This window comes from Sciurus vulgaris (assembly GCF_902686455.1).
Source record: "Sciurus vulgaris genome assembly, chromosome: 12".
NCBI lineage: Eukaryota > Metazoa > Chordata > Mammalia > Rodentia > Sciuridae > Sciurus > Sciurus vulgaris.
In genome coordinates, this window is record NC_136473.1 from 112,740,316 (window position 1) to 112,862,211 (window position 121,896).

General features: G+C 54.6%; 1 protein-coding gene across 1 annotated transcript; it reads right to left on the reverse strand.

Moving 5' to 3' along the window:
- Nucleotides 1-65,099: 65,099 nt before the first annotated feature.
- Nucleotides 65,100-121,060, reverse strand: UCK2 (uridine-cytidine kinase 2). The gene is made up of 7 exons (XM_079107952.1): nt 120,815-121,060; nt 79,282-79,441; nt 78,731-78,827; nt 74,362-74,504; nt 69,838-69,935; nt 67,920-67,968; nt 65,100-65,970 (listed from the first exon to the last, which is right to left on the reverse strand). The coding sequence occupies exons 1-7, from the start codon at nt 120,911-120,913 to the stop codon at nt 65,831-65,833; spliced, it is 786 nt and encodes a 261-aa protein (XP_078964078.1). The 5' UTR covers nt 120,914-121,060; the 3' UTR covers nt 65,100-65,830.
- Between the last annotated feature and the right edge of the window lie 836 nt (nt 121,061-121,896).

The following is a 121,896-nucleotide window of genomic DNA, read 5'->3' on the forward strand; positions in this document are numbered from 1 at the left end:
TTGCTGTGGAGACTTGGGAGGACACACCCTCGGTAACCAGCTCCGACCAGTCAGGATGGGACTCCCAGCAGGTTCTGTGTACCACCTCAAACGTGGGTGACCCTGGGGAAGCAGGGTCAGCCTGCCTGACGGAACCTCGGCACCTCACAGCAGTCTGTGCACCCCAGAATCATGTGGTGCTGTTCCCCAATCAGAGAGGTGAGAGGAGCCCTGTGTCTCCACCTGAGGGCTGCAGGCACTGCGAGGAGGCAGCAGCCTGCCTTTGCTCTCACGGTGATTAACGGTGGGTGTTGCCCCAGATGCTGCTTTTGTTTTGAGCTGATAAACTCCCATGAGGTTGATCAACACATCGGGGATTTCCACTCTTATCAATGATTTAGACACTAGCTAATCGCGGATGAAAGAATTGGATCCACAGAAGACCGCTTGTCCAGGTATTCGCACGGAAGCAGACACTCTAATCCCAGAAACGACAGCTCATTTCTCTCCCCGTCTGAGCAGGCTGCTCACCTGGGAGGAGCAGAGAGCAGCCCAGATTGAAAGGCCAGGCTGCCAGGTGTACTTAACTTCAGGAGAAGAGAAAGTTTAAGTCTGAATTTCCTTAGATTACACAATCCTAGGGAAAACATGAGGACAGCCACGTGCATCCAGCTGAACCTGCTGGCTGTCCTACCACTGTGTCCCGAGTTCCCAGGATACAGGGGAGAAAGCACAGGCTAGAAGTTCCCCAGGTTCATAGGACTCCACCACCTTCCCTCAGTGTGACCCTGGGAAGGTTTCTTGGCCTCTCTGAACTTCATTTCCTTATGTGTAAGATTGCTGCAGGAAATGAAACAGGGCTCAGTGAACGTGAGTTCTACCTTTGACTACGGCTCTGCACTGAAGCCACGCCGGGGAGAGACTGCATGTGAGGACCCTCTGCCCTGAGGAGGGGCACCGGCCGCCCCAGGCAGACACACATGCTTCCTCACACTCTCCCCCCTCTTGTCCTCTTCCCCCCCTTGCCTCCCCCTTCCCTGCCAAGTCAGACGCCGGGAATAAGAAGGACAGGTAAAGCAGACCGAGTACAGGGTCAAGGTGGTGAAAGGGGAGGGAGCCGCGCGCGGTTGGGCACCCTGTGATCCCAGCAGCTCAGGAGGCTGAGGCAGGAAGATCGCGAGTTCAAAGCCAGTCTCAGCAATGGCGAGGCACTAAGCAACTCAGCCAGACCCTGTCTCTACGTAAAATACAAAACAGGGCTGGGGTGTGGCTCGGTGGTTAGTGCCCCTGAGTTCAGTCCCTATACCCCCCCCCAGAAAGGGGAGGAGGGCAAGGAGGGCTGGGCCAGGATCAGTGGCAAAGCAGTGTCCAGCACGCACAGGGCCCTGGGTTCATCCCCAGCTCCCCAGAAAGGGGTGGGGTGGGACACAGAGGACATGCATCCTGCATGTGTGCCTGTTGCTTTGCTCTGCATCCCCGCCTACCCCAGGGTCCTGTCAATGCCCGCCATCCCGGGCACCCTAGGGAAGTGCCCACCCTCCAGCCCAGACGCCCCTGCTCTGGGCTCCAGAGCTACGGACCCCGCATCAGTCGGCGTCTCCACCTCTGCGTCCTGAGCCCGGGCTCAGCTTCTGAATGGAGTGCAGGCTCGCCGGCCCTCCCCGCCTTCAGTGTCCTTAGCCCCAGGTGGCCCACTGCTGTGGTGGCCCCTGTCCACCCAAGTGCCAACCAGAAGCCTCCCTGCACTCCCCTCCCTCCACTGCCCCTACCACCATGCCCCCTCCCGGCCACCTGCTCACCCCAGCCTGGTGGACCCATTCTGCAAATGTCACTCTGCCCTCTAGCTCCTTGTCCTTGTGATCTGTACTCCAAGGAACTCCACCCGCTTGGCCTTCCGAGTCATTACTGTGGATGTCAATAAAATCGCCCGTCTTGATTCTAAGCTGAAGATCACGGCCTCCGCTGTCTGCAGGCTCCCGGAGGCTTCTCCTTCCTACAGGGCAGAGCCCCTCTCCTCCAGCAAGGCGGCTCCTGCTGGGTTCCTGCGCCGCTCGAGGGTGAGAGCGCTGGGCGCACCAGACGTTGTTTCGTCAGCTCTGCCTCTGCTCTGACTTGGGGCCCAGCTACCAAGAGTGGGGTGACCCCCGGACACTGGAAAGCAGCCTCTGCCCGGGGGCCCCCCAGGCGGGCGCGTGGACCCTGAGGGAACCTCCGAGGAGACCTGCTGGCCGCTCCTCAGCACAGGGCCCAGCGCAGGGTGGGAACCGGGTCCTCGCCAGTTCTCAGCAGGCGTCCTCAGGAGCCCTGACCTTGTCTGAAGGCCATCCCACTGTAGAAACCACCGTGTGCAGAGTCCCTTCCTGGGAGGAGCAGCAGAGGCCCCTGGACTCCACGAGCGGCTGGGTGTCCGGCCAGCGCGCTCCTGGCCCGCACACGGCTCCTCATCTGAGGGAACAGGCTGCCCTGGCTGCCCTGAAGCCTCTCCGGGTGTCCCTGTGCTGAGAAGTAGTGCGGAACCAAGCTGCCCTACTAAGGGGCACGATTCGAGGGAAGCTAGAAACGGAGAACGCGGCTGCAGCTCGTCACCGACGGCTCATTCCCACCACGAGTGCCTCCTCGGGACGGAGGCTTCAGGACCCCAGCCAGCCGCCACTTAGGTGCACTTGACGGCCCGGAAGGAAGGGGAGAGCAGAACAGGAGGGTTAGGATCTGCGGCTACGGAAGACTCGAATTCATTCCAGGCTGGCGGATTCGGAAGGGCCTGAGGATGAGGGGCCGCGTTTCCTACGGCACGAGAGGGAAAGGTCACCAGGATGCCCAGAGAGGGACCCAGAGTCGCGTGGCGCCCGCGTTGGAACCGTGCCCTGGGTCCTCGGACAGCGGGTCTTCCGCGGCCTTGTTCTGGGCTGCCTCCCTTTCCGTTATCTCTCCCCTTAAGAGAACACCTCGCAGCTGAGGCGGAGGAATGAGCCGGCCATTCCCATCCCTGCCCCCGCACCAAGCCTGCCTGGGGTGGTACCTCTCTCCACCTCCTCTAAGCTCAGACCCACCGATCCTAAGACATCCTGGCCTCGTGATGCTGAGACTCACCTCCACCTCTGCGGGTCGCAGCCCGGGAGCCTCGTTCTCCTCCCCTGCAACAGAGGGCGTGCGCAGCGCTTGGCGAGGTCCAGGCAGACCCAGCACCGCCTGGCCAGCTCCCCGCAGGTTCTTGCTTGCACAGCTGCACAGGACGACAGAAAGCGGGAGCGAAAGAGCAAGACTTCCTGGGGTGTGGAAAACAGACACCAGGGCAAGACCAGACCCCGAAGGGGCTGCGGGGAGCGCTAGTCTAGGAGTTAAGGCAGCACTCGGGGGGGAGCTAGTCAGTCTGTGCTAACCAAGCTGTGGGTCATCCCTGGAGTCTGCACGTCATTCTCTCCTGCTGGTCACAAAGGGGTGGGTTGAGGTCTGGGACGCATGGGTGCGAGGCCTGGGCTGCAGCGGGGTGTGGAGCAGGCACCTGCATGGGCCTCGGACAGGCCGCTCCTGTGCCACGGGTCCCGGCCACGGGCCCGGCTCCCCACCCTCAGGCCTGTGCCTGCCTGGCAGGCTCCCCGTGCTCCTGGTGGACCAGCTCTCTGCCCGCGCTCCTGCCTGGCCAGGCTGCCACTCAGGTGTCCACCACCGCTTCTCAGGAGGGATTAGTGGGCTGGCTGTGTGGCCCTGCCGCTGGGAGCCACATCAAAACAGAGAGAAGAATTGTTCCCAGTTTACATGTGACATATCGATGATAAGACGTGCTTGAATTTCAGAGATGATACATGGATCCTAAAAGGGTTCATCTTGAAACCCCTGAAGTACAACCTCTGCACATGACTGGCTGGGTGTCTGGCCTGTGACCACTCTGACAGAAACCAGCCCTCTGCCAGGGAATTCTCCGGATACTCAGGAGGAGCAGGTACTTGCCCCCGAGGACTGGGCCGATGATCATGGAGATGGTAACCTGAGGTTCGGGTTGTCCTGGAGGGACCTGGGTGAGTTCTGTATACACGACACATAAAGGAGTTTTGGAAAGGACAGCATTGCTTGATTTCTATTCACGAGGAACTAACTTGGTTCTGACACCTATTTCCCAATTGTGGCTCAGAGCCCATCTGTGGCTCTGAAGCTCCCTCCAGAGTTCCTGAGAACACTAAGCATCCCAGAGCACAAGTGATATTCTGCATGGGACAGACTTCAGCCCACCTGCCCCAGAGGCCTCCCCGCCCATCACCGGAGGGAGCAACGCCCTGTGCCAAGGGTCCTCACTCCCCAGTGACATGTGGCTCATGTCCTCTTCACGGAAGGACTGGTGCCCACATCAGGTTATGACACAAATCCCCAGAGAGGAGGGGTCCGGCCCACAGTGAGGCCAGGATGCTCCCTGGGAAAGGCCAGCAGGATCCGAGGCCCACGGTGGGCAGATGGGGTGCGTCGTGGCCTGGAGGAGTGCCCCATAACCTCCGGCCACCTCCGGCTCTCCCATCAGCAAGTGGGCTGCTTCCTAACCACAGGGCTCCTTCCCTGGCACTTCCTTCCTCACACGCGCCTCACACGGTCCCCAAAAGTCCCCATGTCGTGCCCAGGCACACACATGGCAAGGCTTTTCCTATGTGACACGTGGAGACACTGGCAATGAGTCACAGATTTAGCTTTGTAAAACAAAGATCGATCGATCCATCGATCCTCAATTTGACACAGTCACCTCTGCCATAAGTGGGCCAGCTTTCTCAATAGCCACTGAAGGCTGGCCTGCTCCAGATTGCACGTGTTACTCACTCAGCCAACGTGTCTCCTTAACGGGCAGCTAGCAGCATTAAAACACGGCGCCTATCAGCAGGGGTGCACCCCATCAGATTCTTGCCCCCAGTAGCAAAGCCAAGTGCTCCCGTGATTCCAGGCCAGCAGCGGCAGAGCTGGCCACGTTTCCTGATCGAGCCGCCCATGTGTTCCCGGGACTATGCTTCCTGTGGTGCTCATCACCACCCTTCCTCCCATCGACCATGGCGACAGGCATCTGCCCTGAGCCCAGGCTGCACACCGGCAGGAGATGCAGCAGGATGCAGCCACAGGCTCTGGAATCTCCTTTTAAACCTACGTCTCCTAGGCTGGGGTGTGGGCTACTGACCTTCTGGCGTGAGGCCCCACTGACCACACAGAGAAGTAAGTGGGCTGGGCAACACTGCACCGCACCCGGGGCCCAGCCGGGGTGCCCGCAACCCGCCCTCCTGTTCTGTTCCACAGTATCCAAGTCTCCAGAGAGAGCAGGGACTGTGCTATCCAGCTCTCAGCTCCAGTGCCAGGAGCAGGGAACACCAGCTCCTCTCCAGGCCCAGGAATCACTGAGCGAATGAATCTCTCTATATCAGTGGTAATTTAATTGCATTTTAAACACATTTCAAATAAAATAATTATAATACAAATTATTATGGATATGACTGTCATTTGGCAAAAGATAAATGAAATATATTACACAGTACACTCGTTCACACTTATTCAGTCAGCAGATGTACACCGAGCCCCTACTGAGTGCTCAGAGCTGTTTAGGTGCTGCAGAAAAGGCTGCTGTCCTAACAGGAGGACAGGCAGGGAAGACATGCAAGGAACAAGCAGGCCAAGGTCAAGACAATCCCAGAAGCCGCATCAGCAGGAAGTGCCTGTTCCTCAGGGCGACTCCCAGGGTGATGTTTGATCTGGGACTGGAATCCAAACCGGAGCTGGGCCCCTGGCATTCTGCAGTCAGGGTCCCCAGCAGAGGCTTAAGTGCCGAGGGCTTGGACAGGAGCCAGGTGGCAAGCCCAGGACTCAGACACAGAGGCCATATCCAGGGAGGAGAGAAGGTACAGACAGGCCAGAGTCCACACCATGCCAAGCTGCCTCAGGGAACAGGGACGTTAGCGTGAGTGGGCAGGGTGAAGATGATAAGCAGAGGAGACATGATCCACTTTACATTTTTAGAATTTAAGTCTGGCTCATGTGCAGAGCAAGATTTGTAGAGGGACAAGAGGCTGTTTCAGCAACAGACACCAAGCCTGAGACAAGGGTTCGAGTGCAGCCGTGTTTAGGCCATGTAGGGAGGAGCAGCCCAGGCCCCACTTAATCCTGCAGAGACTTGGCCGCAGTCCACGCACCCCTGGGGCGAGGCCCGCCTCACAGTCCAGGGAGCTGGAGTCCACGGGCACCAACGGGCTCATGTCAGAGAGTGGGCACTGATCCCCAGCACTCAGCCTGCAGCAGGCGGGCAGAGCAGCCTCTCAGGACGAGAGGAGAGTGGACCCTTGGAGACGGGCACTGAGACACAAGTACACGCAGGAAATGGGCAGGAAGGCCTGAGGGGCAAGAGAGGGCACCAGGGTCACCTCCCACAGCAGGTCAGCTCCAGCGACAGCTTGAAACAGGGGCAGTGTGGAGTGGGTCAGGAATGGATGGGCTTGGGTGGGGCTGGCGAGCCTGCTGGCAGAGCAGTGGGAGGAGAGGGCCAAGGCCATCCTGGATGGGGGCTGGAGCTACAGGCCTGGAGCTACGGGGCCGGGGACAGTAGGGTCATTCCATGAAATGGACAAGGTGGAGGAGGATTTGCTTTGTGGACAAGGACTTCAGAAAAATCTTTGAGACATCTGTTACACCTCCAAGTGGAACCCGACAAGGAAGTGACTAGATTCAGATGAACCCATGGAAGTCCAGGTCAAACACTGAGAGAGCGTAGTGGTCAGCGGCCCGGGATTATGGCTGTAGTTATCGCTACTCTATTACCCCACCCTGGCATCTCTAAGAGGGCACACTCACGGTTCTTTAGCACAATAGAATGAAATCTTAACAGAGAGAATTAAAAAGTTGGGCTCGTAGAAAATGACCCTGTTCTCAACCTCTAACCACTTGGAACAGACGGGTCCTTCTACTTTCTAAGCTGTTTTCCTTCAAGACGGCACCTGAATCAGCGGTTCTGCCACCTTAAATTGTCTGCCGACCAGCGGTGAGTTGGAGCAGGCCAACAGCAGACGCGGCTCCACACTCACTGGGTTGTGGGCTCAGCTACGTCCCACACACTTTCTTATTTAGGCTTCCAGACACCCCACAAGGACAGCAGTGCAGATCTTAACTGTTGTGCTTTCAGAGCCCAGGAAACAGCTCAGACAGGCCAGGAGGCCCATCGCTCCCTCACACAGCAAAGGAGGGGAGGCCAGCAAGCCAGGCCCCGCCAGGTGCACGCTCAGTCACAAAGGCCGGCCTTGGGCTCAGCTGAGAGCTGACCTTGCAGGGACTGGGGCCACGCTCTTCAGTCATCTTCAGAGACAGCACCCAGAAGAAACCGGGCCAGAGCCGCCAGGTGAGCGTCCCAGGCCGTCCAAAGGGCAGCTCCACCACGTGGACCGCCCTGCACAGTGGAAGCTAACAAGACGGTCACTCGCGTCTCCTCTGCATTCCCCAGACCTCCGGACCCTAGTAAGCTGATGTATGAGAGCCACGTTCACCTCCCAGAATGAGCTCTGAGGGGTTGGAGACTCGGTGTGCAGCTAGGTGGGCCAGACGCCCTGTGGCCTCCTCCCTCTGGGTCACCTGGGACCCCTGGAATGTTCTGCCTGCTCTCTTAGCACACAGCCCCCGGAACACAGGATGTCCCCAGGGCTCTCTTTCCTAAGCGTCCACCGCAGGCCTTTGCCAAGCAGACGAGAAATGATCGTGTGTCCACAGTGGATCCCAGGGTCAGCTGAGCAGCAGCTCAGGACACAAAGCGAACTACATTTTGTGGGGCCAGTGTAGAATAAAGTGTCGGGTCCATATTGAGAAATCAGGGAGGGGTGCCAAGGACGTAGCAGAAGAGAAGGCGTTTTCTTTAAAAAGGCTGTGCTACTCAGAAAGCATTATAGGCTGCTGGTGGCTACATGACGCACCTACACTGTGAGCTCGGATCTAGTCGGGTAGCTGGGTCTCCCCCTCCTCGTCCACCCATCCTGCTTGGGGCTCCGAGCTCCTCTTGTGTTATTCATGAGACACAGTTACCGGGACTAGCCACTGTGGAGTGCTGCAGAACACAGGCCTGGCATCCCTGCCCCGTGCTCTCGTTCTGAACATCCAGCCGCCTCCTCTTCCTTCCCTCCACCCCGCAAGCCCCTGGGAATCGCTATTCTATATCCAGATCCAGCGTGTGCCCGTGAGAACACAGCAGGGCTTGTCCTTCTGTGTCTGACATCTCTCTAGCATTTGTCCGCAGCACCCTCTAATTTTCTGCAAATGATAGAATATCATTCTTTATGGCTGGATAATATTCCACTGTGCATACATACCATTTTCTTGGCCCATTCTTTCCTTGGCAGGCGTCTGGGTTAATTCCTATCTTGACTATTGTGAATTGTGCAGCAATAAATGTGGGCATGTGGATAGCTCTTTGATTCATTTGTTTCCTTTGAAACGAATATACCCCAAAGTGAGACTGCTGGATCATACGGTAGGTCTGTGTTTAGTTTTTTGAGGAACCTTCATGCCGTTCTCCACTGTGCCTGCACTAATTCACATTCCCGCCAACAGGGCACGAGTGTCCTCCTTTCTCTGCCTCCGCGCCAGCGATCAGTGGTATCTCTCCGGCTTTGATTTGCACTTCCCCAGTGGCTAATGAGGTTGAGCATTTTTTTATGAATTGGAGCAACCTTTTTTCTGTTGATGTGATTGCAGGCAACACTTCCCTCTCACAAATGCAAGATCACTAAGAATCGTTGGTAATTTTTAATTTTGAAAGATTCTTCTGCTGATGCAACTGTTACCAAAACTGCTAAGAGCATTTCATAGGTTGTGACAACATTGGGATAAATTTCTGATAACTTTTTCCAAATAGAGATTTGAGTACATCTAGAGCTGAGGGTTCTTGCAAAATGATTTTTTCTAAAAATATTTCACTCTCCGTACCATTCAGTTTGTGTAAGCTTGGGTTTGATCTAAAATGCAAATTCTTACAGTGGTATCTTAATGCTTCCTCTGAACCTCGCTGTGACCCGTGGAGGACGGGCAAGAACCCTGAAGTGGCATCGTGACTGGACCATCCTTCAGGACTGGCGTCTGCAGGCATCACATGGCTGTCCTAAGTGAAAAGGAGAAGCTACTGCTGGACTCTCCCCTTCTCGACTAGCCAGTTACCCGAGCGCCCCGTGGGAGGCTCTCCACTGCATGGGAAGCTCTTCGGGCGGGTTTCTGTTTCCAGGCCTGTGGAATCCACGCTGCGTTCAGACCCGGCAGCTCTCTCTGGGCTTCGCCATGCGTCCACTTAGATTCGTCGTACTCTGCTGGCAAAGCCTGCTCTCTGTCACCCACAGCTCCTGCCTGGGCCACCGTGGAGAGACTGTGGGATGACGGGCAGACCCTGCACTGTCCCTTGGAGCTCCCCTCTCCCCACAGCCACGCTGCTGCAGCTGCCCCTGGTGCTCTTGCTGCCACCAGCAGGAGCATCATGGGCCTAGGATGTGGCCGGCCCAACCACACTGCACCCACACACGCCAGCCACGCGTGGGCGGCCAGGCCTCTGGCTCAGCACACTGCTGCCCGCTGCCCGCTGTGACGAGGGCCTGGCCTACCTTGCCCAGGTGCCTCTGGGTATCGGTCCCTGCTGACACACACACCCTCGGTACCTCAGGCATTCGTACAAAGCACAAGTTCAAACATAAAATCGTCAAAAATGCCAAGGCAGTGCCAGCAGATGCTCCTGCCCCTGGTGCCCTCTCCGTCTGAGGAGGGTCCTGTGCCACACAGCCAGTCTGCCCGAGAGGCTGTTCTCTGTTTGTCCAGATCTGACCTCGTCCTTCAGCACACATCCTGCAGACTGGCACACCACGTGGGCCTGCCTGACGGCTGGTGGCACAGGCGTGGTAGGGCCGCGGGCGAGTCCTCCATGCCTGTGCCAAAGCCAGGCTCTGCCCTGCTGTCTTCCTCTGACCTGCAGCTCACCCCCCCACCCTCAGTCCTTCCTGACTCCTCTCCCCGACGGGCCCACCTGACCCAAGACCGCCTCTATGGCCGCTGCCAACCTGGCGTGGCTGTCCTCACACAGCAGGTTTGGAACCACAGTGGTGACAGGAATTCCCCGTGAGTGGGGACAGCACAGGCCGCTGTGGCCAAGGCGCCTCTGCAGAGTGGACCTGGCCGCTATCCCCAGAGGACGTTCGTGAGGACGCGGAGGCAGGCGTCCGCCCAGCCCGTTCCTGCCCTGCTCTTGATGCTCCACTCTCCTGAAATGTTGAATTCCAACAAGGAGAGCTGTCTTCCCTCTCCTCCAGAGACAGCCCTCGGAACGTGCCACTCCCTTCCTACCAGCTCGCCATGCACAGTGCTGGCCCCTTTATCGAAGCCACCCACTCTTCACGACGTCCTGCGGACCATTGACCCCCTCCCTGGAGCAGAGGCAGGGCACTCAGAAAGCCTGGCTCCAGTGACTGAGGGGGCCGGACGGGCTCTGAGCCCACGGGAGTGGTACCTGAGGAGGGTCTGGCCACAGCCAACGTGAGAGGCTGGACCAAGGCACCACAACCCACAGGACCAGCCCAGAAGACAGCAATATCCAACCACGAGGAGAGTGGCCAGGGGACTCTCCACCCAAAACCCCTGGAATAGGATGGAAGGACGTCCACACCACTGAGGGGTTCCCTACGCTGGAGGCTCAGGGCTGGATTCATATGGTAGCCACGTCTGCTGCTGTGGGCAGCTGGCCGCAGGGAAGGAAGGCAGGGGTGGGCATCCACCTGACAGGCCTTCATCACCGGCTACCACCAGGAAGATTTCCTGGGTCACGCAGGGTCACGCAGCAGAGGCTGGATCCCAGCTTGCACCTGGCTGCAGGCTCCCCCCGTGGCCAGGTGTGGCTCTCCAGCATGGGCCAGTTTGCCCATGTGTTCCCATCGGATGAAATACCGGGAACACTCTCCTCTCCTGGCTGTGCACAGTGCTCCGTTCAACCTGCCTCAGATGTCCCTTCCTCCTGCCGTGCTCGCCGGCCTGCTCCTGTTTCCAGTCATCCTGCGAGACTGAGAACGCAGAGGAGAGGCCTGCCCTCTGCCGCCTGCCCACATCCCTGCCCCAAGCGCTGGGCCAGTCTTCAATTCTTTTTCAGCCTCTTGTCTCAAAACACCTTTGGGACAAGCCTCTTTGTTTTGGCCTTTTTTCTTTTTCCTCACCATTTTTGTAAGCTGTGACTCCTCCTGGCTGACCACTCTGACACCATCTTGTCCATCTGGTTATGTGGCCCTCAGAGCCGGTCGAGGCCCCTGCAGCTGGTCACGTGGCCCCACCCCCTCCTCATCCACTCTGGTTCCTGGGTAAAGCCGCCTGGCCAGTGAGCAATTCTGCTGACCACATTCTCCCACCGCCTCAGCATTTTCACTTGAGGCCAGGCTGCTAAGGGAACAGGCAGTGTCCTGTGTCCACGTGAATGACCCTGGCAGTGGCCCCTTCCCTTTCCAAGACATCAGCACCCTCATCTGGGACAGGACAACCACCCCGCCCACGTCTCATCATGACCATTGAACCAGGAGAGCTCAACAGAAGTCCATGCAGAGACTCCCAGGAGGCCGTCCATCCTTCCTGTCATCTGCCCAGAGGCGGCTCCTCCGCCCTGTGTCACCCTCTGGGTGGGCTCTAAGCCACACTACCCTGACACACCCACACAGCCAGAACCCCGGACAGATCTGGGAAGCAGGCCTGCTCTGTTCTCCCCACAGTGGGAAGAGGGAGAAAGTTGAATCCGGGCTGCCCCAGGGCGTGGGCTTTTCCGGAGAGTTGAGGCCTAGTGTCAGTAGCTTCTGCAGGAAGCCCCAGCGACTCCCCTCACAACAATGAGAACAGGCCTCCCGTCCTTCACACACCCTCTCCCAAGAGGAGCGCTTGGAGTTTCCGCCAATGTGGTTGTGATATCGGGTTGGGCTCCCGGGCACACGTGGTCCCTGCTGAGATGCGGAGGGACACGCGGCCTCTCAACCGTCAGGGAGACTTGCTGCAGGCCCATGTCTCCGTCCTGTCTTAACTTTGCCTGTTCAAGGGTGAGCATGTGTAGGCTGGAAGCTCATCCTGCCTGACCGGGAACACTCCTGGGGAGCAGGTCAGTCCTGACCCAGCAGTGGCTGTTGGCCTCAGGAGGGGCAGATCCTGGGCTCTCCTGTGCCACCTGAGCTGAGCTGGCCTCCTTGGGGCCTGGCAGGCAGGGAGAGCGCTCTGGCGTCTCTTCCTCTTCTTTCAAGGACAACAGTTGATTCGGACTGAGACCCATATTTAGGACTCCCTCCACGTTCCTCACCTCCCCACAGGTCCTATCAACAGGCAGTCACACCGGGGCTTCAACACGAACTCTGAGGGAGCCCGCTTCAGAATCTTGAGTCACCCCTCAAGATTCACGTCCTTTCTGCATATGCAGTGCTTCAATTCCAAAACAAGGGTCCCAAAAAACAACGAGTTCCAGCATTGATTCTAAACTTTAGAGTCTCATTTAAAGTTCACCTAAATCAAGTATGGGTGAGAGTCAGGTGGGAGTCCAGCTGAGAACCTGTAAAACCCAGACAGGGCACGTGCTTCCAAAGTACAGTGGCAGGTCAGGCACAGGACAGGCCTCCCCACTGTACAGGAGCAGCGAATGTGGAAGGGCGACAGGTCCCACCCAAGCTCGAAGTCCTGCAGGACAAATCCCATCGATCTTAAAGTTTGAGGAGAACCCTCTGTGGCCAGATGCCCGCCCATGCTTCAGAACCAGCGGGGCAGTAGTGCCCTCCGCAGCCCCAGGCAGTGGCCCCACCATGTGGCTCTGCTGGGCAGTCCTGGCCCAAGCCCTGGATGGCCTCAGCAACCCTACTCCTGGTACCCAAGTCTGTTCGTCTGCTTGGGGTCACATAATGAGGTACCACGGTCGGGGGCTTCAACAATAGAAATTCACTTTCTCATGATTCTGGAGGCTAGAGGTCCACCACCGAGGTCTGGCTGGCCTCACCCCCGAATGTACGCCCTGTAAGAACCCAGAAAGACAAGTGCAAAGCCTCTCCTGTGAGCAGGGACCGAGCTCCAGGGTCTTCGGCATCCGGGTGGGGCATGAGACTGGCTAACGGATGGTTGCTGGGAGTCAGCAAGCCTTGCGGTCAGGTCCCGTTGTCCTTCCTACCTGAGAGGACCCGCGTGCCTCACGCAAACCTATACCGCAGGCATAGCCACCTCTACTGCCCGACTCGCTGTGAGGATGCAATGAGCGCGTAGGACCCACACCTGGAGTGTGCATGTGGGCTCTCATGCTCAGCGACTGCCAGCTCCTGTCACTCCTCACAGCCTGGGCTCTGAACTCAGCACGTTTCCTGCCTCGGGTGCGCGGCTGCACCTCCAGTCCCAGAGGCCAGCCAGGAGAGTGTGGCACACGTTCCACCAACCACACAACACCAGTGAGACCCGGGCAGCCGAGCGGGAGGGCGGTGAGGAGGAGGAAAGAAGCGCTCACTGGTCCCCGGGACCTCTTGGACACGGAGAAAATCCCAGCGCTCCTCCTCTCGTGCCTCTGAGAGCAGCCTGGTTCAGAAACCTGAGTAGCAAGGGCTGGGGGCATGACTCAGGGACAGAGCACTTGCCTAGCATGAGGCCCTGGGTCCAGTCCCCAGCACCACAAGAAACAAAGGGGCAGGGAGGGGAAGGAAAGAGAGAAAGGAAAAGAAAGGAATGGACTGACAGAATAGTGCTCAAAGACAGACTGTGGCTCAAGTCAGACAAGGGACTTATCTTGGCACGTTCCAGTCTTTTCCATTGCTGGAGGCCTTGGGGTCTCAAATGGACCAGAATGTCCCCAGCACAAGGCCACTACATATGACCTGGGTCACAGAAGGCCCCCTGAGTTCCCAGGATTGGGAGGAAACCCAGAGAACCCAATGATGATTCTCTGCCCAGAAGAAGCCACATAAGGGGCCTGTATTTTATTACTTCTTCCAATTTATGAGACAAATATCGGCCTTAAAACCAGGGAGTGAGGAATGACTCCACAGAGAGATGAGCTGTGACTCCAGTGGCCAAGCCGTGCTGATTTGTGCTGTGAGTAAGGAGCTGATTTGCCCCAGAGAACGTGCTGGAAATGCCCAGATCAGTCTGGGTTTCTCCTCCTGTCCTGGAGTTTAAGTCCCTGCTCCCAAGTCCTAGTCACGTCAGCTAACATCTGCTTTTCACTAAAGCGTAGCCTGGTCCTGGGAGCCCTTTCCTGCGTTATTTGGCACATGAAGTCAAGGAAGGGCCATGACACCCTCCATTCACCCAGCCCCTTCCTTGAACACAGGATACCTGCTGCGTTCATCGACAATCTGCCATGTCCCAGGCACAGTTCTGAGTAATTCACAGGCATTATAATTAGTTTTCATAACAACCCTAGTAGAGAAGTATTATTAATAACTACATTTGTCGGATGGGGAAACTGAGGCACAGGACGCCAAGTAACTTGGCCAAGGTCATAGAGGTAAACCGATCCATCATCCAGAAAGCTACTGCCTGTCCAGGAGGAGCATGAAGTCGGCCCCGACTCCACAGAGACCATCGGGCCTGGGCTTTCCGGGCTGCTTCGGCACCACACTGTCCATGACAGAACACGTTTCTCTGCTCTGCTGGGGCTGTGGCTCCCACGAGGACAGCTGAGGAAGCTCTATGTGGCCTTCATCTTTGTGACCCCCAAACCGAGCACATGGAGTTCAGGAAATTGTCACCATGCAAAACAATTGATGTTGAAATTAAATTAGAAAGCAGGATTTGGTAGTAAACTGCTTGGATTCAGTGAACTATTTGAGTCAAGGATCCGAACCTTATGATGAAAGAGTGGATGTCTGATTTTTTTCCTGTGTTTTTATTGGAGCATTATACTTCTATATGATGGTGGGATTCCTTGGTACATATTTGTCCATGCACAAGATACAACAGCATAATTTGGCCAGCATTCTTCCCCAGTATGTCCCCTGTCCCTCTTCCCCCCTCCCGTCCCTTTCCTCCAGTCTACTGACATCCCTTGGATTTCACAGACCCCTCCCCCACCTTTCTTTTCCTCTTTTCTCTCTAGCTTCCATATAAGAGAAAACATATGACCCCTGACCTTCTGGGTTTGGCTTATTTCTCTTAACATAATGTTCTCAATTTCCATCCATTTTCCTGCAGATGACATTTCATTCTTTTTTACGACTGAATAAAACTTCATTTTGTACATATACCACATTTTCTTTATCCATCCATCCATCCATTGTGATGTCTAATTTTTGTGCTGCAGATTTTCCAAAACTAAAATAGGATCCCGAGTCCTATCAACTTCTCAGAATTGTCTCTCCCTGGCCTCCCTCCCCAGCTCTTGGCTGAACAGTTGCTACGGCCCCTTCCTGTGACCTGGCCTCTCGTCTTACCCATTCCAGTTTACCCTCCTCAGCCTGACTGGCAGGATCTACCTAAGGAGATGAGGCCATTTCCTACGACCTTTCCAACATCCACACCCAGTCTGCTTCCACATGACATGAACGTGGCCATCCTGCTCTTGGGGCCAGGGGGTAACCCCATTCAGTTGGAGATGTGCATTTTTAAATATGTAAATGGTATTGTGTTTCAACATCAGAATGCGTGGTGGGAGGTAGATGCTGAAATCATCTTGCCCAAAGCAGAGAAATCTTAAGCTCATTGGTTTTTCCTTGCTGACCAAGTTCTATTTGGCTGGGAGCAAACAAATCAATCGCATCATTTTCCACGTAATCAGCCTTGAAGTTGCTGGCGTCGGCATTCTCTCTGCCGAGCAAGCACAAGCCAGGCCCGCCACACCCCTCCCTAGTCAGTAGCAGGTGGCTCTCCTCCACGGTTAACTCGGAGTCCTGCAGCTACGTCCCCTGGGCTTCCGCAGCCCCTGGTTTACAGTTAGTCTCCAAGTGCCTCTGGTCCACCTCCTGGAGCAGGCATCTGCCCTCACTGGGCTCCGAGTTCTGAAAAGACAGTTTTCAGGCCTCATCTGTTCCCGGGGCCTGGCACTGAGCTGGTGCCCAGTTAGTCTTCCCTCAGTGATGTCACACCACGGAGAGAAGGCCATAAAAGCCATGCGTCAGACTTGTCCTGTCTCAGTAACTGGCCAGAGGTCCTGCTGGCCAGAAGCACAGGAACCCCATCCACCTCTCCCCCTCAGGTACGTCTGCAAAATTCTCTGTGTACACAGCTGCCAGGAGCCAAAGCCAGTCCCTGGCCTGTGACTGATGTCCCCCCCAGCCCACCGATCAACTCAGCGGATTGCCAAGAGAAGTGACCACCAGCCTCTGGTCTCAAAGGCGCTCAGGGAGAGGACAGTGATGACGGCATGGCCGAGAACGGGAGTGCTCTCTCTGTGGGTCAGCGGCTGCGTTGTGTTAGTCAGTTTTTCATCACTGTGACCAAAGCACCCAACAAGGACAACTTAGAAGAGGAAAAGTTCATTTTGAGTTAGTTTCAGAAACTCATCCATGGTTGGCCAACTCCATTGCTCTGGGCCAGAGGCGAGGCAGAAGGTCGTGGTCCGTTGCCCTGGAAGGTGTGGCAGAGGAAAGCAGCTCTACTCCTGGGACCAGGAAGCCATCGAGGTCAGCGGCAGCCCTGCCCCTCCTCTAGCCACACCCACCTGCCTAGAGTGTCCACCGCCTCCATTCAAGCCAGGGTGGACTGGCTAGGTGACAGCTCTCACAGTCCAGTGGCTCGACCTCTGACCTTCAGACATCCATGCATAGCACAGGAGCTTTGGGGGACACCTCCCTCCAAGCCATGGCCGTGGTCTTTGGAAGGCCCTCAGCAGGATGCAACCCGCAGCCTCCTTGCCCTAGTTTACTCTGGGTCCTGGTTGTCCACCATGGCCCCAGCTGTGCTCCCAGCCTCAGGACAGCCCTCCGTGCGCGTAGGACCGCTCCCTCCCCTGTGAAGGACAGCCCTCGAGGGTGCTCCGTATTCTCCCCTGCACCATCGTGCCTCTCAACAAGCAAACGCCCTGCAGCGTCTCCCACGTTATAGGAAAGAAGCCTCCCCAGTTCCATCTCCGTCCAGTGCCTTTTTCCAAAGACAAAATTTTGGAAAGTGATCTGTACTCACGTCTCTAACCCCTCCCGCCCGTTCCTTTGGAACCCATTCCAATTGGACCAATATGCCCAACATTCTACCAAAATCGTGCTAGTCAAAGTCACAGTGACCTCCGTGTTGTTAAAACCAACGTCACTCCCCAACCCAACCCATGCACAGCATTTGGTACAGCTGAGTCCTCTCCTTCTTCCCTTTGCTCTTGGGCCACCCTTCTCTGGGTTCCTCCGTCCCCACCAGTCACCCTGAGTCTCACTTGTGGGCTCCTCCTCATCGCCCTGTCTGTGCCGGCCGCACAGGCCCAGGGATCCATGCTCGGGCCTCTTTCCTTATCTGCATATTCCCAAGGATCTCCATGTGCCCCAGGGTTTCAATACACAGCGTGTTGATGACCCCCTCACATCACCTCCCTTTCTCCCATCCTCCCTGAAGCCTCGGACTCACCTAGAGTTACCACCATGATCCTTGGGTAACCACTAGCGATCGGCTGAGCCAACAGGGCCACGCAGGACCTGTTTCCTTTGATAAATGACAGCAGCTGCCACTGAGAATGTAGGGCAAATGAAGGTGAGCCCCGCTCCCTGAAATCACTGTGGGCAGCGTCCACCATGGCTGGGCTGGTCACTGGGTCATCAGGGTACCACGCAGGATGTGCCTGTTTAACTTATTAGTAACGCCGTGCATAGGACAGTGCCCAGTTCACAGTCCACACTCAGTGGAACTTGCACTGGGTAGGAGGGATGCTTTGGTGACTCATTCTCTACAGCCAGACCTCTACACTGAGGTCTCCAGACCCCAGCGCCTAGTCACAAAATGGATTCTGGCAAAAAGGCCCTGGACCAATTCAGCCCTCTCCCTGCCTCAACCCACAGGAGGCCAAATAAAATAGAACTGAGAAGAACATTTACACACATAGCCAAGCTGGAAAGAGAGAAGCTCCCAATGCTCAAAACAAAGAGGAAATTCAGAAGCCAGGCTTGGCGGTGCAAGCCCTGTATCCCAGCAACTTGGGAGGCAGCAGCAGGAGGCAGCTCAGCAACTTGGAGAGACCCTTCTCAAAGCAAAAAAAGAAATAGGGCTGGGGATGTGACTCAGGGGTTAAACACCTCTGGGTTCAGTACCTGGTACAGAAAAACCTCCAATGTGCCAAGCAGTCAAGCCAGAAGCAAACCAGAAGCAAGCACAACCTTGACGAGAGCCAGAAGGCCAGGCAGCTGAGCTGGCGGGAAGAGGAGGCGTGTGCCTGGACAGGGGGCGAGGGCCGCACAGGAGCTTTCTTTGGGTTTGAAGACACGGGAGTGCTCAGGTATCATATGGGAAAACCCCACCAGGAGAGCAGGGTCGACCGTGTGGAAACAGGCCATCTGAGGAGGAAGAGGATGAGATCCAGAGGGAACGGGAAGGTGGGCTTTAATGGAAGGAGGAATGCGTCCCCTGTTGTCAGCTGGGGATGGCAGGGGGTGGTTTAGGTTTTCAGATTCGGTGGCAGGGAAACACATGCTCATGTCTGACAGCTTTGACTTTCTCCACGTAGCCTGAGGTATGAGGGTCACCCGGTGCGAAGAGCTTTGGCAAAGGGGAAAGGCAGGACAGGTCCCCCGCTCCTCCACGCCCCAGTGCCCCTGCTTCCTTGTTTCCTTCACCAAGCACATTGTTGCTTTTCCATGTATTATCTGCCACTGAATGGTGAGCCCACGGGAGCTCCCTGTGAGCCCCAGGACCCTGTGATGTGCTGGCCCAGAGCACCTCCAACAGGGACCAGCTGAGACTGTGCTCAGCAATGGCCAGAGAACCCCAGAACTCCTGGTGTAGGTCCCTCTCAGACCAGGAACCTGCCCCAGCCACTCCACTGGGGCTTCCAGGACACAGTCCAGCAAGGCCAACTGCCCAGCACTAGCTCAGCCCCTCCTGCAACCCAACTTGGCCCTGAGCCACCCTCGGCCTCTGCTCCCACTGACCAGCATCCCAAAGTGGCGGATCTTAAGGAAAATCCTCAGAACCTCTGATATTACCAAAAAATGCTTTTCACTTTCTCTTAGGAAGAAGACAGAATTAAAGAGAGTCATAACAGTCTATTGTCCAGTATGCCAGCACCAGGTGGCCCTGTCCTCAAAGAGAAAGTTCTAGAAAAGAAGAAATGTATCCATGACCAAATCTCTTCTGAGCGTCCTCGTTTAGAACCAGTTGTCTTGGTCTTTGTGCCTCTACCAACATCCCAAATGAGGTGTCACTTGACACCACAGCAGGCCCAAAACTGCCCCAGGGATGGCAAGCGGCTGCACACCACCCCCCTCCCCAGGCCACGGGGATCACACAGCCGAGCAGTGTGATCTGCCTACGGACCCAGACTGTCCAAGCACTTGAGGAGCACACCGGAGCAGGAGCCGGAAGAAGGGCATCCAAGCTCTGGTCGCAGCTCAGTGCCAGCTTGGGTGGGAGACGGGGAGCCTCCTCGCAGCCTCTGGGCTCCCTGAAGCTTTGGTCTCGCTGCACTGGAAATGAGCAAGATGTGGCACTGGAAAGGATTCACCCTTATTATTATTTTTTTTGGTTTTTAATTTTTTATTTTTACAGACTGCATTTTGATTCATAGTACACAAATGGGGTACGACTTTTCCTTTCTCTGGTGGTGCACGATGTAGTCACACCATCCGTGTGAGCATACGTGTACATAGGGTGATGCTGTCTGTCTTCAGCTCACCATCTTTCATACCCCCTTATCTTTGACAGGTTCTAGAATAGTAGTACACAGAACACAAATGTGTTACCAGGCTGTCCAGCCCCGTCCAGGTTAGGAGCAAGCCGTGGCTAGAGGCTCGAGAACAGGTCACCTCCCACTGGGAATCAGAGAACCAGCACTCATTCACGGGGCTGCAAAGGACTTGTCTCTAGTGCCATGATGGCTCCCTCAGCTCAGCTCCCTGCAGCATCCACTCCACACGCCCCACTGGAATCCACCTGCCCTTCAAATCCCACTCCTGTTACCTCTGGGTGTTCACTGTAGAACCAGGATGGCACTGCACCTCGTATGCATTAGCTAACTTAGATTTCTTAGCAACAACTGCTCGAAGCAGGTGTGATTTCAATCTTCACTCTACAGACTCTACAGGGAAACTGAACCATTAGCCTCATTTGCACTTTTAACCAATAAACTACAGAGGCTTCTGCATACAATCACACACACCCCATACATATATGTGTGCATGCATACGCATATATAAACATGTATAATTTTTTTGAGACAGAGTCTCGCTGTGTTGTCCAAGCTGGTCTCAAACTCCTGAACTCAAGTGATCCTCCAACCTCAGCTCCCAGGCAGTGGGACTAGAGGGGCATGTACCACATGCTCTGAAGTAGATCTTCAGTAGGTCATTATGGGCTCTATTGATACCTTCCAAACAGATTTGCAGACTACTGACCCCAAAACTTGAGAGCTCACCTAGTCCAAATGCCAAAGAAGAGATATGAGGCCACTTGCCTGAGACTACGCTGCTGGAAAGAAGCAGAGGGGAGTCTGGGGCAGAAGCCCTCACCCTGGCCTGTGCTTCCACCCCCTGTGCCCCCACCTGGCACCCTGCCCTTCATCCTGCTCCATGCAGGGGCAGGGTTGACCTCAGCCTCCCTGTGCTGGAGACATGGCTGAGCTGCCCACCACCCCTGCACTGAGCTAGACCCTCTTCCCTGCCCTCTCCCCCTTCGTCCACTCCTCCCTTGGCTGGGACTCTGACTCTGGACTGCACTGGCCAGTCCCCATCCAAGCCAAAGCTACTCTGTGGCCATGTGGGACTATTCAAACGCTGTTCAGGCTCCAAGAAGCAGACCGTAGCCGGGAGTGGCAGACAGCCCAAGCCAGACTCTGCCCTGGAGAGGGGCTTTACGCCCTGCGTCCATCTGGCCTGCGTGGCAACTCTGCCTGCCCCGAGGAATGGAGGACGCAGCTACCTGCACTCCTGGGGGCCCTTGCCAGAGTCGCCCCACCGTCTTTCTAACAGAAGCCACCAGACTCAGGCTGGAAAAAAGTCAGATTTCCTGACGCCTCAACCGGACCACAGCAGCCCCCAGAGGCTTCACGTGACGGGGGAGCCGAGCACAGGCCCCTTAGGGAGGAGTGTGTCGAGAGCTGCAAAAAGTACTCTTCTGCCCGGGAAATAAGCGTTTTGCTTTATTTCTAATCATTAGTGTGAGCACCAGATGACAAAACACTCCCAATAAAAAAGCCCCAACGACTCCGAGCGTCTTTCTTTCCGAAGTTAATGGGGACAAATCCAATAATAGACTTCCCCAGGCTCCACTCTACCCTTCAAAACCTAAGTGTACTTGTCTACCTAGCGAACCCTGCTTCAGCACTCAGTATGTGGCCCCCGGAGGAAGGGAGATGATGAGGCCTGTTCTCTGGAATGTGCACCTACAGTCCCACCCCTGGCTGTGGTGGGCAGTGCCTGCATCCAGGAGACCAAAGCAGCAGCCCGTTCACTCTGGCAGAAGCCGTCAGCATCCGGAGCAGGTGCCAGGAAGCCAGGGGTCATGTGCTGCCCGTGTAATTGCTGAGAGCACAGCCTTGCCCCGTGCATGGTCAGGCTTCCTCACCAGCCTCCAGAGTCTCCTCTTTCCCGGCACAAGGTGGGACTCTGTCCCTCCCTGCCCCACAACATAAGACTAAATTGACCAGCACAGTGAGTGCAAGTGACAAGCACTGAGCTACACACTTCCATGACCCCTCCCTCCGACCACACGGAACTCTGCCAGCCTAAGCCCAGAGTGAAGAGGATGGACAGAGGGACTGTAGGCTCTGGACGCTAGACCTGGTCCTGCAGCGCAGCCAAAGTCCTTAGGCTGGCACCGGCCACCTCCCAGAACCAGAGCTCCCACTCTTGTAGCTCTTCTTGCATGATACTTGCCTAAGTCCCTGCGGACTGTTTCCCATGTTCCAGCCACATCGCAGCATCTGACGAGCGGGCTTCTGAGCTGGGCCTCCCAGAAGGCCCTCCTCCAGCCACCCTGCCACCTTACAGATCCAGCTTGTGATCCTCCTCCAGGACACCTTCCTGGAGATGGTGATGTGAGTTAGAAGTGGATTCTGTTGCTATCATGGGTGCTCCTCTTGGAGAATGTTCTAGAATATCTGGTCATTGATTTGCCTGTCCCCAGCAGCCTGAGGACTCCTTTGGGATCCACACTCCATGCTTACCTTCCATATGCAATCCAGGAAGATCCTTTGCCCAGGCTGGGATACAGCTTAAAGCACTTGCATGAGTCACTTTGTCCTGCTTCCCCAGAGCAGATGTGAGGCGAGCTCTCCCACCTTAGCAGCCGAGCCCTGCTGAATCAACCTTCCAGCTTGTACCTTGAACTTCTATTTCTGGAACACTTTCTTAACCCTCTTCATTTTCTTCTCACCCACATCCTCAACACCAGTTGTTGGCTTTCTTTCAGAGGCCATTTTTCACTGAGAACTGAGCTAGGAGTGCGCCATGAGTCACAACCTCTGAGGGGCTGAAGGGCAGGCACGGAAGAGTCAGAGCTCCTCCCAGCCCAGGAGCCGGCTCGCAGGGCAGGACACACATTCTGCCACCACGGCTCTGCAGACTGCTGCGTCTGTGGACCTCTAGCTTGCTTGATGAATACTATAATTCCCACAGGGCAGGGGTCCCGTGAGGACCGGAGCCCAAGCCAAGCCCATACAACAAGTACTCGATAATGGTCAGCCATTGCTGTTACTATATGACCCCCGGGTGGGCCACACACGTACACACTGTGCCCTAACATGGTGCTTTGGTCAGCTTGTTCACCTCTGTGACCAAAGGACCTGACGAGAACAATCTCAGAGGGAGAAAAGCCTACCTGGGCTCACAGTTTCAGAGATCTCAGTCTATAAATGGCCAACTTCATGGCTTTCAGGTGAGGCAGAGCATCATGGCGGAAGGACGTGGAGGAAGAAGGAAGCTCAGAACGTGGCACCCAGGAAGCAGAGAGAGCTCCACTCATCAGGAACAAAATATAAACCCCAAAGACACCCCCAGTGACCCACTTCCTCCAGCTACACCCCACCTGCTACAGTCACCACCCCATGAATCCACTGATCAGGTCACAACTCTCATATTCATAGGTGAATCAGTTCACCTACAAGCACTCTTGCATTGTCTCACATGTGTGCCTTTGGGGGACACTTCACATCTAAACCATGACATAGCAACCGAGGGGAGACCCGAGGGATGGCCAGCAAAGCTTCTCCCTTCTCACCACACCCCTCTGTTCTGGCTCACACCATCTCCCCCAAATTCCTGCGCAGGGGCCATTCCAACACCAGCAATTGTATTGCTGCGGAAGAGGGCCAGAGAGGGGATGGTCCGAGGTTCAGGGGTGCAGCTGGGTTAGAGCAACTCCTCAGGCTCTGTGCCAACGAGGTGGTCAGCATTTGACGTACGTCTTAGAATAGGCAGCAGAGAGCGGTTTGAATGTTCACCACACAAAGAAACGATAGACGTCTGAGGCAACGGATAAATCGATTGCCCTCAGCAGATCATTGCCCTAGGTGAAGATATAAAGATATGAGAGAGAGATCACACCACATCCACAAATATGCGCAATTATCATGTGTCAATTAAAAATAAGACGTTTAAAAATAATTCCACCTTTTATGTTTGAAATGCTATTCTGTTTCAGAAAGGCCCCTAGGAAGAGGAGACTAAGGCTCTGTGATGACCTGAGACCCCACCTCCTGACACCTCACAGAGGTGCCACGTCCAGGACCCACCCAGGGCCAGGGCAGAGGGGCAGAGACGCTGTGCTGCGGTCCAGAGACCTCAGGAGAGACCCAAAACTCTGGCAAGAGAGCCGTGGGCCTCCAGAAAGGAGGGGCCTTGGGAGTTGTCGGTGGCCTCCTCACTCCAGGGACACTGAGGCCAGAGGTAGGAAGCAGGAACCTGGCTCCACTCCCAGACTCCCGGCTCTCCTTCTCACTCCCTCTTCACCGAGTCCTGGGTCAGGGGTTGCTGGGGCCCTGAGCCCACTCTGCTGCGCCCCCCAGCACCACCCTGCCCTCCACCCTTCCCCTATTCAGCAGAAAATCCTAGCTTTTTTCTTAAGTGTGGGATGGGAGGAAGAATAAAAGGGGCCTCCTGCGCATACGAAGCCTGGCAGGGCCCTGGAAACACCAGCTGCGATTTGGGCTGTTAGTGGGGATTCTAGAAACGGCTGCGAACAGCAGCAACGGAAGCCTTGCCTGGGCCCACATCTGTCTGGGCTCGGTGGGGAAGGAGGCCGCAGAGCAGATGGCAGCTCTCTCCCTGCTGGTGACTTCGCTCGGGTGATTACGCCTGATGAGGAGCTAGGGAGGCCCCCTTGCCGAGGATGATTATCCAGGATAAATAAACGGAGCCCGCCTGGAGATCTGGGAGAAGAAGGAGGCGCCTACCCAGGACCTGCACTTCACAAATCTTTTTTTGGACAGTTCTTCCTATGAGTCTCTGAGGCGGAGGTTTATTAGTTTCTTTTTTCACATAAAAAAAGCCTAAAGTTAAAAAAAAAAATATGTGAAAGCAACACACCCAACATCACATGGCAGTCAGCAGCCGCTTCCGGTTTCGAGTCAGGAGCCCCTGGCTTTTCTGGGGTGCCACACGCACACCCAGACATCACCAGTGATGATGAAATGGCCCTGAGCGACCAGAGACAGATAAGACACCTCTGTCACCAGGCTCAGCGCCCAGGAAACGCGAGGCCTGGATGGGGGCCGCGCCCCAGGAGGCTCCTGTGTGCAGGCGGTAGTCCAGGAGCTGCTGACTGTTGCCACCGCTTCCTTCCTCTGTCCCCAGGAACTAAGGACCACGGAGAGGTGCTAGGATGTTTCTGAGAGAAAAGAAGAAAGACATAATAAACACAGGAACAGAAGAGGAGAAGAGAGAGGGGAGTATCTACAGCAGCCTGTGGCAACTGTTTCCCATCTGCGGTCAACCAACACGGGTAGAGAGCAGGGGGACCGCATCTGTGCAAAAGGTACACACTTTTAAGGGAAAAAGTCATTATTCCTGAAACTGCACAGTCTGACAATGGCCGACACGGCATGTACATTGCATTTGGCACCAAAATTCACCAAGAGGTGGTTTAAAGAGTACAGGAGGACATGCAAAGGCCACAGGCAAACTCTTGGCCATCCTGCACAGAAGACAGGCATCCTTGAATTTCGCCATTCATAGAAGACCCTGGAAACAGTCCCCTGTGATACCAAGCAATGAGAACCTACCTGTGAGAACAGGAATCTCCAACTAAGCTGAGCCACACCATCCGGAGCTTGTCAGGGCCGCTCGGGTCCAGGAAGGTCAGCTCCCGAGGACCAGGCTCCCTTCCGTGGCTCCAAGACATCTCTGGGGGATAAGAGATTGTTTACGTCAGACAGCTTCCTCCCTGCTTGACAGCAGGCCCTGTGACTGACGCACGCCTTCCCACCCTGCTCGGAACACTGACGGGCCTCCCATTCCTACCACCTCTGCCCTGAAGAGCAAGACCAGACCTCAGGCTAAGAGGAGGAGAGTGACCCACTCTCCTGGCAACTCCCAGAAGGGTCTGCAGAGGCCAGGTGGCTGCCTCCACCAAAGGACAGAGGCTCCCTGCCCAGAGAAGGCCCCACTCCACTGAGGGTCCCGGGCCACGTGAGCGAACCCAGGCACAGGAAAGGGTGATTTAGGGGAAACTGCAGGAGCCAAACAAGAAAAGGCCCAGGCTGTGAAGGCCAAGCTGGCTTCTGAGCACTCCCACCAAGCGGCGGCAGTGCCAGGAGCAGAGTGTTCTAGAGCCCACACCCTCAAGGGCCCACCTTGCAGGGGGACACAGGTGGCTTCAGAGACTGGGAACCAGGAGAGCGCAGGGCACCGTGATGAAGGCACGGAGAGCCTCATCTCTCAGGGAAGCGGCAGCGGAATCGGGTCATGAATGAGGAGGAAGAGGCCCCAGGAAAGGCCTGGGGGAATATCGTCCCATGGCACAGCAAGGCTCACTGTCCACACCAACACCACCGCCCAGGAGGCCGCGGGGAGGACCGCCAGCAGGAGTCAGACGGCACAGGCCCTGGGGAGGCAAGGCGCAAGCTCCATGTCCTCCCCGTCGGCGGTGAGTCACCGCAGAGGGTGAAGCAGGCGGTGACGCGGCCTGATTTGTGTTCTAGAAAGAACGTTCTTGCTGCTGTGGAGCTTAGATTGAAAAAGTGGAGCTGGGAAGACACATTGAACGATCACGAACGGGATTGGTCCATTCAGACACTCACCAGCGTGACGTTCATCCCACCAACAGAGAGCCAGCGGAGGCTAAGGACCTGGGCTGGGTCCTATCACACCTTGGAGGTGACAGCGCGATCCTCTCGATGGGGCACTGGGTGTTAAGTAGCATCCGGATGCCTTCCCAGACCCAGCAGCCTCAGCGTGAGAACGAACGAGCTGTTCCCGGCTGACAGACCGTATTCCTGACGACATCATTTTCGGCTGCCAAGTCAGGAGGCCTAAGACAAGGACGCCTGTCATTTCCATTACGGTTTATTCCTCTGCTCATAAAATTCTAGACGATCTGATAAGACAGGAAACATAAATAAGAAGCATCGGCTTGAAGAGAATTGTCACTACGGGTCCAGTCGGGTTGGTTTCCTTCCTGGAACTTAACCCTTGCTGTGGGCCTACTGTGTGCCAGGCACAGCCTCTACCCCACCTCCCCAAATCTCACACCATGTGAGGGGCACCTTTCTTCTTGTCTGATAGAGGCAGGAGCTTTCCTAGCCATGAACAGGGAAGCCAAGGTACGCATGAATTTGTGATCACAAAGCCCATGTTCTTGCCCCAGGTTGGGGAAGCCAGAGGCCACCAGCACGTCCTCCCTGTGTGTCCCAGAGCTGCGGACCTCAGCCACCCCCGGGATCAGGGCGGGCCTGGAGCTCCACAGCCTCTCAGAAGCCTCGGGCATGGCCGGATATGAATATGAATACGTATATGAATATCCCAGGGGAGTTCACCTTGACGCATCTCCATAAGCCCCAATTTTAAAGACCTGTAAATGACTGGACAGAAATCTAGCAGAGGAGGGGAAGGAGAGCAGGAGGTGGGAGGAAGGCAGGGAAAGAGGAAGCACCAGGGACCAAGTAGAAGGAACTAAATTCCCCGCAAGTACGATAGAGTCAAAGTGCACCCAACATGGTGCGTGACTATCCGGCACCAATAGAAACACTGTTAAACAGAGTCTTGGGCCCCTGGGCCACCCTCTGAAAAGAGGCCCTGGCGCCTCTGCTCAGTAGTTCTGCATTTCAGCTGAGTCTGATTTAAATTTCCAAATAAGAAACATTTCATTCAGTGGAATCTACAATGTTATTTTAGGTGTGGGAGGGCAGGTCCCCCCAGCTTCTCTCACCTCCTCCAGCCTCTGCCACGCAGCCTGCCCCCTGTGCTAGAATGCTGGGGTCTTGGCCCCACCTGGAAGCGTGCCAAGCCTGCCTGGCGGTCACTTGCTGCTGCTCAGTGAGGCAGGCCTGCCTGGGCTGGTCTCTGGACTCTGACAGAGGCTCACCTGTGCTCAGGATGCGGAGAGACGCCCTGGAACATGAAGTCGTGCCACTGGAAGCACCAAGCTGCAGCATCAGAACAGACTGCCTCCTTCTGTCTCAAATGAGACCCTTGGTCCAAGGAATGGAGGCCCCTTGCCTCGAGACACAGTGGCTGATGTCTCTACATTTCCTCCTTACCCTCGAAGAAGCAGCGTCACGAACAACAGGCAGCTCGCAAGCTGCCTCATGTCTGCTGAATCCGAGGTTGGCAAGCCCAGACTGGCCTCTGCTGGCTGCCAGTCACACTGAGGCCTCTCACCTGCCTTCCGATGCTTTGTTCCTCCCGCCCTGAGCAACAGCATCCCCACCTGCAGGCAGACTCTGCAGCCAGGCCTTCTCACATCTCTGCCTCTGCACACATAGGCGTGAAGCTCCTCACAGGAGGAAGGAGGGGAGGGCGTGCGAGGAGGAGGGCAGGAGCACCTGAGGACCAGCAGGTGCCCACCACAGGCGCCCCCAGGTCTGCAGGGCAGGAGCTGCGGCATGTGGCACCCGCTCTGAGCCACGTGCCCCAGGCACCGGGGAAGTGGCCCCGAGCGTCCTGCCCTGCAGCAGGGAAACAGGCTCCCCTGGTTCTCCACTCCACTCCAGCCACGCGGCCGCACGGCCGGGCACTGGGGAATGTGGCACGTGTCGTCCTGAAACCTGAGGAAGTCTGCCCTCAAGGCCTCCAGTGTCGGAACATGGCCTGCCACATGGAAGGAGGGCAGCCGCGCTAGGGACAGCTGTGCCCTCCGCCCAGCACCCTGTACAGCGCCCGTCAGCCCCAGCTCATCCCACTCAGAGATGCCCAACACCACGCAGCCTGCCTGTCTGGATGTCAGTCACGTCAACAGTGAGGTCAGACTCTGAAGATGAAGCTGGGCCTCTGCAGGGCACCGGGCTCTGTAGACGTGAAGTCAGACTCTGAAGATGAACCTGGGCCTCTGCAGGGCACCCGGCTCTGTAGACATGAGGTCAGACTCTGAAGATGAACCTGGGCCTCTGCAGGGCGCCGGGCTCTGTAGACATGGCTTCCGTGCCCCCTGGCTGCCCAGTTCATCATTATGACAAGATGTTTATCAGGAGCAGAGCAGTAAGCAGCGAGTGAACATCTGAAAACAGGGCTATGAAATCCTGTGAATCACAACTCCGCAGCAGCCACCAGACTGGGATGGCCCGCCCCTCCTGGCCCTGGGACTCGGCCATCTATCCACACCGGAGTTACTTGCCTTGCTAGAGGCTGGGGGGCTTTTTCCTGTGGGGGACTCACTCTGTCCCCTGCCACTTCATTAGCAGAGTGCCTACTCTGTGCCAGCTGTCACACTCAGCGCTGGGGGCTCACAAGGCCCGGCCCTCCAGGACCTCACAGCCTCAAGGAAGAGGCAGTGCTGGCCCTACCTGTGCTCTGAGGAGCCCAGTCCCACCTGCTGACTGTCCCTTCCACACTTGTGCCCCCTGAGCTGCCCGGACCCTGGGCCAAGCTTGGCCAGGTTTCTTGTCGGATTACTCATGCTGCCGCGTGTTCCTGGAAGCTGCAGAGGAGGCTGGTCATGCTGCTGCATGTTCCTGGAGGCCGCAGAGGAGGCTGGCCATGCTTGAGGTGCTGGAGGCCGCAGAGGAGGCTGGCCATGCTCGAGGCGCCGCTTCCCCGCAAGGCTGCACCATAGCTGCTTCACGTGACCAGCCTCGGGCCAGCTGCAGCCACCTCTGGGCTCCCATGCCGCAAGACCCAGGGTGGCACTGCTTGCCAAGCCTCCCACCTCCCATACTGCAGGACCCCTGCAGCCCCACCTCCATGCCCAGTGCATACTGGGTGCCCTGCGAGGCTTCTGCTGCCGGCTGGCAGGGCAGCTCCTCCTTCCACCTGCAATGCAGCATCGGCTTCCCTGAGCAGCCCAAAGAGGCTGGGTAACAACCTAGAGCTCAAAGAAGCTGAGCCCCGGGGGCTTGAATTCTGACTGGTCAGCAGGAAGACAGGAAGGGGAACATGGATCCATTGTCTCCCTTCCTCTGCCCCAACTCACGGTTACCAACAGCGTTCCTGTAAAACCTCTCCGAGGCCTCCGTGAAACAGGAGGGCAGCAACTATGCCCTTTGGTTATATCAGCACCACAGCATGGAAACTCGTCCCTGTTGCTTGCTGTCCTGGGTTCCTGCCCGGGCCCCTTCTTGCTTCCCTGGGATGGCACCTTGCACTCCCATAGACTAAGAGCCCCCAGGTTTTGCCCCAGGGCCTCCAAGCCAGTTCCTTGCTAAGGGAGAAGAGGGAGCCGGAAGGAACTTCCCCACAGTAGCCGCAGTGGAAGGGGCGCTCCACCTCCTGTGTCTAGCACCACGTTACCTCCGTCTCCACCAGGGCAGCTGGCGTGGGCCAGTTCTGGGCCTTCATCTCCAGCCCTGCAGAATCCAGATGCAGGACAGAGCCTGGGGGGCGGGGGGCGGACTCTGGTTTCCTCCTCCCCAACCCCAGTGTCTCCAGTCTTCCCCATCTTGTCCTCAGGACCAGCCACACGTGAAGATGCCGTATTGTGTTGGCTAAGCACACTTCAATCCTGAGGGCTGTGCACGGCTCAGCACGGTTCAGCTCTGCAGCTGCTTTAGCTTGGTTATAATCAGTGTGAAGGTCACTTACTCCCACGTCCCAGAGTCTTCGCCAGACCCTGGTTGAACAGGCACCAGAGGACCAGAATTGCCGCCTCCTGAATCCTTCCAGAAACTTTTCAAGCAGCCACATACACTGCTCAGCAGCTGCCACATACACTGCTCAGACAGCTGCTCAGTCCCTGCTGGCCAGGAAGTAGGGGTGGGCACCAAGGGAGAAACCCTAAAGCAGGCCCCACATGCCTACAGTGGCCGCCAAGCCCAGCCCATTATGAGTTCGTCAAAGGTGTCAATCCGCCAGTCACGGTGCTCGTCACTACTCATTACTACTCACTACTCCTGCACCATCTCTGAGATGAGCTTTTGGGGTGCACCTCATTTCCAAACCATAGGCATCGTTCCCAAACTGCTGATTTTGCCCCTGGGGGACATACGGCCATGTCTGGTGACATTCTGGTTGTCTTCCTGTTGAGAGGTGGCACCTGTCAGCAGAGGCTGGGACGCTGCCGAACACCCTGCAGTGCCGGGACTGCCCAGGGCTCGACCACACCAAGGCGGAGCAGCCTGGACAGATCGGTCACCTGCAGGACTTACAGCTCTGATTGCAGGGCCCGCCAGCTTCTGGCTCGGCAGCTCTGGGGTGGGGCCTGGGCCCTGCATTAAGAAAAGTCCCCAGGTGGTGCTGGCGTTGCTGGTCCAGGACACGCTGGCCAGTGAGGAAGATCCGTGCGGCTGCACCCCCTGCTGCTTGCACAGCCCACGCAGAGGCCTGGCTCCTCATCCTGACACCCTGCTCGCCAGATGTGGACGCCAAGGTAGGCACTGGCACGTCGCCGGGCCGTGCCCCTTTAGACTAGAGACAGGGCAGAACTAAGGCAGAGGGGGAACAACGCCAGCTTGAAGCTCTCGCCCCGTGTGGCTGGCCTCAGGGTTAGATGGATCTACCTTTAAAGGAACAGTCCTCCTGGGGACAGAGGTGTTGGGAGCACCGCCCCCGTTCCTGCCCCCCAGCCTTTCTCTCCACCAGTGACTCATGGTGCGTCAGAACTGGGCACAGGGATGGACTCACAGGCAAAGAAGAACAGCTGTCTGGGACAACCTTGGTGGGACAACCCTCCTCTCTCCTCCCTGGAAAGGCACCGATGCCCCCGGTTGGGATGAGCCGGGGGTGCACCTGCTCCATGTGACCCTCGGAACCTTGGTTTATGACCTTCGGAGGAGACAAGGACTCAGGCACGAAAGGGATTCACACTCTGGATCCCTACTGCACGCCAGCACCCCAGTCAGGGCCAGGGCGCGTCAGGGAACTGGCAGACTCAAACCCCCGCCGCCCACTTCCAGTGGACCCTCGACATCTTTTACTGAGCTCACCCAGGGATGATTCATGGGGCGCCTCTCCTGAGAGATCCGCCAGCCCCAGCCCCGATCCACTGTGGGAAGACGGCAGCAGGCCAGGCAGCTGAGCAAGCGGGCCCAGGGGGTTCTCCTCCAGGAGGAAGTATTTTTAGCTCAGCATGGTACAGGGCCGCAGCTCCCGAGCTTTAAATATTAAGAGTTTCACTATGACTATTTCATTACCCCAAGTGGTACATAGCAGGGGACCAAGTGACTCCATGTGACCAAGGTGACAGACCAGGCTGGCTGGAGTGAGAAGCCCCGTCCTGTGGGAGGGAGTGGGGGGCTGGTGGGCTCGGGACCAGCAGCTCATGCAGGGCAGAAGAGAGGTGCAGGCCCCTTCCATGCTGGGCTGCTGAGAGACTGGCTCTGATCTGACTGCAGCTCCTGTCTAACTAAGGGCCACAGGCTGTCCCAGGGCGGGGGCCGTGGGTCCGACGGGCCACTGTCACCTCTCCCTGAATCATCAGTTAGCAAACACCTTGACACTTCTACCCTACGCCCTCTGGAGACTGTTTTCAGCCCCGAGAGAAAGCGGGCATGGAAACGGGCAGCACTGTGAAGAGACTCGTGGGGTGCGAGGTGGGAGGAGGGGAGCCCCTTGCTCCGAGGGCCCCCAGGCCAGGACAGCGCTGAGAGGAAGGTACCACTGAGGCAGCTGCGTACCTGCGGCATCTGTGCGTAGTCTCCGGAGCCTTCCCTAGAGTCACAGGGCGGCGAGACCCAGCTGGATCCTCTGGTTCTAGACGCACAGGCCCCGCCACCTCTCAGGAGAGAACAATGGCGTCATCTTATGGCCGTCACACAAGAAGCCAGCCTTTTACTCCCACCCAGACTGGCCTCCCAGCAGACATAGGCTGGGAGCCTGGAGGGCCCGGCTTCACGGGCCCTGTGCCAACCTGCCCCCAAAGCCCGAGTCTATGGGGTGCAGCTGAAGGAACTGGAAAAGAGGTCCAGCAGCCAGGCCGGCCCACCCCAAGATCAGGACGGGAACAGCGGGTGTCCCTGAAGGAACCACAGTCCTGGTCCAGATCAGAGTTCTACCTGAGTGCTCAGATAACCAGCCCACTCCAGCCTGGGACAGTCGGTTGGGGTCCTCCTCCCTGAGCCTGCTGGGGATGGCACCAGGGCAGCCGAGCTGGCCACTGAGGGCACTGCCTAACCTCGGGCCTCCTGGGCCCCTGACTGCTGGGACCCTTTGACATTGCTCTGTGTTTGTGGGAGAAGCCGGTCTCTTCTCAGACCCAGAAAAGCCCTGTTCCCAGCCCAGCTGCCCCATGTGGCCACTTCCTTCTCTCCTATCACAGTGGGAAGGCTGGCTATGCCAGGCCACGGCAGCTCAGACCCTGGGGCTCCCGATCAGCTCAGGCTCCAGCCAACTGGACTCTTCAGCTCTGGCCCAGTCTACACTCCCCAGTCTGGCGGGCCTCCCACTCTCTGCTGTCCCCCACGCAGCACCACCTGGCACCTCTCAAACCTGCCTTGGGTCTCTGCACCTTGGACCACTGAGCCACCCTGCACTGACGCTGCTCCCCGCCAGGGGGTCATGTCACACCCAAACTCGCCTGGTGGGATGCAAGGCTCAGGTGGGGCTCAGCTCCCCTTGTCAGTCTGCGGCTCACTCAGTTACTCACCTGAGACATAGGGAGGGAACGAACAGCAGCCTCCCCAATAGAGCTGCGAGACAAGGCGATGATGTATTTAGGGGCCCAAGGAACGCAGCTTCTGCTTCCTGAGCACAGAACTATTGAGAAAAGAGGCAAAAATAAACCTCATGGTTTTTCGGAAGCAGTTTCATCTGCAGAGCTGAATGAAGCGCACAGATCAGACCTGCAGCCGAGGGCTTCCCTGCATGTCCCGCCTGGTGCAGACAGGGTGCCATTCTTGCCTCAGGGTGTGCACAAGGCCTGTTACTGGAGAGGGACCAAGGCCTGCGAGACAAAGCAACCCACCTAAGTCACACAACTTGCAGGCTGCAAAGCAGGGACCGAACCTGGCCACCTGGCTCCAAGGCCAGCCTCACCCCATCTGCCTGGGGAGCCATTATCCTACTAGCAGGCACATGCCTTTGCTGAAGGGGGTCAGGAACGGGACAGCCTGCCCCAGTCAGGGACGGTGCCTGCACGCTTCAAGGGGACTTGGCCCCAGTGTCCCGCTGCATGCCTCTTCTGTGCCACAAACGCTTACTGCACATCTCCAAGTGTGCACATCTTCTAGATTCCAGAGCAGGAAGCACAAAGCACCGCCCACAAACGCCTCCTAAGTGGAGACAGCAGAGCGAGAGGCACGGGCTCACTCAGACGGAGACCAGCTCAGTGAAAGGGTTAGGGACAGAGAGAGGGCTAGGAGGCTCCAGTGTCACACCCGGTAGAGACCAAAACCAAGTGAGGAATGTGTGTAGGGCAGAGGGAAGAGCCGTTCAGAGCTCCCAGGAGGGAGCCATGAGTGACCTGGCAGTAGCACGCAGGACCAAGGGACGTGGCCGCAAATGACAGGGGAGCGAGCCGGCCGGGGACACAGGCGCTTGCTGGTCTAGGAAGACTGCATGCTTTGTTCCTCAGTGTCAGGAGTCAGAGGGTCCCGAGGGTCCCCAGGGAGGGAGGAGTGGAGTTCACCAGGTGGCATGGGGCAAGGGGGGAAGGTGCACGGACCAGACGTCACCTTCCTACGTTCACACGTGAACACATGATCAGTGAAACTCCACATCAGGTCAGTTTCAGGTGACCTCAGAAGGGGAAGTCACACTCCATATGTGCACGCTGCTGTCAGGTGCGCTAAAAAGAACAAATAAGAACATTTCAAAACAATCAAACCAAAAAAAAAGAGCCAGTGAGGCTGTTACGGGAAACAGGCTGGAAGGGGTAGGAAAGCAAGCAGGGACCTGGCCCATGGGGGACAGTGGCCCTCTGAAGATCTGGCAAGCCACAGGGATGCGGGGACGCGGAGACACGGTGGGACTGGAATCCACTGTGGAGGAAGCAGGGCGCGCCTCCCAGAGTGGAACAGGGAGACCAAGTACGTGGCAGGCGGGTGAACCCGGTGCTGAGCCCGCGGGAAGCAGCTAGAGCCGGCCAGGGCCTGCATGGGATCCCGGAGCAGCCCCCAGCCAAGGCCCTGCCCTGCACCAGCCAGTGCCGCTCACCCTCTCCCTTCAAGAGGGCAGGCCAGACGCGCCACCTGACACCCCCTTTCCAAGTGAAATTTCCCAGCAGCAGGACACTGCGTGTTGTCTCAGAGCAAGATGGTGGAGGAAAGGGGCTGCAAACCCCTCCGCTCAGGAGACACACCGTGCCACCCACAGAAGCCCACCATGCTCATTCCCACGAGGTTCTGAGCACGGCTTGCCAGGCGCTTGCCGGGCACCAAGGTGCGCCTTACAGGGTGCGCAGCCCACAGCCTGGTGGCGGGGAGAGGGACAGACTGAGGGGCTAGTGGGTCATTCACCAGAGCTGCAGGGACACTGGAGAGAAGGATGAACAGGACTTGAGGGCAACGGGTGGGGCAGCCAAGGAGGAGGGAGCACAGTGGTCTGGGGCCTGAGCAGCAGGGGCCATGGCAGGAACCAGGGCCCTGGTCGGGCAGGGTGCCCAAGGAAACTGCCACTGCTTCCAGGAGGCCGAGGTTCGGAGATGAAGCTGGGCTTTTCAGAAGCAGCGTCTTTGTTGAGCGTGTCAGGAAGAGCCAGAGACCCAAGTGCAGAGTGGACATGGAACTGCAGAGAATACCCAGCAGCACACCCCGCCCAGCCGGGACGGTCTCACCCCAGTCCCCAGAGGGAAGCAGGACCCTGACCTGCAGCCCACATGGCAGTTTGAGAAGCGAGATTCGCACCCAGTGCTGTGGGAGCTGAGAGGCCAGGATTCAGGGCCCGTGCTGGGTGGCGGACATGCCCAGTCAGCACAGCGGGTCTGCAATGGTTGCCAAGGGCTACCAGGGGGCTCCCACCGCGTCCCTCTCAGCTGTCCTCCTTGCAGTTCCCTTACTAGCTGGGCAGCAGGTGGGAGCTGAGGAGAGCCCCTCTGGGGCAGGCGTGGGAGCCCTGCAGCAGGCGACGAGTCCTCCTGTGCTCGAGGTGGACACACAGTGGACCAGGCCAGTGGCCTCTAGACCCCACCTCTAGGGAAGCATGATCCAATGACAGGGTATCTTTTCAGAAGGAGTGAGGGATACCGTGGAGGATCCTGGAGTCCACCTGACCACATTCGAGAGTCTCAATTTGTGAAACGCGAAGAAAGCCCTGTAGTCACTGCCTGATAAAAACAGTCCCACGTGCCAGCTGGACAGCAAGGCTTGCCACACCCCGCCCCCTCGGCCTCTGTCCTGGCACCAAAACAAACCCAAGCAGCCCTTCACGGAGGTGACCACTGGTTCCTCAAAGGCCCAGTGACGAAGGGCCCACCACGGCTGCTCTCTTCACAGCGGCCTCGGCCCGTCCAAACCCTCAGGCCCAGGCCCCAGGCCAGGCCGTGGCGCACCGCCTCCGCCGCAAAGCTTGCTGTCCCTGTCCTTCCACTTGGGCAGATCGGTCCCTGACCTCCTCAAGCAGCAGTCCAGGCTCTGCTCTCCTTGCCTGGTACCCTGAGGAGAGCTTCACTGGACAGACAGGCCAGGGAGTCTTCCTTCTCTGGGACGCAGCCACCTGCACGGGGCCTAGGGCCAAGCCACGGAGCCGGCTCAATGAAGTGTGGGTGCTACAGCTGCACCTGAGCCAGCGGGGTGCCTGTGCGCTGCAGATGCGAGCAACACCTCACCCACCGGGATTCAGGCCTTTGGCTGGGCATGTGCACAGAGGCTCCGGCCTCGCTCGGGGGGAGCCGGCGGGCAGGGAGGACAGAACTCCGAGAGACGGCATGACAGAGGAGGCCACAGCTGTGAGGCGTGGGCCTCAAGTCCTGCAATCAGAAACAGGTTCCAGGCCAGTTTCTCCACGCGTTGCTGACTTGGTGCCAGCACCTGACCTCTCTAAGTCTCAATCCCCTATGGAAAGGGGGTAATATGATATCCCTCCTAGAATTCAAAGCAGCTTTCCAACAAACTGCAGTGACACAAGTACAGATGTCGGCCAGATAAAGCTGACAGATGGGCTGAACCCCAGAAGTCTCGCTGGCACCTCCTGGTGGAACACGGGCACCTGCTGCACCCTGGAGCAAGCAGCCCCTGGAGCCAGCTGCAGGTGGCCCACCCACTCACTCTCCACCTCAGGAGAGTCCACCTCTGCACCCTCCCTGGTGAGGCCGCTGGTCCTTCTCCCTGGGCTACACAAAAACACAACCAAGCGCAAACTTCCAGGTCTGCATGTGCCCAGAAGCCAGGGCCAAGATCTCCATTATGTCTCCTAGCACACGGGACGGTGCCGTTGCTGACTGCGTGAACCCTGCAGGAGCAAATAAATCTCCACGGAAAACAACAGTCAGAGGCTCAATTAGAAGCCTCTTGGGGAAAATGCTCTTTTAAAAATAGCCTTCTGCTGGGGCCCCTTCCCACCCAGCAGCCTGCACACGTCCACGCACCCCAGACGCAGAGGTCTCACCCGAACTGGAATCCTAACAACACCTGCCGTGACCAAATCGATCACGACTGTTTTTAAACGGTCTCTGGAGGGGGGCCTGAGGACCTCACTGGTTTCCTCTGGTGTGGCAGGAAGACCGGCATGGTGGAGTCCCTGGTCTGTCACCTTCCCCTCCCCATGGACCGCGGATGGGCACCTGCAGTCTCCCACTCACTGGGGAAGGGGTTGGCCTGCCTCTCCCCAGAGAGAGCAGGATGGGAAAGCCCCCACTAGCCACTCGGTCCCTCTGTTGCCCTGGTTTGAGGCGAGTAGCTTTTGTCTTGGGAGCTGGCCTGGGTCATGGCAGTGCCATGTCCACCCACAGGCCTGACCATCCTCTGCCTCTCTTCTACATGGGAAAGGAGATTGTGCCAGCCAGGCAGAGCCCTGCCCAGTGCCCTTCTCAGATGCAGGCTGAGTCACCCTGGCCAGGGTCCCAGCACCACTCAGGCCACGGTGCTGATGACTCGGCTTCCTGGGCCCTGACTCATCTGCAGGCCTGGTGCGCATCGGCCCGCCAAACTCTCCTGGAATAACTTCTGGTCGACCAAGCAAACGTCCACAGTGGGCCAGCCTTGCCCGGATTCTGGAGGGACTGGAGGGCCATGTGCAGTAGCAGCTGTGTCGTAAGTGTATGGGCCTGGGAATTCTCAGGGCGCTTTCACCTGGTGGTTCCACTAACCTGGCGCAACCCTGTGGTGGTAAGGGCCTGGCGCTGCCACCCTGAGCAGAGGCTACGGATGAGAGAGGCTGACCCAGGTCCCGAGTGAGGCCAGTGTGAAGAGGTTGGCACTGAGGGGCTGGATGGCAGGTGGGCCCTACAGGGAAGGACTGGGGCTCCTCCTCCTGAGGCTGAGGCGTAGGAGCTGGAGTCGCCTCCTGACCCGCACTCCACCTACCCACCAGCAGCGGGTAGAGCTAGGCGTTCCCCAAGGTTCCAGCAAATCTCCTACACCCGAGGTGCAGGTTCGGGGAGGGACAGTGCAGCGGCTCACTCCCCCCACCTAGTGGCCAGTGCCGAAACAGCGGCTGAACGTCCAAGGCCAGTGGGAGGCCAGGCCTCGCCTTTCCCTCAGAGCAACTGGACACGGTGTCGTGACCGGGGAGACACATGTGCCTCCGGCAGCAGCACCATACCTCACTCTGAAGCAAAGGCTGAAAAGGGAATCAGCCACTGTCCATGAGGTCAGGACATGGGGATGTGGGGACACGCGGACACAGGGACACAGAGTATGTGGGGGGCTCCAGACGCAGGGGAAGCACTTTGCAGTCCTGCCTCCCAAGAGGCTGCAGCTGACCTGGAGAAGTCCTGCTGGGAGGCGGGGTGTCCAGGCCCCAGCAACAGAGGCTGAGCACTCCAGGGGCGCTGGGCCCAAGCACAAGGCCGTGTTTCTCTGGAAAAAAACCAGTATGACATTTTTATTTATCTAAACTGTCATGGCTCAGACAACCAGAAAACGTCCTGATACAAACTGCCTACAAATTCTAGATGAAATACTTTTATAAAGAAAAATGCTGCTTAATAATGCACCAATGAAACCTGTGGGGAACAAAGGTCCTGCTCACTGCATGCAGGGCCTGTAAGAAAACACACAGGGCAAGGACAGCAAACGAGACCCTAGGACGCAGCTGACTGGAAGACGGTGACACTGTCCTCCCCAGAAGCCAGAAGTAGCAAACTGGCGAGTTTAAACAGCAGGGAACAGGGCTGAGGAGAAAGTGGCCACAGGGAGGCTCTCCCTGACTCCTGACCAGCAGGCAGCCTGGAGACCAAAGGAAGAGAATAAGTGACCCGAGGACGCGGGTCACACGTGGCCATGGATTGGAGGGAGAAGAGGGGAGAGGTGAGCAGGAGACCAGGAAAAGGCCACTGCGCTGAGCTCTCCAGGACGCACAGGCCAAGCGGGGCAGAGGAAGGTGAGTCCGCCTCCGGGCAGAAGGCCCAAGGAGGACGCTTCAGACGAGGGTAGGAGACAGAAAACCTGCTCAAGATGTCGACAGAAACAGCCAGACACAGCTGGGGTGAAGGGAGGCCAGGGACAGCTTCCCCTGCCCCTAAACCCTCTGCCAGGGGAGCACCAAAGAGCATGTGTTAGGGGCACATCGAGTCCAGAGCCAGGCAAGATGAAAGGCGACCCCCGCGGGGAACCTGGGTGGAGAGAGGGCACCGCGCGGACTCCAGGGGTGGGCACGAGCCGGGCCTGGTGGCACCAGCAGGGCTCCCAGGTTTGGGACAGGCCAGAGCTGCTGTTGTGGCAGGTCTAGTGCCAGTGTCACCTGATGACCCTGGGGGAAGGGCAATATGATGGGTGATCCCCAAACCTGTGAAGAAGACAAAAGCGAGTCCAGGAGTCTGAGGAAGGAGGTAGACGGAGTCAGTCTTATCCCACTCCCTTTTTAAACCACTCTAGAAACAGAATTAACCAGAAGCCAGGTCGGCAAGGGGCGGACCAGCGCAAACACCACCTGAGCTTCCGCATGTACAGACCAGCAACAGTTCTTTTTTAGATTTATTTTTATTGCATGTTGTTTCTGTTTGTACATGGAGTAACAGCATACCGTTTGCGTAGTCATACGTTCACATAGGGAAATGAGGTTTGATTCATTCTGTTATTTTTTCCTTACTCCCCACCCCTCCTACCCCCCATTATGTGTTATCATCCGCTTATCAGTGAGATCATTCATCTTTTGGATTTTTGAGATTGGCTTATCTCACTTAGCATGATATTCTCCACTTTCATCCATTTGCCTGCAAAATGCCCTAATTTTATTATTCTTTTTTTTTTTTTTTTTGGTGGTGCTGGGGGATTGAAACCAGGGCACTTTACCAACTGAGATATCTCCCCAGCCCCAATTTTATTATTCTTTATAGCTGAGTAATATTTCACTGTATATATATATACCACAGTTTCTTTATCCATTCATCAAATGAGGGGGCATCTAGGTTGGTTCCACAATCTGGCTATTGTGAATTGAGCAGCTATGAACATTGATGTGGCTGTATCTCTGTAGTATACTGATTTTAAGTCCTTTGGGTATAGGCCAAGGAGTGGGATAGCTGGGTCAAATGGTCCAGCAACAGTTCTTAAAAACAAGACCTACGAAGGCATCATAAAACCCAGACCATGTGGAAATACACCTGTCGCGACACGTGCAAGACCTGCACGCTGACCACAGCAGCACGTCACCGAGGCCTTTTAAAAGACGACATCAGCGGACAGACCAAGAGCCACAGCACTGTTACAGTGGCAGCGCTGCCCGAGGTGACCGGCGGGTTCCACATACGACGGCTAAAGTCCCAGCAGGCTTTCTTGTAGACGTGGTCGAGCTCGTTCTTTCATCGTCAGGACGTGCGGACGGCCCGATGAGACAGGAGGCAGGCTTCCTGAAGGCAGAGCGACAGGTCCTGGGGCTGCTTTTCTTTCCTTCTTGCCTTTCACAGCTACGGCTGCCCCTGCTGGGAGACTTTGCTTTGGCAGCTGCAGGTCAGTCACTCCGAGGGCTCCGCCCTGCAATCTCTCTGGAGCCCCTTCAACATCCCCAGTTCAGTGCCTGAGGCGCCTCCCTTGCCCAGAAGGAGCAGGAAGCCTGCAGCCAGCACCGTACACAGAGGACCCAGGTTTTGTCCACAAGAGCAGCCTCCCCAGCCTTGCTGGACCCTGGGTGGACCACTTCCCCTTGTGCTGCTGCATGAGTCCCAATAAAGCCTCTTTCAGAGCCGGGCTGGCTGCACCCAGAGCAGCAGGCTCCAGGGAACGAGGAAGGCAGGCAAGGGCTGCTGGGGGCTGCCGGCTATGGCTGCTGGCTCCAGCTTCCGGGAAAGCAGCAAAGTGGCCCTAACTAGGAGCTGAGAGCCGCTGGCAGGCAGAGCTCAGAGCCACTGACTCAGGGAGCTGCACTTGCCTGTTCATGGCTTCTATCTAAGCTAAGCCGAAGAACCCTCAGCCAGGTGGTGACGTTAAACCACCAAACTCACATTTAACGAGGCCGAGGTGTCGGTCCAGCACTGCCTGACTTGAGATTACTGTAGATCTATGGTCGTCGAGACACTGTGGCCCTGGGCTAGGTAGATTCCTTAGACACTGAAAGCACCACCGAAAAATCAGACTTCATCAAAATTTTAAGTATTAACTCTTTGAAAGATAATCTCATAAGGAAAATGAAGGCAAGCCATGAAATAAGAGAGTAACTTGCAAATCATATATCTGAGAAGACATGTCCAGAATATATAAAGAACTCTCAAAACTAAATAACAATCTCCTTCCTGCTCCCAGCAAGAGGCAGAAATTTGATATACACAACATGGATGAATCTCAAAACCATGAAGTCAGACAAAAAGGAGTATGCAATGTGATTCCACTTTTATAAAATTCTAGAAGACACGAAGGGCTCCACAGCAGCTCCAATGCAGATCTGTGGTTACCTGAGAAGGGAGGATTACAGAGGGGCACAAGAGAACTCGAGGTGACGTTTGCTGTCTTGACACAGTGCTCTTCGCATGGGTGTGTGAACGTCCCCGCTGAGCAAACCGCACACCTAAAGTATATGTAGCTTATTTTATGTCAGCTGCATCTCAATAAAATTGTTCTAAAAACAGCATATTGACAGCTTTCTCCTACTGAGTGCCTGTCATGCTTCCTTTATTCTTTGTACATTTCTTATTTTAATCAGAGTAGGGATGCAGTCCATTAAAAAGACCCTGGTTCCCAATCTCCCTGGGAGGCAGATGTCGACAGACTAATGTAAACGTGTGTCACATGATACTTCTGGAAGACTCTTCCTCAACAGGAATAAGGCACTTCTCAAGTTGCTGAGGCTGGAGGGAATGAAGTCTGCTGGCTGGAGCTCCAACAGTCCTTTTGGACCATGAAGTGACTATGCAACTATAATCCAAGAACTGATAAGAGCAACACAGGACCTAAGTCCATGATGTCATGATGAACTCACTGTCCCTGTCATCCAACCCCTAGGCCATTTGTTTGCTTGTTTGTTTTTTTCTTAGTACTGCGACTGAACCCAGCTGTGCTTAACCACTGAGCCACATCCCCAGCCCTTTTAAGTTTTTATTTTGAGAAAGGGTCTTGCTAGGTTGCTTCCACCCTTGCCAAGTTGCTGAGGCTGGCTTCAAACCTGCGATCGCCTGCCTCCGCCTCCTGAGCTGCTGGGATTATAGGTCTGCACCACCAGCTGCCCCGCTCAGCTAGGCTTCTTTTATGATAAACAAACTGCTTATGCCAGTTATCTGGGGTCTTTGCTAGTTTTATACGCAGCTGAACCGAATCCCGAGCCTCTCAATGACCTTCAGTAGGGCGTGCAACAGCCGAGAGCCTGTGAAGGTTAGCCCTTGGGACAAGCTGGCACATGAGGCGGAGGAGAACGAACAGCCTCCCTGCCCCTTGCCTCCGAGCCTGGCTGATGCGCACAGGCTCGTGACCCGCCTGCTGCCACTCTCACCTCCTGCTGGCGTGTGGTCATCTTACCTTCCTCATCAACATCTGGGTCTGAGCGGAACGTGACCGGCCCTTGATCCTACCTTGGCCTCCTGCATTCTGTGCAGAGTGAAGGGCCCACATGGTACTGCAGTGCCTATGTCGGATTCCTCCTGTGGCTGACCGTTCACGTGACCATTTATTAAGCCACCGAATTGAGGAGGGCAGGATTGTCCTCTTCACTTCCCAGGCCAGAGGGCTGCCAGTGAGTGACCCGCCAATATTCCAAAGAAAGGACTTCAAATTCTAAAAGGATTCCAAAGCCCACAGGCAGTCCGGCCACATGAGTCCGTGACGGCCATCTGGCTGCATGCCCAGCTCTTCCTCTGCTACCATTCCTCTCATCCTGCTTGTTTCTAGGTGTCGGGGAGCACCCACCCTGGGACAGGAAGCCCAGTATGGCACGCCAAAGTTGGGGTCTCGAGACAGCGGGCGAGCTGAGGGCTCTGGAGGAGCTGCCATCTGGGACGGACAATAAGTGCAGAGCCCTCCCGGGAACAAGCAGGCAGCAGAGGTGAGGAGATCTGCAGACAGGGCCCACACGGGAGGACTCCGGATCCCTGCTCTTCTCCTTGGCTCCCAAGAATTTCCACCTTACGTTCCTTAACTCTCTCCTTCTGGCCACTGTGGAACCACGGTCTCTAATCTGTTCCTATCCACTCAACAGCACCCCAAAGACGTTGGCTTCACACGCTCTTTGCCGACAGCTCTCTGTTCCTCTTTGCCCTGAAATTCTTTGAGAAAGACTCGAGGTACGCTCAATCATCCCTGCAGCGAGTGCCCGTCTCCATCGCTGAACCCCAGCTCTCCAGCTGTGCACCCAGCATGGCCCCCATTGCCTCCCGGGGGCCCAGAGCCTGGGCTGGTGGAGCCAGCCTTCCTTCAGCCTTGACTGAGGGGCCACATGATGGTGGACCCCCCCCAGCTGTCCCCACCACAGCTCTGCCCTCTACTGGCTGGCAACGACCTGCGCAGGACACTCCTCCCTCCCGGCCACAGTGTCCCCTCAGCATAGGGGGAGGACACTGTGGGGCCCCTGCCCAGCCCTGACGCATGTGAGCTGTGCTGCCAATGACACAGCCATCCACCACATGGCCATGGAGCCCTTGAGACGTGGCTGGTCCAAGCCGTGATGTGCTCTGAAAGAGACCGCAGAGGGCACCAACACAGATCCGTCACTGTGACTTCTCGCTGCACTGCTGAGATAGGAGTATTCTAGGGGATCCAAGATGGCAGACGAGAGGGAGGCTGCGCTCCTTGTCGCTCCATAACTCGGGTTTCAGGCAGAGGACACCTGTTTCTGGGTGAGGCAGGTTTTGCTGCTTATCGATCCCCTGCTCTTTTCTCCATGTGTCCACTGTGATCACCTGTAGTCTGCCAGCATATCAACTACTTTTTGAGGGCAGATTGCTCACTGACTGGCATCTACCATCTGCCATTTGCCTGCCTCTTGCCAGTCCATCGCCTGCCTTTCACCTACCCATCACCACCACCCGAGGTTCACCTCCTGATCGTCCAACAGCAGCCAGCAGATCAACCACAGACCGCCAGTGGAGCACCAGCTGCCGGCTGTTGCCTGGAAGTCCACTGTCACAGTACCTGCAGGTTTGGTTATGTGTGGCTGCTGCCATTTTGAGACAACAGCCAGGACCTGCAGGACCCCCAGCCGGACTGACTGAGCCCCGTCTCCAGGACCCCCAGCCAGGCTGACTGAGCCCCGTCTCCAGGACCCTTTAGCCTGACCAACCACACCCCGCCTCCAGGACCCCCAGTCAACCACACCCACACCCCGAGCTGCAGCTCCCCATTTTCCAACACACTTGGAAGCCAGAGTGGCCATCTTGGATGATCCTAGAAGCCAAATCTCCCATTCTTAGGTGGGGCAAATCCCATCCTGAGACGCCTGCTGGAGACTGAGCTCATTGTCAGGTACCTCTCATGCATCAGGCTACTGAAGACTGGGAGGTTTCATTACTATATGACTGTTAGAGTAGAGATTTTTTTTTCACCTTTTTGAAAATTCTTAAGTTTTTATTTCCTTACTTTTCTCACTCTTTTCCTTTTGTTTACCTGTTCCCTCAAAGTCTCTTTCTCCCTTTTCCCATGCTAACAGCCAACTTCTTTTAATTACACTCTCACTCTTTCTATGATCTAGAACTTCTAAACATTCTTTTCTTGTCCCGTTAATGGCTACATCCTACAGCCCTCCGCATCCTCATTGTCCTCCACTAGAAACTGCAGACCATAGTGCAAATCTATTTGTTATACGTAGATAATAAGTGAACTCAATCTGTTTATTATGACAATATTGTTAACATCTTCAGAGGGGCTATTTGGTTTACAGCTGCATATTGTCTGTACTGGGCACTGCTAATATTGATCTCCCCTTAAAGAAAGGGTTTTGGAAACCTATAGGGCCACTATAAGGCTATAGTGGGAAAACTGCAATACCCCAGATCTGCACTGCTAGAGGGGAAGATACGTGAACAACATGAAAAAACAAGGGAAGAAAATGATTTAAACAAACCTAGATTCTATATTAATAGAATCCAGTGACAGTATGGTAGAAGGAATGTCAGAAAAGGAGTTCAGAACATACATAGTTAAAATGATTCATGAAGCAAAGCATGAGATAAGAGAGCAAATGCAGGCAATGAGTGATCACTTCAATAAGCAGTTCAATGAACAACAGTAGGAAGCAAAAGATCATTTCAACAAAGAGATAGAGATTCTCAAAAAAACTCAAATGGAATTCCTTGAAATGAGGAAAACAATAAACCAAATAAAAAACTCAATGGAAAGCATCACCAACAGACTAGATCACTTGGAAGTCAGAACCCCAGACAATGAAGACAAAATACTTCATCTTGAAAATAAACTTGCCCAAACAGAGAAGATGGTAAGAAATCATGAACAGAATCTCCAAGAACTATGGGACATCATGAAAAGACCAAATTTAAGAATTATTGAGATTGAGGAAGGCACAGAGATACAAATCAAAGGAATGAATGACCTATTCAATGAAATAATATCAGAAAATTTCCCAGACCTGAAGAATGAAATGGAAAATCAAATACAAGAGGCTTACGGAACACCAAATGCAGAAGACACGGTTGGGTAACCCTAAGATGGCAGCTGGCGTTGAGCCAAGAGGTGGCGCAATAACTAATGTTAACACGGCGTAATCTACCCTTTGCCTAATTAGTTAATGTCTCCTTTGTGCTAGTGGTCAACAGATATTCCTCATTCTTTCTTGATTGGTACCAAGGGGCGTGCATCAACTGTGCTAATCCTAAGCTGATTGGCTGACTCAGGTATATAAGACACACATCTATAAGAAGCATAGTCGTATAAGCAGCACCTCTGATAGATCGCAGAACACAGGACTAAGCCACACCTCCAGATCGCTGGGCGGAGGATAAGCAGCACCTCTGAATGATGGCAGAAAGCAGGTTGCAGATTGCAGAACGGAGAAGTAAAGCCACACCTCTAGATAGCAGAGTGAAGGACGCAGGATGCAGGATGCACCTTTAAGAAGAAGCAGCAGAACTAAGAAGATATAGATCTCTGGAAGTGTAGTCTCTCTCTCTTAAGCAAAGTCTCTCTTTCTCTCTTATGAAGTCTCTCTCTCCCTCTCCTCTCAAAGCCTTTCTTCCTCTATAAGCTAGGGAACAAGAACAAGCAAGAAAGCAGCGCACTAAAGAGAAAGATAATAGAAGTAGTTCAGTTTCCAGACCACCTCCGATAAATATCCGCGCAATTGTTGCTGCAGGCGGTGAAAAATTGCCGCGGGCCGCAACAACTGAATGCACAAAATCACAATGGAGCCATACCAAGGCACATTATAATGAAAATGCCTAACATTCAAAATAAAGATAGGATTTTGAAGGCCGCAAGAGAAAAGCATCAGATTACATATAGGGGGAGACTAATACGGATAGCGGCAGACTTCTCAACCCAGACTCTAAAAGCTAGAAGGGCCTGGAACAACATATTTCAAGCTCTGAAAGAACATGGTTACCAACCAAGAATCCTATACCCAGCAAAACTAACCTTCAGATTTGAAGATGAAATAGACTCCTTCCATGATAAACAAAAGTTAAAAGAATTCACAAATAGAAACCCTGCGCTATAGAATGTTTTCAAGAAAATACTCCATGAAGAGGAAATGAAAACAACAATGTGGGTCAGCAAAGGGTGCAACTACCTTAAAGGAAAAACCATTTAAAGGAGAAACCAAGTCAAGTTAAACACCAAAAATAAGCACAAATGACTGGGAATACAAACCATATCTCAATAATAACCCTGAATGTTAATGGCCTAAACTCATCAATCAAAAGACATAGACAGGCAGAATGGATTAAAAAGAAAGACCCAAAAATATGCTGCCTGCAAGAGACTCATCTCATAGAAAAAGACATCCACAGACTAAAGGTGAAAGGATGGGAAAAAACCTACCACACACATGAACTCAGTAAAAAAGCGGGGGTTTCCATCCTTATATTAGATAAAGTGGACTTCAAGCCAAAGTTAGTCAGAAGGGATAAAGAAGGACATTTCATACTGCTTAAGGGAACCATAAATCAGGAAGACATAACGATAGTAAATATTTATGCCCCAAACAATGGTGCATCCCTGTACATCAAACAAATCCTTCTCAATTTCAAGAATCACATAGACCACAACACAATAATTCTGGGTGACTTTAATGCACCCCTGTCACCACTAGATAGATCTGCCAAACAAAAACCAACCAAAGAAACCATAGAACTCAATAACACAATCAATAACTTAGACTTAACAAACATATATAGAATATTCTACACATCAACAAGCAAATACACTTTCTTCTCAGCAGCACATGGAAACTTTTCTAAAATAGACCATATGTTATGCCACAAAGCAGCCCTTAGGAAATGCAAAAAAATAGAGATACTGCCTTGTGTTCTATGAGATCATAATGAAATGAAATTAGAAATCAATGACAAAATAAAAAACAAATTACTCCAACATCTGGAGACTAAATAACATGCTATTGAATGATGCATGGATAACAGAAGGCATTAGGGAGGAGATAAAATTCTTAGAGGTAAATGAGAATGACGATACAACATATCAAAATCTCTAGGACACTATGAAAGTGGTACTTAGAGGAAAATTCATTGCATGGAGCACATTCAAGAAAAGAATAAAAAGTCAACAACTAAATGACCTAACATTACATCTCAAAGTCCTAGAAAAAGAAGAACAGAATAACACCAACAGTAGTAGACGACAGGAAATAATTAAAATCAGGGCTGAAATCAATGAAATTGAAACAAAAGAAACGATTCAAAAAATTGACAAAACAGAAAGTTTGTTCTTTGAGAAAGTAAACAAAATAGACAAAGCCTCAGCCACACTAACAAAGAGAAGGAGAGAGAAAACTCAAATTACTAAAATTGGTGATGAAAAAGGAAATATCACGACAAACACCACTGAGATACATAACACGAGAAGCTACTTTGAAAATCTGTATTCCAACAAAATAGAATCTACCGAAGACATTGACAAATTTCTAGAGACATATGCTCCTACCAAACTGAACCAGGAGGACATACACAATATAAACAGATCAATTTCAAGCAATGAAATAGAAGAAGCCATTAAAAGCCTACCAACCAAGAAAAGCCCAGGACCATACGGATTCTCAGCCGAGTTCTACAAGACCTTCAAAGAAGAACTCATTCCAATACTTCTCAAAGTATTCCAGGAAATAGAAAAGGAGGGTACCCTACCAAACTCATTCTATGAAGCTAACATCACCCTCATGCCCAAACCAGGAAAAGACACATCAAGGAAAGAAAATTTTAGACCAATATCCTTGATGAATATAGATGCAAAAATTCTTAACAAAATCCTGGCAAATTGCATCCAAAAACATAGTAAGAAGATAGTGCTATATGATTGAGTGGGGTTCATCCCAGGATTACAAGTTTGGTTCAACATCTGGAGATCAATAAATGTAATTCATCACATCAATAGACTTAAGGTTAAGAATCATATGATTATATCAATTGACACAGAGAAAGCATTCAAAAAAATATAACACCCCTTCAAGCTCAAAACACTAGAAAAAATAGGGATAGTAGGATCATACCTCAACATTGTAAAGGCTATTTATGCTAAGCCCATGGCTAATATCATTCTAAATGGTGAAAAACTGAAAGTATTCCCTCTAAGAACAGGAACAAGACAGGGTTGCCCTCTTTCACCACTTGTATTCAACACTGTCCTTGAAATACTAGCCAAATCAATTAGGCAGACCAAAGAAATTAAAGGGATATGAACAGGAAAAGAAGAACTCAAGCTGTCACTATTTGCCAATGGCATGATGCTATATTTAGAGGATCCAAAAAACTCCACCAGAAAACTTCTACACCTCTTCAATGAATTCAGTAAAATACCAGGCTATAAAATCAACCCACATAAATCTAAAACACTTTTATTCATTAGCAATGAAACATCTGAAAGGGAAATGAGGAAAACAACCCTGTTCACAATAGCATCCAAAGAAAAAAAACCTTGGGAATCAATCTAACCAAAGAAATGAAAGACCTCTACAGGGCTGGGGATGTAGCTCAGTTGGTAGAGTGCTTGCCTTGTAAGCACAAGGCCCTGGGTTCAATCCCAAGCATCAAAAAAAAAAAAAAAAAAATCTCTACAATGAAAACTACAGAACAATAAAGAAAGAAATTAAAGACCTTAGAAGATGGAAAGATCTCCCATATTCTTGGATAGACAGAATTAATATTATCAAAATGGCCATAATTCCAAAGGAGCTATATGACATTTCTCATAGAAATAGAGAAAAGGAGGGAACCCTTCCAAATTTATTCTATGATGCTCATGAAATTCATCTGGAAAAACAAAAGACCCAGAATAACCAAAGCAATCCTGGGCAGGAAGAGTGATGCAGGAGGTATCACAATACCAGAATTTAAACTCTAGGGGGGTTTCAAGATGGCGGACTAGAAGGTGGCTGCATTTCATGTTGCTCCAGGACTCAGGATTCAAAAGAGGAGATATTGAGAGACTTGGGACCAACTCAAAACCGCCGGGTGAGTCTCTCCCGTTGGGGAGGCGTCCCGGATGGGGCGGTAGTCCCAGAACGCAGGGAACTGTGTGAAGTAGAGCTGCCTAATGAGACACCCCTCCCCCCACTGGAGCAGTGAACTCGGACAGCTGGGAGCATCATAGAGGAGGCCGCTCAGCACGACGCTGGGACTCGGAGCAACCCACCGGGGCTCCGGGCGGCTGCCCAGAGGAGGAAGCATGCAGTAAGCTGTTTGGACTCAGAGCAACCACTCCTGAACACTGGGGGGGCTGCCCGGAGGAGGAGCGTGTTGGGTCACTTGGACTCGGAGTGACTGCATCAGAGCTCCAGGCGGCTGCTCAGAGGAGGAGACGAGTGGTGAGTTGTTTGGACACAAAGCGACCGCTCCTGAACACCAGGGGCGGGGGTGCTGCCCGGAGGAGGAGGAGAAGCGTGGTGGGTTTCTTGGACACGGAGTGACTTCCCAGGGCTACGGGCGGTTGACGGGAGAAGGAGGCGAGCAGTGAGTTGCTTGGACTCCTAGTGACCGCACCGGAACACCGGGCGGCTGTCTGGAGGAAGAGGTGTGCGGCAGGTTGCTGGGACTTGGAGCAACTGTACGGGGATCCAGGTGGCTGCTCAGAGAAGGAGCCGCATAGCCAGGCGATTAGGTGCAGAGCAGGGTCCCAGGACATAGGAGGCTTCTTGGTGGAAGAGCCGCACAGAGACACGCTTAGGGGCGGAGCGAAGATTCCAGGACTGCGGGCAGATTCTCTGAGGGGAGGCAGCCTAAGGAGACTCGTCTGTGAAGGGTGAGGCTCCCAGGCCAAGGAGGTAGGTCTGGCCCCCTGGGAATGTTGCAGAGGAAGGCTGCCCAGCCCAGGCGGTAGTTGTAGATTGAGGGGAACCTGTAGGAGGGGAACTGACCAGTGAGACCCCCACACCAGGTGAGTCTTCCCTGCCGGGTGAGGTTTTCCCACAAGGACAGTAAAACCAGAGACACAGGCCCAAACAGGCCTTCCCTCAGCCCGCAGCCTAGTTCCCCTTTGGATGACCATTGGTCAACAAGTGGAGGCACCTCTGCCCACTAGCAGGGAATATACCCCACCTGAAAGCCACCACCCCTAGAGAGGCAGCTTCCTTGTGGAGCACCGCATTATCAACTTCCTCCAAGACTTCAGGCTACTGAAGGCTAAGAGGGGATATACTAGAAATCTTCAGGGACATTATAAGTCAATAGAGGAAATCTGCAATATCTCAGCGGTCTACTGATACCTGAACAATATGAGAAAACAAGGGAAGAAAATGCCCCAAACAGATCTAGATGTTACATCAATAAAATCCAATGACAGCATGGCGGAAGAAATGACAGAAAAGGAGTTCACAATGTACATAATTAAAATGATCAGGGAAGCAAACGATGAGATGAAAGAGCAAATGCAGGCATTGAATGATCCCACCAATCGACAGTTAAAAGAGCAAATAACAGGAAGCAAAAAATCATTTCAATAAAGAGTTAGAGATATTGAAAAAAAAACAAACGGAATCCTTGAAATGAAGGAAACAATAAACCAAATTAAGAACTCCATAGAAAGCATAACCAATAGGCTAGAACACCTGGAAGACAGAACCTCAGATATTGAAGACAAAATATTTAATCTTGAAAACAAAGTTGACCAAACAGAGAAGATGGTAAGAAATCATGAACAGAATCTCCAAGAACTATGGAATATCAGGAAAAGGCCAAATTTAAGAATTATTGGGATTGAGGAAGGCACAGAGATCCAAACCAAAGAAATGAACAATCTATTCAATGAAATAATATCAGAAAATTTCCCAAATCTGAAAAATGAAATGGAAAATCAAGTTCAAGAGGCTTCTCGGACTCCAAATACACAAAATTACAACAGACCCACACCAAGGCACGTTATAATGAAAATACCTAACATACAAAATAAAGACAGAATTTTAAAGGCTGTGAGAGAAAAGAACCAAATTACATTCAGGGGGAAACCTATACGGATATCAGCAGATTTTTCAATTCATACCCTAAAAGCTAGAAGGGCCTGGAACAATATTTTTCAAGCCCTGAAAGAAAATGGATGCCAACCAAGAATCTCATACCCAGCAAAACTTACCTTCAAATTTGACAATGAAATAAAAATCCTTCCATGATAATCAAAAGCTAAAAGATTTTACAAAAAGAAAGCCAGCATTACAGAACATTCTCAGCAAAATATTCCATCAGGAAGAAATGAAAAACAAAGAAGCAAATCAGCAAAGGGAGGAATTATCCTAAAGGAATTGTCAAATAAAGGAGGAACCAAGTCGTGTCAAAAAAATGAATAAATAAAATTTGAAAAATGAACCAAATGACTGGGAATACAAATCATATCTCAATAATAACCCTGAATGTCAATGGCCTGAATTCATCAATCAAAAGACATAGACTGGCAGATTGGATTAAAAAGAAAGATCCAACAATATGTTGCCTGCAAGAGACTCACCTCATAGAAAAAGATACCCATAGACTAAAGGTGAAAGGATGGGGAAAAACATACCATGCACATGGACTCAGCAAAAAAGCTGGAGTATCCATCCTCATTTCAGATAATGTGCACTTCAAGCCAAAGTTAGTCAGAAGGGATAAAGAAGGACATTTCATACTGCTTAAGGGAACCATAAATCAGCAAGACATAACAATCATAAACATCTATGCTCCAAACAGTGACTCATCCATGTACGTCAAACAAATCCTTCTCAATTTCAGAAACCAAATAGACCATAACACAATAATACTAGGTGATTTTAACACGCCTCTCTCACCACTGGACAGATCTTCCAGACAAAAATTGAACAAAGAAACCATAGAACTCAATAACACAATCAATAATTTAGACTTAACAGACATTTATAGAATGTACCATCCAACCAAGAGCGAATACACTTTCTTCTCAGCATCACATGGATCTTTATCTAAAATAGACCATATATTGTGCCACAAAGGTAATGTTAGCAAATACAAGAAGATAGAGACACTACCTTGTATTCTATCAGATCATAATGGATTGAAGTTAGAAATAAATGAAAGAGTAAAAAACAGAAACTACTCCAACACCTGGAGATTAAACAATATGCTATTATATGATGAATGGATAACAGAAGATATTAGGAAGGAAATTAAAAAATTCGTAGAGGTAAATGAGAACAAAGAAACATCATATCAAAATCTCTGGGACACTATGAAAGCAGTACTCATGGAGCGCATTCAATGAAAGAAGTAAAACTCAACAAATAAATGACCTAACACTACAGCTCAAAGCCCTAGAAAAAGTAGAACAGACCAACACCAAAAGTAGTAGAAGACAGGAAATAGTTAAACTCAGAGCTGAAATCAACAAAATTGAAACAAAACAAACAATACAAAAAATTGACAAAATAAATAGTTGGTTCTTCAAAAAAATAAACAAAATTGATAAACCTTTAGCCACATTAACAAAGAAAAGATGAGAGAAAACCCAAATCACTAAAATTCAGAATGAACAAGGAAATATCACAACAGACATGATTGAAATACAAAACATAATTAGAAGCTATTTTGAAAATCTATACTCCAACAAAATAGAAAATTTCGAAGACATCAACGGTTTCTAGAGACATATGAATTGCCTAAACTGAACAAGGAGGACATATGCAATTTAAATAGACCAACTTCAAGTAATGAAATAGAAGAAGTCATCAAAAGCCTACCAACAAAGAAAAGTCCGGGACCAGATGGGTTCTCAGCTGAGTTCTACAAAACCTTTAAAGAAGAGCTCATTCCAATACTTCTCAAAGTATTCCATAAAATAGAAAGGAGGGAACCCTCCCAAACTCATTCTATGAAGCCAATATTATCCTGATACCTAAACCAGACAGAGACATATCGAGGAAAGAAAATTTCAGACCAATAACCTTAATGAACATTGACACAAAAATTCTCAACAAAATTTTAGCAAATTGCATACAAAAACATATTAAAAAGATAGTGCACCATGATCAAGTGGGTTTCATCCCAGGGATGCAAGGTTGGTTCAACATCAGGAAATCAATAAATGTAATTCACCATATCAATAGGCTTAAAGTCAAGAATCACATGATTATTTCAATAGATGCAGAAAAAGCATTTGATAAAATACTGCATCCCTTCATGCTCAAAACACTACAAAAAATAGGGATAGTGGGAACATTCCTTAACATTGTAAAGGCCATCTATGCTAAGCCCATGGCTAATATCATTCTAAATGGTGAAAAACTGAAAGCATTCCCCCTAAAAACTGGAACAAGGAAGGGATGCCCTCTTTCACCACTTCTATTCAACATTGTTCTTGAGACTCTAGCCAGAGCAATTAGACAAACCAAAGAAATTAAAGGGATACGAATTGGAAAAGAAGAACTCAAACTATTCCTATTTGCTGATGATATGATTATATACTTAGAGGAACCAGGAAATTCCACCAGAAAACTTTTAGAACTCATAAGTGAATTCAGTAAAGTAGTGGGATATAAGATCAATACACATAAATCTAATGCATTTTTATACATAAGTGATGAATCTTATGTATAAATAAGAATAATTAGGAAAACTACCCCATTCACAATAGCCTCGAAAAAAATAAAATACTTGGGAATCAATCTCACAAAAGAGGTGAAAGACCTCTACAATGAGAACTACAGAACACTAAAGAAAGAAATTAAAGAAAACCTTAGAAGATGGAAAGATCTTCCATGTTCTTGGATAGGAAGAATTAATATTGTCAAAATGGCCATACTACCAAAAGTGCTATACAGATTCAATGCAATTCCAATTAAAATCCCAATGACATACCTTACAGAAATAGAGCAAGCAATTATGAAATTCATCTGGAAGAATAAGAAACCCAGAATAGCTAAAGCAATCCTTAGCAGAAAGAGTGAAGCAGGGGGTATCGCAATACCAGATCTTCATCTATACTACAAAGCAATAGTAACAAAAACGGCATGGTATTGGTACCAAAATAGAAAGGCAGATCAATGGTACAGAATAGAGGACACAGACACAAACCCAAATAAATACAATTTTCTCATCCTAGACAAAGGGGCCAAAAATATGCAATGGAGAAAAGATAGCCTCTTCAACAAATGGTGCTGGGAGAATTGGAAATCCGTATGCAACAGAATGAAACTAAACCCATATCTCTCACCATGCACAAAACTAAACTCAAAATGGATTAAGGACCTCGGAATCAGACCAGAGACCCTGCAGATTATAGAAGAAAAAGTAGGTCCAGATCTTCAACATGTCGGCTTAGGACCAGACTTCCTCAACAGGACTCCCATAGCACAAGAAATAAAAGCAAGAATCAATAACTGGAATAGATTCAAACTAAAAAGCTTTCTCTCAGCAAAGGAAACTATCAGCAATGTGAAGAAAGAGCCTACAGAGTGGGAGAATATCTTTGCCAATCATACTTCAGATAGAGCACTAATCTCCAGAATCTATAAAGAACTCAAAAAACTCTACTCCAAGAATGCAAATTATCCAATCGACAAATGGGCTAAGGAAATGAATAGACACTTCACAGAAGAAGATCTACAAGCAATTAACAAACATATGGAAAAATGTTCAACATCTTTAGTAATAAGAGAAATGCAAATCAAAACTACACTAAGATTCCATCTCACCCCAGTTAGAATGGCGATTATCAAGAACACAAGCAACAACAGGTGTTGGTGAGGATGTGGGGAGAAAGGTACACTCATACATTGCTGGTGGGGCTGCAAATTAGTGCAGCCACTCTGGAAAGCAGTATGAAGATTCCTTAGAAAACTTGGAATGGAACCACCATTTGACCCAGCTCTCCCACTCCTTGGCCTATACCCAAAGGACTTAAAATCAGCACACTACAGAGATACAGCCACAGCCACATCAATGTTCATAGCTGCTCAATTCACAATACCAAGATTGTGGAACCAACCTAGATGTCCTTCAATTGATGAATGGATAAAGAAACTGTGGTGTATATATATATATATATATATATATATATATACATATACACATACAATGGAATATTACTCAGCTATAAGGAATAATAAAACTCTGGCATTTGCAGGCAAATGGATGAAATTGGAGAATATCATGCTAAGTGAGATAAGCCAATCTCAAAAAAGCAAAGGATGAATGATCTCGCTGATAAGCGGATGATGACACATAATGGGGGATGGGAGGGGGCAAGAATGGAGGAAGGAAGCACTGTATAGAGGGAAAAGAGGGGTGGGAGGGGTGGGGGGAAGGGAAAAAATAACAGAATGAATCAAACAACATTACCCTATGTAAATTTATGATTACACAAATGGTATGCCTTTATACCATGTACAAACAGAGAAACATGTATCCCATTTGTTTACAATAAAAAAAAAAAAAAGAATTTAAACTCTACTATAGAGCAATAGTACCAAAAATGGCATGGTGTTGGCACCAAAATACACAGTTTAACCAATGGTAGAGGATAGAAGACAGAGACAATTACCCACATAAGTAGTTATCTCATACTAGACAAAGGTGCTAAAAACTTACAATGGAGAAAAGACAGCCTCTTTAATAAATGATGCTGGTAAAACTGGAAATCCATATGCAGTAACGTGAAATTAAACCCCTATCTTTCACCTGAACAAAACTCAACTCAAAATGGATCAAGGATCTATGAATTAGACCTGAGACCCTTTACCAAATAGAAGAAAAAGTTGAACCAAATCTCTATCACATTGGCTTAGGACAAGACTTCCTTAATAAGACCCCCACAGCGCAAGAAACAAAAGCAAGAATCAATAAATGGGATAGATTCAAACTAAAAAGTTTTTTCTCAGCAGAGGAAACAATCAATAATGTGAAAAGAGAGCCCACAGAGTGGGAGAAAATCTTTTCCACACACATTTGAGACAGAGCGCTAATCTCCAAAGTTTATAAAGAACTTAAAAAACTTTACATCAAAAATACAAAGAACTCAATAAATGGGCTAAGGAAACGGGCAGACACTTCACAGAAGAAGATATACAGGTGATCAACGAATATATGAAAAAGTGCTCATCATTCCTAGTAAATTAGGGAAATACAAACTAAAACCACCCTAAGATTTCATCTAACTCCAATTAGTATGGTTATTATCAAGAACACAAAGAATAATAAATGTTGGCGTGGATATGGGGAAAAAGGCACACTCACACATTGCTGGTGGATTTGCAAATTGGTGCAGCAACTCCAGAGATTCTTCAGAAAACTTCCAATGGACCTACCATTTGACCCAGCTATCCCACTCCTTGGTATATAACCAAAGAACTTAAAATCAGCATACTACAGAGATACAGCCACATCAATATTCATAGCAGCTCAATTCACAATAGCCAGATCGTGGAACCAAACAAGATGCCCTTCAACAGATGAATGGATAAAGAAACTGTGAGATATATGCGCAATGGAATATTACTCAGTCATAAAGAAGAATAAAATGATGGCATGTGCTGGCAAATGGATGAAGTTGGAAAATATGTTAAGTGAAATAGGCCAAGCCCAAAAAACCAAAGGCCAAATGTTTTCTCTGATAAGTGGATGATGATATGTAACGGGAGGGGGGGGGTATGGAGAAGAGAAGAACGAAGGTACTTAGGATGATGCAGAGGAAAATGGGGTGGGAGGGGATGGGTGACAGAAAGAGAGTAGACTGAGACAGTATTACCTTATGTACGTGTATGAGTACATGAATGGTGTGAATCTACATCATGTACAACCATAGAAATGAAAAGTTGTATCCCATTTGTGTACAATGAATCAAAATGCAGTCTATGAAAATTTTTAAAAAATTTAATTAAAAAAAGCCAGTTTTAGAAAATTTAAATATTAGCTTATTGTAATTCCTTTTCTATAAATGATCCTTTGGGACATTTAAAAAAAAAAAAAGAGTATTCTGATGCATCATATAACTAAGTTCATGTCTAGTTCACCCTTTTAAAGGTAGTTCCAAGAACCCAAATTCCCCCTGTGGTCCCTGTTGCTGCTACCGGCCAGGCCTGGCACCCCGTCCCTCCAGAAGCCCACACACTGGTGGGCTCACGCAGGGCAAGCGTGACGGGGGACATCTCAGCCAGTCCTGATCACCGAGGCTGGGATCTAGGCCAGGGTTCTTTTTTTTTTTTTTTTTTTTTTCTTTTTGTTAATTTTTTTTTTTATTTTATTGTAAACAAATGGGATACATGTTGTTTCTCTGTTTGTACATGGCGCAAAGGCATACCATTTGTGTAATCATAAATCCACATACAGTAATGTTGTTTGATTCATTCTGTTATTTTTTCCCCTTCCCCCCACCCCTCCCACCCCTCTTTACCCTCTATACAATACTTTCTTCCTCCATACTTGCCCCCCTCCCTAACCCTAACTCTAACCCTAACACTAACCCTTCCCTCCCCCCCCCCATTATGTGTCATCCTCCACTTATTAGCGATATCATTCGTCCCTTGTCTTTTGAGATTGGCTTATCTCACTTAGCATGATATTCTCCAATTTCATCCATTTGCCTGCAAATGCCATAATTTTGTCATTCTTTATGGCTGAGTAATATTCCATTGTGTATATATACCACAGTTTCTTTATCCACTCGTCAATTGAAGGGCATCTAGGTTGGTTCCATAGTCTGGCTATTGTGAATTGAGCAGCTATGAACATTGATGTGGCTGTATCTCTGTAGTATGCTGATTTTAGATCCTTTGGGTATAGGCCAAGGAGTGGGATAGCTGGGTCAAATGGAGGGTCCATTCCAAGTTTTCTAAGGAATCTCCACACTGCTTTCCAGAGTGGCTGCACTAATTTGCAGCCCCACCAGCAATGTATGAGTGTACCTTTTTCCCCACATCCTCGCCAACACCTGTTGCTTGTATTTTTGATAATCGCCATTCTAATTGGGGTGAGATGGAATCTTAGGGTGGTTTTGATTTGCATTTCTTTTATTACTAGAGATGTTGAACATTTTTTCATATGTTTATTGATTGCTTGTACATCTTCTTCTGTGAAGTGTCTATTCATTTCCTTAGCCCATTTGTTGATTGGGTTATTTGTATTGTTGGTGTAGAGTTTTTTGAGTTCTTTATAGATTCTGGAGATTAGTGCTCTATCTGAAGTATGATTGGCAAAGATATTCTCCCACTCTGTAGGCTCTCTCTTCCCATTACTGATAGTTTCCTTTGCTGAGAGAAAGCTTTTTAGTTTGAATCTATCCCAGTTATTGATTCTTGCTTTTATTTCTTGTGCTATGGGAGTCCTGTTGAGGAAGTCTGGTCCTAGTAGGCCAGGGTTCTTGATCAAGGCATTACGGACAGAGGCCCTCGGTAGGACTCAGGTGACCCCTGAACTTGAAAAATGATGTGTCCACTTTCAGCAGGCCCCAAGAGGAGCTCGGCCTTTCCTTGCACTGTGACTGTCAATCATAGGAAACAGAGTCACAGGAACATCAGCTGCACCTGTCCATCAGCAACAGAAATACGTCACCTTCTTAGCACAGGGTCACTGCAGAATTCCCAGTGCCTTTGAGGCTCACACCCACACACCGAGCTGGCGACTGGACCTTTGTTCGATGTGGTCATAAAGCAGTGCGTGTATTCCTGTCGCAGACACACATTGGGTCTCTGTGCCGACGGGCTTCCTCCCACCGTTCAATGCTATTTTACGAAGCGAAAGCATCGCTCTGCGGGTCCCTCTGCAGACTGGAGGAGCTTGTGGCACCAAAACCAAAACAACCACAACCTGCAGAAGAAGATGCGGCCCTGAGCCAGGGTGCAGGCACGTCTCAAGCATGGGCGCTGCTCCAGGCAGGGCACAAGCTGCCCTCCCGGGGGCCCTCTGTGGTCTACCCCGGCAGGCTGCTGTGCCCGCGTGGACACAGACCCTCACCCATACATCCCCCCTGGCTCCATTCAACGGGAAGCCTTGCTGTTAACTGCTGAACAACGTCCTTCTTTGTGCCACCCAGGAACCGACTTCGCTTCAGAGCCCCACCAGAGCAGGGGCATCAGGAGGGAAGAGGCTCAGGAACGGGCGGGTGGTGGGCCTCCAAGGGGCTCCTCCCCAAGCACCCAGCCTCGCCACCACTGTCACTAGGGCACCCTTGGAGCATGGAACCACGGCTCACAGGGCAACCTGCACACAGGACCGGGCCTGCCACTCACCCCATCCTCACCCAGTCCTGCAGGCCAGTGGGGCCCGGGAGGGCTGCTGCCACAGGTGGAAGGAGCCAAAAGCCGCCATCGCCCCCGGCCGTCCAGGGCGGAAGCCGGCCCCACGCGAGGTCGGCTTAGGAGCAGAGCTGTTTCCCCAGATGGGCCACCTCTCCACTTAGCCCAGGCCGCCAACACGGACACCCCTCCTTGAGCAGACGGGGGACCCCGCAGCACAACTCGCCAGCACCGACTGCCGAACGCACTTTGTAAGAGGCGTCCCGTTTCCTCCCCGAAGCACTAATCAGCCCTCTCAGACGCAGAGCCCGTCAGTAGGCCTGGACAAGTGACCACCACTCTGGGCCCTTTGCTCACTGGCAGAATCCGAGCCCTGGGCCCGCCTGGTTTCAAAGAAAACCCAGAGCCAGCGAGGAGGCGTGGAGGTGGGCTCCGGCCCCTCACCCAGATTTGACACTTAGGGTCCACTCTTCTTTTTTCTGCCTTGAGACCCGGGCAGGATCCACACGGGCCCCTCACGGACACATCTGAAGGCACTGGCTTCTGCAGACCGGCCTCGTCCAGACACATCCTAAGCACATTCCCAGTGAAGTCACAGGCCAGCACCTCTGGGGTCTGATGAGGGGCCCAAGCCAGAACGGGCCTGAGGACCCCCGACAGGCAGGGTGCCTTGGACAGCACCAGGATGACTCTCCCGGAGGAACGGGACGCAGGTGCTGCACACACGGGACCCCAGGGCTGGGCACGGCTGACTCCGCAGTCCCTGGCTCCCACCCCGCCCCAACACGCCACTCACTGTATAGCCGACAGGCAGGATTCCCTCCCTGGACCTACAGAAGCAGCATCGTCAGGACCAGATCCCAGCAGATCCCCAACAGGCCCCCCAGAGACTGTGAAGCCAACCCAGGAGGAGCCACCCAAGAATGCAGCGAGGGAGAGAGGGAGAGGTCAGCTTCTGTCCCCTCTGGCCAAGGCTTCCAGTCCTGCCCAGCAGCAAAGAGAAGTCACATCTTAGGAGAGACTCTGAAGGCACCTAGTCCACTCAGATGTCAGATGTCACAGCGGCCAGGAAACGATGCAGTCCAGCACACGAGGCCTCGGGCCCACCACTAGGTGGCAGACCTGCCCTGGACAACCTCTCCTACAGGCAGTTGAACCGATTTCTTCCTGGTAACTGGAGCAGGCCACGCTTCTTAAACACCCTGCAGGACTGTTCTCAGCAAAAAGGGTGACAAGTGCTGCGTTGAACGTGAGCACCACGCCACAGCCGGCCACTTAGGGACAGGTGAAGGCACGGCCCTGGCAGAGGACGCACGAACACACACCACTGGCAGCCTGGCCTGCGAGTTGCGTGGGCAGAGGCCAGTTGGTCCTCCCCCGACCAGGCGCAGTGCCCAAAGCAGACTGCACGGAATCCCATGCAGTCCCACTCCGGCAACACGCCAGAAGCACCAGGAGACACAGCCCCAGCAGCCCTCAGTAGGCAAGGCCAGCGTGGTGTGCAGCTGGTGTGAAGTCCTGCTTCCTGGCCCCCCACCATTTAAGAAGTCTGGATTTAGCTCGCGTGGCTATCTTATTTTAGTTGATATACACATACATGCATATGCAGTTACAGCTCAGTCTAGCTAACGGCCTTACTTTGTTCTGGGTTTAGAACTTTGCTTTCAGTGCTGGGGTGGAACCCAAGGCCCGTGCATGCTCATCAGGTGCCCTAACACTGCGCTACCCCCGCAGCCCAGAAATTATCTGACAACTCTGCTTTACCACAGGACTCTTAACACCCCCAGCACCAAAATAGTAGAGACCCACCTCTCCATTCCATCCCTCCAAGCTGGCTTTCCACACCCGAGCCTCCTCCTCCCCTTCTTCTCCTACTGGAAACCTTGAAGCAGGTCCTAACAGGACGCTGATCTGCCCCATGGCGGGTCTGGACGGAAGCAGCCCTTCCAGGCCAGGTCCCCTACAGCTGCACAGCGTAAGGCCAGCTCATGGCCAGCTCATGGCAGCCTGAGAAGGGAGGACACAGCTGACCCACTCCAGGGCTTCCCTGGCTCACACTCACCCTCCAGTCATGGAGAGCCAAGCCTGAGTAGAGGCTGCACTCACAGGGGATGGGGAGACCTGTCTGCAGCGCCAGGGAGCCTGGACCACAGCCAGGCACAGGCTTGCAGGGCCTCTGCCCACTGGTGCAGACGCGGCTCTGTCTCACGTCCTCACGGCCAGAAGACAGCAGTCCACCTTGATGGATGGACAGAAGCATCTCACGACACTGCACCCTGCTGAGTGGGTCCCACTGAAAGACCTGCTGAAGTCCCAGGTGGGGTAACACGTCATGGCGGGGTCAGTGGCTGGTGGTCACTCTGCTCATTAACGAGGGCCGCTGGAGCCCAGGATGGGCTAGGGTGGTGCCTGACCCATCTCTGCCACATACAAGGACAGACACACCCACACTCATTCCGATGCAGTGTGCTTCTGTGGCCCACCTCGACCCCGCTGCACTGTCACAAGGTGCCCTCTCCACCCTTTACACACCCCTTGGCAGTGAGGTTTCTTCTCACTTTCACGTGGAAGGGGGGGAAGGGCCAGGGGACTAGCCAGGGAGGGCAGGGACGGGGAGGCTGCATAACTGGAGACATCGGGGGACCCAGGCCTCCTCGGAACCTGGGCCTGGCCTTTCCGCTTGATGAGCAGGGCAAGGCTACTGTTCCTACCGGTGCACGTGCCCCGCACCCTGGCCCTCAGCTCCTGGGCCAAGGCAGGGCCCAGCCCTCCCCACCAGCTGGCATCCGCGGCCTTGTCAGACCAGATACCACAAGCAAAGCCAGGGTTGGATTTTTTCATTCAGTCTTTATTTACAGCAAAGTACATGTTTTCTGTAGCCACCAACAGTAAGGGAGGAGCAAGCATCTCCAAGGGAAGGAAGGTGGAGTCTCTGAGCCACTCACTGGCCATGACCCAGCCGCCACACCCGGAGCAGGGAGGCACCCAGGGACAGAGGCCTGAAGGGCTCTGAGCTCTAGAGCTCCTCGAACAACCCTTTCCCAGGCTCTGCTCCTGTTTGGATGCCAAGAACATGTGTCCACTCCGCTCTGAGACAAGTGTGACCCTAGCCTTGCCCAGCCAGCCCCTTCCTGGGCACAGGACCTCAGAAGGGCCCCTGGGAGACTCCAGGGCAGGGGAGAGAGCTCCCTGCACAGTCTGTCCTGAGCATGGTGCAGGCCAAGGCCAGTCGACAGGTCCCGTGCTTCCCAGCTGCTCCAGTCTGACCCAGGCCCTGGTGAGACTGGCAGCCCACCCGGGCAGGGCGACAGCATCAGTTCCAAGCCTGGGACAGGCAGAAGCCAAGCTCCCCATGATGGCTACATGGCCAAGGCCTAAAGTCCGAGCCCTGGGGACAGCAAACCAGGGACTCCCCTGCCTCTCCCTGGCCTGTCTGCGTAGATCCTGCCGGATGACCCACGGCCGCTCTCAGGGTCTACTCTTCCCACTCCAAACCAAAGGACACCCGAGCCACACTGGCGCACCCTCCTCGGAGCCCTGTTCTTCCCGCACCAGCCTCCAGCTGCCCAGTAAGGAACGTGGCTCAGGGCAGCTGTGAGGCTGCCCTTCCGGCACAGGCCCGGGTATCTCTCCTGGACACTCCCTCCATCCACGGACACCACCTGCGTAGAGAGCGGGGCTGGCCAGGCCCTCAGAAGCCCGGAGGGCCCCAGGCACACCTGGGAATGCCTCCCTGCTTTTGCTCACCCATGCCTCCTCCACCACCGATCAGGGTGGTCAGGGAACAGACCCACGGCTGACAGTCTGATGACTCTCCTCCCAACTCTCAGCTGCAACAAGAGCCAGAGACTCTTAAAAATCCAGACCTGGGTTGTCTTACAAGGAAGCTTAAGTTCAGACACAGCAGGATAGATGCTGGGTGGCCACAGAGGGGTGGACCCTTCCCCATCTCCTCCCTGCCCCAGGCAGCAGGTCCCAGACACCAGCAAGCACTGCCCAGGGCCCCCAGCCAAGCCATGAGGACTTGTGATCCTCTCACAAGGGGGCAGGGGCAGCCCTCCACTGCGTCCAGGCTGGAAGCGGGTGGCTCAGAGACCCTGGAGTTTGGTCCCAACACCACAGGTAAATGAGGAAGCGGCTCAGTAGGTGAGGCCCGAGGGGAGGAGAACCCCCAGGGCAGCCGGGAACGCGGCCAAGGCACTAAATGGTTTGGCACCTGGGAGCTTCAAGTAACATCAGCGCCCTGGGTACTGGCTCCCTGCAGGACAGTTCCACCCGAGCCCAGGCAGGCCAGCAAGACCAGGGGCCAGGTCCTGGGGTGCTGACCCAGCCTGCCACCCAACCAGGAAGGGGCGGGCCTGGCCCTGGAGCACCCTCCGGTGCAGCCTCTCACTGAGGACCCGCCTGGAAGGGCACCCGCGGGAGGCCCTCGTGCCGCTGGGCTGCCGTCCCCAAGCTCCTGCCTGCTGCGCAGCCTCATGGGCCTCTTGGGGCAGCAGACAGCGGACAGACGGGAGAATGAACTGAGTGCAAGCTGAGCCGGAGAGGGGAAGGAGTGACGGGGGCATAACGGAGGCAGTTTGCCTGAAGGGCTTGAGGCTGAGAGGCAGAGGGAGAAGGCTCTGCGGCGTCAGGCCACGGCGGCCACGGCGGCCACATGGGGGACTAAGGGCGTGGCCTGCCAAGCACCCGGAGGCTCGCACCACACCGCGAGCCCTGGCTCTTCTGCAGGTGGACGCGGGGGCACAGGACTCCATGCTCACACCGCCTCATCTCGCCGGGCCCCAGCCCCTCCACCCTCCAGTCAGAGCGCCAGTCCTAACTTCCTCCAAGGGGAGGCGCTCGGGACAGCGGATCACGGCCCGCGCTTCCCGCCTGGGACTCCAGCTCAGGCGCCCGTGGTTTACACAGCTCCTTTAAACACCTCTCTGCAGTCCTCTCTCGGGCAGTCCACCCTCCTGCCCTGCCATGGCTGGCCAGGCTGCCTGACCAAGGGCACACAACCCACGTCGTGCTGCACATCTCCAGTCATGACCAACCAAAGCTCAGCCGCTGGTGTGGGCAGCTCGCCCCACAGCCTGGAGAGCTCAGCTGCACCATATCCCGCAGACAGAAATGCCCGAGGACACCACGGCCATTCGAGGAACAAGCACTTCCTCAAAGACTCGGAGCGGAGACACGGCTGTGCTCCCTCCCTCCCGACTCGGCACTCGGAAGTGACCCCCAACCCTGCTGCTGGGGCTTCCTAGAGAGGCTGAGCAGCAGGGAGTGAGCCAGAGGCGGGGGTGGGGCCAGAACACCTGCACACCTGTCCCCTTCCCTGAGTTCGATTCTGAGTGAGACCTTACCTAATTCAACTCAAAAGACACAAGCACTCCCGTCGAGCTCTAAGCTTCAGCTCCAAGGAGGGGGCACCTCGCAGGGAGGCAGTCGGGCTTCTAACCCACTCCTGTCGCGCGCTCCTGAACTCCAGGAGCAAAGCGGCATCAGCTGGCCAACTCCCCACAGCACGGCCCCAGCTCCAGCCCCAAATACACAGGCACAGGCCCCTGCAAAATACTTACGGCAAAGAGCTGTACAGTATTTGTACATTTACACAAAAATAGATCCTTTTATATATATATATCTATATATACGTTATGTATTTATAACTGGTTACACGTTGGATTCATAATCAGGCATCACCAGGAGACGTTGGCACGGTTTGTTGCTTAAGCTCAGGTCAAGTTCTGTGATTTCGCCGTTCCAAAGTACGAAAAGGAAAAAGAAAAAAATCAGAGGCATTTCATCTCCTTGGTGTTTTCTTAAATACGGTAACGTCAGAGGAAGCGGCGAGCGGATGAACGCTGCCAGAGACCAAGGGGCCTGAAGATCCAGGGTCAGTGTGGCCGGCTGCTGGACTCCGATGGCTGCCTCTTGCGTGATGGGGTGTAGCCGTTAAGGCAGCCGTTGGTCTGCCGCTTGGAGAGCCCTCCGTTGAGGATGTCCTGGATGTGCTGCACGATGAGGTTGATGGCCACTGTGGGACAGAGAGCAGCAGGGTTGAGGTGGCAGGGAGGACATGCAGGGCTGGGCTGGTGGGGGCCTGACTGACAGGCACACTGAGGCAGAGGCAGAGCCCTCCAGGGAAAGGGCACTGCAGCCCAGGTGCACCCTCCAGGCCTCAGCTGGCTGCCGAGATGCCCCCGCAGACAGCGCCTAGGAAAGGACCAGCGTGCCCTGAACGAAACCAGCAACACAGCTCTGCAGGGCTGGTGGCTGGCCCTGGTGCTGACACCACCAGTTAGCCACAGGCCCTTTACGAAGGAACCCGCCAGCTCCATTCCAAGGGAGGGCAACCCCGTGAACGGTCCTCTTCCCCGTCAAAAGCAGAGGGCAGAGCTATCACGTATGGCCATCAGAAACAAAGTACACCCCTCGACCGACTGACACGAATGTCACCAGACACAGAGGAGACATGGGTGCTCCTGACGCAACATGCACTCAGCCAGCCAGCTCCTCGGCCCTGACAGACTGTGCTAGCTAATCCAGTCATCGGCAGCAATGGATGACCCCAGCGGAGGGCCACCCGCAGCCTAGCAGGCCTGCACCCACCACCGTCACTGCCGTGAAGACCAGAGACAGGTTGAGGGGCCTGTGCTGGCTAGAGACCACGTCAACGTTGCTTCTCCTGAATTCAACGACTGCACTGTGCTTGTGGCGAGAATGTCCTCACTCTCCACTACGTGGCGGGGCGTGGTGACCCACGCCTGCCACTCCAGAGCTGTGATTGGGTATATGGTCTCCCCCAAAGCCTTGAGACGGTGCAGGAAAGCTGAGAGATGAACCACTGGGCTATGAGGACCTTAGCCTAGCTGGTGGCCTAGCCGGTGGGTTAATCTTTTGGGGTTTATATTTTGTCCGTGGTGAGCAGAGTTCTCTCTGCTTCCTGCTGCCTTATCCCAAGCTGCTTTCTTCTGCTATGCCCTTCTGCCATGATGTTCTGCCCACCTTCGGCCCACAGCAATGGCATCAGCTGACCATGGACTGAACCTCTGAAACCATGAGCCAAAGTAAACTTTCCCTTCTTTATGTTGTTCTTGTTAGGTCTTTTGGTCATAGCAACGAAAAAGCCCAGCTACTGAGAAGCTGAGAAAGGAACATCACAAATTCGAGGCCAGCCTGGGCAACTCAGTGAGACCCTGTCTCAGAATTTTTAGGGGGTGGAGGTGGAGCTGGGGTGCAGCTCAGAGGTGGAACACTTGCTTGCAAAGCATGCAGGGGGCCTGGAGTGCAATCCCCAGTACTGCTTAAAAATTCCCAAGCAGCTTAGCCTTGTATGTGTGTGCGTGTGTACACGTGTGTGCGCACATGTGTTGCTAGGGACTGAACCCAGGGCCTCCCACGTGTGAACCAAGCACTCTGACACTAACGGGCACCACCAGTACTTTGTTGTTTTGTTTTTAATTCTGAGGCAGGGTCTCACGAAGCTGCCCAGACTGGCCTGGAACTTGCAATCCTCCTGCCTTGATCTCCCAAGTCCCTGGGATTACAGACGCCCACCATTGCACCTGGCAATAAATTTTTAAGTGGAGGAAAAATGAAATAAATAATAAAGGGAAAAAGAAGGCAGGGTCCTGTCTTACAGACAGACTCTGCCACAAATGTCAAATCTGGAGATGGGCCGGCGCACAAGCAGAGGGCCACCCGGCTGTGTCCTGGAGGGCCCTGTGACGGTAGGTGTTCTACGTCACTCTGAGGAGGAGGCCTGCTGTGCTGCCTGGTGGCAAGGTACGCAGGGGTCACCCTGGGCAACAACCGCAGAAGGCCCCAGCCTGCCAAGGGCACAGCCGGTGCCTGCCCTCCCCACCTGAACACCACCCAGGCCCTGATCCCAAGGCAGGGCTGCAGAGAGCAGAGCCACTGCTACCGCATCCTGCCCGGCCCGTGGCTGGCAGCGTAGAGGTCAGGTGCCCCACAGGGACTCACCGAGATTGTCTGCACCTCTAGGAATTATCACATCGGCATACTTCTTTGTCTGTGGAGAGAGACGTGCAGAACATGTTAACAGAGGGGCTCAGGGCAAAGTGATCCAGCCCCTCCCGGAGGAACAAGGGGAGGGCCAGCCTTCCTCAGAGCCAGGGAGGAAGGGAGTGGGCAGGGTCAGCAGAACAAAGATGGAGGGTGTTCCGTGTCAGTGAGGCGCTGGTCCTGACCGAGCTACTAACTCAAACCAACCCATGGCTCAGCTTCTCTTTGTGCACAAGGACCCGTATCCACCTCGTCGTATTATAATAGAGCAGGTGGCTTCTCAGTTCCTGTTCCTAGCCCCACCAGCCTTCAGAACTTGGACATCAAACACTAACTCTAGGAAAGCCATGAACTAGTACAACCTAGGCTCATGAGGGGTCAGTCCACCTGAACTCTGACACAGCCTGCAGGTGACGTGATTCATCCTGGCCCAGGAAAAGCCAGAAAAGGCCCCCAGCGCCCCGTTTCCCTGGCCCCACCAATGGTGGACAGAGCTGGCTTCATGACTGCACTGTAAAGTGAAGCCACGGCTAGACATACTCCTATGTGTGTGTTTTGATTTACTGAGACTCTGGACGCACTCCTGAGCCTGCTGTGTGAGCTCCCTCACCATGAGCTTCCAGGCCACCTGCGGACGCACACCTCTGCCAGGCCCAACCCCAACGCAGACTTGGTGGACATCGACCAGGTCTGAGTCCCTGGCTTGTGGAGGAGTGAGTTGGTCTTTTCCTGAGCAAAGAGTGGCTGGACAGTGGGAATAAGCAGAAACAACCCGAAAAGCTTTTGTCCAGAATCTTCCACTCCACTACAACCAGGTGAAGTGGCAAATGATGTCTGATAATGAAGTAACTCTGGGTCCTTGTCCTGTTATTAATAGCACAAGGGCCTGGGGCAGCTGAATGGCCACAGAGCTTTGCACAGCTCAGTGTCCCCTCGGACAGGCGTCACGGCTACTCAGGCCAGCTTGGAAAGTACACCTATGCCTGGCTAGGAACCAAAGTCAAGTCTGGCTTGATGGACAGCCTACTAACAGTCGTAAAGAAAGAAAGAGGTTGGGAACATAGTTTTCCAGGAGCGAGAAGCTGATCACTGGGGTGAGCAGAGAAATCCCATGCCCAGTCCTGCTCTACACCTGTGCTCAAGGCCTTCCCAGCCTGTAGTCCGCAGGAGCCCTCACTGGCCAGCCACCCTCCTCTCCCTGGGAGCCTGGTTTGGATAACGAGGGGCTGGGCCGCAGTGAGGTCACCTGGGGAGACGCAATGACTGGGGTGCAGGCCCCTGTCCAGGCCTCCCGTCCCACACCAGCTGTCACGCCCTTCCTCCACCACATGCCTCTGGTCTCCCGCAGGCTTTCTGGAGGCTCCACTGGCCTCCCCCAGAAGTAGAGGGTGTCCCCGGGCTGAGGGCTGGCTTACCAAGGTCCTGGACACCCTTGTCTCCACTGTCTCACCTCAGCGCTCCCAGCTGCCTGGGAGAGCTGGAGAGCGCATGCCAGGAGGGAGTGGGGTCACCTGCTGCAGGACAGCATGCGTCTGCCTTGGGGTGCTCACCCAGGCGGAGAAGGAGACCAAGGGGGCCACCCTACGTCCTGCCAAGGGCCATCCCTGGACGGGGCACAGCCATACCACCAACCAGGAAATGCAGAACTTGCTGAACTACAGAGCCAGCACGAGGCCTGGCACGGCCCTTAAGGGCTCCCCAAGGAGAACGGCAGGACACCAAGCACCCCTGGCCACCCTCTCTTGGGACCGCAGGGCAGAGACTCTTGGCGAGAGGAGGGAGACTCGAGCTGGGGACTCCAGCAACTTACGTACCTTTATGTGTACCACGAAATTAAGTTCTAGGTTCAACAAAGACAAGCCAAAACGCAACTCACTGGCAAGCAGAATTCCTCAAAGGCAGGCTTGACGAATGTAATGTACTGAGACAAAATCTGCTCAAGGTCCCGCCCTCTTTCGCTGATGTCCCTCAGTACTGTAAGAGAAGAAAACAAGACTCAAGAAAACAGCGTGGGCGCCACCAGCACATGCCCGCGGGGAGCAGGCCCTGGACTCTGTCACTCCCACAAATCAGAAGTGGGTTCCTCGGAGGCCCGGCAAGGGCAGGGCAGGAGCTTCGAGGAACAAGTCACCCACCCAAGTCTTACTTCCTCAGATTCCACCAAAAACGCTGGGGAACAGAAGACGTCCTGCCCAGAGCCGGCAGACGCCTGCTTCAGCTCACAGCTGGCCAACCAAACTCCAATGTGACCACACGCCCAGAACGGCCTAGAGGGCCAGGGCAACGGGTAGCCTGGGTTCAGGCAGGGATGGCTGCGCGCCACTCTGCCACTGGCCCTGTCCGGAAGTCCAGGTGGCTCATCTCAGGCTCCCCGGGTCACTGGGGCAGGAGGCCCTGCTCACCAGCAGCACAGGTCTGCACACTCAAGGATCCTTACTGAGAGGACAGTGAACTGGGACACAGTGGCCAGAGCAGAGCAGCAGCCCAGGAGGCCCCAGACTCTTCTGCCACTGTACTCTCCTGCTCTGTTTTATTCACCACTTTTGTCAATTAAGTCTTTTGTCAAAAAATGGAAAGGGGGCTGATCGCCCTGGCTCTGCCACTGCACCCGACCTCCCGAGCATCAGGCTCCGTGGACCGTACGCCTGCAAGAGTCCCTCCCTCACCACCGGGATAGCCTGGGATCCTGCCGCCCAACTGATACGTCTTCTGGCCCGGGCCCCGAGGTTGCTGCCCCACCCACCACCATCTGCAAAGGCCCGCCAGCTCCTCTGAACCGTGTCTCGGGTAATGGCTCGCGAGAGGGTGAGACGCACCAGACAGCAGGGCAGGATCTGAGAGTGAACCTCAGTCTAAACCACGGCTCCCGCTCCGCTCGCAGGTGGCCAGGAAGGAGGGTGGTGCTTTGGCTCTCTTCCCTCGGAGGACAGGGAAACAGCCTCCAGAGCCGACCCAAGCCAGGCATCTGGCTTCACGCCAGCCCTGGTCATGCACGGTCCGCTGGTCCCCACATGCCAGGACTTGCCTCATACCCATCTGCCTGTCCACACGGCCTGGCCACCACCTGCCAGGGAACGGCTCTCTCCCACCTTGCAACACGGCCCCTGCTCTGGCTGCCCCAGAGGGTCTGCTGGGCAGACTTGGCCGGGGAGGAACAGAGGCGCTGCCATGTGGCCCCTGCCTTAGATCCTTGGCGCTCGGCACGCACAGTGATGACTTCAACGGGGCCAAAACCTGCAGCCAGGGGCCTCCAGCCCTCCACATGTCCCCGGACAAAGCCCACAGAAAAAGGAAGCCAGATCAAAGGGGCATCGGAGCTGGAAGAGAACAAGCACCTCACACCCGGGCGGCCGGGCTTCCCGCCAGCTCCGAGGCTGGCTTTGTTTAGCAACACAGGACACACGCGTCTTCCGCACTGTGGGAAGTTCTGTCCTCCGGCATGACCAGGACACACTGCGTCCTGCAGACCTGGACACTCATCTGCTGGGCTGGAGAGAAACAGCTGGTCATGCAGAAAGAGGTGTGGGGGACAGTCACAGTGAACCTCCACAATGCACATCCAGTGAAGAGGGAGGGACCGGCAGGGGAGGGAGGAGCCCTGCCTCAGGACAGGGGCCAGAAAGCTGTCCTGACACGGGGACTGCCAACCAGAAGACACCACCCACCTCTGCTCCCAAGAGCCCTCAGGAATGACCACCTTAAGCAACCCGGGCCAGCACCTGAGCCAGAGACCTGCGGGCCACACCCACTGCAGCGAGAAGCCCCGCTCCTTGCCACGGTCTGAGCAGGAACACAACAGGGCTGAGTCAGAGCAAGGTCTCGGCACAAACCGGAAACTCCTGGGACTCACAACCGGGGCCATCCACAGTCTGAACCCACACATTTGCTGGGCCAGGACAGGCCCTTTGAGAGGACAAGGTAAAGGGCAGGAAATGGCAAGTCTACCATGACCCCCGCCTGGCCTTCTCACTCCAGCCTTCAAACCTAGCGGTGCTCTTCCTGGCCTCCCAAGCCAAGAGCAAGATCTAGGAAGAACCACAATACGGACAATTCCTCAACGGTCATGTCGGCTCATGTCGCCAAGTGGCTAAGGAGCTGTGTCTCCCTATACTGAAAGAACAGACTGCACATACCAAGGCCCCTCGATGAACCAGGCCCAGGGAGCCAGGCGGCAGAGGAGGGGCAGAGGCCGCCGTGCTGCCCCCGCCACGTGCTCCTGGGCCTGTGCTCGGAGCACCTGAAGCCACGTCCTGAGTGGGGGAGTCCGGCTCCCAAGACTGCACCACTCCAAGGCAGAACCCCATCAGGGTTGACTCAGAATGGGAGGCCGCATGCCCAGAGGGCGTGGCGAGGAGGTGGGCACCAGCACGCGCCAGAATGCTCAAGCCCCACAGTGGCTCCTGCCCATCCCTCCGTCTCCCTCAGCACCTTGCACCCCACCAAGGACCTGCGAGATCTCCCTGTGTCCCAAGTGCAGAGAGAATGGAGGCTCGGGTAGAGCGTGCAGCAGGCCCACCAAGTAAGGACGTGGCCTCGACAGTAGGTGACCGCAGCACCAGGATGCACAGGTCAGCAGAACTGGACCCAAGAGGCCCCAGCAAGAGGGGGTCCCGCTCCACGTGGGGACCCCATGCCAAGAAAGGAACAGGAGCACTCAGACCACACCGTGGGGCCTGCTGGGATCAGGACCTGGCCGCCCTGCACGGGGCTTCTATCTGCCACACAGGCCTCAATGACCACACCACGGGCCGACCCCAAGACCACTAATCCTCACGACACCCGGGGTGCCCGTTCCAAGATGATCCTCCAACAGGAAGATGAGCACAAGGAAGTGAAGCACCCTTTGCCCAGGGCGATGGGGAACCCAGAATCTCAGTCCTCTTCGCCCGACTCTAAACCTGTCCGCTCGACACCCCAGGTGGCCTCCCTGATCCCAGCGGGAGCACCCGCAAGCAAGCGGGGTGGGTCCTGCGCTCGGGGCAAGGGCGAGGGTGGGGGAGTCGGCGTGGGCTCCAGCACCCACCCCAGAGCCCACATGACCCGACCCAGCAGACCTGTGCTGCTGCAAGCAGGTCTGTCCCACAGTCCCCACAAGGACACCCAAAGCGTGAGGCGTCCCAAGAGCGGCCAAGTCAGAGGGGCCAGGGCTCTGCTGGGTCCAAGCACGAGCCACCCATGCCGCTCTCCTCTCCTGGCCTGGCATCCCTGCGCCCCTCCCTGCTGGGAGTGGAGTGGACTCCAACCACTTGGGGGCACTGCTTGGCCGAAGGGCAGGCCCAGGACGTGTCTCCCCACCATCCAGCGTCTCCCACAGCTCCGGCAACGAGCGACCACGTCAGATGCAAGCAGGCTGGGCCCAGGAGCGAGACCGTACCCAGGATCCGAGGTCAGACCGCTCTGGCAGAGGAGCCGACCTGGGAGTCCCCTTGCCCACCACAGGGACGCGGACCTTAGTCACCTTTCACTCCCTGCCACCTCCGTCCAGTGCCACCCCAATCCCTACCTGCTCTTGCCGCCTCCCACCACCTAAGCGTGACAGCCTGCCTCAGGCCCAGATCCACGGGTGGTCTTCCCCAGCCTCCCCAGGCTGCCCACTGCCCACGCCTACGTGTCCTGTCAGAATGAAGAGCGCTCCGCTCCCGGCTCCTTGCCTGTGGAGCCAAACTGGAAGTCCCAGGGCCACAGTGGCCCAGCTACTTTCTAGCGTCTCCTTCTATGACCCTCGGTCTACCCTCAGAAGAGGCCAGCATCTGTCTGCCCGGCACCTTCCTGGGTTGCCTGCACCGTCGCTGACCCTGCATCGAGGCCCCGTCCGTCCCTCCTAGTGGAACAGTCCTCCTGAGCTCAGGTCCCACCAAGGGACCTCTGCACCTCTGGTAGTGGGCACAGCCTTGGCTCAGCCTGGGGCAGCTGTGGGGCTGCTAGGACCGCCCAGTGTGGCCTGGAAAGACTACGGAGCTGGAGAAGCCGTGGTGGGATGGGTGCCCAGAGCCGAGGGCACAGTCCTCCATCCCCATGGCCTACAGCTGGTCCAAAGTCGAGGCGTCCTAATGGGGGGCTTGGGGACCACAAGGACTGGGTGTTTAAGTACCTTCCCTGGTGCAACCAGCATGTGGACGTCTCATTTCAACTCAGTGACCTCACAGCCTATCTAACCCAAAACAGTTAGTGACTAACCCCTTCTCAAATGTCACCCGGCGTTTGGGCGGCAGGACATCCGGCCGGGTGGACTGATGTAGCTAGGCTAGGCAGGCACCTGTCTGCCCTGGGAAGGCCCAGACCTGGGAAGGCTCAGGAGCAGCGGGGCGGGGGGGGTGGGGAGGGAGGCAGTCATGGGCTCCCAGATCCCCTGTCCCCAAGATAGCCACCAACAGGGCCACTGGAGGCTTACGGAGCACACCTCTTCGGGAAAGCCGCGTGTCCGCATCTGTATCCACAAAAAGCTTCATCTGGAACAGGTCTCGAACCTCCTGGGAATAGAAGGCCAGGATCCCTTCGAAAAGCACCACGTCTGCAGGATAGACAGTGACCGTCTCCTCTTTCCTGCAAAGCAGAGTCGACAAGAGGTCAGCGGGGGAGCATAGCTGCAGCCCTAGCACAGGCAAGTCCCTGCCCTCAGCAGACGCAGGGCAGACGCAAGGGCTCCTCCAGCAGAGCCTCAGGAGGCCATGGATCATGGCCTCAGGGCTAGGACCAGAATTTGGCTGGAAAAGGAATTCTGTGACCAGCTTTTGCCATAAAGTAGGATTGGGGCAGCCACCCTACTCCCGGAAAGAGAAGCCCGCTTGTGGCGTGGAGACCAGGGCAGACAGCAGATCCGACTCCCGGCTTCTCCAAAGCAGGTCCAGGAACGCTCCACGCCTGGCATCCTGCAGGATGCTCTGCACTTTACAGCACACAAGCGCTCGGCTTCACACGTCCACCCCTCCCCATACCTGAGGCCGCTGGAGGCGGGAGGAGGGGCAGAGCGAGAGGCTCTGACTTTGGAAAGACGAGGTGGAAGAGAAAGCACCTGCTTTCTCTTGCCTGCAAGCTCTTCCAGGAGCCAGTGCGGTGGCCAGGGCCCGTCATTATGGACAGAGCAGGATGTTACCACGGCCTCTACCTGCCCCTCGGGGCAGAGGCTTAGGAAGCCTGGCTTTCAGAGCTGGTCGGTGGGCCGCTGGGGCAAGACTGGGGCCGCCTTGCCTCCCTACTCTGTGGCCTCCCTCAGTTCACCCAGCAGCCCCCTTGCCCTGGGTCTTGCACGCCAACGCCACTGGAGGCAGGGGTGACTGCCTCCACGAGGTCTGCTGCTCTCCATGACGAGCAGCCAGGTGCAGTGGCACAACTGTAATAGCAACTCAGAGGCCGAGCAGGGGGATCGGAAGTTCTGGGACAGCCTCAGCAACTTAAGAAAACTTAGCAAGACCCTGTCTCAAAGTAAAAATAAAAAGGTCAAGAATTGGCTCCGTGGCAGAGCGCCCTGAGTTCAATTCTCAAAAAATCATTAATTAAAGAAATGAAACAAATGTCTTTAAGTTCCTTAAAGCAACAGCTGTATCTGTGCGAATGCACAGAGGCCAGCAGCAAGGGCCCCTGCGAGGGTGCTGCTGGTCTCCCGGTGAACGCTGGTTCCTCCACGGCTGGGGGCAGCTCGGAGAGGCAGGACACAGCACGTGGAAGCCAGCAGGGAAAGGACGGGCAGTGAGGCTGGAGGCCTCCAGAACGGAGCACAGCTCGGAGCTCCGAGTGGGGGCTGGGGGCCGAACACGTGCACCGAGTCCCCACGTAAGGGCTCCAGGGTGGAGGCAGAGCTTCAGTCTGTCTGAAAGCCCCCAGGTGTTTCTGGCACGGTGCCAGCTTTGAGAAGCACAATCTGGAGGAATGTCCGCGACCAGGCCACGGGGCGCGGCCGCCGCGCTCAGAGGCGGGACGATGGGAGGAGCGCAAGGAGCGGTGACCCAGGTAACGCCCCCCACCGAGGGCGGGCGGGAAGCTCTGCTGAGAAGCCGCCTTGTGGGGTCCCTGGCTTCACCTGAGAGACAGAGGACAGCAGCACCAGGCTCACCATACACAACACCAGGTGGCAGACTGGGTGCCCAAAAAACACCAAGAGGAGCAGGTGGTTTCCCAGGAAGGAGATAACAACTACCTGCTTTGTTGTGCCCTAAGAAGTCAGAATTGATCATTTCCCTGGTCCACACACAGGTCAAGGGGGGAAATTCCAAAGCAACTCAGACTAAAATCAACACTGACTGAGCAGCTGACCCAATGGCCCAGAAAACACAGACCCAGATGGCTGGATCATCTGAGACAACAGGGGTGGGGCAGATAGATGTCTTCCTAGTGCGACCAACTCTTCCACATCCCAAAGGCCTCTGGGTGGGATGGGGTGCCCCACAAGTGGTCCTTGAGAGCTGGGAGCTTGGCTATGCTCAGAAAATGTTTCTCAGCAGAGAGAGGCTGTGCATCACCAGAGAAGGTTTTAAAATAAATAGCATCTACACTGGGCATTCCAGCAGGGCTGCACTGTCCACATGTGAACTTGAAGGGGTTCATCCTGCAGAAGATACCCAGCTTCCCCCTCTGCCTCACCTCTGCAGTGATCACAGCCTCTCTCCATCAAGAACCTCATTCCTCATCACACACCTGAAATTCCAGCGGCTCAGGAATCTGAGGCAGGAGGACTGCAGGTTCAAAGTCAGCCTCAGCAACTTAGCAAGACCCTAAGCAACTCAGTGAGATGATCCTGTCTCTAAATAAAATATTTAAGAAGGGGTGGGGATGTGGCTTAGTAGTTAAGCATCCCTGGGTTTAATCCTGGTACCAAGAAGAGGAAAAAAAAGACACTCACTCTACTGCCTTGGTCCTCCATATGCCTCTTCCTCGACAGCCTCACGGAGGCCCTTCCTGCTCCAGAACGGTCTTCCTGCAGCTATACCTGAGCGCCTGTGGCTCTGTAGGATCTGTGACATGCTCTCCAACTGTCACCTTGGAAATCCCTTCCTGACAACCTCCCCCCACAACACAGCCTCACACAGGCTGCTCTGGGCAACCGCAGGAGGTGCAGTCCCCCGCTCCACAGGACCTTGCTCGGGCAGCAGGCTGCACTGCCTCCTCCTGAACCGGGGAAGGCAAGCATGGGCACCAGCTGACCATGCCCCTCCATGGCAGAACGGCAGCCCAGGATGCCCTCCCGGTGTGGTTCCAGGCTATCTGCCATGAACACGTGGAAGGCGACCATGAGGCAGAATCCACAGTGATCAGGGGAGCACGGTGCTGAGGCAGGTCACTGAGAACACGCCACAGCGTCCCTCGGGGCTGGGAGCTGGACACAGTGCCCTGCTGTGCTGGTGCAACGGTCAGGCTAAACCCTGGGGTTTGCCCTCACACTCTGGCTGCGCCTACCAGCCCCAACATTCAGATCAGCTGTGACTCCTACCCTGAACCCCTTTATTCCTGAACCATCTGCAAGGGTCGCCAGCTGACCCAGGCATGATGACTGGGGTCCTGAGCTGGACACTCCCCCCACAGTGACACCTGGTCTCCTGAGGTGTGCTTCAGGAGATGCTGGTGAGGGACAAGAGGCGTAGCAAAGCAGCCCCGCCTACATCTCAAGCCCCACACCTGCCCTCTCGGCTTCTTCCTCTGACCAGTTCCTTGTCACACCTGTGAACCTGAGAGAGGTACAGGCCAGGTACCCACTGAGTTGACTGAGATATGTAGTCACAGAGCTTGGAGACAGTGGGTCATACACAGAGACAGCTGATAAGAGACAAGTTCTAATTTCCCATCTCAACACTTCAACTCAAGAAAGAATGGGATAAGGGAGTCAGGAAGGAAGCATGAAATACCGGCAGAGCGCACACAGCCAGGCTGAGAACTCCAAGGAGCCACCAGGAGCCGAGAACCGAGAGGAACCATGCTTGTGCAGTGCGCCCTGCAGGAGGTCAGCATGAGGCCAGGAAGTCCCAAGAGTTTTCACGTTAAAACTGGGTCAGAGCCAGGCACCATGGCGCACGCCTGAAATCCCAGTAGCTTGGGAGGCTGAGGTGGGAGGAACTGGAGTTCAAGGCCAGCCTCAGCAACAGCAAGCAACTCAGAGAGACCCTGTCTCTAAATAAAATACAAAAAAGGGCTGGGGGTGTGGCTCAGTGACTGAGTGCCCCTGAGTTCAAACCCTGGTACCAAAACAAAACAAAACAAAACAAAAACAAAAACAAAAACTGAGTCAGAATGAGCAGAGAAGAGTCATGAACAGGCTGAAGGTGCCTGGGGCCTGGTCAGCAGGAGGGAACACCCTTCCCAGGAGCCCACCCACCACTCAGAGGGAGGAGGACGTGCTACCCAGCCAGCACCTGCCCTGGAGGAACTGTTTGGCCTGGGCTGAGAAGCCCCCCGGAGTGTTTGGTCAACCCCAAGATCCTCACCTGACCATCTCAAACCCACACACCCCTGTGCCTGGCCCAATCCCACGTCAGCCAGGAGAGCAAGAAGAAGGGCTCTTTGTTCTTCCTGCCCTTCCTCCACCTTTCTTACATCCTGTTCCAGGAACAGCTCGGGATGTGGGACCAGAACACGTGTGCAGAGCCACCCAGCACCCATGAACCTGCCCTTCCGAGCACAGAGCATGCCGCCCGTATCTTTCCAGGAAACGCCACGGGCTCCCCAGCCAGGCACCCGGGCACACAAGGCAGTGCCGCCCCCCCACTGGCAGCTGCAGGGGTCAATGGGGACAGGTCAGAGCGCAGACCCAGGCTGCTGTGGGTGGCGGGTGGCCCACTTACCGAGAATGGGAGACGAAGTCGTAGACAGGGATCTGAACCGTCTTCCCTTCGGTGATTTCTTTGAGAGTCTTGAAGATGAGTTCATTGTCAAAGGCATCTGAAGGAGATCAGACTGTCAGCAGGTCTGACTTTCAGCTCATTTCTCTCAGGACCGTGCACAGGACGGGGCCCTGAGGGGAACATGAGAGCTCGCGGGCGAGTGAGCTGGCAGCAGGTCTCTGGTGTCTGGCCTCTGGCAGAGCCTCCCTAGCCTCCACTCCTCCTCCTGCTAGTTCAGGGGCCAGGCCAGGGGAGGGGCGGCGCAGGCTGCTGTGGCTCAGCGGTGGCATGAGGGCCCACCATGGGGTCACTCAGGGCTGGCGCACCCGAGGCCCAGGCTCTTGCGTCCCCAGCATGCCATTCAAGGCGAAGCCTGTCACGAGCTGGGCACGTCAAGTGCACCAACACCGCTTCCTCCCCGTAAGCCCACACAGCCCCTCAGGGCAGTCCTCAGGTCCCTGCTGCCCCTCCCCTGGCAGCACAGAACCTCCTGCCTCCCCCTCCCGACTCACCCGGGTGATCAAAATTGAACTGGCCCTTCAGGGCTTTGGCCTTCTGGTCCGAGGTGAGGACACGGTAGAAGCTGTCCTGGCTCAGGATGACCACCTGCTTCTGGCGGTAGTCCACCTCGTTCTGCCCCAGGAGCTGCACGATCTTGGCACAAACCGAAGACTGCAGGAGAAAAGAGCACAGGAGGATGAGGGGGCAGCCTACGGGTGGAGAGAGCACCCAGGAGGGCCAGCTTCGCGGAGGCCCAAAGGCCCAGCTGCGGCCGCTGAGAGGCTGGCCCTCTCCTCCCTGCCCTTGGATGCCGCAGTGCCAGCAGCTCTGCCTCCTCTCCCACAAATCCCCTTCCGAATCCACCCCAGGACAGTAATGGCTGACTCCACCTGCTTGTGCCCTGGGTGTGCCCACACCCCAGGATGAGGGGCCTGAGTACCGCGGGGCATCCTCGGCCCCTGCGCCTGCAAGCCCCCACCAGTCAGCGAAGCCAGCCAGCGAGGCCTGGATAGCGCCTTGGCTCTGCCTCTGCTGGCTGCTTGTGCTCCATCCCTAGCCAGGACCACCCGGCAGAAAGCCAGGGCCTCTCCACACACCACCCATGCCCACCGAACCCAGGGCACACTGCAGGGGTGTGCAGAGGGAGGGCCACAAAAGTAATCCCACACCGGTCCTGAAGGACTGTATCCACTAACTCACTTCTTCTTTTCATTTGATACAAAGTTTAACTTTAAAACGTCTATATTAGGAAAACTCTAGAAGCCATAATGCAAGGCTCCCTACAGAACTGGTTGACCTAATTACAACGGATGGAACGCAGAGTTAGAGGTATTTGGGATTCAACCTTAGAGGCATTTTTTCAAGTTACAATTCTTACAAGAGTGTACAGGCATAACCACAGGCCACTCCTGTTACACTAGCCTATGCAAATACAACTGTCTTGTGCAATGTGCCCTGTTGTACAAACCACAGAAGAATCTTGGAGGAACAGTAATATCTGGTCCCATTTGTTAATCATTGAGAGTGATTTCCTTTGCTTGAGTGACACTTTTGCATTTTAACACAGATGAGCATTTTAAACTACTTTTGGCTTTGAAACTGCAGATCTGCTCCCCGCCACCAAAATCACAGAAGGTAAAACTTGCAGGTGACTTTCATCTAAAAGCAAGAATAAACCACGTTTTTAAACATCTGTAGGTCAATGGTTCCCTTTTCCTAACTGGCACGTGTTTCTTACATCCCAAGGTTGCAAGAGAATAGTATTATACACCTGTAGTCTCTACTAATGGAGCATCTAAGAGAACGTGGGCCGGGGGTCGGGTTGTCCCTCATGAAAATCAAAGGGACACAGCAGAGTAAGTAAAGGGACCAGGGGAGGAGGAAAGAGAGAAAGGGAAAGTGCTGAGGAATGCATCAGCCAAATAATAGTGTTGCATCGTGTATATGACCGCACATGAAACAACAAATCCAACCACTGGGTATGACTACAACCACCAACGTAAAGAAAAAAACGGGGGCACCTAGAAGCCTGGAGAACAAAAATGGAGCGATTCAGGGTGCCAGTTATGAAGTGGTCATTCAAGTCACGGCACGTTCTGCCTGTCGTGGAAACACATTAGATGCTGATATGAACAGTGACCCCACCACCAAACACCAGGAAGAAGAGCTGTCCCACCCAATTTGCAGATCAGTTTCCTTAGCCCAGGCATGACCTGGGGCCTGTGCTTTAAGCCTGGGCTAACGAGCAGACGTAACAGCGACTCTGTCTTTACCTAATGCCCACCTGGCTATCTCCTTCACTTCAGATCCCTTTCCCCTAATCCTGATACCCCCTCCCTTCAAATGGAAACAGGGCTTTGGTGCATACCTGTAACCCCAGCCACTCAGGAGGCAGAGGCAGGAGGACGGCAAGTTCAAGGCCAGCCTCAACAACATAACAAGGCTCTAAAAGCAACTTAGTGAGACCCTGTCCTAAAATAAATAAGAAGGGCTGAGGAGGCGACTCAGTGGTTAAGCACCCCTGGGCTCAATCCATCGGTACAAAAAAAAAAAAAAAAAAAAAAAAAAAGAAAAAGAGTCACTTAATGACGAGGGTCTGAGCAGGCAGGCAACCACAGGCCTTGAGCAGCTGAAAGCAGGAGCAGATGCGACCTCCACAGTGGGCTAGGGCTTGAAAGCACCACAGTCACAGTCCAGTGCTGCAGGGCTCCACTTTGGTGGTGGCTAGAGCAGCCAAAATCAGAGAGAGAGAGTGAGGCCAGTTTCGGAGGTGTCTGCTGGCTGGTGTCCATTCACAAGACGAGGCCCAGAGACTAGTTACAAGGGTAATGTGCTTAACACCACTAAATTCACACCTTGAAGTGATCAAGATGAGCCAGGCGCGGTGGCCACACCACAATCCCAGTGACTAGGGAGGCTAAGGCAGGAGGACCGCAAGTACAAGGCCAGCCACTCAGCAACTTAGGGAGACCCTGTGTTAAAATAAAAACTAAAAAGGGGCTGGGGATGTAGCTCACTTAGTAGTGTCCCAAGTTCAATCTCAGTACCGCAAAAAAAAAAAAAAGTTAGGGAAAACTTTACATTATGTGTATTTTGCCACAATTAAAAATAATTATTATCAGAGCCAAAGCTGACAGTGGGCTCAGTGACCTCACTTAGCCATCAGCCCCACGTGGGGGAACAACTGGTACGCCAACTCTGTGGACGAACACCAGGGCAAGGGGAGGCCGGGTGACGTGCCAGGCTGCCAGCCTGAGGGCCAGGGCCCCTCCCAGCCAGGCTGACGCTGCTCTGGGGGCCTGACGCAGCCTGGCTTTGCAGTGTATCTGCGATGATCCTGCCCTTGCCAGTCTGGCACTGAGAGGGGCAGGCAGGTCTGCTGGGGCTGGGGGTTGGCTCTGGATCCAAAGTCAAGGAGAGGTCGACACGGGATCTTGGGAAGGAGACGGAACTCTGAGGACTGGGAGAGTGACCTGCGTGGCAGTGGGAGACATTATTTCATTTCACTCCATTCCAGGACGAGGGAGCTGACCAACTAGGGCTAGGGTCTCACGGTGTCGCCGAACCTCACGCTGAGACTCATCACCAGTGACAAGCACGAGCAGGGCATGCCTTTGGGGCAGGCGGCTCAGTCATGCCTGGGCCAGGCGCCCCCGCCACGCCCTCCCATGACGTGTGGCTGCCCTTCAGGACCAGGCCACAGAGCCTGCTGTCTGTGGACCTGGGCCTCTGAAGCCACGAGCCCCCAATAAACTTTCCCTCCTTGAAATCGTTCTCGTCAGTCTTCAGGTCACAGCAGTGAAAAAGAGGACGAAAACGCCCAGAGTGTCAACGCCGTTTGTGCTGCCTGTTCCCGGCCATCAGCCTTGACTTGGGCTCCAGGGAGTCCACTCGAGTACAAGCTGCTCGGCAGAGGTGGCCGGCCGTGCGCCAGGTCCCACTCCCGAGTCAGCCTCCCAGCTCCCTCAGCTCCCGGCGGCCAGGGCAAGCTCTGGTCAGGCAGATAAGCAGATGTCTTACACGGCAGCTTCCGGGAAGCCTTAACTCATTAACTGACCCTCCTTCTGCTGGGAGAACGTGATAGCCAGAGCTTAAGCACCAGCTAAATGAAGGAGCCAGAGACCGGGGTGATCACAGATCTAGGAGGAAGACAGGTCAGGGCTAAGGTCTCACTGTGTTGCCAGACTTCACACTGAAGCCTGATCACCAGCCAAGATTAGCAGGAGGCCTTTCAGGGGCGAGAGGCCCTGGGGAGGCTCATCCTCTACTGGAGGTTCATCCTCTGCTTTCCAGCACAGGTGGACACAGCATTCATCCCTTTCACCCTCCTGCCCCTCCTGCCACGGGAGCACACAGCACTGTGCCTCCAGAGGACGCTGCAACAGGTGCCACTGGAGCGGAGTGCGGCCTCACCACAGCAGAGTCAGCGCCTCACCCTGGCTGCAGCCTCGGGAACTGAGCAAGGAAGCCTGCTCCTGAGCAGTCATGCTCAACCAGGGCCTGTCGCGGAAGGCAACAGACCATCCTGTCCAGGCCACTCACGGAGGGCTGTCACTTGCAAAGGGAGTCCTCCCAATACTGATACTCGGTGTGAACTTCCCTCTAAAGCTGGGGTCCTCCTTGGCCACAAGGAACTCACCAGCCCACTCATTCCCACGTGCATTCTCACCGAAGGTGAGGCAGGAGACTTCCCTGAGCCAGCTGGACCCTCCGGGTCACCTGCCAACCTCAAGGTATCTGCCCAGGTGTCAGAACAGAGTTGAACAACCTCCACCCTTTCAGCACAAGGAGGAGAGTGCAGGAGACCGTGGACAGCACTGGATGAAAAGCCCACAGGTCCTATAGAGGAGTCCATCCCAAGAAGGCCCAGCTGAGAGGACGTCGCAGAGAAATCCTGACGCTCACAGGCACCCACCTAAGTCCCAGGACTTTCTGGTGACTGACCAACTCATTGAGCTCTGTGGCTGAAAGAGGCCTAAAACCCTCCTGGGCTCATGAGATCCCAAGGCTGGCTCCGCACCCTTCAGAGGCACCAGCACTTAGAGATGAGACGGGCCAGAACCAGCCGAGGGTGGCGAGCCCCGTGAGCCCTCTCAGGACGTGCGGCACACCAGGACTCTCCTACGGACGTCAGCCACCTGAGTATCTGAAGGGGCTTCCAGGAGCCCCAGGCCTCGCGCAAGCCTTTACATCTGCATACAACCTACACGCATCCTCCCGTCCACATCAAACTCACCTTCGGAGGACAGAGACCACCTCACACAGCGCGGTGTGAACAGCAGTCAGGGAGCAGCCCAGAGAAAGGCTGCACACACTTGGTGCAGCTGCCTCTGCTAAGGACGCGTTCTCAACCCGAGGGTGGCCAAAGCAGGCTCGCATAGCCTGCGGAGATGGAGGGCGACCCCTGCCGCGGGCTCCGCATCCCCGCCTTGTGCATTAGGAAACCGAGTCACAGAGAGGCAGACTAAGTGACCTGCCCACGATCACAGGTTTGGAGAACGGCTGACAGAGCCTTCACCCTGGCAGGCCGACTGTGGGACAAGCACCCTTGACCACTGCCAGGAGCCGATGGAACCTCTTCCCTTCCAGGGCCACAGTGGCCAGGGCACAGGGCCTTGTTACTGACGCTGGCGGGGTCTCAGAAGGCGGCCTTTCTGATAAACACTCACTAGAAGAGGAGATGAGCCCCTCGGCTCCTCCACAGTGCACTGCTTGGTGCCACATGGTGGCTAGGGACACGCTGAGGCCCACGTGCCTGGAGAGATGGAGGGACAGTGCTGAAAACCTCGGCCCACTGTGCGGTGACCGGGGCACCTTTGGGAATGCAGTACAGATGGAGCCCGACCTCGGCCCCCCAGGCAGCACGGAGCACGGTGCGGGGAGAGCACAGCATGCCTCAGGATACCCTGCAGCGCTTGCGGGCTGAGGGCCACACAGGACAGGCGCTACGCGGGGACGGCACTGAGTGCTCTGCTGGACGGGCCGACTCTGCCACTCCAGTGATCCCTATCCAGACTGGGAAGCCCGGGAACAGACTCCCGGTTATCAGAAGGTTTCCATTTCCTCTTTCCTTCTCCCCCAGCATCCGCATCTCATGCCCAGCTACGGAGCAGAGGTGCAAGGGATCAAACCAGGTGCCCAAGAGCCACTGCCCGACCTTCTGTGTAGATGGCATCTTTACTGAATTTGAAAACTGAATTTAGAGCTGGGCATAGTGGTATTTGCCTTTAATCCCAGTGACTTGGGATGCTGAGGCAGGAGGCAAGTTAAAGGCCAGCCTCAGCAACTTAGCAAAACCTTGTCTCAAAATAAATAAAAAGGGTTGGTGGTGCAGCCCAGTGGTAGAGCAACCCTGGGTTCAATCCCAGTACCATAAAAGGGGAGACGCAATTTATTACTTACTCCTCACGACTTCTGAAGAGAGGGGCTCAAATCCTCCACAGCAGCCTCAACTCCCTGCTGTGTCTTCTGCTAGATTCTGCCATATCTATCACTCACCAACACATCCAGGGCACCAAACTCTAGGACCCAAAACGTTAAGAAGAAACCAAGCGCAGGGGCACACTAACCTCAGGACGCTCGGGGCTGAGGCAGGAGGATCAGAAGTTCAAGGTCAATCCCAGAGCAGGAGATGTGGCTCAACAGTGCATCATTTCTGCCTTCCATCTCCAGTACAGGGCGGGCAAGGGGTGGTGGGCAACGGGCAACCACAGAAAATAACCCCCAAAGCTATGAAGACCGTGTTACTGTGGGAAGGACAGAGAACTCAGCACTTTGGAAGCCACACGAATCACCAGGGCTAATCTACCGACAGAGAGGGAGGCAGCCGTGCCTTGGACGTCGTGAGCACCTGTGAGGACCTGGGAAGCTGCAGGCCCTCCCGGCTCTGCACCCGCTCCTCGGCCGCGGGCCACCAGGGCCCGACGGGCCTCACACCGCCCAGGGCCCTCCACACTCCTCAGAGCCACCTGCCGCGTGAGCAGCATGGCTCCCGGGCCTCGTCCAGAGGAAGCGCAGGAGGCTGCAGGAGCGTCAGGAAGCTCTGTAGCAACCGGCGCCAGAGGCCCTTCTCCCCCTCAGACTGCAAGGACCCTGCCGGTCTACGCGACCGCCTGGAACTCCGGTCAGGCTGAGTCAGAAGGGTGGCAGCACCACGCGTGACCCAGCGCAGGAACAGAAGCGAGCTGGTGGCTGCAGGTTGAGGGACAAGGGGACGCGTCCTGAAGCTCGTGCAGTGCACGCAGCGAAGAGGGGGGCGTGGCAGAGGCTACGAGCACCTCAAACCCAGAAGGCCCTCTTTGCTCCTCGATATTTGTGATCCCAGAAACCACCCTCACCTTCGAAATTCCTTTTCCTCATGAAGCACTGCCAATGCGTGGCTGATGGAGACGTGCCCGTGCTTTCCCTGGGGCAGACTGGATTTGGGGTGGGAGCCCGCAGGCTGAACCTCTGTGCCACGCCCCACCTGGTTCCCAGAACCCCAGCACATGACACAACGTGGGAGAAGGTCCTCGCAGGTGTGACCAAGGAACTGGTCTTGAGACCAGGTGGATCTGAACTAGGAAACTGGAAAGGTGAAGGCAGAGACAGGCAGAGTCGCCGAGGCGAGGCCAGGACTGGAGTCTGCAGCAGAGGCAGCACCCGGCCAGGAGAGAAGTCTGGCCACTCTCCAGCAGTCCCTCCAGGTGCGGGTCCTCCTGTCAACTGAGGCGACAACTGTGTTGCTTCAGGCCACCAAGCCTGGAGGAATTTGTTCCAGCAGCCCTTGGAAACTGATACCCTGGCCAGATTTTAAGAGGTGAATTCAATTTGGCTTTTTTTTTTTTTTTTTTTTTTGGTACCAAGGATTGAATCTGGAGGTGCTTAACCACTGAGCCACATCCCCAGATCTCTTTGATTTGTATTTTGAGACAGATTCTTGCTAATTTGATTGGGGTCTCACTAAATTGCCAAGGCTGGCCTCAAACTTACAATCCTCCTGCCTCAGCCTCCTCAGTCATTGGGCCACCAATAGATTTGGATTTGTTTTTTTGTTTTCCTAAAATCACAACAGATATGAGCACTTTCTTCTATTTAAGTACCCTCCTGTTTTTCTCCACTCCCAGAGGATACGTGCCCATAAAGACATGTCATTACAGTCTATAATCTTTTCTTGCATAACTTTTTGTTTGCTCTGATAGTAAACTCTTCTCTCAGGAACTCAGGCGTGTCTGCTTCACAGAATACTCCAGTTAATAATTATTGCACACACAAAACAGACCTGCTGAGCAGACAATCTGCTGTCCCTTGTTGGCAGGAGTTGCTGGCAGACCCAGCGCGAGCTTCAGGGTCTTCAAAGCCCACAGCAATCACTGTGGGCAGATGTGCAAACAGTACCACTTCAGGGCGCCTCCAGCAGGATGGGTCTGAAAAAGCTTGATGGAGGAGGACCACCACCCACCCCACGGTCTCGGAAACGGAGGGGCCCTCTAGCACCGGTCTGGGTGCTCGAGACTGGGCGTGACCCAACTGCACCGCACCTGCCCTCCGCGTGCCAGCATCCCCACCTGTGTCCCTGCACAACGGGCTCCGGAAAGCCACGCACCAAGCTGCGGCCTGAAGAACGGGCTCTGGAATCGCCCTCTTCTCGAACGCACACCGACGACCACTCCGCACAGGCCCAGCACTGCACCTCTGCAGCTCAGCGGGGAACTGCGCCACGCGCCCCACTGATGTCCCTCACTCACGTCTGTAACACCGTTCAAGGCGTTATCACAGCACCAAACCGGGACCCAGCTACAACTGCACCACGGTTACAAACTAAGGCCCGGGAAAGAAAAGGCTTCCACACCTTGTCTTCAGCTCTCTCCAGAGCCACCTGAGAAAGCAGGGACAGAGCCAGCTCTGCCCCTGCACTGCCGCTTCTACCTCCACTCTGCAACTTACATGGGAAGAAAGGAAGTCTCAGGCCAAAGGCTCTCCGTACACATTCAAATCACAAGGCAGTCCTTCAATAAGCAGGTGGAGTGGGCGCAGCAGAGCACACTGTTCTCCCAGCAACTCGGGAGGCTGAGGCAGGAGGAGCACAAGTTCAAAGCCAGCCTCAGCAACTTAGGGAGACCCTGTCTCCAAACAAAAAAAATAATAAAAATAAAAAGGGCTGGGGTTGGGGATGCCGCTCAGTGGTTAGGCACCCTGGGTTCAATCCTCAGTAACAAAAAAATAAGAAGCAGGTGGTGGACTCAGAAAATGACTCATGCATAAAATTAAAATTAGAGCACTGTAGTTCTGGTAATGATGAAGGCTAGGGTAGTTAATGGCTAAAAAAGAGTGGCTCGGTCTACACTGAGATCATGAGGAACTGCAGGTAGACCCGCAATAGGGAGAGCAGGTTGTTCGTAGAAAAGATTAAGGGCGTTGAAAAGAGGAGGCTGGGAAGAGGGCCATCCTCCCAATGACCAAGCAGAGAACTCAACAGGAAGGACTTCCACACCAAGGCTCTGAGCAAACAGGGAGAGGCAGCTGTTTTCTCTCATTATAAAAACTGCTGCATAATAGCCGGAGGGGAGGGGAGGGAGGGAGGGAGTGAGAGAGCAAGAGCGAGTGAAAGCAAGACAGACATACAGACACACACACACACACACGCACACGCACACAAAAGAAAGAAAAGTTGTTGTTCTGGTGTTCAAGTTTGTGATCCCAGAGACTCAGAGGAGGCTGCGACAGGAGGATTGAAAGTTTAAAGCCAGCCTCAGCAACTTAGTGAGGCCCTGTCTCAAATAAAATATAAAAAGGGTTGGGGATGTGGCTTAGTGGCTAAGTGCGCCCGAGTTCAATCCCTGGTACCCCCAGCCCAAAATCTAACTTCCTGGTTTTCTCCATTTGCCTTCCTACTTTAAATGAGGTCCAACATCTTTGATGGACCTGACAGGTTTGTTTGTGAAACTAGTCTGCTGGGGTCTTGTATTCACTTGTTATTAGATGACTTGATTGCTGATTTACAACAGTTCTTCACATACCAAGAAAGCTGGCTGCTTCTCATGGGGATCACACGTTCCTGGGGGTGGAGTACACGGTGCTCCACCACTGAGCTACATCCCCAGCCCGTTTTGTTTACTGGAGACAGGGTCACACCAAGTTGCTGAGGCCGGCTTGGAACTTTCATGGGTCATAAATTCTTTTTCGGTCAACTATCTTTTTACTTTAAAGAAATATTTTGTAATGAAATCTAATAGCAATTAATGTCTGATCATCCAGAGTTTGTTTACTGTGCTGTATTAGGAAAGCGTCCTCACCCTGAGACCTCTCTCCTCATGCCCCGGCTTCCCCATCCAAGCCTGCTCTCCTCTCCAGTGGCTCTCACCTGAGTCCTCAAACTGACCACAGAGGACCGCAAGAAGGCACCAACCCAGTGGCTCCCTGAGAGAAAAGATGGGCCGGACCCCCAAGAGGGCAGAGCGCAAGCACCTGCCGGCAGCGAGGGCTGGAGAGGGGGTGAAGGAATGTCCCGTGATCGCAAGGTCTGGCAGAGAGCAGCTGTGTCTCTCAAGACGCAGGTCTACCTCTGACCAGGTCTGCCTCTGACCAGGTCTGCCTCTGACCACTGCTCACAGCTGGGCGCATACCTGCGGGCCAGGCCTGTGGCCTGAGGATCCAAGGCTCCCCTGTGAAGCACAGGGCTCTTCCCCCCAATGTGGGCATTCTCTGAAAGGGGGGATCCCGCTGTCGCCCCCAAACGGCCTGATCTGCACACGCGCAACCCAGGAAACCTGCACTGGAGAAACAGGCCCGGAGAAACAGCACCCAGAGCTGAAGACACCAGGCTCCCCATTGCACCTGGACCAGCTCTGCAGAAACCCGTGAGGAACACGCCTCAGGAGTGAGGGCCGCCTCTCCAGCAGAGGCCCCCCGCCAGGCCCAGCTCCCTGGGCCTCTGAGGGGTGGATCATCGTCCCCGTCATGATGAAGCTCCTTTCAACAGCAGACAGTGACTCGTGCTGCCCCCACTGCACCCCACACATGGAGGTCACCTTGACACAAAGACCTGCAGAGCGTGGCGACACCACAGGCACACGGGGCAGCCAGACTGCATCAAAATCAACAGAGCAGAAAGGGAGACTGGCATGGGAACATCATTCCCGTGCCAGGGGGTCACAGCCTGGGGATGAGGAAGTCCCAGGGCTCACACACCAGCAGGGATCGAGCGTCTCCAAGAGAGGCATGTGGCCTGCAGACCCGAAACAGACTTCCAGGTCTCCTCGGGGTCTCCTCCCTGGGTCTCCTCCCCATCCCCTCCCTGTTCCCTCCAGGTCTCAGGTCTCCGTTCTCCTCCAGGGTCTCTTCCCAGCTCTCCCCCAGCTCTCCTCCAGCTCTCCTCCGGGTCTCTTCCCGGGTGGGTTGGGTGGCTGCTCTGGTTCTTCCCGTGGCTACTTCGCTTTTGTGTTTGTAAGACTGGAGGCTCAAGGGGTGGACGTGCTCGGCTGCAGCACACTTCGGGTTTCTCTTTGGTTCAGTTCTGGGTCCACTCGTTTCTCCCTAAACCTCAGATGAACTCAGGGAACCTGCTCTATACTATGAGCTTTGTCACCGGAGAAAATGAGTGTAGAGTGAATCAAACTCAGTTCTGAACTCTGTTGTAACAAGTAATAACACACAGTTTTTTTGTTTGTTTGTTTGTTTTTTGGGGGGGTGCTGGGGATTGAACCCAGGGCCTTGTGCTTACAAGGCAAGCACTCTACTGACTAAGCTTCCTCCCCAGCCCCTAACACACAGATCTTAACAGGGAAAAAAGATATGCCACATGGACACCATTCTAGGAATGCAAATGGAAACCACAACCACTCTTTCAAGCCCGAGAGGAGGGTAATTATTAAGAAGAAGAAAAATCAACAGAAAGTAAGTCTGAGCTCTGAGTAGTAAGCTCGGCGGTGGGTGCGCCTCTGCGAGAGCAGCGTGGCCAAGGGCTCTCCTCCAGAGCCAGATGGGTCTGCTGCGAGACGCGAGGGGCCAGCTACGGACGTGGGACTGGACGAACTGACCGTGAGCACCCGGACGCCCACCACCCGTCACACTTCGCGCGAGAGCAGAAGCCACCCGGACCAGCCGCCCCACGGTGGCAGATGAAGGCTGCACAACTGCTCTCCATGCGGACAATGGAACACGGCCACCAGAGCTAGAGACTGACACAGCCGCACTCGGGGAAAGCAAGCCGGTCACGCTCTAGGGTCCCCCTGGATGGCCCCCCCAGAGCAGCCGGGTGTGCCAAGGCAAAGGACAGCAGGGTGGCCGGGCCGGGGAAGGCGAGGAAGCCCTGCAGCGGAGGCCGAGGCGGCCGCACACACCCGAAAGCTGCCGAAGGCTCCACCCTGTAGGGAGCTATCTGTCCACCCTGCTGCTCTCCCCACTGCTGCGCCGTGCGTTCAGAGCAAGGCCTGCGCCACATCAGCACCGAGCCCTCCACAAGAGCACGCTGAGCCCAAGTGACACTCCTCAGGCAGAGTCACTAGCACCAGAGGAGCTCCAGGTTCACAGTGGAGACACTCCCTGGAAGCTCCCTGCACAGGGCGGGCTGCTCCCCACACTTTTCTCCTCGCAGACTCGGCGTGGTCAGTGACAGCGCGCCGGATCCCACCATGCCCTGCACAGTCATATCCATCTTCCAGCAGCTCAGGCGTGGGCTCCGCCTCTCCAGCCTCCGCTGACTTGCCCTCCTGGGAAGCCTCTCTGAGTGGCGCCGTCGGCAGGGCTCCGCCTCGTCCCGCCCCTCGCCCCGCCCCACCGCCTCTGGGTGGCGCCCATTGGCAGGGCTCCTCCTCACCCCGCCCCCCGTCTTTGGCAGGGCTCCGCCTCGTCCAGCCCCTCGCCCCGCCCCACCGCCTCTGGGTGGCGCCCATTGGCAGGGCTCCTCCTCGCCCCGCCCCCGCCTTTGGCAGGGCTCCGCCTCGCCCCGCCCCTCGCCCCGCCCCACCGCCTCTGGGTGGCGCCCATTTGCAGGGCTCCCCCTCGCCCCGCCCCTCGCCCTGCCCCACCGCCTCTGGGTGGCATCCATTGTCAGGGCTCCGCCTCGCCCCGCCCCTCGCCCCGGCCCGCCTTCCACTCAAGGCCCTCCTGAGGTCCCAGCCCCAGGTCAGACCTGGGAGGCAAGCCCTGGCCCAGGAGCGAGCCACACGTCCCCTCAGTGGGTGGGCGCCATGCCTGTCCGGTGCCTCTGAAGCCAGGCCTCCTGAGCTGAGCTCCCCGCAGCTGCCGCATGCCCGGTCTGCGTACCCCCCGGTGCTGCCGCAGGCGACGCCCTGGATGTGTGGCTAGGCATTACAACGACGCTCACCCCGGGTCCCTTGACCACCTCGTCATGGTGACTACCTGAAGAGCTTTATACCAAAGGGAAGGGACAGTCTGTTGGAGAGGCAGTAACACAGGAGACCCCTCTTTTTCCATGATAAAAATACGACTGCATGGAAAGAAAACCAATGACCCCCAAAAAAAGGCTAGACAAGAGAAGCGACTGGGATGACAGCCTCCCTGGTGCGCACCTGCTGCGGCTCTGCTGCCGCCCTCGTTCCCCTGCTGGGTGCACCTGGGAAACTGCCACAGCGCTGCCAGCAGCAAGGCTTCTGCCACAGCCCAACCACACGCAGGACACGTGCACCCTGACCAGCGGACTCCAGCTCTAGAATCTGTCCCAAGGACGAAATTAGGAACAAAAACACGTATTGCCAAACATGGCCACCACTGCACAGAAGGGTACCAACCTACACAGCCGCCAGTGGTAGGCACCGTTACATCCTGGTACTCTACAGACACAAGAAGTGTGCACAGCTGCCACAGTCACATTCCAGAGGAGAGCTGGTAATGTGCAAACAGGCAGGACACACCACCCAACAGTGCAGTCAGTGGGGTGGACATGGTCCACGTCCACAGACTAAGTCAACCACACACTGAAAACATTCAGTGCTATGGTGACAAGATATGAGGGTCAAGTCACAATAGCCAGATTGTGGAACCAACCGAGATGCCCTTCAGTTGGCGAATGGATAAAGAAACTGCGGTGTACATATTCACAAGGGAATATTACTCAACCATAAAGAAGAATAATATTATGGCATGTGCTGGTAAATGGATGAAGTTGGAAAATATCATGCTAAGTGAAATAGGCCAAGCCCAAAACACCAAAGGCCAAATGTTTTCTCTGATAAGTGGATGACGATACATAACAAGGTGGGGGTAGCGGGGTGAAGAGAAGAATGAGGACGGTGCAGAGGAAAATGGTGCAGGAGGGGGTGGGGGAAGAAATCGAGACAGACATCGTTACCCTAAGTACATGTATGATAACATAAATGTTGTGAATCTACATCGTGTACAACCATAGAAACGAAAAGTCGTACCCCATTTGTGTACAATGAATCAAAATGTAAAATAAAAAAGATATGAGGGCCCCCCAAAAACTCAAGTGTGAGACAGCCCAACAATGTTCAGGTGAGATAATGAGGTCACAAGAGCTGCGACCTCCATCAGTGGACTGATCCCCTGACACAGATTAACTGGGTGGTAACTGCAGGCAGGAGGAATGTAGCCAGGGAGGTGGGTCACAGGCGGAGGTGGGGGGTGCCTTTGGCGTCTGTTTTGTCCCTGGTGGGCAGAGTGCTCTCTGCTTCCTGGTTGCCACGTCCTGAGCTGCTCTCCTTCTCCACACCCTCCTGCCATGACGTTCTGCTCCCCTGGGGCTGAGAGCTAGGGACTTGGCCATCCATGAACTGAACCTCTGAAACCATGAGCCAAAATAAACCTTTCCTCCTCTCAGTTGTTCTTGTCGGATCCTTTTGTCACAGCAATGAAAACCTGACTATATTCAGCAAAAACATAATGCACCTATACTAAACATATGTACCTTCCTAAACAATACAGTAGTAAAAACTATTAACACAGCATTACATCTTTTAGACAAGTACTCGAAGTGTGATTCAAGTATCCAGGAAGACAGCATGGATGATATGCAAATACTAAGCCATTTTAAAAAGGATTTTGAGCGTTCTCAGACTTGGGGAGCAGGGGAGTTCCTGGAATCATTTTCCCAGACCCCAAGGAATGGCCGATTGTAAGATCTCCAAGTTCCATAGATGTGTGTATATAAAAAAGCTTAGCACCGAATTTTATAGTGTAACAGTCACGCCTGGGAGATGGAGGTGCAGATCATTTTCTTCCTTTATCGTAATTTTTTATGTACTAAGTAAGGCTCAAAGCAGTCCAACCCTTCACCCCACACACAAGATACTGACACCTGTAGAAAGAAAACATCTGTTTCTGAAATGTCACTTCAAGACATCCATCCTCAGGGAAGTGCTGGGGAGTGACGCTGGTCAAGGTCACACTGTCCTACTGTGTGCATGTGCAGATACGTGACGAGTCCCATCTTCATGCACAGCCATGATGCGCCAACAAGAAAACGTGGGGAAAACCATCCTCGTTTACTACCCTCGGGGGCATGGCCACCACAAAACCCAAGGAAGGCCCACGGAGACGGGCAGATCCAGGACCCTGGCATGTGAGGTCACCTGGGTGTTGAGAACAGACAGGACCAGACCGCAGTGACTGAATGAAACGTGTAAGGGCCGCCACACTTCTCACACCCCCTGGTAGTGTCACACACTTTGAATGCTCTCTGCCACACACTAAGCTAGTCTGCACAGCCGCTGTCAGGACCCCGATGATCTTATGGCTCCATTGCCAACACTCAGCACTGACAGAACCCTGCTGGGGCTCGGCTGCACAAGGACACGCAGACTCTTCCACGTGCATCCAGCATCGGTTCCGAAAGCGGCACTGCTCCCTCCTCCACAGGCCCTTGGCTTGAGGACGTTTCCATCTTGACAAAACAACCCTGTAGGCAGTCCCCGGCTTACAGACCTATGGCCACTGAGAGGTCACTCACTGGGCTGAACAGGGAACACATTTCCCCACCAGTGAGAGAGACCGGGTCCCAGCTTAACCTTCGTGCTGTGCTAGGCAAGCAACCCAGGACCTGACACATGCCAGGCAAGCGCGCCACCGTGGAGAGACGGCACAGCCGCAGCTGGCTTCTGACACCAGCTTCCAGTGCCAGCTTGACACACATGCTGGTGAAACACTGAAGGTGTCTCAGGAGACAGAGGACACCGGTGGACGCCCAGAACCGCGGCAGCGCAGGCACGTGGAGACTGCTGTGCTCCCCAGTCTCAGCTGCATGCTCCCACAGCTGAGGGGCGACAGGGCTTCTCCAACACCAGCTGCCCGCAGCACCCCTCCACCTGCCACCCAGCCCTCTAGTGTGTCCCCTAGGCGACCCCCCAGGGCCCAAATCCCTCTTAGGGCAGATCTGGGCCCCCAGAGCTGGGCAGACAGTGCCCTCTGGCTGGACGTGGCAACAGACCTGTGGCTCAGATCCCAGGACCATGACGACATACTTCCTGGGTCTCCAGCCAGCTGGCATCTGAGGCTAGGCAGTGGACCCACCTCTACGCAGCTGAGTGCCTATCAGAATCCCTGCTTTAGATAACGTTTTGTGTTGTGTTCAGGAAAGTCCTTCCATTCGTTCTTAAATTTCACATCCAAATCTAATAAGCTTCACAGGCTTCAAAAGCCACCAAGAGGGAAGTAGAAGGAGACCCATGGCTTGGTGAGAGCCTCCCTCTAGGCTGGGCACAGGAGGAAGCAGGGTTCAGGTGTGCTGCCAAGGTTGGGTGGCTGAGCAGGCCCACTCGGCGGCTCTCGGGAAGCTAGGGAAGCTAATGTCTAGGATTAAGTTGTCCCCAGTGTTGTGCTCAACGGGCCCATCTATGTCAGGCAGATGGCGTTTGGCGCCTCCAGCCTCTGTGCCCCAGGTGCCTGGTGTGCTTTCTGCCGCAGCACTGTCCTGGTCCTACCTTCTGGCGAGAGCAGCTCTGAGACTCCTCGGCTGCAAAGCAGCTTGAGGACACACCCAGCGCAGCAGGGGACTCAGGGCCTCCTACCACTGAGACCAAGGGCTGGAGAACAGGTGAGACCACACGTGAGCACAGTCGGGAGCCAAACCAGGCGATGTGGATGTTTCCAGGCAGGTGCCGAGCATGGTTCCCACCGGGGGACAGAAGGACCCAGAATTTTATGTCCATGAAGGCAAGAACCTACGAGGAGACTCATGAAAGAACAGAAATGACACGGGCCTCTCTCAGAGCCGCTCTGTCAAGTACTGCCCAGCAACTCCTGAAAATCACGGAAGAATGGCAACACTGGGGCCACGAAGCTGGCATTATTTTGCGGGAAGCAGCACGGTTAGGGAAGAGGCGCAAGCTGGGCCACACAAGCTGTTGAGTCTAGATGTGGTTTCTGGGCTCAGGTGGCTCCCCGTCCCTGAGCCTCAGCCAGGCAGCAGCCCCATCTGACAGGCACTGAGAAACACTCCAGAGGCAGACGGCGTTGGCGGCTGACGGGTGATAGCTGGCAAGGCGTCGCTACAGTCTGCAGTTGGTGCTCCCCAGAACCGGCACGCGGAAACTTGATCCACAGGCAGTGGTATGAAGATAGGGCTGGGGTGCGGGGTCAGATCACAAGGGCTCTGCCCTCATGAGCGGGACTGGTGCCCTTGGGGTGGGGGTTGAAGCCACGTGTGGTCGCACAACAAGCACCTTTCGCAAAGCCTGACACCATGACTGCTGTGGCCTTCCTGTGGACCTCCAGCCAGTAAGTTCTACTGTTTACTAACTGCCAGTCTCAGGTGTTTTGTTACAGCAGCCCAGAGAGACTTAGAGTTGCTTTATTTTCTTTTTTTCAACAAAGAGCAGTTTCAAGCACCTACAAGTTCCTGGTAAAGGATCAAGTCTTTTAGGTTGACCATGCAGACTTGGTCCCCTACTGCCTCTCGGTTCCAAAGATGCTAATTGACAACAAGTGAGTAAAGAACAGTGAACAGATGCGGTCTGAGATGAAGAATCCACTCTGCATGAAAGGAGGTAATATGGAGGCCAACAACCACGGTCCCCTCCCCTTCTAACCACAGTGGCAAGGCCGCTCAGAAGCAGCGGAGTGTGGTCTTGAGACAGGGAGAGGCATAGGGAGAGGGGTAAGCGCAGCCATGAAGGTGGAGACAGGGGGTCGACAGCCCCCAGCAGGCAGTGGGCCTAGGCTGAGCACCAGAGGCTGCCCTGCAGCACAGCGGACAGGCACTCCCAGACCGGTGCCTGGGCTGCAGTGAAACACAAGGGGCACTGAGCTGCACACCCCGAGCTGCTGCGAAGAACCAAGGAGCCACCAAGGGCCCAGAGGAGGAGGCGGGCGCGTCCTGCCAGACCTGAGCTCAGGAGACCAATCCTGTGACAGGGTGTTCTCAGGTCCCAAAGCAGGAGAAGGTTCTGGGATCTGGGACCAAGGGCAGGAATGAGCAGGACAGCACAGGACCAAGAAGGGACCAAGAGACTGCAGAGAGGAGCACCAGGCGACTGAACGTGGCTCAGGCGGCGGCAGACTCCAGCAGGAGGGAGGCCGTGGCTCCTACTAGGTGGCTCCTCTAGACATCAGGAAAGTCAGGGCAGCAACGGTGTCGTCCCGCCAGCAGACTGCCAGCAGCCTCCTCGCATTCACTGGAACACGCATCCCAGGAAGTTCCAGCCGGGTGGCATGTGGCCTTTACACGTGTTCACTACAGTCCTCCTCCCTGTGCCATGATGTGCGTGCGGCTCTGAACTTTATCTTTTTTATTCTTCAAAATAGTTATTAAACACACTGTAGCAATAAAAGCAGGACACGCAGGGCAGACGCCAACCTGGAGAATCTGACTCAGGAGCCGCCCAGCCCAACACCGGCTGCTCACCAGGCAGCTCCCTAGTGACAAACACCACAGTGCCAGCTCCACGGCACCGTCACGCAGTGCACACAGCCCGAGCGCCTGGCCCCCGTCACCTGCCTCGTCAGCAACTGGTCTGTCCCTGCAAGAAGGGTCGCCGCCAGCCCACACCACAGCAAGCAGCTTCTGGCAGGGAAGGAGAGCCCCTGCCCAGAGCAGACTCTGCTCCTCTAGGTGACCGCCCCGGGGCTGGGGCACGGCCTGAGCGCCAGGCGTGGAGTCACTGCAGGTGTAAGGAGGGGCAGGAAGCGGCAGCTGCTCACTCAGCTCAGCCTGTGACGAGTCCAGACACTTCTGTGGCAAAGCCTGGCATGACCTTCCTGGACATGGCCACTCTCTAGGGACAAGTTCCCAGGGCGCAGAGCAGCTGGCTGCTCAGTTGTCACTCGGCAGCAAACAGTGAATTTAGGCAAGGCTGCATGAGGGCGGATCAGGCACCTCGGCCCCTCTGCTGGACACGCAGGAGGGGGAGGCCAGGGCAGGAGGAGAGCTGGGAGACCACGGCTGCTCCCGGATCCAGCTGCTGGGCAGCCTCCACTTTCTCCCCATGGTAAAGGACCGGTGCACCTCCCCTCAGGATAGAGGACACAGACGTTCCAACCTCTGACCACCTTGCACAGTGGCTGGAACGCTCCAGAAATACAAGCATCTCACGGGTCTCAAAGCTGATCCCCGGATCTGGAGACATCGCACGCCTCAGTCCCCTGCAGCAGACGGGCCCCTCTCCCTCCCGGGAGCTGCTGACCTCCTCAGCTGGGCGACACTGGTGGCCTGAGGAGGAAGCGCTCCACCCTGCACTCTGCTCCCACTCCCCTGCGGCTCAGGCCCTCACCTTCCCTCTCCCCAGGGCGCCCTGCCTCCTGCCAGGTGCGCCCCATGTCAGAGGCCCTCGGTGGTGGGCATACAGCAGGCACTCGGTGCTGACAAATGCACGCAGGGCTCAGGCGGTCCCGCTGGAGGCTGCCAGGGCCTCCCTGGGCTCCAGGTGGCTGGCAGAGGCGGCATTCAGAAGACAATGCGCCACCCCCACTCGGTGGTGACTCCACCGGCAGGGAAGCAGGGCAGGAGCAGCCACTCCTGCTCTTTGGCCCCTCCCACCCCTGCAGGAATCCACCCCGAGGCCGCCAGGCTGCGCTTCTCTGCTCCACAGGGACCAGAAACAGTGGCAGAGCACTTGCCCAGCATGGTGAGCAACGCCCTGCGTTCCGTCCCAGCACCACACACCCAACACTCTCAGACTCTGGAAACATGTTCCAGTTGTCACCTGCAGCTGCCAAAGGCCTGACACTCACTCTGGAAGTGCGTCCTGATCAGTCATCCGCTGAAGCTCTCCACTCCCACTAGGTAAGCCCCGGGCTCAAGAGTTCGGAAGGCCAGTCAAGTCGCCTGGCAAACCACTGGCAAGCAATCTGATGCCACCTAGGGTGACGACCCTGGGGCCACTGGCTGAAATCATCCTAAGCTCTGGTCCCAGGAGTCTCTCCTCTGGCCAATGGCAGGATCGAGATGCAGGCCTGCCAAACAAGAATCAAGACTGAAAACCAAGGGTGCAGATTTGAAAATAGGAAGATGCTTTAAAAGCTCGAAGCCTGTGAAGTTCATTACAAATCACTACAGGGCTGGGGTGCAGCTCAGTGGGAAAGCACTCGCCTAGGATGTGAGAGGCCCAGGGTTCACTCTCTAACACCCCAAAATAATGCTACTCGGAGGAAAAAGCAAACGAAGCTCACCTAACACTGGAATACAGCTGACACAATGTTTGCGGAACACATCCATGCACAGATGGAAACCAGTACCAAAAGTTACCAACTGCTCAAGGACCCCTGTCAGCTTCACAGAAACCAGGACTCAAAAGGACTTCAGGCCAGCCTGGGAGCGTGGGGAAGGCACCTACCCCTGAGCCAGTTTTATCACCTGTTACAGGTGTGGACATCTACCTTAAGTAGCATGTAACATGTCAGCCCTCCACATCTGCCAGGGCAACCAACCACAGATCCAAAGTACTATCTGCAGAGGCAGAGGGTGCAACTCAGTGGGAGACCACATGCGTAGCATGTGTGTGGCCCTGGGTTCCAAGCCCAGGCACCAAACTGAGTCGAGTCACGTCGTCAACAGGTTCCACATCCACCCACAAGATGCACAGCTGCCAGTTCAACCCCTGCAAATTGAAAATATGTGGGGAACTCTTGCGTACCTGATGAGCATGCACAACAGACTAACCCTGTCCAGTTACTCCCTGAACAGGGTAACAGCCACTTACACTGCGTCAGGCACATACGCCAGGCACACCTGATGTAGAATGTGCAGCAGCCTGTGCATAAGTTACGCGCACATACTGTGCCATTAAGGGACTTGAGCGTCCGTCCATGGTTAACATTCGTGCACTACACGGTGAATATCTTAAAATACAACACTGAATACCCTCTACACAACAAGACATTTCACTTTATCCTGAAGTGTTCTTTATGGCTTAAAAATATTTCACATTTGTTTTCACAATGTATTCTCATAACACCTGGGTGCCACAGACAGGACAGACCCTTGCATTGAACAGAGATGGCAAACTATAAAGGTTTAGTTGGGCGTGGTGGGGCACGCCTATAATCCCCACCTATGTCTCAGTTCAGGAGGCTGGGACAGGAGGACCTCGAATTCACAGCCAGCCTCAGCAACAGTGAGGCGTTAAGCAACTCAGTGAGAACCTGTCTCTAAATAAAACACAAAACGGGACTGGGGATGTGGCTCAGTGGTTGAGTGTCCCTGAGTTCAATCCCCAGGGCCAAGAAAAAACACTAAGAAGGCCAGTCCACTTCACTAGGGTGCACAGCACAGAGAGGAGAGTAAATTCATAACATTTTTCTCTCTACTCTGTGCCCCACGCTCACCAGGATAAAGAAACAGACCCTGAGCCTCCACCCAACCTGGCTGGCAGTGATCATCTCAGTGCCCACCCACAACTCAGCACTTCTGGAATTCCACCTTCCCGCCCGGTGGCCCCGCCTCTGCACACCAGCCTCAGGGCCAGCAGCTTCCAGCAGATGCCCTAGACGTGGCTCCCACAGCACGCGCTATGCTGCCCACGTGCTATGCTGCCCATGGAAACCCTGAGCAGGCAGGTCAGAGGCATGCGGTTTAGGCGCGACCAAGGAGCTGGCAAGCAAATCAGGACCCTTGTGCAGGTAAGGCCTGCACCCTGCCATGCGCGACCTGAGTCTGCCGAGGTGTGTGCACATGCAGCTGTCTCAGCAGGACAGAGGAGGGGGACCCACCATGACAGACGAACCCCTTATTTTGGTACATCTTTGCAGCAACATAAAGGAACAAGATTCAGACAGGAAGGAGGAATAGGTGTTTGTAGAATTAATTCAGAAAGCTTGACACATCTGCGGGAAAAGCAGAGTGGAAAGGAAAGAGGCTCGGGGCCAGAGTGAAGGTCGAAAGGCCACACTGATGGTCCAGCGACGGTCTGACGGGGAAAGCAGCTTTGGAACATCAGCGTCGGCAGACCTAACCCAGGGCTGGAGACTTCGCTCGGTGGCAGAGTGCTTGCCTAGCACACCAAGGTCCTGAGTTCCGTCCTTGGCCCTGGGGGTGGCGGATTGAGGAAGATCTAATAAGGATGCGTTTAAGTTAGCAAGGTTCAGCTGACTCAGGCAGGTGGGCTGAGGGGGTGTGGCTTCCTAATAGCCTCTGGTGATCCTGGCTGGGGAAGCAGACAAGCAGACCCAGCTGGATACCCAGGAAGGAGGCCGACCAATATCCAAGGACCAGGCACCACCGTCCACCTCTCCCTGCTGTCCACCTCTCCCTGCTGTCGCTCTACCCACAGCTGGCTGCACTTCCAAGGGAAGGAACCCATGAGGGGGCACAGAGCACAGCGGGCAGACATGCTGGCGGCCCGGCCTGCGTGCTGCTGCCCTCCCTCAGGAACCCTCTGTGGGGATTCGTCTGCAGCCAGAACCCCAAGGTGGAGGGCAGGCCCGCCTAAAGCAAGCGCTGCGGACTGCACGGCTGGTCAAGCTCGGCGCCCAAGGACCCAAAACCACTTAGGGAGTCCTGAAGGGGAGAGCCTCACATTGGGGAGCCGGCATGACTGCTCCCGGGGGGCAACCTGAGAGCCCCGAGTCCCCGGAAGGCAGTCCCTCCCCATCTGTGGACGCTCAAGGAGAGAGGGACATGGCCAGGGTGTGGAGGAAACGAAAGGGCTCCGGGCCGTCCTCGGTACCTAAACCCTGCCTGTCTCAAGGTAACAAGCGCCGGGCAGGAGGGACAGAGAAGAACGGGAACCCTGGTGAGCGCCCACGGGGAAGGCAAGCTCCGGAGGCCCAGCCCCCTCCTGGGCCCTGGAGGGTACAGACCCTTTCTGCACTCGTGCCTGAAGAAGCACGGGGACCAAGGGACTCAAGAGGCAGACATGACACGTGGCCTACTTTCTAAAAGATAAACATTTGGCATTTTTATGTTTCAGGAAGACAAAGTCAAACATGCCTGGCAAGTGAAGGGTCAGAAATACAACAGAAACGTATCTTTCTTATTTTACTTTGCAAATACAGGTGGGCACCAAAAATCACCGAGATGACCTGCCATGTATTAACTTGCTCCCCAGCACCTGAATCCCTCGCCCCCACCGCTAATTAGGTCCCAGATGGAGGCATCCCTCACCCCCAGGGGTCCCCCAGCCTCGCCTGACCTCAAAGCCACTCCAGTCTGGTTTTTTTTGGGTGGGGTTGTAGATGGACACAATATCTTTACTCTATTTTTTTTCAGTTCATATAATTTATTGCAGTTAGCACACAGTTTAAAAATTCACCAACACACCAATAGTACAAAACTAAACAGCATTATAAGTTATGCCCCCCTCAGGAAAATAAAACATACTATGACTGTCAGAGCTAGATGTCAGTCTAAGTTTTAGAACAAAGGAAGAATGCGAAACTAAGAAAAGGAAAAAGCAATCACTCACGATGACCACAAAAAGAAAATCCAAAAGAAAGTCCGTTTTCTCAGATACTGATTGTCTTCTCTAAATTAATAAAAATTATTCTAACATAAACTGTATTTAAAAAAAACTAGAAACTCTTCAAGTAACTAAAGAAAATGCTCCAAGGCCATTTTCACAGCTTTTTTTGTTTGTTTGCTTTAAATGCCATTACAGCCAAATTAACACACATTTGACCAAATATTTCCAAAACAGTCCAGCAACACACAATGGAGTTTTCCATTCAGTATCTTAAGCACAAAAATAGGCTGTTTACAGTAGTTAAGGTGATCAAATTTTAAACAAAAGCAATTTTAAAAAAAGGAAAAACAGCAAACGTTTTCCATGCTACTCCCATAGACCTTATTTGTAAGTGCAAGACAGGAAAACAAACACTGTGCAAAATGCTTTTGCCAACTCTATTTTTATTTATGTGGAGCTCAGGATTGAACCCAGTACCCTACGCATGCAAGGCAAACACTCTACCTCTGAGCCACCACCCAGCCCCACTCCAGTCTTAAAGCTTGTTCCCCATGACCAGCTGGAACGAAAGGGGCAATAGAAGAAAAGCCAGGCCTGCACTGGAGGACAGCCTGGGACAAAGGCCTCAAGAGGACATCCACTCTTTGATGTCTGAGAGACGAGTGACCATCACTTCCAGGGCCAGCTATCTCCCAGCCCAGTGTCCACACACCCATCCACTCTACCCACGTGGAAGCATGCCTGTCCTGAGTCCAGCAACAAGAACTCAGCACAACACGAGATGCTGAGAGGGAGGAAAAGGGGCTGTGGTCTACTGGAACTGGACAGGTGAGTCTGTTGCCAAGGGACTTTAAACCTGCATCTTCAGGACCACCCTGAAAGGGTCCCTGTGTGGTAACTACGGGAGAGAGGGCACACGGAGTAACAGCAAGAGCAACCTTGCCAGCTTGGTTTGGATGCTATCTCTCTCAGGGGACCTTCTGGAATAGTCAAACTAAGCCCGATCTACCAGGTATCCGGGTTGGGCTGAGATCACCCTAAGAACCACACGCAGATTCCAGAAAGGCTAGGGATGCAGAATCAGACTCTGAAAGTTGGAAAAGAAGCTGAGACAAAGAGGCCAAAGATCTGTGCGTGGGGGCAGGCGAGGAGACAAGCCGAGCCTCAGGGAGAGAGCTGCCCTGACCAAGGGGCCTCGCCCACCCCTGCCTCTCACTGCCCATGCCTGGGCACCATCGCTGACACCAGGTGCACCAGGCCAGCTCCAGTGACAAGACAGATCACAGCAGACAGGACTGGTGCTTCCTTCTCAATGACAGGGCTCGCTGACCAGAAGGCACCTCAAGGCTACTAGAGACTCTTCAGCTTCTGCCCAGGACAGGTGCCTGCTCGGGGCCCCACAGTGGCCTCAGGGTCTCCCCACTATCCCATGCCCTCCAGCCAAAATGTCTCGCCTGTTGATCTGGTCAACCTCTGGTACTGGGTGTTGGTGGCCAGGCCCACCTTAGCCGGTGGTGGCCACTTAGAGGCCTGTGACTTGCCAGCAGCTACTCAGCACTTAGTCAAAGCTTGGTTAAAACTGTGGAGCTGCCGCTTGGGAGGCTGAAGCAGGAGAATCTCAAGTTCAAAGCCAGCCTGGGCAACTTAGCAAGACCTTGTCCCAAAATAAAAATAATAAAAAGGGCTGGGGTGTAGCTCAGTGGCAAAGTGCCCCAGGGCTCAACCCCCAGTACCCACCCCCCAAAAAAAGAAAGCGGCGCAGGAATAGAAAGGGACAGGAACGAGAGGGCACTGGGCTGCGGGCCTCCCGTTCCCAGCAGATCCCACACCCTCACTGAGCACTCTCCACGACTGGTCACGCCTCCTGAGGAGCTCAGGGCCAATGCTGCAAGAACGCAAACTTCAAGCAGACTCTGCGTCTCTGCCCCGCAGGGTCTTGCCATTTGGGGTCCACACGATAGCTGCCTGAGGAGAAAAGCCCACCGCGTCTCCCTGCAGGCCACAGCCCACCGCCTGCCCACCCCACAGCCTCAAGCCCAGCCAGGACCCTTCAGGACTGCACCGTTAACCGCAGAGCCAGAGCAAGCCTCCTTGGGTTCTGGGTCCCCCATGCCCAGGTCCGCAACCACCTCTGAGCCAGGTGTGACACAGTCTTAGCCCCGGCAAGTTCCCAGACCAAGGCTCTGCACCACCTGACCTCCTCTGCCTGGCTGTGGCAGACACTGGGGATCCGTTAAACCACAACTGCCCCTCTTCCCTTGGCATCCCCGCTCTGGGTCAGGGGTACCAAGAAAACCACGGCGGACATTCCAACCCCGGAACCAGCCTGGTCTTCTCCTTGGCGCCTGGAAGGAAGCTCTGCTCTCCCTCCTACAGTTCACCCTTCAGGTCTGACTTTTCTCAGGCTGGGCTTATTCTGCACCACAGCCAACACGGTCCCACTGGGAGCCTTCCTGTGACCCACCCATCTGCTGAGGTCCCCCAGGCTCCCGGCCCACAAACCACATCTGGTGGGAGTCTTTAAGATCGCCTGTTGGTAGGCGACATTAGTCCAAGGGCAGAAAGAAGAGCTAGTATCCAAAAACGACAAGAGCTGGGCATGGTGGCACACACCTGCAACCCCAGGAACTTAGGAGGCTGAGGCAGGAGGATTCAAATTTGAAGGCCAGGGCTGGGACTGTGGCTCAGTGGTAGAGTGTTTGCCTAGCATGTGTGAGGTACTGGGTTCGATTCTCAGCACCACATACAAATAAATAAATAAAGATTCATCAACAACTAATAAGAAAAAATTTTGAAGGCCAGCTTCAGCAAAATAAGAAAGGTTGGGGATGCAGCTCAATGGCAGAGCACCCCAGGTTCAATCCCCAGTACCACAAAAAAATGATGATGATGATGATAAAAACAATGATAAAAAGAAGTTTAACCAAAATAATAATAATAAAGAGATTTGACCTCTAGCAAGTCTTCCTGAGACTCCAGACTGCTTGCAGGAACCAAGGGGTAGGACGAGCAGCTGGCCCGCACAGCCGAGTCCTCTCACGCTCGTAGGCCCGCCAGCCCGCCTGTCACTGGGTGACAATCAGGAGACCACGGGTATCTTGTTACAGCAACAAAAAACAGACCAATTCAGGTAGTAACCAAAAAATTCCAAATAAGGCATATCCTTGGTTACTCAGGGACATTAACTTCCTTTCTGGTAGATGCCATCTTCTAACAATAATCAACAGAAGATGGATGGCAGGAGCACTAGGTCCCCAGGACACCACTGATGGAACTGAAATGTTTTCCCAGTCTCAAGAAGACACGTCACGGACGTAAAACAAGCTCAGTTCCAGTTCACTGTTCTCGGTAAAGATAACATCCTATCTCAAGGGGCACAATCCCCCAGGGAGTCCTGGGGAGAAAAACGTTCTCCTAGAGGGGTAACATTAATGTAAAAAGGACTGCATCTGTGCCTAAGTGAATGTTTCTAACTGAAAACGCAGAAAACAAGCAAGCTCCTGCAACTGGCCTCTGCGGGTGGTGGCCCAGAGGACGCGGGGAGAAGTGCAGCACCTGCCCTCCGTCTCCAAGTCCCTGGGATGCTGGCCCTCTGGACAACATGCTGCAGCCTGTCCGTCAGCCACCAGCAAACCTTCAGATGCTGGCAGGGCCCACATGACTCAGTTCTGACAGCTTCAGCCTGGAGACAGACCCCAGCAAGAGGGTGCACCCACAGGGATGCCCCCTTCAGATGCCACTGCAAGCAGGCTGGGTTGTGCTGCTGACGATGGCCACAAACCGGGGGCTCCTCCCTACTCGGGAGAGCGAGCGGAATCCTTATACAGCTCGCTGAACCCAGGAAGCACTGTCCCGACACGCACCATTTATCACAAAGGATACAGGAGAAGGCCAGCTGGAAGAGACACGGGGCTCGAGGGCCTGGGTAGGGGCGGAGCCCCAGCCTCGCTGTGCACCACCCTTCAGGCTCCGAGCCCTGTGTGGGCTCCTGGGAGGGTCGATGACACAGGCATGGTGACCACATCGTGCTCACTGCGACCAAAGCAAACCTCAGCCCCTCTGCCCTGCCTGGAGCTGAGGGGTGGGGAGTGAAAGTTCCTCCTCATCACCTGCGGACCCCCAGCAATCAACCCTCAAGCAGAGGAAGCCCTCCAGAGTTGCCTTGCTAGAATGGAAGTTGTTCTATCCCTCAGGAAACCCCGAGGGATTCAGGAGCTGTCCCTCACTCAGGAAGCTCTGTGGCGGGAACTGGGAAGAGGTTCCGAAGGCCAACCTTCAGAGCCACAGACTCTCCTAGCAGCCCGATGTTGGAGCCGGAGGGGCTGCGCCAGGCGCCAGGGTGGAGTCGGGGTGCTTTTCCTGAGGCAGTACTGGGGTGCCCAGTGCTGGGTCCGTGCAGAGGGCTGCCCGGCAGGGCGTGTGGCTGCCAGGGTCTGACTCCAGCCCGGCACTGGCTCCACCACTCAGGACACTGCTCCCACCTGTCTGTGCTGCCAGTGGAAAATGGGGATGGTCCTAGTGACGGGCCACCAGGGACTTGGAGAGAGGACCCAGGCTAGGCCTAGAACAGCACCTGGCGCACGGCCAGTGCCGGGCACACCTGCCACTCCAGAAGCACACTGAGGAGGACCAGCCAGCGAACTCCGATCATCTCAGGTGCCGGTGCTGGAAGAAAGAGGAAGCAGAGTGTCGGGCACTCCAGCCTGCCAGCACTGCGCAGCAGCCTGCCACCTTGGATCAGGAAGAAGTGTGCAAATGTGATAGGAGTCGCTCCTTCTGATAAACAACAGCCTGTGCCACACCACACCACCTCTGGGCCACCTGAGACGCAAACACCTGCCCAAAAGTGCGACAGAACAGGAAGGGCTTCTGCCACGCACCCTGCAAGGCTGGCTGTCCCGAGGCCTGCGCGTGCAGCCCCCCCATCCTGATGTAAGACATGGATGAGCCCCATGTGATACAACCCCACATTCCTGTTAAAGACAAAAAAAGTCCCCACACACTCTCCTCCCATGGAGGGGTGCTGCACACTGAGCCCCAGGGCAGAGAGCAAGGTGGAGCTCGGCCGGCTGGGAGGGTGCACGAGCCAACAGCACAGGCAGCGGGCAGAGGAAGAAAACACCCTGGGGAGCCTCGTCTGGGACTGCAGTGGCTATCACAACACCCATGAGGCCGGGGCACAGCTGGAGGGGCTCTGGGAGGAACAAAGGGGAGACACAGCCACAGCGCAAAGGCCCGGAGGGGGGCTGCCAGGTTGGGACACAGAAGCCACCAGAGGCTCAGGTGAGGCCAGGTCTGGCACATGGGGAGTGGCAGCAGGAAGGTAGGAGACTGACCCTCACCCGGCCTGGCTAGAGAGAGGGAGATGCAGACCCGGGACCCAAGACAAAGGGTGCTGAAGGACCCACAGGAGCCATAGGCGTGACCGGTGGTGCACCTTAAAGACCCTCCAGCAGCCCTGTGGGGAACGCTTTGGAGGAGGTCCAGGTGGCAGCTGGGAAATCTGCCACCAGACCACTATCCAGGCAAGAAAAGATGGACGTGGACAGGGAAGGGAAGTAATTCCATGAGAAACTGAGGACAGACAGCATCCACAGCCAGGATGAACACAAGGATGTGGAACCCAGGAGAGCAGCAGTGAGTGGGACTCTGCCTGCCTGGTCCTGCAGTCCATGGGCACACAGGAGACGTGCTAGAAGCAGCAGGGGCCCGGGGTTACAGGACAAACGCAGACCACTGAGTGGAAATGCTCAGTGACAGTGGGCAAATGAGGAAGGACCTGGGCAGGAAAAAACCACCAGGCACCAGTGACAAACGAACTCCCAGGAGGGAGCACGGGCAGCTGGAGGTGCTCTGAGGCCCAGCGCACCAAGGCAGAGGAGACCATGGGTGCCTGAGAAGGAGAGAGCGGGGCAGTCAGCAGCCAGAGAGGGAGCAATAGCTTCCCAGAGGAAAGGCCCTGTGCCAGGAGAGTGGGGGGGGGACTCCTGCAGAAGCTCCAGTGCAGCACCAGCCCCCGTCCCTGCCACCCTGCAGCGCGAACCAGCTGCACTGCCTACCGGGTGGCTGGCGCACCTCTCTCAGACTGAGGCCTCCCGACCCAGAGGCTGGGGACACAGGACAGAGAAGCTGCGACCAGCACCTGTGGTCCAGAAGTCAGCCAAGGCACAAGAGGGTGGTCGCTCAGCAGACCAGCAAAGGCAGAGCTGTTCAGGTCCACGATGCTCACTCAACCCCTGGGCAGGGACCTGCTGGAGTCTGGCTCTCAGGAGCCCGGGCAGGGGCTCTGCTGTTGCCTGCTGCGTCCCAGCCACTCCCCGAGAGCCCAGCACACCCTGTGCACGCCACACCCTCCTCCTGATGAAGGAAGCAGAAAGGGCAAGCGTGGCAGAACCAGTGAGGCAGGATCAGAGGAAGAGCAGACACCGCCAGGCGCCTGCAGGCTGCCCCTTCCACGTGGGCATCTCCCTTCAGGACCAGCTCCTACAGCCAGATGGCAGGGCCGCAGCCTGGACGCTGGCAGCAGGGTGCGGTGCTGAGGCTTGTGATCCCAGTGACTGAGAAGGCCGAGGCAGGAGGACCACAGTTCGAGGCCCGCCTTGGCAAGACCATCTCAAAAAGTAAAATAAAATAAGGGCTGGAAACGGGGCCCAGTGGTACAGCACGCCTGCGTTCAATCCCCCAGTACCACAAAAAAATGAAAAAGGGTTTTTCCAAAAGTGATATTAACAAACTGGTTTTTCATCCCTAATTAGACATTATAAAACAAGTTAGCTTAAGTCTCTTAAAGAAGAGTTCACCGTAACTACGGAAAAAGAGCTAAACTTGTACCAAGAGAATAAGAAACCAAAGACCCCCCCTGGAAGAGGGTGCACAAGCCTGCTCAGGTACGGGCCTTCTGGAAAGAACAAAGGACGCCCCTGGGCATCAGCCTCACCCCAGCGAGAGCCCACCAACTGCTGGGCCCTGGTCACCACCAGGCCCAGCCCTGCATGCCACCAGGGGGCCACCAAAGGCAGTCGGGGGACCTGGCTCAGCAGACAAGTGGTAAAGGATGGAGACCACGCTCACAGCAATGCATGCCCTGCGAAGCTGCTGAGGGCAGTTTGGCACCTTGTCACAAATTCAGAGCAAGTCTGGAAAAAAGAGTGGTCAGGCAGGGACACAGGCAGGCTGGGCGCACCGAAGTCCTTCTTTTCCCCACCCCACCAAGCCGAAGAGGCCCCTGCACCCAGAAAGCATCTTCCCAAGAAACCAGAGGTACTCAGTCCTGTCTGAAGTGCAGACACCTCAGGCTTCTACGCCATCACTCCAAACAGGCCTGTGGTCCCCAGGCCCCAGCAACCGAGACGGGCCACATCCCCAACACAGCTTCCCACGGGAGCCGGTCTCCTGATGGCCTCCTCCGGAACCACACGGTCGACCCAGAGCTCGCTCAGAAGCTGGACCACAAGGGCTGGCTGGGCGAGCGCTTCCTCCAGAAGAGGGGTGCCGCTCCTCGCCCCCACGCTCCGCTCCTCCCACTCCCTCCCGACACGCGCTCTCTATGAAGGAGGCGGGGAAAGCGCGGCCGATGACTAACCAGAGAGCGCACGACCGCGCCTTACTGGGGAGGCAGAGGGGGATAAGCAGGTCGCCAGATATGCTTCACCAGACTGCAAGGCTGAGCCCACCGCCCCATACGCAGACTTCTGGAGAAACTCCAAGTCCCTCAGTCAACATACACGCCACACAACAGGAGCACAGCCTCCCTTCTCGGACAGGCGGTCACCCCGAAGGTTTCAATAAGCATCCTGCAGATCCCCGCGTACCTGCTGGCAGAGATGCCAACCCGGCAGCCGTGCGGATGGCAACAGGCCTTGGGTCCCCAAGTTCTGGTCAGAACCACTTACTACCAATCCTAGCACAAGTGTATCCGAGTGAAGAAGCAAAGGCCATAACTGCTCCTTAACGGAAAGGACTGTGCTTTCGTCAAAAAACAGAAGGTTTAAATAGCGTCTCAGGTCTTCACGTCCACGCGGTCTTGTTGAGGAAGGCAGAACCGTGATCACCAAACGGAGCAACGCGAACAACACAGAACCACGCGCACGGTTGCAGGGTCCCTGGCGCTTCTTCTCAAGGCCTCCCTCACTCAACAAGGGCATCCCCTATGCCCATGGAGCGCCAGACCACCAGACCTTCCTGCCACCCTAACGGTGCTCGGCACCCTCCCGATTCCAGTCCACCAAGACCCCGGCCAGGGCCACTCAACCTGCCCCAAGCTGAGAGGGCTTTCTCCCAAACATGAGAGTCCATCCTTCCCCAAGACAGCAAAAGTAATGGTTTTCATTTGAGAAATCCACGCTCGTATTTGAGTTAAAGATCCAGTTCATGTCAACAGCACTTAACTGAATAGAACAGGTGACGACCGGTAGGACTTGACAAGAGCTGCTGAAGCGCCCTTCTGGCGGATTCTGTGATGTTGAAACAGACCAGCAGCCTTCTAGCACACTCTGCACCCTGTCCAGGTGAAGGGACCCCGCGAGGAAGCACCCACGTGAAAAGCAAAGGGACAACCATCCACAGCTTTTGGCAGACGAAGCCACCAAGTTTAAACACCAAAAACTAGTGTCCGAAGATGTAACTAAGCCAGGCACGGTGGCACATGCCTGTAATCCCAGAGGCTTGGGAGGCTGAGGCAGGAGGATGGAGAGCTCAAAGCCAGCCTCAGCAACAGTGAGGCGCTAAGCCACTCAGTGAGACCCTGTCTCTAAATAAAATACAGAATAGGGCTGGGATGTGGCTCAGTGGTCAAGTGACCCTGAGTTCAATCTCCGGTACCAAAAAAAAAAAAAAAAAAAGATGGACTGAGCAGAGAAGTAATGCATTCTCCAGCCACCACTCAGCACGCATTTGCAGACCTACTGTGCACAATTTGAAATGCTGGTCATGACAAAGAGACCTGAGCAAACACGCAGAGGCGGCAAGAGCAAACCATACTGTTAGCTGTCAAGACGGTCATAACCTAGATCAATGGCAAAGTTATCTCCTCCCACGAGGGAAGAGATGTCCTGGCAAAATGGACAGACAGCACGAAGGACCCACTTATGGGGCTGTGTGGACTTTTTGTAAGGACTTTGGCTTTCGCTGGGAGTAAAACATGGAAGTCGCTGCAGGATTTTAAAACAGGCAGGCGCCAGGAATGGTGGTACACGTCTGTAATCCCAAGGACCTGGGAGGCTGATCTAGGAGGATCCCAAGTTTGAGGCTGGCCTCTCAGCAACTTAGCAAGGACCTATCTCAAAATAAAAGCTAAAAAGGGCTGGGGACGTGACTCAGTTGTAAAGTGCCCCTGGGTTCAATCCCTAGTACCAAAAATAAAAAAATAACTAAAGAAAAATAAAACAGGGCAGGGATTTATTCAACTTCCATTTTAACTTTAATTTATTCAACTTTCCATTTCCACAGCAGGTCACTCTGGCTGCTGTGACGACAGAATGTACAGGGTCAGGGCAGCAGAATGACCTGAAGAACCACAACTGTCACGGAGAGAAAGAGGTGGCCAGGACACACAGGCCAGGGTGGGGCCACAGAGGTGGGAACAGGTGACCATGGCAAGTTGAGGGCAGGGCGAACAAGGAGCTTTAATGGACCGGAGTGCTCAAGGGCCACACCGAAGTTCTAGGCCTAAGCAGCCACAAGGAGACCCCATCGTCATCTGAGTCAGAGGCTGCAGCTTCACCACATCTGAGGGTGAAGTCAGGGGTCAAACACTGGACACGCCGAGACCCCTACAGCATGTGGGTTTGAGAAGAGTCGTTAACAGCTGGTTACTCAGGAGGCTGGAGTACACTCAGCACCTCCCAGGCCACGCATTAGCCTCAGGCTACAGCGAGGAAACTCAGCCAGCTGATCCTCACTGCAGAAGACCAACAGAGAGGCTTGGGGGTGGCACACAGGGGTGACATAGCAAGGTCCCTTGGGATATCCCAGCAGAGCAGACGAGGGCACCCAGTCATGCCAGATGCAAAAGGAAGACTGGTCAGGCACCAGGTAGGGGAAGAGAGTCAAGAAGACTGGGACCCCAGGCAACAGGCCGGCACCTGCAAAGGCCTGGATGTGAGAGGCAGCACTCCCGTCCCAGGACAAGAGGAAGCTGGCTGCTAGGTGGATGCATCAAGTGGCAGGGATGTGGACCTTCCAGGACCTTCCAGCCCCGCCAAAGCAGCTTCAGGCCGAGCAGCAGCCAGTACGGGCGGCCGGGCGGCCAGTGGTGAGGGAACAGCACCGGCCCTGGAGGCTGGGCGCAAAGCTGCGACATGCTAAGGGCTGAGGGCTCTTCCACGGAAAACCACAGACACCCAGTTAAGTGGGAAAGGAAGGGAACCCATGTCCCTAAGCCACCTGAGGGTATGTGAAGATGCCCAGGGTCAGCGTGCGGCGTGGGCGTGGTGCAGGAATCGGCGGTGGCAGGACCTTCAGCCCTCCTGCGGGGAGTTTCTCCTTTCCTGTCTCCCTCACCACGACCGGGCTTCTCTCCTGTCTCACACAGCGGCCCTCCACCTGCACCCACACCAAGGGCCAGCCGAAGTCCAGCGCTGGCCACCCCTCACAACTGAACCGCTAAGGAACAAGTCACTTCCAGTTTTCTGCTGTCGACAAGATTCGAGGCGGCGAGTGGCCAGTGGCAAATTCATAAAAACCCCTCCGGCCCTGACTCAACCTGGAAAGTTGAGGACTGAGTGACCTGGTGTAACAAAACTTCGTCCACCCCACTCACATACCCCTGTTAACAGGGCGCCTCAGAGTCCACGTCTGTGCCAATGAAGACTTCCAGAATCATGAAGGAACTGGGGGTGAAGGGTCCCACCATCCCACGGAGACACTTCCCTCACAATGATAATGTACCCATTTCTTTGAACTTCCGCATATGAGCAAGAGTTGGAATACAATCCAGAGGAAATGAGCACTCGAGGGACTTAAACAGGGAGTCGAATTTCAATATATACACATATTTTTGTTGCCTAAGTATGAAAAAGAACCATCAATAAATAATTCAAGCACAAAAGAAATCAACATTTTGGGGAGGAACTGGAATTAAAATGATTTCAAGGAGTAAGAGTAAAAATGAACATTTCTGACTCAAATAAGAGCCTTTTTTAAGCATAACAATAGGACAAACTATACTCTGTAGAGCCTGCCAGATGTGTGTAAAAGAGCAAGATGAAACAACTTCTATTTTAAAATGTGAATATTTACAATATACTAGAAATTCGCACCACTTTTTAGTCAAATGACAAAGAAAAAAAGCTGACATCAAAAACTCATCTTCTGCCAGGTACAGCAATGCAGGCCTGTTGTCCCCTGGCTCAGGAGGCTGAGGCAGGAGGAGCACAAGTTCAAAGTCTGCCTCCGCAACTCAGCAAGGCCTTAAGAAACTTAGCAAGACCCTGTCTCAAAATTTAAAAATTAAAAAGGGCTAGGTTGTGGCTCGGTGGTTAGGTGTCCCTGGGTTCAATCCCCAGTACCAAAATTAATAAACAAACAAATGAATGGATGTCCCCGGGCTGGGAATGTAGCTCGGTGGCAGAGTTGTTTGCCTGGCAGGCACAGGTGGCCTGGGGCATGTTTCAAGATTCTCTTAATGGTTATGGGTACAAACACCAGACCAAATAGGGGCCTTAGCACCCCATTCTACGGGTGCTCCCTAAACAGCCTGAGACCCACCTGCCAAGGCAAAGCCGAAACCCAGACGCCCATCATTACCACCAGGAAGGGCGGCTCTGGGGCCTGGGACCTCCAGAGCATAGGGAAGCTGCCTGAGTGCGGGGCAGGGCAAGAGGGCTGGCGCCCCTTACTCCGCCATGCAGAGGCCAGACCTGTTGCCAGCTGCATACTCACACACCCCCTGAAGAAGCAGAAGCACGACCACACACGCCAGAGTCCTAGGCTCCGGCCAGGTGTGCCAGACAGGAGTCTTACCACAAAAGCAGGCAGGGCAGGAAGGGGAGGCCCAAAGCAGGGAGTTCACAACTGACGCTTTTCTGCAGTTTCAGAGGGTGACCAAGAGAAAATGATGGCTTTTAAAAGGAAAACCAATCAAAAACAACAGGCCACAGAAAAGAGCGCAAACTTCGTTTCCCCAGAATTATCACCCTCTCCCACTGTTCACAATCCACAAATCATACATTTAGAGCGACTGCCCCTCTATCTAGCCCAAGAACTGGCGTGGGGAAGTGAAGAGTCACTGCCCAGAAGCCCAGTGCTGGGGGCTTTCCAAGGTTCTCCCTACGCTTCAGGTCACTGTGTCCGACTGTCCGTGGCTGGTTCTTTCGTGATGGCGGACACTTTGGCCGCCCCTGTATGCCCGCTCTGTGGAATTCCTCTGGCACGCGTGAGGACTGGAAGCTGATCGTCACTCTTGCCAAGCCTGCACCTTTCCTTGTGTCTTTTAAGAAATCCCGTCAGGCATTATGGCGACGCCTGCAATCCCAGCGACTCAGGAGGCTGAGGCAGGAGGACTACAAGTTCAAAGCCAACCTCGGCAATTTAACAAGACCCGAGGGAATTTAGTGAGACCCTGTCTGAAATAAAATACAAAAAAGAGCTGGCGATGTGGTTCAGAGGTTAAGTGCCCCTGAGTTCAAATGTCGGTACCAAAAAAAAAAAGGCCTGGGATTGGTTCAGTGGTTAAGCACCCTGGGTTCAATCCCCGGTACAAAAAGAGAAACAGAAATCTTGTTTTTTCCTTTTCAAGTAAACTTTGCAGTTACTTGTTCTATTTTACTTTGGGGGGGTCAGGCTGCTGGGGATTGAACGCAGCAAGATCTGCCCTGAACCACAACCCTCTGCGTTTTTTATGAGACAGGGCCTCACCAGCTCCCATGCAGTCGGGATCACAGGAGTACCCCACCACATCCAGCCCAACAGCTCACCTAACAGCAAGTTATGACTAGCTATTGTTTTACGTAAGGCCCAAAGAAAATTAAAACATTAGTTACCAAATCATCTGTTTAAAAGGCATTTGACAGTATTTCCAGTGTTAAGCAACTTTTGTTGCCAAAAACTATACACTTACCTCTATCTAACCCAATAGAAGCCACAGAAACTTGTAAACACGTTTCTAACCTATCTTTAAAATATTCCAAGTGAGGATTTTCACTGTTTAACTACAGCACTTTAGTTTACAAAAACAACTGATAGAGAACAGAAGAAAATGAAAAGTTTCTAGCAGGTTGTTAACAAAGTCACTACATAACTGGGGGTGGGGCATGGTGATTCAGTGGCCTGCAGCTGACCACCTTCTCTACTGGTCTCTCTTCATGGAGTAACTTTTTCAAATATGACAGTCTCAGAGAGCCAAAAAAACTAAGAAGATCCACAGTCAGCCTCACATTGTCACCAAAGTTAGTGTCTGTCACCAAGGTCATCCAGGACTCATCAAGAACCAAACAAAAATTTCAAAAATAAAACATTTTGATCACAAATATTTAAATAAGAATCCAAAGGTTTTATACCATTAAAGAGATGTTTCTAGATGCCTCACTGATTATCTTCTTATATCCCCTATTTTTGCATTTCATAATTATATGGGTGATGCTTATATAATTCACATATGCATGAAACTTACAATGAAAGATCAAAGTTTTAATAAGTCAGCTCAATGATAAAACGGTTTAAAAGACCCCTATGTACACACGAATGTAAGGCGGCCATGCTCAAGCCTTTCTTACTTAAAAAACAGTCATGTGGGAAAGATTTCAAGACCTTGAGCAGTCTCAATAGCACCATCGAGCGAAAAGGTCAGGTCTTTGGCAATGGAATTCCCAAGTGCAATCTGTCTGCACAAAACCTCAGAAAAGCATGATTTGACAGAGAAACAGCATTGAGCAAAAGAGCCAAACAAATTCTATACTGCACAGTGACCTGGGGTCCAGTGGCCAGATGGGGTCAGTAACAGAAACCACACCTGGGCGGGGTGCAGCTCAGTGGTGGCCTCCCAGGTTCCATTCCCAGTGCTGGGGCTGGGGACTTCAAAGACGAGCAGGCAGGGGCACAGCCAGAGGCAAGGCAGCAGGGGAGGAGCTCCCAGAGGCTGCCTGCCTCCTTCAGAGGCTCCAGGCTCCGCTGGGTGTGCATGGTGCGGGTGCACTGCACCAGACAGAATGTAAGACAGAGCAAACCGCCCGTGTGGACATCCCCGGGCAGGAGGGCTGGGACAGGAGTAGCAGGAAGCAGCAAGGCCAGATCATCCCGGCTCTTCGTGGCCCACGCAGCAATTCAGAGCTGAAAACACAAGATACCTGACCAGAAAAACAGCAAGGACAACCCAGTGCCAGGGTCCCAGAGCACTTGGCAGAGGGAGGATAAGGAATAAGCCGCCTGGCTGGGTGGCTGCTATGGCTGCACAGCAGGTGGGGAGCCAAGGTGACAGGGGCCCATGGCACTCTGAAGCACTCCCAAGCAGATGCTGACTCACTGGCAAGCTGACCTGCGGCAACAGCTCAGAGGGACTGCCACTCCCTGTGTGCAGTAGGATTCATTCACAGATCACCCTCCCCAAAAACACCCTGGGCCAGCGCTCAGGCAGGAGCTCAGAAGGGGAAACCTGACAGCAGTGTGTTCCACCCCAAGTCAAGGACACCTGCCTGTCTCTTCAAAGGGACAGACAGGGACTGAACCCATGGTGCTTACCCACTGAGCCATAATCCCCAGTCCTTTTTATTTTGAGACAGGGTCTTGCTAAATTGCTTAGGGCCTCACTAAATTGTTGAGGCTGGCTTTGAACTTGCCATCCTCCTACCTCAGTCTCCCAGTTGCTGGGGTTACAGGTTTGTGGCAAAGAGAAGTTCTTGAGGGAAAAATTGGCCTGACAAGAAAACAGTGTAAGCAGTTCACAACCAGGAAACTCTCAGGACAGCCACTTCCTCCAGTTGTGCTCACTCTTGATTTCCCCTCAACGTTCCCCAAACACCTGAATAGCATTCCAGAGTTTCTACAACACCTAAACTCTGGTGGAGGGGGCAGCAACAAGGAAGGCCCCAGCAAGACCCAGTGTGGTACCTAGGGAAGCAGGCGAGAGAAAAGGAAGGGCAATGGAGATGGGTGAGGGAGCCTGCGGCACCAACAGCCATCTAGACAGGAGCCAGCAAGTGTCAGCAGGGCATTCCAACAGATTTGGCTGCAGAGAAACAGCCTGGGCCACACGTGGGGGCCACTGGAATTTGCGGGGCACTGCAGTCCCTGACCAGTACTCTGGGCAGGAGGGAGGTGCCCTGGGTTTCCAGAAAAGAGAGCAGCCACGGAAGACCTGGAGGCCAACCAGAAGGCTGCTGTTAGCTGGTCAAGGGGGAATAACAGGTGACCAGGAGAGGGACTTGCCCAAGTCATAGCTGGACAAACAGGCTGACATCTGCACTGGTTTACTTCTCCGCTTCCAGTGTTCTTGCCTCCTCTAGACCTGTCCTTTTTTTTTTTTTTTTTTCTTTTTTTTGGCGGGGGGAGGTGCAGTACTAGGGACTGCATCCAGGGCTTGCACACTACCAAGCACTCTACCACTGAGCTACATCCCCAGCCCCTCTTACTTTTATATTCATTTATTTTGGTACTAAGGATTGACTCTAGGGATACTCTACCACTGAGCTACATCCCCAGTCCTTTTTTATCTTATTTTGAGACAGGGCCTCACTAAGGTGCTAACGGCCTAAGTTGAGCAAGGCTGCCTTGAACTTGAGATCCTTCTGCCTCAGCCTCTCAAGTTGCTGGAATCACAGGCACGTGCCACCATGCCAGCCCAAGAATCTGGTTTTTAACAAAAGGTCAGAAATGACTTTCTCAACACACCACAATTATACACGAGTTTTTAACAATGACTGGCCATATCAGCTTAGCAAAGTTACTCAAGTTCTAATTCATCTTCATCTACAAAACGAACAGGGAAAAAAATGTGATACATGAACTTACAACCACTATTCTTGCCTTCTATGAACAAAATAATTTACTCTGAGATAAAATACTTGTACTCTGGGCAGCCACAACATTGAGACAAATGACAGCCACACAGGAAAACACCTCCTCTCCCTAGAGAGGACGGTTTTTTCTTATAAAGGAGAGGCTGGGATGGGAGAAACACTCAAGATCTCCAATGCCAGGCTACAGGGCACAAAGCAATCTGCATTTCCATCTCCAACCCAAATTAAGGACCTGTGAAACCCAGTATTCACTAGTAGCCGGTCCAAGTAGCCCCTCTCCAAGGTGACAGTGAAACCTGTCCAGTTGCCTCCTGCCTGTCAGCCAAACCTTAAACCCAGCGACTTCTGGGACTGGGCACACAAGTCGAGTCCCAGCACTGTCACTGTCTAATTTCAATGTTGTTAACTCAAGCCTCGTTTTTCTCGCATATTGGTGACCACACTGCATGGCAAGATCCTGAGTTTGAGCACCAAAACGGCAAAAAAAAAAAAAAAAAGGCGCTGAGACCAACTGTTGGATTCAGTTCCTGACAGCCCTAAAACTGTCCCTTTCTGATGATGGCTAAGCCCCTTTTCTTCCAGATTCCTTAATCAGCACCTAGAGAATCAGCTGCTGTTTCCCACTCCTACTGTACCACCATGTACAGAGCTGAGACTTTCAAAGGAGATCCAGCTTGCAGACACTGTCCATCCAAAAAGAGAAAACGCCCCAAGAGGGGAATAATAAAATCAAAATACGATTACGGAAATCTACAAGGAGGAATTTTATGAGCCCAATGCACCCCTGGATTTTTTTTAATAACAAGAAAATTATGATCTTAAAAGATGACCAACCATCAAGTGCCCAAAACGCACCAGATGCTTTGAGAACGCGGGAAACGGTCCTTGGAGGAGAGTCCTCCACTCTCCTGGGCGCGCACAGGGGCAGCGGCTACTCCTGGGATAGCTCGCCACCTCCCACTCCTCACAGCTGTCAACTGGAGCAGGTGACGGTGACCTGCAAGGGTGAGGATAGAGTTGTTTCACCTTTCAGGCCCTCAGATTTCACCTGTGGTGACGAGTTATCAGAGGATCACCAAGATCACCGTTTCTCAGTGCTCCACTCCCGAGTAAAGCCTCTGCCCCACAGGACTTCAGGTTAATACGAGGACCCCAACAAGCCAGGCACCACGCGAAGCGCTGGGAACACGCCACGGACAAAAAGCAGGCGTCCGGGTAAAGAACAGGAAAAGCTCCCCGAAAGGACTGGCATCCAGGTTTTGCTCTGAATTACTAGAAGCACTGGTGAGAACGCGCGTGAACACTTAAAACCAAAAGAACATTCGAGCAGAGGGCAGAGATCACAAACTTCGGGGACCCACAGCAGGCCAGTTCCTGGCCCCGGGCGCTAGGGACGGACCAACTCCATCAGTAGGAAGTTCCCAGCGCCCGCGGCCCCTGCGCGCCTGGCCGGACCTGGAGCCGAGCGCCGCCAAAATGGAGGAGGGGCCGCCCCGGAGCGGGCCTCGTGGCGCGCGCTCACGGCGCCAAGCGCCTTCCTGCGGCCCGCCTCGCCCGCGCAGGCTGCCTCGCCGGGCCAGCCTAGGTGCGCGGCAGGCTCTCCCAGCGGGAAGCAGGAGCCACCCAAAGGCAGTCAGGGAGCAAAGGGAGACCCGCGCGAGGGCTCCACCCTTCTCCACGTGCGGGAAGCCCAGGGTGACCTGGGCGCCTCTCCTCGCCTTGCGACAAAACAAAGACAACAGGCTCGGGAGGCAGCCCGCTGACCCCTTTCCCCGGATCCGAGGCGCGCACGCCCGCGGGAGCTGGGAGCCAGCACTTCCCCCGAAGCCGGCCGCTCTCGCCCTCGGCCGCCCCCGACGGGCTTCGGGCCGTTCCCGCACACCTACTGGCCCCCTTCCCGGGGAGCCCGGCCGTGCGGGTGGGCGCCCCTCCCGGGCGCCGCGCGCGTCCCCGCCGCCTCACTGGCCTGGGGCCCGCGCCCCGCTCGCCTCGCCAGGCGAGCACGTGCGCAAGGCCGGGCCCGGACGCACTGGGCTGGCGGGGGCGCTTCTGCGAGCCGGGTCCGCAGCCCCGGAGCCGCCACACAATAAGCCTCCGCTCCCCCACATCCCCCGGCGGACCCCGGCCACGAGGCGCTGCCGCGGGAGGAGGCGACGCCAGGCGCCAGCCCGCGGTGCTGGCCCGGTGCCCTGGCTCCTGGAGGCCGAGCCCAGCCGGGCCGCGGCGCCGAGCGCGGCCGGGAGCGCAGGGCGAGCCACGCGCTGGCCACAGGCGCGGACGGGTGTGCGGCCCGCGCGCGGTACCTTGCCGCTGGCTGTGCCGCCGCTGACGCCGATCAGGAAGGGCTCGCCGCCGCTGGGCTGCTGGTGGCTCTGCAGGGTCTGCTCGCTGTCCCCGGCCATGGCTCGCGCCGAGGAGCCGCCACTCGCCTGAAGCGCGGTGGGCTCTTCCCGGAGCGGCCGCGCGCCTCCCTCTGCCTGCAGCGGCGGCGGCGTCTACATCCCGGGCCCGGGTCAGCGTGATGCCGCTGCTCCAATCGGGCGGGCGGCGCGCTGCGATTCGCCCGGGCTGAGGCGGCGAGGCGGAGGCCCAGCGCGCGCCCCGCCCGCCGCCCGAGGCCGAGGTGTGAGCCGGGCGCTCCTCCGCTCAGAGCCGGGTCCCCGACGCCCTCCGGCGGACCCGCGGGAAAGAAGCAGGCTGAGCGGGTGCTGGGCAGGCGCCTGCCACCCCTTTAAAGGGATAAAAGGCGAAAGGGACCAATAGACAGATCAAGTAAGGGAGGGAGTGTCCAGGATTGAGAAGCAAAATTAGAACTAGTCGGGAAGATGAAGATGGAACAGTTAATGTCATTTATCCACTATCCGCTAAAATATTTTGTTTAAATAAAACTGGATTTCCCCCCTCCCATTTGCCCAAAATAGTGTGACAGCAGCAGCTTTAGACATTTCCTGTTTGGAAACCCAGGGCTCCATTCTCGCGAGCAGGCCTGTCCTCCTGGTACTCCCAGAGTGGCCTGATTTGAGATGCTTGTTTGGAGAGTGCCCCTCCCTGGGACATCAGCCCCCTTTCAAACCAGCATCTCAGGATCTCACATCAACCTAATACTGAGGTTCCTGTGAGTTAGGTTCGTGGAAACACTAAAATAACAGCGCCTCTTTGAGTCACTAATACCTTCTATTTAACTTGAAAATGCAGTCCGGGATAGTGACTAAGCGCAGCCTCCGCCTCAGGAGTCAGCTTTCTCAGTTCACAACCAGGTCCACCAGCCAATCAATTCATCCGCTGTGCCCCAGTGCCCTCTCTGTTCAGTGGACATAATGCTAATTCCATTCCGGAATTTTTGTGAAGTTTAAATTAGTAGCCTTATGTAAAGTCCTTAGAATAC

What these genes read in the sequence shown, in the direction of transcription:
- UCK2 (XM_079107952.1), bottom strand. Translation starts at nt 120,913, where the DNA reads ATGGCCGGGGACAGCGAGCAGACCCTGCAGAGCCACCAGCAGCCCAGC. An exon ending in GCGGCACAGCCAGCGGCAAG is followed by an intron (nt 79,442 to 120,814) that starts GTACCGCGCGCG and finishes TTTCTCCTGCAG; the next exon opens with TCTTCGGTTTGTGCCAAGAT. An exon ending in GTTCAATTTTGATCACCCGG is followed by an intron (nt 78,828 to 79,281) that starts GTGAGTCGGGAG and finishes GATCTCCTTCAG; the next exon opens with ATGCCTTTGACAATGAACTC.